Genomic DNA, 144179 nt, shown 5'->3' with positions numbered 1-144179 from the left:
CTCTCCATTCCCACGTGACAGGTGTGCGACTCCCAAAGGTCTAAATTACAAGTTAAACAACAAATTCACATGCAATAATAAAAAGGGTTGAGAATAGGTCATGAAACATAAAAGATATGAGAAGATGTGTCAGACACAAAATATGGGGGTTGGAGCTGTGTTGAGAAACTCTCCATTCCCACGTGACAGGTGTGCGACTCCCAAAGGTCTAAATTACAAGTTAAACAACAAAATTCACATGCAATAATTAAAAAGGGTTGAGAATAGGTCAGGAAACATAAAAGATATGAGAAGATGTGTCAGACACAAAATATGGGGATTGGAGCTGTGTTGAGAAACTCTCCATTCCCACGTGACAGGTGTGTGACTCCCAAAGGTCTAAATTACAAGTTAAACAACAAAATTCACATGCAATAATTAAAAAGGGTTGAGAATAGGTCAGGAAACATAAAAAATATGAGAAGATGTGTCAGACACAAAATATGGGGGTTGGAGCTGTGTTGAGAAACTCTCCATTCCCACGTGACAGGTGTGCGACTCCCAAAGGTCTAAATTACAAGTTAAACAACAAAATTCACATGCAATAATTAAAAAGGGTTGAGAATAGGTCAGGAAACATAAAAGATATGAGAAGATGTGTCAGACGCAAAATATGGGGGTTGGAGCTGTGTTGAGAAACTCTCCATTCCCACGTGACAGGTGTGTGACTCCCAAAGGTCTAAATTACAACGGTTACAATAAAATTCAAATGTAATGATTAAAAGGGGTTCGGAATAGGTGAGGAAAACTTAAAACAAAAGGAGAAGATGTATAATACACACAAATATGGTGGTTGGACCTGTCTTGTGAGACTCTCCATTCCCACATGACAGGTGTGTGACTCCCAAAGGTCTAAATAACAAGTGATACCAGAAAATGAAAATGTTATAATTAAAATGGGTTCAGAATAGATGATGAAAAGTTAAAAGATAGGAGAAGATGTGTCAGACACACAATATTGTGGCTGGGTCTGTGTTGAGAAACTTTCCATTCCCACGTGACAGGTGTGTGACTCCCAAAGGTCTAAATTACAACTGATAGAACAAAATTCAAATGTAATAATTGAAAGAGGTTCAAAATAGGTGAGGAAAAATTCAAAGATAGAACAAGATGTGTCAGACACAAAAGATTGTGGTTGGAGCTGAGTTAAGAAACTCTCCATTCCCACGTGACAGGTGTGTGACTCCCAAAGGTCTAAATTACAACTGATAGAACAAAATTCAAATGTAATAATTGTAAGGGGTTCAGAATAGGTGAGGAAAAATTAAAAGATAGGAGAAGATGTGTCAGACACAAAAGATTGTGGTTGGAGCTGAGTTGAGAAACTCTCCATTCCCACGTGACAGGTGTGCGACTCCCAAAGGTCTAAATTACAAGTTAAACAACAAAATTCACATGCAATAATTAAAAAGGGTTGAGAATAGGTCATGAAACATAAAAGATATGAGAAGATGTGTCAGACACAAAATATGGGGGTTGGAGCTGTGTTGAGAAACTCTCCATTCCCACGTGACAGGTGTGCGACTCCCAAAGGTCTAAATTACAAGTTAAACAACAAAATTCACATGCAATAATTAAAAAGGGTTGAGAATAGGTCAGGAAACATTAAAGATATGAGAAGATGTGTTAGACACAAAATATGGGGGTTGGAGCTGTGTTGAGAAACTCTCCATTCCCACGTGACAGGTGTGTGACTCCCAAAGGTCTAAATTACAACTGATAGAACAAAATTCAAATGTAATAATTGTAAGGGGTTCAGAATAGGTGAGGAAAAATTAAAAGATAGGAGAAGATGTGTCAGACACAAAAGATTGTGGTTGGAGCTGAGTTAAGAAACTCTCCATTCCCACGTGACAGGTGTGTGACTCCCAAAGGTCTAAATTACAAGTTAAACAACAAAATTCACATGCAATAATTAAAAAGGGTTGAGAATAGGTCATGAAACATAAAAGATATGAGAAGATGTGTCAGACACAAAATATGGGGGTTGGAGCTGTGTTGAGAAACTCTCCATTCCCACGTGACAGGTGTGCGACTCCCAAAGGTCTAAATTACAAGTTAAACAACAAAATTCACATGCAATAATTAAAAAGGGTTGAGAATAGGTCAGGAAACATTAAAGATATGAGAAGATGTGTTAGACACAAAATATGGGGGTTGGAGCTGTGTTGAGAAACTCTCCATTCCCACGTGACAGGTGTGTGACTCCCAAAGGTCTAAATTACAAGTTAAATAACAAAATTCACATGCAATAATTAAAAAGGGTGAGAATAGGTCAGGAATCATAAAAGATATGAGAAGATGTGTCAGACACAAAATATGGGGGTTGGAGCTGTGTTGAGAAACTCTCCATTCCCACGTGACAGGTGTGCGACTCCAAAGGTCTAAATTACAAGTTAAACAACAAAATTCACATGCAATAATTAAAAAGGGTTGAGAATAGGTCAGGAAACATAAAAGATATGAGAAGATGTATAATACACACAAATATGGTGGTTGGACCTGTCTTGTGAGACTCTCCATTCCCACATGACAGGTGTGTGACTCCCAAAGGTCTAAATAACAAGTGATACCAGAAAATGAAAATGTTATAATTAAAATGGGTTCAGAATAGATGATGAAAAGTTAAAAGATAGGAGAAGATGTGTCAGACACACAATATTGTGGCTGGGTCTGTGTTGAGAAACTCTCCATTCCCACGTGACAGGTGTGTGACTCCCAAAGGTCTAAATTACAACTGATAGAACAAAATTCAAATGTAATAATTGAAAGAGGTTCAGAATAGGTGAGGAAAAATTCAAAGAGAGAACAAGATGTGTCAGACACAAAAGATTGTGGTTGGAGCTGAGTTAAGAAACTCTCCATTCCCACGTGACAGGTGTGTGACTCCCAAAGGTCTAAATTACAAGTGATAGAACAAAATTCAAATGTAATAATTGTAAGGGGTTCAGAATAGGTGAGGAAAAATTAAAAGATAGGAGAAGATGTGTCAGACACAAAAGATTGTGGGTTGGAGCTGAGTTAAGAAACTCTCCATTCCCACGTGACAGGTGTGTGACTCCCAAAGGTCTAAATTACAAGTGATAGAACAAAATTCAAATGTAATAATTGAAAGGGGTTCAGAATAGGTGAGGAAAAATAAAAGATAGGAGAAGATGTGTCAGACACAAAAGATTGTGGGTTGGAGCTGAGTTAAGAAACTCTCCATTCCCACGTGACAGGTGTGTGACTCCCAAAGGTCTAAATTACAACTGATAGAACAAAATTCAAATGTAATAATTGTAAGGGGTTCAGAATAGGTGAGGAAAAATTAAAAGATAGGAGAAGATGTGTCAGACACAAAAGATTGTGGTTGGAGCTTAGTTGAGAAACTCTCCATTCCCACGTGACAGGTGTGCGACTCCCAAAGGTCTAAATTACAAGTTAAACAACAAAATTCACATGCAATAATTAAAAAGGGTTGAGAATAGGTCATGAAACATAAAAGATATGAGAAGATGTGTCAGACGCAAAATATGGGGGTTGGAGCTGTGTTGAGAAACTCTCCATTCCCACGTGACAGGTGTGCGACTCCCAAAGGTCTAAATTAGAAGTTAAATAACAATGCAATAATTAAAAAGGGTTGAGAATAGGTCAGGAAACATTAAAGATATGAGAAGATGTGTCAGACACAAAATATGGGGGTTGGAGCTGTGTTGAGAAACTCTCCATTCCCACATGACAGGTGTGCAACTCCCAAAGGTCTAATTTACAAGTTAAACAACAAAATTCACATGCAATAATTAAAAAGGGTTGAGAATAGGTCAGGAAACATTAAAGATATGAGAAGATGTGTTAGAACACAAAATATGGGGTTGGAGCTGTGTTGAGAAACTCTCCATTCCCACGTGACAGGTGTGTGACTCCGAAAGGTCTAAATTACAAGTTAAACAACAAAATTCACATGCAATAATTAAAAAGGGTTGAGAATAGGTTCGGAAACATAAAAGATATGAGAAGATGTGTCAGACACAACATATTGGGGGTTGGAGCTGTGTTGAGAAACTCTCCATTCCCACGTGACAGGTGTGTGACTCCCAAAGGTCTAAATTACAAGTTAAACAACAAAATTCACATGCAATAATTAAAAAGGGTTGAGAATAGGTCAGGAAACATAAAAGATATGAGAAGATGTGACAGATTGCAGACACAATATGTGGTTGGAGCTGTGTTGAGAAACTCTCCATTCCCACGTGACAGGTGTGTGACTCCCAAAGGTCTAAATTACAAGTTAAACAACAAAATTCACATGCAATAATTAAAAAGGGTTGAGAATAGGTCAGGAAAACTTAAAAGATAGGAAAGATGTGTCAGACACAAAATATTGTGGTTGGAGCTGTGTTGAGAAACTCTCCATTCCCACGTGACAGGTGTGTGACTCCCAAAGGTCTAAATTACAAGTTAAACAACAAAATTGAAATGTGATAATTTAAAGGGGTTCAGAATAGGTCAGGAAAACTTAAAAGATGGGAGAAGAATTGTCAGACACACAATATTGTGGTTGGAGCTGTGTTGAGAAACTCTCCATTCCCACGTGACAGGTGTGGGACTCCCAAAGGTCTAAATTACAAGTAATACAACAAAATTCAAATGTAATAAATTAAAGGGGTTGAGAATAGGTGAGGAAAACTTAAAAGATATGAGAAGATGTGTAAGACATAAAATATTGTTGTCGGAGCTGTGTTGAGAAACTCTTCATTCCCATGTGACATGTGTGTCATGACTCTGAATGCTCTAAATGTCAATCAATACAACATAATTGCTATATTAATGCTCAAATTGTTTCAGAATAGGTCAATAAGAAAGAAAATTGAGGGAAACATAGATAAGTTACACAATTATGGTTGTTGGGGATGTGTTGACAGACTCTCAATTCCTACGTGACAGGTGTGTGACTCTGAATGCTCTAAATGCAAATCAATACAACAAGATTCCCATGTCAATGCTCAAAATGATTCCCAATATGTCACCAGGAAAGAAAATGAAGATAAACATTTATAGATAATTCAATGCTAGCGGTTGGAGATGTGTTGAGAGCCTTTTCATTCCCATGTGACAGGTGTGCAACTCCAAATTTTCTAAATGTCAATGGATATCATAAAATGTCAATGTCAATGCTCAAATACAATATGTCACCAAGGAATAACATGAAGGAAAACATTGATAAGCAAAACCATTATTATGAATAGAGATATGTTGCGAATCTCTACATTTTCACGTAAAATGAATGAGATATGGATAAGTCATAGTCATAGTGCTGCAACAGTTGTTGCGTCTTATTCCCTTCTGTTACAAGTCTATCACAAATGACAAAAAAAATGATACTCACTTTGTGCTCATGCACTTTCTCTATTAACAAATGTGGTGGTTTCAATCGGGTTCCAACTCACACCGTACGGTACCCTGTCACCTAGCGGAGAAGACTGTACAGTTGTATGCAGTATAGATATATGTACGAACAGCAATAGTTATTTGAGGGAAGCGCTTGCGCAAAAGCCTGGCCTATGACCTTTGATCTCATATTCCGTGACTAAACGTGAGCATTCCCACATGACACATTCCATTTCCCAGGTGACAGGCTCCCTGTCGCGCGCACTACCCCTATCGGCAGGCCGGAAACAGACTAGTCTGCAGGACTACCAAGATAATCCCACAACGGATTCTGGTCACGCGCGGAAGCAAGATTTCACCGAAAGAGGGCGCATGTTACTACGCATATCTGACAGAGTGTGCCGTCCATCACGTATCAAGCGAGCAGATTGGCTGGTCCCCCCTCAGTGATAAGCACAAAGAGGCAGGTAATGGAAAACCGCCATATAGCCAATTATGAAATCTGATTGGTTGAACCATGGGCGCTGTCATTGGCTGTTCAATTTTACTTTGAAGTAAAGCTAAATTTATCATAGTTTATTTTTACGATGCGAACGTGGCTAGAATTTAACCAAGGATTTAATAACCATTATGGCAAAATGTGAAATATTGGCAGCTACAAGACTAGACTAAAAAGTACGCGACAAAAAAGAATGCACTATGTGCGAACATGCGCAATTAACAACTTCAGAGAGACATAAAAAAACTAGCACATTTCAAAATGGCAGTTTGCTTGTATCTGCGCCTTATTACGTGCTGCTTGTCTGGTCACGTTAGACGCAGTGATCAGTGAAGCGAGCACAGCGTAAAGGTAAGAGAAAGACAAACAGAAAAAACACTTGAAGACAACAAAATTTAGTTGGTTTTTATCACATTTGTATTTATTGTCTCTGAATATATCCCTGTAGCTGGGTTTAATACTAAACATGCAGAATCACATACCTCATTTCATTTTATCAATTAGGTTAAAAAATTGATATTTCATTCATTTTTCTGTTGATTTTTTTCTTCAAAAGGATGCCAATAAACACCTGAAAAACAAAAGTTAAATGAAAAGTTTAATGTCTTCAAAATAAAAGTATGTCATAACTCACACTTGCCTCTGAAATCGACCACCTTAACTACCTAAACACTATGCATCGATGCCTTAAGTAAAGCATGTGTTTTAACGTAACTACAGAAATCATCACAACTAACCGTTTAGACGGTTAGCAAGTTTAAAAAAATATATATTTGAAATGGTGACTTCTGGCTCTTCCGTCGCTGATATGGTCCTCAACAGCAGGGCTAACATACACTCATTACATATGTAATTGCAGCTGATCAGGTACATTACTTTTCAAATTTAAACTCAATCTTATGTATTGTGATGTATTGATACCAGTGAGTATGAGTGTGTACAGTTGACGTACGACGTGTGTATTTTGACCTATTTTGAAGACGTTTTATGAACGCTGCCAGTCTCCGAAACCTGGAGGTTACTGATAGCTGTTTCATCATGTTCAAGTAAATTTTAAAACAATCTTATGCAGCCGTCAAAATGTGTCGAGTGCAGTATTTTCTGTATTATACAAGTCATATTAGTCTCAAACTTGTTCAAGTCACTTTTTGTTGGCCTTTACGTTTTGAGACTGCGTATTTACAGCACATGTACTAGTTTGGTATTAAACCATGGGAGACAGCTTACATTTCATCCGAGGGCGAGGTTGCATTTACACGTGTTTCTTGTTACTATTGTTTATTTTATGCAAATACGTTTTGACTGAGATAGTCTAAATAAGAGTTCACACTACCAACCCTGGGTACCTTGGTCTTAAGGTTTTCGGGTATGATGACCTCTAGGCGCGGCTTTTCTGTTATAAACTTGCCGGCGAGTTCTTTGGTGACCTTGTCGAATTTAATCCGGTGATAATTCAACTCTGTTTCCTGCGATCCAACCAATTTTTGTTTATAGTCTTCCCGTGTAGCGCCTATTTTCTCCATTTTCTATGGTAACAATTAGTGTTTGTCTTTCGGCATCGATCAATCATCCCTCTGTTTGCAATGGGATAGACTACCTGCATATTAGAGTAACGTGTGATGTGCGTGTTTTTTCCAAATAGATGGTGGCATCATACCAATTTGTCACCGTCGTTAACCTTTCAATAACACCGACTTGAAACAATATTTAGGCGCTACTGTGATCAATACAAGTGACAGCTTCTAAAATGGAGAATGATGTTTCAATTTTTGAAAATTTGTAATGTTTGGGGGAGAGATCGGAAGGGTTTAAAATATTAGACGCAAGCATCCGTCGTAAAAAGAGGTACATTAGTGTAACAGACGATCGACTATTATTCAAAAGAAACCAAATGGTAAAAGTGACAAGCATGTGAAGAGCTATTAAGATTCAAGCGATGTATCATCAGTTCAACATAATTTGAAGTTTCATGAATACGGATTGATGAAAAAACTCACCAACCTAAATGCACATGCAACATATCCAGCTGAAGAACTTCTATATCATGCAAATGTTGAAGTTCCCAAAATAACAAAGTGTGGGTACACTAGTCCATGAATCGTTCAAATATTGACTGCATCGACATCACTTTTCCGTAAGCGACTACTTAGACCCTGGGTCAAAGCTACTGCGTCCATAGTCATGGCATCTGTTTGTCTGCCAAAACTAGAGGTACCCCTGAAAGATGTGGAGATAGAAATATATGCGATATCAAACATTTATCGCCATTTTTGTATTTTTTCGGAAAGCGACAGCCGCATCCCGTCGCGAATTGATATACAGAATGACGTCATTTGTTTGCCTCTAGAACCCGTAAAGCAACGTCCTTGTTCCAACAAAGAGTGAGGCGTAAATAAAGGTGTAAGAAGACAACGACGTGATCTATCTTATCACCAAAGCACGTTTTAATTCCAAGCTATTTTGTAATTCACTGTAAAGTTTTGTTCAGCCAGCGACATCAGATCGCCAGAAAAGAGTCAATTGATAGAAATATTGTGTAAGGTTCAGTTTGTATTTCGCGATTAAATGACCGTGTACTTTAAGCAGGGGGGATGTTTGCAGCTTTTCTCAAGTAGCGTAGCATAATCGCACTCGATGTGATTAATATTATTACAATTCACTTCAAGAAAACACAGACATCATTGGTAGCATGTTTAGTTAAAGGGGAAGTTCACCATGGATGATTTTTACATATGTGGTAGCTCTGTGGTTATTTACCCAGGAAAAACTATTTTCACCATTTATAACTCGTAGGATTTTTTACAAAAAACGATAAAATAGTACAGGAAGTTGCCCATGTAATTTGAATCATGGGAAAAAAGCTCCAAACTTTGAGCCTTCATAATGTGATATGGAAGGGACCATCTTCAGACGGGTATGGCCCCCACATTGTCCACTCACAGTAACACAGTAGTAAACAGCAACACAAAATCTCACATTGGAAAGTTTATTATAAGTGATTCATTGTTTATGCAAGGATAAACAGTATAAACAAAAATTATGTAAATACGCACAGCCTAGTTTAAGCATGCATGAGTGGACAATGCCATACCCATGGGAAAATGGTCCCTTCCATATCACATTATGCAAGCTCCAAGCTTGGCGCTTTTTCCCATGGTTCAAATTACATGGGCAACTTCCTGTACTATTTCTATCGTTTTTTTGTAAAAAATCTTGCAAGTTATAAATGGCGAAAATAGCTTTTCAAGGATAAGTGACCACAAAGCTAGCACATATGTAAAAATCATCCTTGGTGAAGTTCCACTTTAACACCGCCTTAGTCTGGGTTACCCAGACTGCTTTGCGAGTGTCTTTTCCGGTCACCTTAATGCGACCGGAAGAGAGTCCCACAAAGCAGTCTGGGTAACCGATACTAACACTGTTTTTCAAAAGAAATAGCACCGGATTCCGCTAACTTCATGATCGTCCTAACAACCAGAACGAAAAGGCGTTGCTCGAATCTCGCTCTGGCTTTGTTTATGAATGGACCATGTGCTGACAGCAACGTCGTAGTAATCAGACTAAAAATAGTTATAAAGTGCAATGCACTCACTTGCCAATGTTTGGACAAAGTGTGTCTTGGCGTGATACGGCAAATAATTACACAAGTGTGGGGGCTTTTTTATATATCGTTACACGGGAACTGACTTACTTCGCCTGTTTGTAAGTGCTAGCGTTCCCGGGACAAGGATTCGCTCCGCCCGTACCCCGGCAAGTACCTTCCAGCTTTGTACTTAGCCGGCGGCTAACTGTTTTTTATCTCTATCTACTGTAAGCCTAGTATATCCATGTAAGATATATATGTGGTCCAATTTTGATATATTGTAGTCTAATTTTGATATGCTGACTTATTCACTATATTAAACACAGACAAACAGAAAAATGCTAACATGCCGGCTAGCCCTTGTAACGCCGGGAACACACGGAGGCTGTACGCAACTCACGGCTAACACTGTCGGCCAACTTCAAGAACCCTGTCTCAATTTTCTCCATTCTCCGCCAATAAACCCGAGACAATTTTACTGACAGTATTACACTATTACAAACCAGTCTGATTATGAGGGACTGTATGCACTAAAGTTTTCAATTTCATAAACCAGAATTTAGATCTCTCCGATCAAGTGACGAAGTTTCCTTTAAAACTCAACCAATAAGACTCAAATTACTAAGAATAATGATCGTTCTTTCTCATGTGTCGCTGCAGCAGCAGTCATAGCTCTCGTACGTTGCGACGGAAAACTCTTTTTCCGTTGCACGACTCGGAGTTTTCCCGTTGCAATCCATATTCGTCCGGGAAAAACGAGAGCTACGACTGCACAGATGAATGCCACTGCTTCCTTGTGGAATAGACTTTCTAGTCATTTTCGTTCAGCATCAAGTACTGAAGTTTACAAATCTTGACTAAAGACCTGCTTCTTTGAGAAAGCATAGTCATGCGACACTGTGTAAAGCGCCAGTGAAAATTTTCTTTATGCTTTGTTTAGACAAACTTTAACAGGTGATTGTTCTCAGCTCACGTATGAAGTTGTACTAAAATAGTGTTTAGGACACGATAAACAAAATGTTACACTTGGTGGGGTGTTCGTGATAAGTGGAACGGCGTTTCTGTTCAATTACTGGCCATGCTTGGTTTAGGCGTCAAATTTAAAATACATTGTATTCCGTAAGTACATATTGACACACACGCCCACTAAGACATTCAGCTAGCAAAAGCACTTGCAGAAATTTGTAAGGGATAAAGCTGTCATGAAAGTCTATAATAATCAGAGTTATACACCCCTCAGTTAGAATTACTGATCCAACAGGTACGTGTAACAGACCGTGAAAGCTTTTGCTTTGGAGTTTTCCCCAGAATGAATGTACACCACATTTGTAAGGATACGTGGTTAAATTGATTTTTCTAATTCTAATAAGATAGATGTGTCAAGGGATTAGCATAAGCCCATGCATAATAGAAATTACGTACGGTTTTGTTTTTAATGCTTTTTTTACCCTATGGCAAGTATTTACCCTCTGTAAACAAACTTAAAGGCCCGATAGCTGTATCTTTTAGCATTATTTTTTGTGATTTTACTTCCAAACTAAAACAAGTTAATGGGTATGTACTCATTAAGGGGTGTTTATACAGGTAGAATAAACTGTCCACTGTGACTACATGTGCAATTTTTAGCGAGATAAATAATAAATGTTTGCCCAAACATAAAATGGCGCCCTCATGCAAATAAAGCAAAAACACAGTACGCAGTGCATATATGCATTGGAATCTTCAAAGAAAAAACATAGTAGTCCGATATAGTGCTGACGTTTTTCCACTGGAACACCATATGCTATGTTTTCTTTCTAATATTACAAATTTTTAAAAATGGCGGGAAATCAAAATAACGGTTAAACGGTTTAACGGTTAACGGTTACTTGCCCAACTTTTCAGTGGTGAAACACTATATCCTTTAAATCTGTAGCATTAAAAAACAGAGAAAATAGAAAGCCTTTTTCAGGTCCACAAATTTCAAGAGATACAGCTACAGGGGCTTTAAAGTCGATCTATTACCTATGAAAAATAATTTTTTAATTTTTTTACTATAATCTCTTATTGGAGTCATGTGTCAAATGCTGGTGTCATTTTATTCATTTCTGTTGATAAATAAATCCATCTCTTGCTAAAAATTCACGGCTTGAGAAAAAAAGTCTCTGTTTGAACCACGACCTCATCTGTGACGTCATGTGAGGCCATTGTGCAAATCGATCTTTGCCTCCTCTACATACAGAATCAACGGCGTCAAACTCGGCGAGTAAGATTTGATTGACAAGACTTTAATTTTGGGGATATAACTCTTTTTTTGCGAACAAAACTCTAATTTGGGCGGACACATCTCTGATTTCTACGGACACAATTCTGATTTGGGCAGACAAATCTTTAATATGGACAATTCTGATTTGGGCAGACAAAACTTTAATATGGACGGACACAGCTCCAATTTGAGCCACCAGATCTCTATTTTCTACGGACACAATTATTTTTTCAGCGGACAAAACTTTCATTGAGACGAACACATATTTAATTCCTATGGACACAAGTCTTTTTTTGTACAGACATACCTCTAATAGAGCTTTCATTACCCCGGAACAAGTCTCATTTCAACGTAGACAACTCCTATTTCAGTAGCCTGCCCTCTAGTGTTCAATATGACAACAAGCAACTTACGAAGACAAAACTTTAACTTTCGAGGACAAAACTTGTTTTCCTCACGACGGATATTGAACTATCAAACAATATTGTTCGTCTACATCGCAGTAGATCGCCGCGCCGTTTTGCACGTGTTTGGTGCTATCGTTTGTGTTGCAGACGAAAAAAGTATCATCATATCCAGCTAAAGGTGTGTTTGCGTTACAGACAATATCAAAATAGGCGAATCCATCGAACTTCCTAGAGAGGAATATTGAACAGTTCTATCAAGCACACTGGAGGACCAGTTTCCCGGTGCATGTGGTTTGAGGTACAAACCAAAGGCATTTTGGCCTGGCCCTAATCGTAGCGAATCAGAACGTTTCAGGGTAGTACGGATATGAGGACGTGTCCTATACCCACAACACTGCAGAAGGAATAATGTTGAACTGTATGTCGTGTATTCTGACTGCAAAACAAAAGGTTAGTGCCCTATTTTTAAAAAAGGGAGCTGGAGGTGCACGATGGATAGGTTTGATTACATTGAACTTTGTATCGCTTTCGGATTAGGATTCAGTTTCGGGTTAGAGAGGCTAAACTTAGTTAAAACCCAATTAGCTGCATCTTTTCATATAATTTGAACACAATAATTCTAATCAAAAGTAGCTTATTTAAAAGTCTTTTCCAATGTGTAGCCATTAAATTTTCCTGATATAGGCAAAGACCTTAGGATTGGCAAAGCAACTTAGATTTTAACAAAGAAATTATTTTTGGCTTGCCAGCCGAGTACGGCTGCCACCGACGAGTTTAATTTGATAGACCCAATACATTGCTAGTGATTAAATTAGAAATATTTTCAGAGGTTATGTGACTTAATGTTGAGAGGTCAAGATATATCCTCGAAGATTGGCTGGTAAAGTTTGCCAAGCAAAATGAAGAAAAGATACAGCTAATGGGCTTGAATGACTCGAAAAAGTAGTAAAAAATTTGTATAAATGCAAAGTCATGCTCAGTCCCTCGAACTGGAAACCGAATCTGAGAGACTAAGTTCAGTGTTTTGAGATTTCAGGGGCACTCAAAGCTTAGGGCGGTGTGTTTGTGTTGTCTTAAGGATGGTGAGTTGTCACTTCCACAATTATGCTCGAGCCGACCCTTATGGTGCTAACACAATTTGTATAATCGCCCCTGAGGAGACACCTAAAATCCATTTAAATGACCATGGAGTATTCCTGTTTGAAAATATATCGCCTAGTTTTGTTTCAGCTTTGTACTACATGGCGATTGCATTTACCGGTACGTGTACTTTGTGTCAGACACACTTAATTCTCATGCCCTCATACCAGGCAGCAGTACTTTCCCTTAAATATGTACAACGATCATCCTTGCAGTATGTAATTTTGCGAGAGGAAAATGATTTAGCTCAATTTTTTGTTCGAAATTGTAGTGACCATGATAAAAGTAATTCTCAAATCTATTTATTTTTTGGTAAACATATGTTATTTATTATTATTTCATTACTTTAACCTTTTATAAATACTTAGTGGTTTTAGAATACAGAGCAAGATAAAATACTCACACTGTCCATTAAGATTTCCTTCAAAAGGGACTTGTGAACATTTTTGCTGAGAAATCACATAAAAATGAACAACTCGAATACGGATTGTTAAGAATTTGTCAATCACCCATGTCACTACTTATAAAACATATGTCCACTGTGTAACTTTCTTGCATGTAAATTTTTAAATACTTCATATATATCCTGTATGTTGTTAAATTTTGTTTACATGTTGCTGTAACATACTCAATTTTTTGAGATGTTGAGGAACACAAGAAGGGCTTCTTTGGCAAAGTAGAATCATTCAAGTCTTACAAAGATGAAAAAAGTTCTGTCTTCCGGTAATTGCCTTTTACAGCCAGCATGAAGAAATCAAAGTCACAAGATGAGCAAGTTACCATAAATATTGCTCTCATGTATTTTGATGAGAAAACTGGGGTATTGAAACCACATTGGGGTAATCTTCTGCCCATTAAGATGCATCAAAATTTAAATTACTCTGCTATCCAAAGAGAGTGGTTTAGTCAAATGGAAAGTGTTCCGTAAAAAAATTATTGATTATAGTATGAATTATTTTGCACCATTTTGCATCATTTTGGTGAATGGGACACGTCCTTGTATGTTCGCCATAAACTAATTGCGGTAGGTTAGGATATGACATTGGTAAAATGAGGATGAAATATTGAAGATGAAAATACTTTTATCGATCGACAAAAAAGAATGAGCGAGTCAGAATGTTAAATCATGGTCGGGAGACGCGATACTTTTCCTCGTATTAATCAATAGGGAGAAACGAACATGAATATTTTATTAAACTTTTAAATATTAGAAATATAAGTTATCGCCTTCCCTTGATACTCCCTTAAGAAATACTCGTTACTACTACCGTACCGACTCTCTTTAGTCGTTACTATACGATTATTTCCCAAAGTTTTAATTGGGCCTAATGGCTGCTATTTTTATCATCCTGAAAAGGATCTTGACAAATAACCGGCTAAGTGCACTGGTTGGGCACGTCTGTGTGCGTTACACGGAATATTCATGAAGAGCTTTAATTCTCGATCGCGGGCCATCTAAGTCAAAGTCAATGTGACCCCCATGAATCCACCGCCCCCCCAAAGGCCGAAGAAACTGACCAGTCCCTTAAATAACCCTTATCATCTTTTATTATCATTATCATCATCAGCAGCAGTATCACTACACAGTAAAATGTGGATCTAACAGAATATTATAGATATTTTCCTCAGGTTTATTATTTCTGTGTGTGATCTGTTTTTGTAGTTTTTTATGTTTGCAAAGTATCAGCTGAGCGCCACCTGAAGACAAAATACGAAACGTTTGGGATATCAATGCACTGTTACCTTGTACTAGAAGTAAGCACAAATACATTGATTATGGAAACAAATGCACACTATATTGTACAGGAAGATCGTGATCATTATGATCATAAGAAAAAATGAGCGTCATCATTGTTATGCACAAATACAAACACGACAACAACTTCAGTAGCAGTAACAGCAAATGGGGAGTAAAATGTCAGTAACAAGGTTATTTAAATTTGCTTTGAATATGTTAAACTCTGTGGAAAACTCTATTGAGAAAATTTGTATATAATAGCAGTATCGACTTTTAGATACCTTTCTTAAAATTCCTCAGAACAAATATGTCCTCGCTCTCGTTTCCACATAATTTCACCAACAATATTTCGCTTTTCTTAATAAATCGTTTACATCTGCAATTTCCAATAATTGTAAAATTGAAAACGAATTATAACATTCAGATTTCTGACACATAAGCTCAGGAAGTACAACATCATAGCACACATATTTTGATTATAGGGCATAATTCGTAATTTGATTTTGCACATATTTTATTTCCATCGATTTTAAGAACGTTCGCTGATTTTACTTGTGTCTGAAGATACTGAAAGCCATTTTTGAACTCTTTGTAAATTTGGCAATATTTATTACTTTTTTATTCGTTTACGTGTAGATGTTGTAGCACTCAGCCTTAGGACATTCGTCTATTTCGACAAAAACAGTATGTTCATGATATTTTAAATATGATAGATGTGTCATATACTAGCAGATTGTCTCAAAGTATTTGTCTTTGAAGGTATGGAACAGATATTAATTGTTAGTACAAGGAAGTGGAGAATCCTATACATCACAGAATGTTTTCCATGAAGTGGAATTTGATCTTAACAGTAATAGCGGGGTCAGTCTATACAATATTCAATTAGGGTGATTAGGTTACCGGACTCACAATCGGAGGATGGTGAGTTCGAGACCCGGAAGAGCAAGTGTAATAAATTCACCGTCATAGGATGACGAGTTCGAGACTCTATCACGATGCTGTATCCCTGAGCAAGGCACTTTACTACTCATTGATCCATTTGATAGTTGGCTATCGGTATCCCACCATGTATGTGGGTTCGCCTGCTTGATGAGTAATAAAATAAAAAAATGAAATTAAATTAAAAATTGAAACCTTTATTTCTCCCCGCTTATGTCAGCAGTCGTCGAGGGTAACTCTTCTAATGATATTGTAGACTGATCAATTTTTGAGTATAACTAAATTAGGTGTTACCATTTTAGCTCTGAGTTTTGATCAGATTCAATACGTTCACGTCGATATATGGCTTTATTACAGAAATCAATAAACTATGCAAATGAGCTAAGAATAACATACAATATTCGCCACTGACAGCATGTAACTGTAAGTATAAGCATGTACTTCAGAATTCTCATAAAATTCAACCTTATTCAGCCTTATAATTTGTGGCTTAAAAGCACTTCGATAAATATGCCAATGAGTTAATAATCAGAATGCCGTGCTTATCAAACTTGTAGTATAGGTATACCTAAGTATAAAAATTACTATTAGACGTTTAATCAATATCAGTGCATTCAAGAATGGTATATTGCCTGATTAGAGAAATTCATTAAATTTGTCAAGGATCTTATAATCAGAGCACTTTGGTCATCAATAATTGTAAATATGGCTAGTTTTCAATCGGGTTCGAATCCACAACATACGGTATCAGTCGCCTAGTGGAGAGGCAACAGACAGAACTGCTCGGCTAAATCTCCATTCCCAAAAAAGAGTGGTTCAATAGCCGGCTAAGTTGTTACATTTTTCAGACTGAGACCGCTCCACACGTTGTAGAGTTCGTGAAGCACTAACGCACGTACGCTCACTATCACACATCACACATACAAACTTTATCGAAGCGAAGCAACGAATACATCGCTTTAACTGGGCGAACGATGAATATCACGGGTTTGGTCAAAACCATACAGCCTAACTAGAGAAATTCATCAAATATGCATATTAGCTATTAATCAGAAATTTTTGCCCATCAAACTTACACTTTCGATTGGCCTATGTAAGATTAACAAATGGCATAACTTTTGTCCAAATCGATGCTTTCAGGCAGATCGAGTTTTAACAAGCGTACGGACGTTACATATCGAGTATACCGGTTCTGGCAAAACAATTTTTGAATCTTTAAAGGTCACCAACTAGGTCATAAAATATTTGTAGCCTATCACAAGCTACGAGGTGGCAATGAAGCGCCACCGCCCAGCAGAGAGACTGGGTCACTGGGTCTGGGCTGGCTCAGCTAACGCCCGGCATGAATGCCCGAGGAAACAAACCAACAATCTGACTTATATTTAATACACAACGATAAAAAATTGGTGCTATTAGATGAAGCCAGCACATTTTGTGTCAAATTCAGAGGGAACGCACGCGGTCGCTTTCACCGTTATTTCAAGGATTCTCTAAAAACATAGAGTGATCAAATGACTTGCTGTTGGACGACACACTCAGACATTGACCACTGACCAGGCAGGGACCCCAGCTCAAAACAACTCGACCTAGCCAAGTAGTGAGAACCAAATGATCGGGAGCCCTCTTGTTCTGCGATATGCATCCAGCTATGTACGATCCCATGCGTGTGCTGGGCTACTTTTTATCTCCCCGTTTTCGGGAAGCGATTTCACTTCAGATATCTGGTGTCAAATCTTGACATCGAATTTGGTGAGAGTGCTCTCGGCCTGTTGTAGCGTTTCGCGCAGTCGTTAATTTTCCCTGTATGTACGAACAAAAGCCGAGGACTCGAGGGGTGTGTAGGGGGCACGAGCAGTGAAACTTACAAGCTCTACATGCAGTCTTCTTACCGTTACATTAGAGGGCAAAAGCAGCGATTGGCATTCCACTTTGTTTACTGTGTAACTGCCTTGTGTGAGATTGGGGATTTTGTCTTTTTGGATACATTTTGCGTGTGTCTAGCCTTGGCGGATTAGAGTTGACCATGGATGACTTCGTGTTGATGATAGTGTTAAAATGGTGCATTACCATAAGGCAGAGGCAATATTAAATCTTTTTTGTTGGTAATTCAATGGATATAGCGTTCTGAAAAACGCTTTATCGTATTTTTATCTTTTTTTGGAAAACAATAGCCCGACAATGAACAGTCTATTGCTGACCTTTGAAAATAGACGATCGTATTAGAATGAAGGCTACATACACAAGCTAAGGACAACAACCGTTAGTACGTTAATCAACGTATCGGCATTCTCGCGAGCCAAAGCATGATATCCGATCCGCGAGCCTACGCAAAAATTAAGGGTAGCGTCAGAGACAAATAGAGAGACAAATTGGCAATGTATTGTTCAATGTGTGAAGTCGTTACGCAAGCCCTCCATGTTCGCCTCGCCTCAGGTAGCTCTCGCCTCTCTTTTCCGAAGAGTGCCAACCATGCACCCTTCGGTGGTTTCCGGATTTTCGCCAATTTTAAGTAAAAGTATGTTCGGCAAAGATCGTGTTTTTGTTGTCGTGTGGCGCTGAGCGAAATTGGCGTGCTAGCGAAAACAGGAAAGTTTTGAGAGAGAAAGAGTCAGGTCAAAATTTTGTCACGTGACTGCATTTACGGAAAGTATCACGTGACGTCGCGACCGTTCTGACTGATTTTCAGAACAAAGACTATTACATTGTGTGTATTACAGATGGATGTATGTCCGTCGTCACTTCATTTCAGGATCACGTCGCTTTTGTAAAGGGGCATCAGACTTACAGTTCGGTCAGGCAAAAACATGTTTAAACCAAATGTGCGAACTGCCTCGGTATCTACTTCTATCGTCTAAATAAACATAGAAACATATTTTCTGTCCATTGAATTGAAAGGAAAGTGTGATTTATGCTTTGCTTTTTCATTTTTTTTTGTGCAGGGTCGAGTAAAAGATTCAACGAATTAGAGAAAAACATTATTTGCACGAAGTTTAATACACTGTGGCGTGTGAGATTACAGAACAGATTGTTTAGACGCGCTTGAGAACTTTTATATTGTTATAGTGAAGGAAAATATGAACCGGCACCAAACAAAAGTATCGCCCAAACTATTTTCGTGCAGGAGCACCCTTGATTTTTTTCTCGACTGTACCGTCGATGAACCTCTATGCTGCTGGGACCCTTCAATAATTTTGTTATGAGAGTTTACTCCGAAAAAAATCCCTTGTAGGAGTTTTCTGGTCACTGGCTTCAAGCATAGAGGTATACAACATGTACAAGAGAAACTAAGATAGTTTCATACTGCTCTATGAACTTTTACGTACTTCTTGTTTATGTTATGTTGTTTACTTCTTGTTTGTGATCATTATGTGAGTCCTGAAGAAAATAATATTGATCTCGGACTCTAGTTAAAGCATGACTTGAATAGATAATAAATTAAATATAATCAACAAAACATGCCACTAATTGCACATTCATTTTAGTGTATTGTTGACTTTTCAAACCTCCAAGCTTGTTAACGTTCATCAAAATGCAATTACTTCTGGGAAAGCCCCAAAGCTTTGTGGGAGTCGGAAAATAATATGGTATCTGATATTCGATTTCAAAATTATAGCAAACAGCGGATGAGACTGACCAACGCACATACAAAATTGGTATAAGGCGAAGAAAAAGAAGCAACTTTCGGACATTATTTGTGACCATCACACTTCACACACTGATAGATTGCCTAAAGAGTGTCACATTCAAGTTTTAAAAGTCCATTGCACAACTTCTTTATAGGTTTGTTACTCTGAAAAAAAAACAACTCTCTTAAACAAGATAAATCTACGACTACATCAAACTTTGTCGAGAGTTTATATTCATACTTTTGATGTATCTAGGTGCGTGGTTAGGATAGTAAATGGTTATTTTCACTACTGTGAGAATGTATCATACCCATCATTTACGCTAGTGAGAATCAAGCTGACTCGCCGTTCACAGTTGAGAATCAACCAGTGGTGAACAGTGAACAATGAGCCTGGCTGATTCCTACCAGCAAAACTGCGAGTCTGCTTGATTCTCATCGGTGAATGGTGAGTCTGGCTGATTTTTACCAATGAACGGCGCGTCTTGTTGATTCTCACCAGTGAATGATGAGTATAATACATTCCCACTGTGAGTGCTTTTCTCGCAGCTCACCGGTAAGAATTAAAAAATGCTCGGCGACGGCGGTGAGAATAACAAGATATTCTCACCAATTCCGAGAAAGCCAGTCTCGCAATTTTTTTCTTATAGTGATACGACGTTATTCACAGTCATTCAACAATTTTACTTCAGTCAATTCCTAATTTGTATACTTAATAAACTTTCTTAATTAGGGATATATACTTGAATTTACTTGATCAACGGTGGCAAAAGTTGCTATGTAAATTGATGATTATGCCAGGTTATACCAATATTAAAAGTCATTTCGCATTTTCATGTCAGCTAATTTATGTTTTGCATATCCAATGAGCTTTCACAGTTTTGCGTATATAGCTTCAAGGACTTGACCAAAGGCAATTACACTTGCTATATAGCAGTCAAAGAAATTTATTATTTTCATTTCAGCTTATTGCATATTTGAATACTTCAAGACCGTAAGAGTTAATCTGTGGTGAATATTGTTCATTTTGTTGATCATAACACTTTAAATGAAGTTGAAAACATGTGGCAAAGTTCAAATTTGCACATAACTACAATATATAATGAAACACGTGAGCATTTTCAGTCCACATCTGGTGGATTTATCAGTCTAAGCTGACTTAAGTTTATCCAACTCGTGGCCAGGTCAATGGCACCAACTGAAAAGCACACAAAATGACAATCATGAGAGAGTATGAAAATTGTCTATACCTGGCTACATTTTACCAAATTATGAAAAACTTAGTAAAGTGACCTACCGAAAAAATATTTTTTTTTCGAAAGTACAAGACATATACAACTTTGATGCTACTTATAAATGTTTTACAATATTGACAATACTTGAAAATTAAAATATTCAATCAAATGATGTTTTAATCTCAGAAATTTTGGGTGTAATAATGGTAATTTAGTAAAAAATAAATGATTCCATTTAGTTATACATATTTCACTTCATTTAAATCGGAGTCTTTACTGTTCAAAGTTTAATTTAGTATTATTGTACGATGAGATGTTAAAATTTCATTCACTCCATGAACTTGAAATGAATGCTTTTATACACTGATTTTAAGTGATTTTAGAAAAGCTGTGACTTTTCACCGTATATTTGTATAAGATCAAGCATGGTAACCCTATCTTTTATCTCTAATATTTGATTGTTCTCATATGCCAGAATTCAAAAATCCATGGTAACTGTAAGTCCCCTAATCTTGCTCTTGTGTACAGGTATGTTTCACAGTCAATTGAGTGTCCTATGACCGAAACTCTTCTTAAACTACATCAGAGTCAGAGCTATCACTGTCACTGCCAGTCTGCAGCACGACTTTGTATTTTTACAATATTTTTGTTTATTTATACAAACGGCTCTTGTTCTACTCCCTAACCAGCATGTTGAGCTGTCCAGTATTCAGATTGCCAACACAGCCTACGTGTACCGTGCATTTGTATCATTAATAAATAAATTTCAGTCTGACCTCTAATTCAATTATCGCCAGTATTTAGACAAACGGGCTTGTTGACACACTAAATATTTTCAGCATGCTGTAGAGAGACAACAAGAAACTTTGTTTGATACATTGCATAGAAATGTTGAAAAAAAATTATCAACAGTTGCAGCTTCTGCCCCATTACAAGGCGAACTTGTTGTTTTTTACGAAAATTTACTGGCATTCATATACTTTCAGATTTGTTCGAGATTATAGTCATTAAATTCGCAAAAAATGGTCCTAAATTTTGTGTAATTATTACCAACATTAGAACCATTGGACGACATCAAAATGTTGGGAGCCAAAATATTTTCATATCCCCCAAGGCAGAACAAAACTTTCAAGTCTCTCCCTCCTCGACTGCCCCTAAGATTTTCGAATCCCCCCTGAATTCCTCCAGCCCCCTCACCATTTTTGAATACAGCCTTAGCCGGGCACTTTACTTGTGATTGAACATCTCATTGGACCTCTCACATTATGTATGAAACCTTTAGTTTCGCATTAGAATTCGACCAATAGATGGAAAAGAATAAATAAATAAATATTGTAAGAGATTTCATATGGTCAATGCCGATAAGAAAAAAAATGTTAAAATGTTTTCTAGCCTAATAGATGATATTCTTGCGGTGCGTTATCTTATTCGGTGGAAGGTTTATTCTCATCTGCTTTGGATGTAGCTACGTAACATACTGATAACTTAATAGTTCTAAAAATTCCTTTCTGGAGTTATTCTAGACTTTCGGTAAAGGACATAGCCTCAGTACGTCAACGTGGAGAATGCAGCGTCCAATTTTACGATATCTCTACAGAAAGAAATAAAAATCGAGCAATTTTTGTGAGACTTTGGTTTCATCTGTGAGATAATATATTTATAAATATAGGCCGACTATGCCCCTACCTTTTATACTCAGATTAATTCTGTTAGATCATGTATTTATAAAATTAGTAGAAGTTAATTTTCCAGTGTGAGATCATATAATTTATAAATGGGAGTTGATATGCCCCTATCTTTTTAGGCTCAGGTTCCCTCTGTCAATTAGTTCACATATTTATAAAATTAGTAGAAGTTAATATTCCTCTGTGAGATCGTATATTTATAAATAGACGTTGATATGCCCCTACCTTTTTATGTGAGAATAATAAAACTTCCAATTAATCCTTATTTTGGAAGCCTGTTTATTTATTACAAAGTACTGGCAGAATTAGCTCCTAAAATCGATTACGCCAGAAAAGTAAGCTAGAAGCCGTCACAGAGTAAACACAGTCACTGCTGTATTCATCAGAGTTAAGAAAAAAACAAATTAATACTGTAATTTTACTATCAATGGCAGTCGCACATTTCGATCACACATAATCAAATACACTAAAGCACCAACTATTTTCGAAAGCGAAAGATGTCGATCGCTTTTCAATTACAAGTCTGGCGTGATGGATTGGCACCGTGATATCGACTGTTATATCCTTCCTGTTTTTAATTTTTTTCAAAATACTAGTCTCGATTAACAGACTGTACTATGTTATGTAAATTTATGTTACTGTATGAACAGGATAGATGCAATTGAGAGGGATTACATTTTTAGGGCAGAAATTGTTGAGATTTTATCATTACGTGTACTCGTGTTTTCATGCATATGATGTCTTTCTTTCCATGCAGTATGTTCATTTATTTGATACACCTGAAAGCTAAGTAAGTCTCATACTTCGTATTGTACGAACTGAGGCTCCCAACTACTTCATAGAAACATATGCACACTCCTTACAATTTACGGCGCCATATCTCCGTATACGCTTGCTTCATTCTACCGTTAGTATTCTCTTTGTAAAACAACTGCAAAAATTGTTGTATAAGTCCTCTTCACACATACGAAAAAAATATTTACCAAAGGTGAAACAGATATGTCAAAACTGTGATGGAAACTTTACATAATCCATGGGCACTCTCTGCTGCCCTGCACTAAATCTAAATCAATATTAGTGAAAATAATAGTGCTTCATTTTAGAACAGCTCATTGATACAGCTTCTTCACATGCAGTGGTATTCGCGAACTTGCAAAAAGACTTGAATGGCCGCAGTACAGCATGCGATATGTTAGTCATCTCACATTCGTTTGTACTTTTTTATGATTAATCCCTCTAATTTTTGAGTGTCATGTGACAAATTCTTAGAAAATTACGCGGCCTTTTTATGCAATGTGCATTTTAAATTTCAAGTCTTTAAAAGCAAGTTAGGAGCGATGAGTTCGAAGAAAACCAACAACAGTAGATGGATGGCATTGATATTATGTTCTGTTAAGGGCATCTTTCTAAGTCATGCGTTCCAAAAAGCTACCTGGTAATATTGACTCTATCATCCTTCTCATATTCCTATAAATGTGACTAACCTCGCCTTGTACGATTATAGCACTAAATTTATTTTAGTCATTTAATTTATTTTAGTCTTTGAAATTGCTATTTTGGTAAAACAACCAAAACGCAAACGCAGCCTTGAAATCATGCCTGTATCAATTACTAGACGTTGTTAGGAGATAATAACAAAGGTCAGTGATCTACTCTGTAATTCACCACTTGCTTGATACATTTTACTTTATGCTTGAGATGAAAGATGAAACGCTTTCCTGCACAAATGCTTTTAAATCCTTAATTTTGAATTATGGTCGCTCTCTTCATTGCATTAACCATTTTCCTGCCAGACAGTATCACTTCCCCGTCAGCTAAGTCAGTAAAAAGCGGTATTGAGCCAACGTGACGTATTTTTACCCTCTTGGCTTGGTATGTTATAGCATCTTTAGTCCAAAAAATTAACTTTACAGTATCTATGTCTACAACAGCCTTCAAATGTACAGTATAATGTTAAAATACACCATATGGAATATGTTGTATTTCATTAATTTTAACCTACTTGACCTGATGGTGAAATGTGGACTTGGCATGGATAGGGTTAAATGATCTCTCGAATATTCAGTGTTTGCCACGAGTTCACATTCAAGCTCTTTATGTAGAAAATGTTGTATCAATGTGCAGTTTGATGAGAAAGAATCTTTCTGTTTCAAATGATCGCATCAACGGTACAAGGTTGGGTTAATATTGTCTTACCATGTGCTGATTTCTTATGAATGAGAGACTGTTTATTGTTATACGTAATGATAATGAGTGATAAGATAATAAAATGTGATTTTTGCGAGGTTTGAGCAGAAAAATCTTGTCTACGGTTTATGATGACACTCACACGATAGGCAAAAGTAAACAACATCAATTGCTGAAGTCAGATATTAAAGCAGAATGAAATAACCAGTGTTGGTACAATTTACAAAGGTTTGTCTGTGATACAATTAAAAATTTAAAAATTTTAAATGGCGATTGCATAAAACTCAAGAAAATTGTGCCATTACCATGAAATTTAACTCGCCTGTTTTTGTTTGTTTGTTTGCTTGTTTTAGTCCTGGTGACTGGTACTTCCAAAAACATAGATAGAGCAGATAATATACCAAATCGTCACTTTAGTCACACATCGAATCAAGACCAGCTGATTGTCATTTATTGTCTGAATGCAATTATGGTTAGAATTCTTGAATTTATAAGAGGGACAGATATCAGATCTTATTTTGGCAGGCCCCAAGGGGCAGTGTCTTGGCCGCCTGTAAGTGTAATTTTGAGTATAGCATACAAAGTGACGCGACCAAGCTTTAGATTCAGGAAAAACATTAGACATGGAGAGACTTATCAGTAGCACATTTCAGTAGTGATGTTTATTGACAAGGACAGGATGGCAAGTGCGAAACAGGCAAATTATAGTAAAAATGCGAAATTTATGATATAGGCAAGACTCGAGATAAAATACAGGGTTTTGTTTCTGACGATGAGTCTTGGCTGTGGCAATTCGACGTTATTTGTGCATATCAATTTGGGATTATTTGTCCAAAACATGTCAGTTTGGTTCCATTTACATACACCTCTAGGGGGCGATTCTAAGAAAAAGTTCGCAGTTTTTTCACATGCCCCCTAACAAACTCACAGTGCATTCAAGTCCCCCCCTCTCAAAAAAGGCAAAATGTGGCCGATATAATGCTTCGTCAAAAATATCAAAACATAACACATGAGAGTCTATTGGGTAAACTATTAACATTTTACCTATTAAAAACAACCTATACGTGTATGATAATTGATGTAAATGTATTTTGCTTAAAGTGGCAGGTAAAAATGCAACATCTATAATGCTGATTCAGTATACACGGTAGTCTATGAAAAAGCTATGAAAAAAGCAAATATAATACTAGTATTATCTGTGCATATATACGCTGAATAATTGACATAACTGTACTTGATTAGAATATGGTTGTTACAGGTGCATATGTGTACAGAAATATGATTTTAGAGCTTCACCGAAAATGTTGATACACAGTACAACTGTATATGGGAGTCTATGAGAAAAATTTGAATACCTTTGTACAATACTAAACTAACAAAATTTGTGCTTTTATAAGTCTTTGACAATTGATGCATTTATACTTGATTCAAATAAGATGTTTGAATGTTCAGACGCTTACAACAAATATCATATGGGAATTTCAACGAAAATTATTATTTTACTTCTCATGGTAATCTAAGTGTAAAGTATTAGATATTTTCCCAAGCAAAACTACTTTATCTATATGTATATGTTATTTAAGTGTTGTTAAATATCGACTTTTAGAGTGTAATCAGTTTTTCAATAAACAATAAAATTGTACAATTTCAAGCCAAACTGTAATTGAAGGTAAGCATTACAGCTATTGTCCCTTTTGTGATCACATATGAAAGGTTTGGAAACAGGATGACTTCCCTCACCTGTCAGGAAAACTGGACAAAATATACATGTTTGTATAAAAAATGAACATTAGGTGTACCCTTTGGCCAAAACCGCCAAAAATTAGCCAAACTTTAATGAATACACTGACAACCCAATATATATTTCCTTTCAATCGGAGAAAGTTTTGATTCGAGTCCTCCCTTTAAAAGTCCTTTCAAGTGCCCCAAAACATATGCTGAATATTTTCCAGTCCCCCTCCCCGTGAATTTCCCCAACTCAAAAAGCAATTGTAAAAGTCTTGGTTTTAGCCAAAGTGTTCACGTTCTGCAAACATGGAGGCTGTTTGCACCAGTTTTATTCGTGACAACTAGATTGATTGTGCAGCATGCGCTGAAAAAGTCAAAGTTCAGTGTACAGAGGAAAGACACGTCGTTACAAATTAAAAACAGATCAGTTTGGAATTAAATTCATCAACAAAAAAGGAACCTTCATAACAGCTGTTCTAAAATCTCACGCACTGACATGCCAGGGTTGCTGTGAAAGCATGGATGACAAGAATTTGAAGAAATTGACACAACATGTAGGGCTAGGCTGCTTCATGTTTTCACTATACGTAACCTGATCTGGGCATTTCAGTTTTCAATTTGACGATTTTTTGTATGTTCTGCAACAAAGCTGAATACCTGACAGTTCACAACTGACAAAATCTCACCTCGAAGAGACTAGAACACTTCGATCCAATGAATGCATCTTGCTTGTAAGTCCATGCATGGTAAAGCATACAGTGCGACTGGCGAAATGATTGTGACACGACTGACCGACAATCAAGACTAGTTGAAAATTGACAACGGTTGCGCCGTGTTGCTTCAAATAATGAGATACGTAAATTGTTTGCTCAAAACTCTAGCTATCGCTTGCCTACACACTTAAAGGCGCCCTTCTCAATCCCAGGTTCTCGCATTAGCGAATGTGTCAACAGCCCATTAACAGTTTGTCATTCTTTTGTTTTCCATTGAATATTTTATCAAGTAAATAATATTTAACTAGATAAATCGAATAATTGAGTGGGGGCTTTAAGATATTCCGAGAATGCTGCACGAAAACAACGTTTTTAATGGCAGCTTTCCTATTCGCGTCCCCAAACGGTCACGTTGCCATACTCGAAATGTAACTCGGTTGATCTTTGGCGTTATTCGACAATGGTCAGCTACCAATAGGCTCTGGGTATTATTCATGCTTGGCAAGATACGTGTCATACGTTAGGGAAAATCGGACAGTGCTTGTCTTATCTTAGTTTGATTTCGCTTGAATGTTGTGTGGTTTCAACGGGTGCTTGCTCATGACACAAAAGGTGAAACAGCCTTAAAAACTGGTAAAATTTAATTAGTAGCCGAGGCGGTCAATTCTACCGGCTGTGAGCCTACCAGGACGGCAACGTCAGTAAACATGGATATAGTAAATCAGTGGCGTGTTCTATTTCGCTAGCGCGCTGTAGCACACTTTGAGAGTGTGAATATTGGCTGCACTCAATGCGACGTTTATTCGATTATTATTCTAAACTACAAAAGACACTGATCTACGGATATGGAAACAAAGGCTGGCGTGAAAAACGTGAGTAACGAAAAGTTCAATTTCATAGGATATCAGATATAGGTTATTGGCCTGATTGATAAGGCAACGGAAAAAAGTCATACGAGCCTGCTACGCTAAAACCCACTGGTGAAAACATTGGCCCTGTTGTCATGTATATTTGTATATGAATAAGCTTGGAATATTTTCAGTATATATGTTGCTTTCGATACGGAGGACACTGCAGCAGTCTCTCCTGGTTGAGAGCTCGGCGGGCGAAATAAATTCATTGACCACTGTAATACCATAAATAATAAGTGTCTCGTGCAACTAATTCTTCTCTTTTTACGACAGATATAGATTAATCATTAATGAAACAGCATGGCAAGAATTTCAGTTTGTACAAATAGCCGAATATTTAATACATATAAAAATAGCCACCTTGCAAGCTCAATATGCCGATTGTATGAACTTTCATGCGCATTTACCTTACTGCTCGTTGCCAACCACTAGGAACATGAAGGTAAAATATACCTTCATGTTAGAACTAAATAAATCCACGCTTTTCGATTGTTACTTCAATTACAAGAGCACTGTCTGGTGAATATTTGTCAACAAGGCTGTAAGGACAATAACTATGTGAAGGGACCATACAATCTTTTCCAGCTATGACTTTTTGATCAGGTATAGACTGAAGGTGTCAAATCGAACGACATTTTCGCCATTTCAAGCCACCACTACCGTAAAAAAGGGTCACGGTAAATCATCAGGCCTGCATGCATATTTTGCTGAAAGCTAGTAAATTAGCGATACATACAGCATGTCTATTGCTTTCAAAAATGGCTTTAGGACACCGCTTCAGACTCTCAAATTCGAGTAGATGGACCTGCATGCTGCACTTCGTGTGAGTGTGATGATGCATGGAGCTAGAAACGGATTCTAGCTGCAGGGATGATGTTTGTCGCAACGGCTGTGAGGGGTCCATGCTTGATAAGGCACGGATAGAACGTGTCAATCACGTTTTCGGCACGCAACGTTCACTTATGTAGGCAAAGTCAGGTCTCGTCAGTTTTGTGGTCTATTGTTCAAGTTGATAGGTAGTTTATTTGCTCGAGGGATGACATTAAGCTGATTATTTGCAAAAATTCCGTCATTATACCAAATTAACGAATATACACTGTTTGTGCCGATCAATCTCCTCATTCTACAATAACTATAAAAAATGCTATATAAGACATGATATATAAAAATTCACGAGCTTTAATTGTTATCATCCTTTTCACGGAAATGCGTATAAATTACGATAGAATGTGTCTTGGTGAAACCTATAGAGAGAATGTCAGTATTAAGCTTAAGATGCCATAGAAACTGAGTGAATATATCAAGAATCACCACGATTACCTTTAATGATCAACAATGATGTACAATGGCAGAGTCTGACTTACATTACAGGACTTGCATGTAATTTTAAGATTAAGATTCGGCCGAGCGGTTCTGTCTGTTGCCTCTCCGCTGGCCGACGACAGGATGCGGTATGTTGTGAGTTCGAACCCGATTGAAAACTAGCCGTATTTTCTACCCTACTTTGATAGTTCTGCTGGTTGACGGAATTGTTCCCGAGGCTGTCTTTCGCCCAGTTTAAGCGATGTATCCATTGCTTCGATAAAGTTTAAGTGCGATGTATGATAGTGAGCGTACGAGCGTGAGTGCTTCACGAACCCTACAGCGTGTGGAGAGGTCGCAGTCAGAAAAATTGTAACAACGTAGCTCGGTTATTGAACCAATCTTTTTGAGATTGGGGATTTGGCCGAGCGGTTTTGTCTGTGGCTTCTCCGCTAGGTTACTGGGTACCGAACGTTGTGAGTTGGAACCCGATTGAAACCATCGTATTCTCTGTGACATTCTTATTCCCTGTTTGAGTTGGCCTACCCGTGCCATTAAAATAAGCGCTCATTTATGAAATTTCTATTACTATTTGCATTTTGTTCTTGTTATGCAGGGCTGCAGCGGACCATAAATGGAATGCTGCTCCGTGCAGTGTGACTAAACCGTTCGTATGTGGACCTAAAGGTACTGTATTTGAATAAATAACCAGGTAATGCAAGTCCCGGTGGCAAGCATTTGCAATAAAAAGAAAATAATGTAGTAGGTTATAGCTGCTACTAAATTGTTCTGTAAGGTTTGTAATTACGCTGATATTATTGCTTTAAAGTGAAATTTTCGACAGTTTAAAGCCATCACATAGTGACCTGAGCAAGAAAATAGTTATTGTGATGACAATATTCTGAAATGAAAAGACAAATGCCACTAATGAAGACAGAACTCGTCTTTACGTAAATCGGTATGTTAATATGATCAATAAAGTGATTAGGATTCTTTTACAATGTTTAATTAAGATCAGATATTTGCATGTGGTACGCATGTCAATGAACAGTTGACTTTATGGTAAAGGCTGGACTCATTTCGTGCCTGAAATAAAAGTCATCAGCAGTTGAATCCCGTAGTACTGAGTTTAAACCTCTAACAAAGTAACTGACGTATCATATCGCCACACTATATTTCTTACAGCGTCCATCATCTATTTTCCTCAACTTAACGACACGTCATTTTCCTAACAAGTTCTAGCTTTTCCCAAAAAACGTTAACATTACATATATTATCAAACAGACATGGGCTTCCGATTATTCGACGGTATGTGTAATAGGGGCCAAGACGATGCTCAGGTTTCATGTGAATCACATGGCATGACGTTGGCGGTTGATAGGAGTCCGATTACTCATGACGTGATCTACGGACTGCTTCGCGACAAAGGATATGCAAACACGGATGCCTGGATCAGTGGTCAGCAAGATGGCAATGGTGCATGGGTCGATAATTATGGAGATGAACTCACATGTCATCTGCCATGGGTTGACGGGCAACCAAGTGGTAGTGGCCGTTGTCTGCAACTCTGGTGATTATCCTTTCATAGTCATAACCTATTTTTCCGTGTAGTTATTGATTTGGGATTTCCGAACGAGTAACTATAAGTTATATAAAGTTTAAAGTATTAATTAATAAGAACAAAAAATGGACGTATTAATTACTGTTCGCATAAGGAATAGGTGTGCAACCTGCAATCGGGTGAAAAAGGTGATACGCGCCTCAAAATTTGGAGACTTAAATTTTTACTCAACCTTTCCGCAAGGAAACTTTCAATCATTCGCTCTCGAAATAAATAATGACAATCAGAGACCATCATGCAAAATTGGGTATAAAAAACCAAACTTGCAATATTGACCAGCACTTGAAATTCAAAATGGCCGCCGCTCCAGTGTTAATTGTATCAAGGAAAACAAACATAAACGTACGATCGAGACGGTGAAAACTTTATTTACTCCACAAACTTCATAATGAGTGTCTCCAAGTGGTAGACAAAAACGTATAGTGAAGATTTGACAGTAAAAATATCTATCATCGAGACTCACTATACCTTACATTTTACTCTACTTCCAGACAGTTGCAATAAAATGTATGGTCAAAGAACTTTTTCTGTTCGTACTTTTCAATGAATTGTAGTTTTAAAGTGGCGTTGCTAAGTCTGCTTAAGCATTACTTTTAACCGGATCTGTACGTCAGTTTATTTCTAATTTTAAGAATTTGTCTCTCTTGATTAATTTTGCTCTTTATCTGTAGTTTTTATCATTGTCTTCATTTCCTGTTTAATATTTTATTCTTCAGTCTTTTGTCTCCAATCTGCCCAGCTGTCTTTACTACTTTTCCTACACAACAAATAACTGGCATTGTAAAGATGTCAATTATTGTTACCTCCTGCATAGACCGGTTAAATGCTACCTCTACTATTTCTCACGGTACATTTGAGACAAATATAGTAGTATTTATAATCACCAATACAAGAAGAAGAAGAAGATTGAAGATGATGAAGATGATGGTGATGATGATGATGATGATAAGGAAGAAGATGAAGATGAATACACCACATACATTTGATTCATTCAGTGATACTCGGTTAAACTCTATTTTTGGTACGACCAAGAATAACGAATCTCCTTTTCCTATGACAAACAGCAGCACCAAAAACAGAACCATCGCCGACGGAAGCACCACCCACGGAAGCACCACCCACGGAAGCACCACCAACGGAAGCACCAACAACGGAAGCACCGAAAATAAAGCCGCTCTCTAGTCGGTAAGTCAAGGCATGTTGCATATGAAAACGTAATCTGTATGCCGTTTTTGGGTAGTGTATACGTATGACATACCTTCTAGAAGTTTACTTTTACTTTTTTTGTACTCTAACAAAAGTCAGCAGCCATGAAATATCCTTTACTACCTGGTGAGATAAGATGTTACGTTCAGGTTGCTGCAACGTTTGATTGCACCTTAAACTGTCAGAGATATGCAAGCCTAAATGCATAAATGTTTTATCTGTAAATGCTGTGTAGCGAATTCATTGAAATGAATTAGACGTTATAACCTTTTTTCATCGTCAATTTTGCTAACGAAAGGTGAAAGTAAGTACAATAGGATTTCAGTTTTTGTCTCGTTACATTGTCGCCCATTTTCATCAAGTGAATATTTTATTCAAAATACACAAATTGAATAGTAAAGGCCTATATCTCGCGTAAAGACAGTACTTATCATTAATCATTTTTAGAAAAAACACCCCTCAACTAATATAGGATTATGGTTTGGTTAAATTTACATCAGCGATGAACATGTCCGGGGTCCAGTAATATTTTAACTTATGAGGTCAACTAGCAATCAGTCCGTTATGGAAGCACAATATCTTCAAACAAACGGCTAAGGCATACACGATGGGTTTTAAAGATAGAGTTTAAATACGGACCGAATAAGTAACTCTGTGTTATTCTTTATCACAATGCCGCCACCAGATCCTCACATTAGCACGATACGTTTTGACAGATTTCCATTTAGCACAATCATTTTACCATTCCTCTTCAGCTACTATTGCAGTAATTAGTCGAGGTCACCACAGATGTTACATGCTTCATATCCTCCGCGTATTTTTATCTCTCTGTCAACAAAAGACTTTAGACTCTTGCTTGTCAGAAAATGGTTGGCGTATAAACCTAGCAACAATGGCTTGTAGACATCCGGTTCAGAGTGACCAAGCGTCTCGTGTTAAAACGCGAATAGCGGACATAAGTTCAAGTTCAAGAAATTTTGTGAAGTGAAGCAGCCTGTTGTTACATTTATTATGTTCCTATACTTTCTGAATCAGGGTTGTCGATTTGTAAGTGTGTGATTACGTGTCGTTTGGTAATTATCAGTATAACTCCGTTCAGTTGTTAGTAAGACAAATATCCGCATACTTGCAAAAGCTATTTCAACTGCTGTCCTTCCTTCAGACAATCTCGTGATAGATAGATAGGGAGAAAGAATTTCAGCCTTATGAAAAAATAGCACTTTCAAAGTCTAAATCGTGTGAGCCAAAAAGGGGCGCTGTTTTTTCTGTGTCTTTATTTTTCTGATTGCATTAATTTGCCTATTACATTTTAGACTGCGAATTTCCCGTTGCACTTCGCAATGTAGCAGTTGGCAAAGCAGCATCTCAGAGCTCAGACAAGAAAAAGAAAAATTCAGCGCCTAAGAACGCCGTTGATGGAAACAAAGATGGCGACGCAAAGAAAGGTGGCTCGTGTTCGTGGACTGACAAAGAATACCAACCATGGTGGAAGGTAGACCTGGGACAAACATATGATATCTACGAAGTTGTTATCACTAACAGAGAAGACTGCTGTAGTGAGTACAGACGTTCACACTCTATAGCATGATACAGCGGCCGAGAGGCTCAGCTGTTTTCTGGAATAAGTCTAGACTTGGTTCAAGTCTGTGATTTGTGAATGTTTGAGTGGAGTGAACGCAATGATTTGTATTTTGCTTTCATGTGAAACGCGCCCGTGAATGGAGTAGACGCGATGAGTGAGGTGAACGCTACACAGGGGAGTTTCACCCGGAATCACAGACTTGGCTTTCCTGTAGGGCTGGCGTTGCTATAAATTATTCATGAGATGACGTTATTATTTACTTATATGTTATTCAAAGATGTCGAGTGCGATCACTCCCACAAAAGTCAGCACGACTTCTGTTGTATCCCCGAAAAGGCGTGAAAATATCTGTGTTGTTTGTGGGGCCCATGTTGCAAAATGCGATAATAGTCGCCGGTTATTCAAGGATGGAAAAAAAGACATTGTCCTGTGAAGAAATATAGTTTGCCGTCGGTACAAGTCTTGACCCGTTTCTGCACACTCATGCGAGTTGCAGATCATGGAACGATCGGGCATCGACTCTGCTGAAAAGCCTCCAGCAGTTCCGACAACAGTTCAAATCTACATGATCTTGTCGGGACCAAAGAAGACTTTGTCAAGCGGCTTGTTCCGTTCGAAAAGCAAAGGCCCAGCGAAAGGGTCCTAATAGACGCCACTAACACAGAATAATGGCTGGAGCTGTCAATCATTTTGTATTTGCTTGACGTCACTGTGTACACAGTTTGTCTGGCCGCCGGTACTTTGCAAGAAGTCCAAGTCGGTGAATCCGGTAGAAGCAAATTCACTGTACTGCGCAGACTCAAAGGTAACGCATTCAATCGCTGGGAAAACCTGGCCTGGGCTACCAAATTCCGAATAGATTTGTACGAAATAGGAAAGACACAAGAGAAACTATTATAAATGATTTTATTTTTAATTCACCGACTTGAACCAAGTCTAGAATAAGTCCTGTGTGTAAACTAACCAAGTTATCTCTTGGAGTTTAATTGAGATGTATGAAATCTTACTCTAGTAGTGAGTGGTGTAACATTCCTTCAAAACAATATGTATGCAAGCATACACAAAAGCACGTAGCTGTATGTGTGTGTGTATGTATGTATGTATGTATGTATGTATGTATGTATGTATGTATGTATGTATGTATGTATGTATGTATGTATGTATGTATGTATGTATGTATGTACGTACGTATGTATGTATGTTTGTGTGTGTGTGTATGTATGTATGTATGTATGTATGTATGTATGTATGTATGTCTGTCTGTCTGTCTGTCTGTCTGTCTGTCTGTCTGTCTGTCTCTGTCTGTCTGTATGTATGTATGTATGTATGTATGTATGTATGTATGTATGTATGTATGTATGTATGTATGTATGTATGTATGTATGTATGTATGTATGTATGTATGTATGTATGTATGTATGTATGTGTATGTATGTGTATGTATGTATGTATGTATGTATGTATGTATGTATGTATGTATGTATGTATGTATGTATTCATGCATGTATGCATGGTTGCATGCACGCAATCATGAACCACAAACGCTTGCACCTATCTACCTACCCTTCTATCTATATATCTTCAGATCATATTCTAGGAATCTGGGGAGCTATGAATTGATCTTTGTAAATTTGTCTGTACTGCATAGCAATGTTTACGTCTTCTGTATTTGCTTTCAAGGTTCCCGTGTTAAGAACGCGGAGATTCGTGTTGGTGATAGTGAAAACTTTGAAGAAAATCCCGTTTGCGGAGTGATGATTCTCGGAAAAAAGGCTAAGCAACAACCCATCCATATCATATGTGGTTGTGATACCCCTCTGAAGGGACGATACGTCAGCATTCAATTAATCAACAAGAAACAGCAATTAACGCTGTGTGAGGTCGAGGTCATGGTCGGCTAAACGTCAGTTCTTGACAGGACACATTATTATATTGATACAAAATGTTTTTGCAATGTATGCTTTAGGTGTCTATTCACTGTGTCTTGTGCTACGTGTTTTAGTGGCGTCATTACATGACAGTAAGTTAGTGATTTCAATTAGCTTTGCATTAGATGGCATGCTGTTAGTATTCTAAAGACAAACAACCATACGAAAAAAATATTAAGTGATAGTCAGAGAAAGGATTTTGCCTTTACAACTTTATACAAGTTGACTTGTCAATTTGATCTATAGCATGAATTAAAGGAATCTAAATTCAGCATAATCCAATCTACTTCTGTGACTGATAATTTAATCTTGTTTTAACTTCTCTTCTCTAGCCCTCTTAATCGGTCGCGGGAAAACTTCGGATAATCTACGACAAGTGACTCTTTTTCAGATAATAGATCCACAAACACACATACCAGTGCATGTAGAAGGAACTTCGCTGTTTTTGCAATCGAAAATAAAAGGTAGGCTTTTAAGTCTCCCCTAATTTAACACCAATGGCTTAAAGCTCTGCCAGTAGCCTATGCTTTTTGCATAACATAGAAGGAGTCATCCTTGAAGCCACGATTCTTAATAACCTGGTTCTCCACCTGATTCTCGTAACCTAAGTAACATTGGCCTTTTCATTTGAAAGTTTTACATTTAAAGTTTTAGATTTTTTTTAAGTTTCAAGAACAAAATTATATTGTTATTAACCTGACAAAATATGGATGTTTAGGAGAATGGCAGTGCAACTGGATTTAGAGTCGGTGGAGGGACTGGTTTGGACTAATTATGCATGGGGTGCAGTTCCATTACTTGCCAATATATTCTTTCACCAAAATGTTAATTTTTTCCATAAATGTTTCCTTGAAATTATGGCCTGGCCAATAACAACGGATTTGCAGAAGTCTTTGCTCGTGCCCCGGCCATGCAAATGCGTAATTTTCCAAACAATGCTATGCAATGTTCAATGCTGTGACTTCTGGCAAGAATTGGAGGTCATAGAGGTCTAAAATGGATCCCTAAATTGACGGCAGTTTAGATCAACAATGGGGTAAGGTTTTTACTTGAGGTTGCATTGCCTTTACCAAGAAGAAGGTTTACGTAGTCCTGAGTGATAACACGTTTAAGAGACGCCAACCACGTGCAATCGATCCGTAAAACGTATGAGAACAGAACTGAACTATCAACGAAGGAATTGTCATTTGAAGAGCGCTGCTCATTACCTGGTTTACATATAATGTTTTTATGGACAACGAAGGTTTTTTATTTCATTAAATTTTAACGGATGACAAACCTTCACCTCTGAGGGAAACAGTGAGGGCGCATTTGTCAACTATGAGAGTAAAGTTGCAGTGGCACTACTCCCAACTTTCATGACAATGGAGGTAACCATGTTATGTGGCATGAAGTGAAATAGAAATGTGCTTGTTACAGCGGAACCAAACATGCCTAGTACTTACTGTTCACTCAGCAAAGTCGATCAGCTGGTTGAAAGCACGGTTATGAAACAGCAAACGTGTTTGATATTCCAATGGCAGTCGTAGCAAGTGGCCCATATCTGACCGACCTGTTCGAATCCTACGGTAGAATTAGAAGTGAAACTAAACTCGGGGTCTGCTTTCTGTGTCTTTATTTTGAGAGATTTTTCCTTTTTGTATTTCATGCATCCTGCATTGTTGTGCAAGTCAAGGGGTCACTTCAGGATGGTCAACGGCCCTTTTTGAAACTTGGTATTTGTTTTTTCGAAAAAAAATTTCAAAAGTTCTACCTGTCTGTTTATTTAGACAGAATACACCACGGGAATAGGTATGCGGACTCTGAAATTTTACAACACTTTGCTTGTTGAAATTTTGCTTGTGTAAACTCATGCAGAGTGAATAACGTTTCTTCACCTTGTTGTATGGTGAAAATGGTCTATTTAGCTGGCGCCATTGAGTTAAATGCCGGACAGCCGGCATTTTGAATTCAAATATCTATAAACTTACCCTTGCACAGACATTTTCACGTTGATCCTTGGTTTTTATTCCTGATTTCAAAGTGGGTTCGAATTTTCTAGAGGAATGGTGAAGCTAAAGCTTAACTCTATTAGTTTCGCGGAGAGTTCCATCTTCCGGGTAAAACTTTGCAACTATTCACCTTCACACCCGAGTTATTGACGTTAAAGTCTCAACAGTGACTGTAAAGCGTTACGAAAGTCATGAACTACAATGTGGTCATCTACAGTATTATAGTACACGTAAAATACAATGGTGTGATTGTATGAAACTAGGGTCGGTCACTGTGACACACCGTTTCAGAAATAATCACCGCCAAAGTGAAACGAACGTGCATGCGCCCATTGTTAACCACAAATTTTCAGAAAGCACGTAAGAATAGCTTTATTAAAGATCTGGAGAGATGCTGCCAGTACTAATATTCAATAATGATAACGAGCCCTGAGCAGCATTTTTCATAATATTATCACGGCAATGATTTGCGATACACGTTTCTATGTACTCAAATGACTCTAGTGACAGGAGGCCTTGTCTCTCTCAATAAAGCCTAATCGCTCTTATGGCTTTATTCCACGGATTAAAAGTATAGGTATTTCTCAATTTCAAAAGCAAAGGCAAGCCATAAGGCAGCACACAGAGAATGGAATAAGTAAATAAGACAAGGAGAAGAAATGCAGAAAAGAGAAGTTGCTGATTCATGATCGACGCATATAGCGCTTATGACTGACCAGGTATGGTTCAACGGATTTTAACCCTCTTAACATAAAGATTAAAAAAACCAATGATTCAAGCGAATGTCTACTTTAACTCTGCGTCGTAGTTGTCTTTGCGTGTATGATGTTTCTTTTTTTATTACTGTTGGTGTGAATGATGATAGTGATGATGAAATCGAATAATTTGACTGACGATTGTGTCCTCATATCGATTTTTACAAGGCACCAATTCTCTCATAATATTTAGCTTTATTACAGGATATCATAACAAAAAAAGGGCACAATCCTATAGACTTTTAAAAATACACTACACACTTACACTTCGCTATACTTTTGGACCGATGTGGAGCAAGCTGATTAAATCACATATCCCTTTTGATTTTCACTGGACAAAGTGCTTGGTATACAACAATATATACACATATACTGATTCTGTATGTGTCAAATACGTTCAGAATACACGTACGTATACTAATAAAATGCATAAGTACAGTGTACACTTAGTAAGTAAAGATCTACATTATGTATGATTTTGATCTGCAAAGATATACGCTACGCATATCAACGTATTGAATTGTTCCATATACAAAAATATACTCTGCGTATGCAATTAGTATTGTGTTCCATATTCGTAAATATACGTGTGTTTTGTATTTGAACAACGTACACTTATGCACGAAATGACCCGACGGATGTGGTATGTCGCTCTGTACACGTCGTTTCCAGTCATAGACCGATCAGCCTATTTCCCTTCAAAGGTCACAAACCGCTCCGCTTCGTAACATAGAGGTGAGATCACACTTCTTCATGGATTAGTCGATGGCTAGCGTAGGCTATCACTCCTCGGGGTGGTTATGGGACTAAGAAAAATACAAAGGATATATATATATTACACAGAGATACTATTGGACATTCGCTGAACATGAAAGTTTCCCAACATACTAGAAATGTACATTCATAGAGCACATCATGAGATGATTAACTTGTATCATAAAAATGCGAAAAAACAAACTGTAAATCTGTAATTGTCACTCCATTTTTATTATAATTAAAAAGCTAGCTACATTCCGTATCATTCTTTCTTGAACGATAATCTTATGTGTAAACAGCACATAGAAGGGTATTTGAGTTCAGCCGGATCTAGTATAATACTTGCTTATGCCAAGTTTTGGTTTCTATTTATCGAGGCAGCTTTAATCTTCAAACACTGTACAGCACCAATCTTTGAGCACTTGCAATTGTTGGCGTCAATGTCTATAGGTATAGACCTTTATAACGAATACCGTTTATAATCTGAGACTATACCTTTGGTTAAAAATGATTACCTGTACATGCTATTACATGCTCTGCTGAGTTACTAAAGCAAATTGTGTATTCTCCATTGATTGTTTCGCTGACCAAGTTACGAAAATTGAGTGACTGTACACCCCTTCTGCATCCGCACTTGGGTATTCACGACTCATTCTCATGACGTAATGTCTATTTACATCGCCTACACAAGGACAGCTTGGTGAGTGAATACCAGACAAAATACAATCGGCTGTGGCATTAATTTAAACCAACTACTAAAACGCACGAACGGCTGTCTTCAGCCTTCTTTCTTATAAATGAATCTTGCAATTCTGTGGTTTAGATTGAACTGATTTTACTTTCGATACAATGTCTAGAAATGCATGTGTCTGTGACACAACAAACAGACCCTTGAGCTTCTCCTTGAGGGTGAGTGCACAAAGTTTTTGTTTCGATAATCCTTTTATGTTTAATAGGCCGAGTTTCACATCCCGCTCTCCCTTTAGTTGTAAATACCGAGTTTATGTCATTAGGTCATTGATACCACGCCCACACGTAATGCTTGGTCTCGTCACTTTGTATGGTATACTAAAATTACACTTGCAGGCGGCCAAGACACTGCCCCCCTTGGGGCCTGCCAAAATAAGATCTGATATCCGCCCCTCTTATATAAATTCAAGAATTCTAACCATAATTGCATTCAAACAATAAATGACAATCAGTTCGTTTTGATTCGATGTGTGATTAAAGTGACGATTTGGTATATTATCTGCTCTATCTTTGTTGTTGGAAGTACCGTCACCAGAACTAAAACAAGTAAACAAACAAACAAAAGCAGGCGAGTTAAAGTTCATTGTAATGGCACAATTGTCTTGAGTATTATGCAGTCACCATTTAATAATTATAAATTTTTAATTGTATCATAGAAAAACCTTGTAAACTGTACCCACGCTGGTTATTTCATTCTGCTTTAAAATCTGACTGCAACATTTGTTTTTGCGTTACTTTGGCCTATCATTTGAGCGTCATCACAAACCTCAGACGAGATTTCTCTGAACGACCCTCGCTAGAATCACATTGTATTATCTTATCACTTATTATCATTACGTACAACAATAAACAGTCACTCATTCATAAGAAATCAGCAGATGCTAAGACAACATTAACATATACCCTTCTCTCATTGATGATTCTCCCAACCCTGTACCGTTGATGAAATCATTTGAAACAGAGAGATCCTTTCCCATCAAACTGCACATTGATACGAAATTTTCAACATGAAAGAGCTCGAATGCTAACTCGTGGCAAACACTGAATATTCGAGATATCATTTAATGCAATGAAGAGAGCGACGATAATTCAAAATTAAGGATTTAAAAGCATTTGTGCAGGAAAGCGTTTCATCTTACATATGCAGCATGAAGCAAAATGTACCAAGCAAGTTGTGAATTACAGAGTAGATCACTGACCTTTGTTACTTTCTCCTAACAACGTCTTGTAATTGATACAGGCATGATTTGAAAGCTGCGTTTGCGTTTTGGTTGTTTTACCAAAATAGCAATTTAAAAGAATAAAATAAATTTAGTGCTCTAATCGTACCTGGCAAGGTTAGTCACGTTTATTGGAATATGAGAAGGATGAAAGAGTCAATATTACCAGTTAGCTTTTTGGAACGCATGACTTAGGAAGATGCCCTTATCATAACATAACATAATATCAATGCCATGGCTGATGGTTTTCTTCCAACTAATTGCTCCTAACTTGCTTTTAAAGACTTAAAAATTTAAAATGCACATTGCATAAAAATGCCGCGTATAATTTTCTAAGACTTTGTCACATGACACTAAAAAAGTAGAGGGATTAATCATAGAAAAAGTACAAACGAAATTGAGATGACTTACATATCCTATGCTGTACTGCGGCCATTCAAGTATTTTTGCAAGGTCGAGGATACCACTGCATGTGAAGAAGCTGTATCAATTAGCTTGTTAAAATGAAGCACTATTTTTTCACTGATATCGGGTTAGACGTAGTGCAGGGCAGCGGACAGTGCCCATGGATTATGTGGAATTTCCATCACAGTGCGGGTTTTGACATATCGGTTTCACCTTTGGTAAATATTTTTTTTCGTACATATGAAGAGGACTTACACTACAGTTTGTGCAGTTGTTTTACTAAGGGTATACTAAAGCCTATGTATCCGGCAACAGAACAAAACTGGAATTCACTGTCATTGTGTAATACTTAAGGGGATATAGTCGTCGGAACTGCGCTCAAAGGTCGTATAGGACCCATACGACCCATGGCAACAATGTATCCAAGGCACAATGGTGATTGATGAAAGTTAAAACATGTCTGTTATAATCTATCATCGTATAATTTAAATGTTGCAGCTATAATGATGAGGTGCATCTTGATATCGTGCACGAAATACATTGTTTGTAAACAAGAAACTCACACAGGTGCAGTTCCGACGACTATATCCCTTTAAAGGATAAACATTTGAACTGACTCTGTCACTACAATCTTTCACACGAGATTTCGCTCTATTTCCATATGGAGTATGCTTCGACTCTGTTCAAATTTCGCGCAAGTCTTGTTCAAGTTCGTGACACATCGTCGTAAACCACGCGCCCCTTTAAGGGAACAGCTTAGCGCTACCCTTGATTTTTGTGTAGGTCCGAGGATCGGACATCATGCTTGGCTCGCGAGAATGCCGTGACGTTGATAAACGTACTAACGGCTGTTGTCCTTAGCTAGTGTATGTAGCCTTCATTCTAATACGATCGTCACTCTATTTTGAAGGATCAGCAATAGACTGTTCAATGTCGAGCTATTGTTGTCCAAAAAGACAAAATACAATGAAGCGTTTTTCTTGTGAAAGCTATGATTGCCAACAAAAGAAAATTCAATATTGGCTCTGCCTTATGGAAATGCACCATTTCAACATCAACACGATGTATGTGAGTTTACCCCGAAAAATTCTCCTCTGTTCGTGTTTTTTAGTCACTAACTTCAAGCATATAGGTGTATAACATGTACATCAACACACATTGGTTGACTCTAACCCGCCAAGGCTGGACATATGCAAAATTTCTCCCCATCTCACACAATGCAGCAACAAAGTAAACAAAGTAGAATGCCAACGGTCGCCTCTGTCCTCTGCTACGCTTATAAAACTGTAAGAAGACTGCATGTAGAGCTTGTAACTGTACCTGCTCGCGCCGCTGCACTCCCCTCGTGTCTTCGGCTTTTGTTCGTACATACAGGAAAATCACGGATGTTGAGATAGCGACTGCGTAGGTCAAAGCAAGTTTACATAACCTTGTTATTGACATTTTACTTCACATTTGCTGCTACTGCTGCTGAAGTTGTTGTTGTCGTCGTCGTCGTTGTTGTTGTTGTTGTTTTTGTTGTTGTTGTTGTGGATAACGATGATGACAGTCATTTTATCTTATGATCATAATGATCAAGATCTTCCTGTACAAAATTGTGTGCGTTTGTTTCCATAACCAATGTATTTGTCCTTACTTCTAGTACAAGGTAATAGTGCATTGATATCCCAAACATTTTGGTTTTTGTCTTTTGATGGCGCTCCGGTACGCCGATCCTCCAACCATGGCCTGTGTAAGACTCAAGTCCAAAATGCGAGACTACCCAAATGCCCTGTGTGTATAGTATAATGCAACTGACCTTAATGCCCAGCAACAGCACAACGTCCCCCTCGTAAAGAGGAGGGGAGCGTAGAGGGCGTCCTCGAGCGCGACAGATCTTTCAGTCGAGACGCCCCCGGCGGTATAGTGGTCTCATGTTTTTGTCACGAAATGTGTGCGCGCCCTCCCGGGATAATATCGCACAATTCACGTTCTACCCCAGGCCCAGCGCCCTACCAGATAGGCTACAACATGCACACGTATGTCCGTGTGCATGAGTAGATAATGTGAAGTGTAAAGTACATGCGGCATATGATGGCCTACATTGGGCAATACAGTATATGGTCGCCAGCGGACATCTGGTACGGCACATTTACGTCAGCCCCTGTTGATACGCAAGCGTACGGACGGATGGTGCGTGTTGTATCTTGGAGGGCGCTGAGATAGTACGTGAATTGTGCGATATTATCCCGGGAGGGCGCGCACACATTTCGTGACGTCAACATGAGACCATTACCCCAATCCCTTTCGAGGGAGCCACGATCAACCCAACGACACTGGCAACTGTACAACCAACCGTAGACAGGGGGCAGGGAACCAGACTAGGGGTTAGGTTGGGCTCCTGAACCTTTGTTACAACTTCGGTCCAAAATAATGACATTGTCACAGAGGAACATACACAGAGTGGCAACGGGTATTGTTTAAGGCGTGAAGCGGTTACGTAACCCATCCATGTCCGCCTCGCCTCAGGTTGCTCTCGCCTCTCTTTCCCGAAGAGTGCCGACCATGCATCCTTTGGTAATTTTCGGATTTTCGCCAATTGTTAAGTGAAAGTATGTTCGGCAAAGTTTGTGTTGTTGTTGTCGTGTGGTGCTGAGCGGAATTGACGTGCTGGCAAAAACGGGAGTGTTTTGAGCTTCAGGAAAGTGAGTTTTACCGTTTTAAAAATTCCTCTCATATTTTTATGAATATATAATGAGTGTGTTTGAACCAATTTTGGACGTCTTTTATCGATAATGTCTGGTTTTACTCAATGATTTACGGTCAGTCATACCGTCTTTTACACATGCGTCAAGGAAGGACATGTTTATGAAACTGCTGGCGTGTTATGTTTCGATTGGCATGAAGCAGTGTTTCTGGCCTGAGAGCTCACAAAGTAACTATGGTTGCTACGCGACTGGCAGTACGATGCCATCTCGTCGTATTTTTCGCATAATCTCGTGTAATTATCAACCACAAACAAAGCCTCCAAAAAGTTTAACACCTTTGAAGCTCATTTTAATATGAAAAGCCAATAGTCTACCGAGACGACCATGGAACAAAAGGCATGCAAGCGTTGCGACTCTGTCTATGTTTCTCTGTGACATTGTGTAGTTGTATTCAACTTAAACATGTTATACATAGGTTATAAACGGCGCTCGGTTATTTTGTTGCAGTTTGGTGAGAATTAGCATATATGGATGAAAGTCAAGTCGGTGAATTTCTAAAACGATAAAATCATTTGTACCAGTTTGTCTTGTGCCTATCGTATTTCATACAAACCTACGTGGAATTTGACAACCTAGGCCAGGTTTTTCTAGCGATTTAACGCGTTACCTTTGAGTCTGCCCGGTTCGGAGTTAGTTTCTGCTGGATTCACAGATTTGGACTCCTCAGGAGTAAACTAGTCGCACAGTATCGGCGGCTAGACGAACTGTGCACACAGTGACGTAAAGCAAATACAAAATGATTGGCAGCCCTCTCCCGGTTATTACTTCGACATCGCTTAGGAAATATGACATAAAATCTGCACATCGACCGCGTTTTAAAACTGATCAATTGGCCATCGCAAATCATGCGAGGTTAAAGGAGAAAAGTTGTTAAGGGAAAATACGTGTTCGTCTGCACACCAACTGGCAGAGGTAAATCACTGACGTACGACGTCGCCCCACATTGTTCTGACTTTATCCCCACAGTGCAATGTGAGTTTCATGCACACCATTCCAACTTTTCCCCACACAGAAACTGGGCAGTTTGGATTATTCATACCTATCTTAATCCTACTGTTCGTAATGTTTATGTCGTAAACACATCTATCGCACACTTTAAACACCTTTCCCGGGTTCTTGAACCCGGTTGGTCAAAATTGGCTGTTCTGGCCTTTTTGATCACCCCTCTTAAAATGCTTGGATAGTTGACTTGGAAAACAATTAACATTAAAAGTTTCATTAGCAATTAAGCCAAACACCGGAGACATCATGAGACACGAACAATCGCAACAACACCAATTCAAAGAAAAGTCAAATTGGACTCCACGAACAGCAAAAAATACAAAAACCTGAAAGCTATCTGAAGCTGCTAAACTCGCACTTCTAGAGATACCCTTTCAAACAAGGAAACAAAACATGTCGCGTGCCCAAAGAATCTGGATAAACCAGCTTGCAAACAGTAGACAAATTACCATAAAATCCTTCGACATGGGTCAGGTTTTGTCTTTGTCAACACAAAAGATTACGTACACGAATGCAAAAGGCAATTACGCAACACTAAGTATTATACACAACTAGCCAGTGACGAACGACACAGAACAAACAGTAAACAAAGTACATGAACTATTAAACAAAATGTACGAGAACAAACACATCGATCATGATACTTGTAAGTATCTTGATCCAGAAAACATAAAATCCGTACCCCGCAGTGGTACTTATTGCCTAAAAATTCACAAACCTCGGCAAAATTCTAAAAGACACACTATTCAAAACAAAATTTACTGAAGTAAAGAAACATAGAACAAACAAACTGAACCACCAAACGGACTCACAACGAGACCCAAACATTAATATACTTGCCTCGCTACTCGAAGAGCAAGACCACTAAATGCATTAAAATAATTTTTCACAAACACAAACTAAGGAAAGAATCTACACTGCGACTGATGAGAAACCACACTCGGGTTTCGAAACGCAAGCGTCAAAGGGCCACTCTATCAAGTCTGTAACACAATAGGTCCGGCTGCGTCTCGCCATAAGCTTTCCCCACACAAACAAAACATTACCGTACACACTGATCCAAACTTCCCTACAAATATCCGAGGCGAAACAAACATTTTTGTTAACACAAACAATCGGATAAGAAATGTAGGAACACATTTTTGAAACGAATCAAACACAAACTCGACACAAAAACATTTTGGATAGTTAGGTGGGGAGCCTCTTTCACACTTTTTACATTCATTGCTCTTGTGTGGTGGGTTGTCAACCTGATGCAATCGCAAATCCTCAGATTTCCATCTGATATAAGTATGTACGTACACAAGAAAAGTAAACTCATGAATTTAATAGACGGGTGGCTATGACCAATTTCAAGCCAGATTGGTCACAGCCACCCCGTCTAAGTCTGTATGGGGAAAAGTTGTCATGATACAGTATTTTGGAGATCGAGAGGTAACTCTTCCCAATATGCCAAATACGATCATGTCATCTTATGAATAATAGGTCAGTAAACACAAACGTCATCTCATAAATAATTGATAGTAGTGCAGATCATGCAAGAAAGCCGAGTCTGTGACTCCTGTATAGCGTTCATCCCACTCGTCGCGTTCACCCCTCTCGAACATTAGCAAATCACAAACTTAAACCAAGTCTGGCATTCGCGGTTCGAAGTGATGTCTTGGTGTGGTAATTGGCAAACTAGCAACAATTCGATCAACAGTTTGATTTCCGTTTAAATGTTGTTTATATTTTGGAGATCACAGGTTTAAATTGAAAGAAAATTCATAAAATGGTTGCGGCCGCATGTGTATCAATATATTTTGAACGGTAAGAGCGTTGCAGCAACGGGATAATTGGTATTTGGCTTCATTTTATTTCAGGAACATTGCAGGGCGTATGCGCTCACAGTTGTGTGACTTCCGTAATTGTTTTCCTTTCCAGCAAGGCGTTTTACACTTTACCCATTCACAAAAGGAGCCGGAGAAGCGGTTTTGCGCCAAACTCATGGAAGTTATCACTGGCTAAACCAATACGAAAACCGACAACTGTGAGGTATGATTAAAGCAAATGTTAGAAAGACAAAAAGCGTTTTCAATGCTTATAAGATCTTAACCTTTATTTAAAGTTCAATAAGCTGTAACTTTTGACATTTTCTCATATTTTTGTTTTCAATGATGACTTACTTATGTTAATTGTCCTACCAAATAACGCAGAATCACACATTAGTTTTGGATCACAACACGTACAGTAGACCAACAACGAGCGATTTTATGTTGCCAATTTCCATTCTGGTCCGGACTGGAATACAACGTTCTTGATGTCTGGCGCTTGGTGCGGCTGATTTCTTAGCGGCTGTGCATCGGCGGGGGGAGGTTATTTTCGATTTATTTTTGCGGAAAACATCATTTTGGAAGAACTGAACATATTTTATTGACGTTTTAACATTATTTACTGAACAATAAAAATAGGTCAAAACAGGTAAAAGTTACAGCTTATGGGGCTTTAAAAGAATACGACCAACAGAAAACCCAAAGATACTGTCAGTAATACTGTTTTAAATATAGCAATACATTGAAAGCAACACAATGAGTACTCGAAAATCACAAACATTTACCGCGCTTTTGTATTACTGGTCGAAAGTTGTTTGTACTACGAATCTCGCCTTGTTAACCCTTCAATTTAACAAAACATGAAAAACACTGATATAGAAGACAGTTTGTTTTCTTTTTTATTGAGGATAATGTTATGTAGGTCATTTCCCCCACACTCATCATGACCTGAGTTCAATTAGTCTGGAACATTCTCAAGGTCACTGCCCTTGATGACCTCACAACCTTGAATTCAATTAGTCATGTTTGGAATGTTCTGGAAAGTTGATTAGTTGTGTAAGGGAGATAATTTTAGAACAGTAATTAGCATGTCAATAAAAGTTCTAGATTGTTCTTATATGCCTTTATAAAAGGGACGTGCACAGCTTCCAGTCAGACTTTTGGGATCGTGTCTCTTGTGTGTTACTAAACTCCAGCAGTAGTCATTCTCAAGACTTTTCAAGACCTTCACTGTCAACGCTGGATTTATACTGTGGACTTTGTGCAGCTTCAAGCCTGCAAGCCAAAGGACTGTTCATTCATCCGACTGACTGTTACAACTCTGAGACTGGAGCTTTGCCGTCCCAGCTGAGATAAGTAATCTGTACACTTTTAAAGCTTGTACTCTATCCCTGACTTAGCAATTAGTTTTGTTTTCGTAATAAATTTTGTTTAAACGTAAACTGCTGAGTTCACCCTTTTGTTCGTTTTCTCTGCACGTAACAAATTGGGGGCTCGTCCGGGATACGAATATTTTGAGCCGTTTGACAACATTTTGCCTACCTTTTCAAAACTACTGTATACTGTGAACTCAGCGAAATTTAATCATGGCGGAATTTAAACCAGACGAATTTATGGATGACCTTGATCAGGACACATTTAATTCCCTCAGAAAAGACAACCTCATAGCACTGGCCAATTTCCTTAAAGTAGATGTCAAAAGATCTATGCGCAAGCGAGAAATACAGTTCAAGATTGCAAAACATTTAGTTAATTCTGGCCATTTTGAGGAGTCTGCCTTAAAAGATTATGAGCCTGAGTCTTCCTTCGAACTCAAAAAATTGAATTAGAAATACAGGCAGATTTCGAGCTAAAAAAATTGGCATTAGAAAAAGAAAAAGAATTACAAATGAAAGAAAAAGAATTACAAATGGAAAAGGAGAGACAGGCATTAGAAAAAGAAAAAATACAAATGCAGTTAGAAATGGAAGAAAGACAGAAAGAGAGGGAATTGGAAATGAAAGAAAAAGAATTGCAAATGGAAGAAAGACAAAGGGAGAAAGAAAGAGAGGAAAAAGAAAAGGAAAGAGAATTAGCAGAACACCGACTGCAGTTAGAAATAAAACGTTTAGAGCTTGGACAGTCAGGAAAATTCTTCCCTTCAGACAAGTTTGACATCACTAAGCATTTCAGGTTAGTTCCCCCTTTCCAAGAAAAGGATGTTGATAAATATTTCCTTCATTTTGAGAAAATTGCTCAGAGTCTGAACTGGCCTAAGGAGTCCTGGTCTATGCTTTTGCAGAGTGCTTTGGTGGTAAAGCCAGAGAAATTTACATTCAGTTGTCAGTAGAGCAGGCTTCAAATTATGATTCTGTGAAGGAATTAATTCTCAAGGGTTATGAGTTGGTGCCTGAAGCTTATCGTCAGAAATTTAGGGATTGTGAGAAGGTGAAGGATCAAACTTATGTTGAATTTGCTCGAACAAAAGAACAACTGTTTGATCGTTGGTGTTCTTCTGAAAAGGTCAGTCAGAATTATGACAAATTACGACAACTTGTTTTGATTGAGGAATTTAAAAGGTGCATCCGGAGTGATATCAAGACGTTTATCAATGAACAAAAGGCAGATACATTAGAGGTTGCTGCACGTTTGGCCGATGATTATTCATTGACCCACAAATCTTCATTTCTCAGCAAACCATCCCAGTCCTTTTCATACAGAAACAATGCAGGTAAATTTAACTCCTCCTTTTCATCCAAGAATTTTTCAAAGGAGAGTAGAAAATCAAATGACAGCAGTTCACAGAGTTCAAGTAACACTCCCACATCATCAGATCCCAAGTCTCAATCTCCTTCTGACAAACAGTTCGGTACACTTTCTTGTAATTATTGTAAGAAAGACGGCCATTTATGTCAGATTGTTTCAAATTGAAAAGAAAACGTGAAGGTCAAAGTAGTCAAAGTGGATCTAAGCCCACCGGCTTTATTTCTTCATCAACTCGATTAGAGTCTAATAATGTGTGCAACACATTTTCTGAGGTTAAACCCCTCTCATCCCCAATTAATGAGGTCAAGGTCAATTCTTCTCAAGATAGCATTATGGGTATTTTCGAGCCATTTATTCATAATGGTTTTATATCACTTTCTAGTGATTTCTCTTCCGCTACCCCTGTCAAAATTTTAAGAGATACCGGGGCTTCCCAGTCTCTTTTGTTGGCAGATACCCTGCCGTTTTCTGAAAAGTCATTTTCAGGTTCTAAAGTTCTTATTAAGGGGGTAGATTGTAATGACTACATTCCTGTTCCTCTCCATAATGTCTATTTGTCTTCGGACTTTGTTTCTGGACCTGTGGCTTTAGGTATTAGGCCTTTTTTGCCTTTTGAAGGGATTCACCTTCTTCTCGGAAACGACCTTGCCGGGGACAAGGTCATTACTAATCCACTTGTGACTGATAATCCTAGTTTAGATCAGGATCCAGAGCCAATTGAACAAGAGATACCCGATTTTTCCTTCATGTGCCATTACTCGAGCCATGAAAACTTCCGAGAATCAAAATACTCTCAAAAATAATGTCACAGATGTTGACTTAAATGACACCTTTCTCAGTCAGGTGTTTGACACGGATCATTCCGTTATCCCTCGTGGATTTGAAACTTCAAGTAAAACTTCTGCTGACCAAAGTCAGACATTTTCTAGATCAAATCTCATTGCAGAACAACACAAAGACCCAGATATTTTGTCTTTGTTTGACAGGGTAGATGATGAAGGTAAAACTTCGGATAGCTCTGTTTCCTATTATACAAAATCTGGTATTCTCATGCGTAAATGGAGACCTCCAGATGTTTTGGTTGATGACGATTGGGCTATAAAACATCAAATTGTGGTTCCAAAGCCCTACCATGCTGAAATATTGCGCCTAGCCCATGAAACCCCTGGGCTGGTCACTTAGGAGTCAGGAAAACTTATCATAAAATTCTCAGTCACTTTTATTGGCCTAATCTCAGGCAGGATGTAACACATTTCTGTAAAACTTGTCACACATGTCAAATGGTAGGAAAGCCAAATCAGACCATTCCAAAGGCCCCTTTACAGCCAATTCCTGCATTTCAAGAACCATTTAGTAGGATACTAATAGACTGTGTTGGGCCCCTACCAAAAACAGATCAGGAAATGAGTACATGTTGACAATTATGTGTACATCAACTCGGTTCCCCGAAGCCATACCACTGAGAAATATAAAGACAAAAACTATAGTGAGAGCTTTAGTCAAATTTTTCACTTTATTCGGCCTCCCTAAATGTGTCCAGTCCGATCAAGGCTCCAACTTTATGTCTGGTATTTTTCAACAAGTAATGGATCAGCTAGGCATTAAACAGTATAGGTCATCCGCCTATCATCCAGAAAGTCAGGGTGCTCTTGAGCGATTTCATCAAACTTTGAAAAACATGATTAGGACCTACTGTTTTGACACAGAGAAGCAGTGGATGAAGGAATTCATTTCTGCTCTTTGCTGTTAGAGAGTCAATTCAGGAGTCTCTTGGTTTTAGCCCATTTGAGCTTGTATTTGGACATACAGTCCGTGGCCCACTTAAGCTCGTTAAAGAGAAATTCCTATCAGACGATGATGATTGTCTGAATATTTTGCAATATGTGTCAGATTTTCGTACGAAACTCTCTAAAGCATGTGAATTAGCCAGAGAAAATCTTGAGTCATCTCAGCAGTCAATGAAAACCAAATATGATAAAAGCACCTCAAAACGGAAGTTTGAACCAGGTCAAAAGTTCTTGTTCTACTTCCAATTCCTGGCAAACCACTCCATGCTCGTTACTTTGGGCCATATCTAATTGATAAGAAATTGAGTGATTTAAATTACATCATAACAACACCTGACAGGCGAAAACAAAAACAGCTATGTCACATAAATATGCTTAAGCCATATTTGGATAGGGACAATCCTACTATAACTCAGCCTGTCAGTGCAGTCAGTTCAAACCATTATGAAGATAGTGATACTGAAACTGACTTGAGTGAAAATACTCTAAACTCAAAGCTGGGCTCGGTCAAGCTTCAGAACTCAGAAATCCTGGAGAAGCTGGAGTCTACAAAGTTGGCACACCTCCAGCCAGAACAACAACAACAGGTGAAAGAACTGCTCCACGAATATAAACACCTGTTTCAAGATGTTCCAACAAAGACAAACATCATCTACCACAACGAAGATGTCTGCGACAGTAATCCAGTGGAACAACATCCAGACGGACTGAATCCTGCGAAAGCGGAATATCTCCAGGAGGAAGCCAAGTATTTGCCGAACAATGACTTTATCGAACTCAGTAAAAATAACCGGACTTTGCCGTGCATACTTTATGCCAAATCAGTGCCATTTCAAGTTTTCCAACAACAAATTGCAAGAAGATAGTCATGGGACATCCTGTTTGCTATTTTTCACGCAAATTTAACAAATCCCAGAGAAACTACTCTACAATTGAAAAAGAGTGTTTATCCTTGATATTAGCTTTACAGCATTTTGAAGTTTATGTTACTTCTTCAAATCAGCCAATAGTGGTTTATATTGATCACAACCCTCTTGTTTTTCTGCAGAAATTTAAAGGCAAAAATCAGAGATTGCTAAGATGGAGTTTAATGTTACAGGAGTTTAATCTTGACATTAGACATATCAAAGGCAGAGACAATTTAATTGCAGACTGTCTCTCTCGTATTTAGAGTTTATTGTTGTTCACTTTCAAGAAATTTTACTTTAGAGTAAAACAAATTTTGAGTACTTAAATCTTTTTCAAGATTACATTTGCAAAAGAAAGAATTTTCTTTGAAAAATTTCTTTTTTTTGAAGAGGGGGTGTGTTATGTAGGTCATTTCCCCCACACTCATCATGACCTGAGTTCAATTAGTCTGGAACATTCTCAAGGTCACTGCCCTTGATGACCTCACAACCTTGAATTCAATTAGTCATGTTTGGAATGTTCTGGAAAGTTGATTAGTTGTGTAAGGGAGATAATTTTAGAACAGTAATTAGCATGTCAATAAAAGTTCTAGATTGTTCTTATATGCCTTTATAAAGGGACGTGCACAGCTTCCAGTCAGACTTTTGGGATCGTGTCTCTTGTGTGTTACTAAACTCCAGCAGTAGTCATTCTCAAGACTTTTCAAGACCTTCACTGTCAACGCTGGATTTATACTGTGGACTTTGTGCAGCTTCAAGCCTGCAAGCCAAAGGACTGTTCATTCATCCGACTGACTGTTACAACTCTGAGACTGGAGCTTGCCGTCCCAGCTGAGATAAGTAATCTGTACACTTTTAAAGCTTGTACTCTATCCCTGACTTAGCAATTAGTTTTGTTTTCGTAATAAATTTTGTTTAAACGTAAACTGCTGAGTTCACCCTTTTGTTCGTTTTCTCTGCACGTAACAATAATATTTAATAGGGTATCTGCTTCGAAAGTATCACTGGTTCAGTTACTCAGCAGGTTCACATACGTATGGTTTGGTTATACTGCATGGTGTGTCATCCCAGTCATGGTCTCTTTCAGCCCTATGATAACGGGAAAAAAACGTACGTGCTGATTAGATTTGATTTGCATTTAGCTATGGTGATCTTCATTGTATGGGTTGTATTATAAACGTTTTGATTCGGAACTTTGTTGTCTTCTTTACGCGGTGTGTAAATCTGAAGGAAAGGAGGTAGGTCGGCAGATTTCCGTGGCGGATGCATTGTTTACTACTTACAGACTTAAATCAATAATCGTGTTTTACTGAGATACGCTAGCTTTCAATCGAGTTCGAACCCACAACATACGGCATCAGTCGCCTAGCATATTAGCGGTGCCACTAGAACTGTCAACATTTTAGTTATGGGAACCTCTACGTTGCGGGACCAGGCGAAAAAAGCGAAATTAATGTCATGGTAATGAGTATTTATATAATTTAGAATAAATATTTTTTCTGTGTTCTTCACTTCAACGAAACGTATATAATTACCTGTCAATTGATTTCAAAAGAAGGCAATATTTGCTGGAGAAGTTAGGTCCTAAATGTAAATTCATGGTGAATGAAATATTTCAATATTTATTCCAGTGTTCTTATCTACACAATAGGCTTATCGTGTTAGTATGTAAGTATAAAGAATTATGCAAGATGGTTAGATGGCTTTGAATACCAAAATCAATAAACCCGTTGAGAAATATGTTTATAATTATGAAAAGATAATCACCAAAGTTGCAGACAAGCGCCGCTACCATTTGGCTCTCCACTAGTCCATGGCAGATAACATGTCAGTTCGTCTCCATAATTGTCGACCCATGCACCACTTCCATCTTGCTGACCACTGATCCAGGCATCCGTGTTTGCATATCCATTGTCGTGAAGCAGTCCATCGATCACCTTATGTGTGATCGGACTCGTGTCAATCGCCAACGTCATGCCATGTGCTTCACATGATGCCTGTGCATCGTCTTTGCCCCTCGTATCTTCGAATAATCGGAAGCCCAAGTCTGTTTGATAATATATGTAATATTAATGTTTTCGAGAAAAGAATAGAAATTGTTTCGAAAATGATGTATGGTTAAATCGTGGAAAATAGAATGATGCACGTAATAACAAATATACTGTGGCGATACGATAAGTTAGCTACTTTGTTAGAGGTTTAGTACTACGGGATTCAGTTGGTCATGACTATCATTTAAGGCACGGATATGAGTCCAGCCTTCACCACCACTTGTATTATTAATTGACCAGCGTGCCCAATGAAAATATCTGATATATACCTAGAAACTGTTCAGGAATCCTGACAATTCTATTAGTCATATTAACATAACGCTTTATGGAAAGACAAGTTCTTTGTTATTTAATTGCAGTCATCTTTTCATTTCAGAATACATATTGTTGTCACAAAAACTATTCCCTAGCTCGTGTCACTACGTGCTGGCTTTAAAACTGTCGAAAATTTCACTCCAAAGCAATATTGTTAGCGTAATCGCCAAACTTACAGCAGAATTTATTTGCAGCTACAGCCTATCCTACTACATTATTTTCTTTTAATAGCAAATGCTTGCCGCCGGGGACGTGCATTACAGGCTATTTATTCAAATACAGTACCTGTTGGGCCACATACGAATGGTTTTGTAATACTGCACGGGGTATCATCCCATTTATGGCCCACTGCAGCCCTGTATAAAAAGAAAACATGCAGATAGTATATGGGCTTATTTCATAAGCGGTTATTTTAATGGCATGTGTATGCCCACTTAAGCAAGGGAGTAAGTATGTCACAGAAAAAAGTCATAATTCACCAAAGATTGTATGTCACCCTGGTTTGACACTGTTGATCGCTTTGAAACGACAACCAAAAGTATTGCCCGACGATGAAATGGTAAATCTTTCAAAAGCAAGTTTTTTGTGTTAACATGCATGCAGTAACTGTTCAAAAACGTATTGTCATCACTGAAGCGTTCAGGTGATTTTGTCTGTCTATGGCCATTACTCCTTTTTTGAAGGTAATACTATCATTTCGAAAAATAATTGCTACAACGAGGGAATGTAATATTATGCCATCAGACTTGCTATTTCGTGATGGCTTATGTAATACCTTTTCGAAGAACACACATAGTATATTGCAGAAAAGGCATTTACCAAAGTTGAAGACAAGTGCCGCTACCGTTTGGCTCTCCATCTTGCCATGGAAGATAGCATGTTAATTCATCTCCGTCGCTGGTGACCCATTTACTACCATCCTGGTTGCCGTTGATCCAGGCATCCGTGCCTCCATATCCGTTGTTGTCAAGCAGTGATAATATCGCTGAGTGAGTGTGCCTACTGGTGTCGATAGCCAGAGACATGCCATTGTCTACGCATGTTGCCTGCGCATCGCTGTGACTCTTTGCCTCACGGAACAACTGAAATCCGAATGCTTTAAAAACAAAAGAAAAAGAAGGAAATTAAAGCATCGAATAAGTGACGTCAGACAGATCTTTTTGCTAATTCTCAAAGAGAATGTATGGCACGCCGTTTATCTCTTAATGAAGTTTAATTTGGTATATATATGTTGAGATCTATGACGAATGCATATTACGCGATAAACAATGCCAAATTGAAATTTTTAGCTTTCAATACATTTATCTAATATTAAATATGTATGTCATTGCAGGTAAAATGATCGCGAATTGTCAAAACTGCATGTACACGTACTCAATTTCCTCTATAGTTCTGAGTCTTAACAAAAAATGATTGAACTCAGTGTATTGTATTTGCTTTGTTCCTTTGTCACTGTACCTCAATACGTAAGGATACTTACGTGATATATAGTCACAGACGTAAGGTTTGGTCACACTGCACGGTGTGTCGTCCCATTTATGCCCTACGTAAGCCCTAGAGTGAAGTAAATTGTTTATAGGTTAATAATAACTTTAAATTTTTGCAAACGAAACCCAATTCATAGTTCCTGTGTACAGGCTAACTGCTCTGAGATTGGAATAAACTTAAACATACTATACTGCAGTATAAGAAAAGCATTGTGGGGAAGTTGTTTGCTTTACTATTTATTAGGATTTTCAAGGAAAAAATAGCATGTGGATTTTTTCCCTATCGAATTCCTTCTTTCTGTATAAAATTCAATTGAGTGAAAAAGGAGTATTCGCCATTGGTTGTAAACACACATACATAGGGTAACATAATATGTATCAATTGAAATCATGTAAAAGGTGTATTCGCTGCTAGTTTTAAGCTCTCATATTTAAGGTCTTTACAAGTTGGTTGCATGTTTAAAGAAAGTCTGACTCCGTTGAGTGAGAGGAGAGTATATGTTGACGCCATTACCAGAGTTGTAGACAAGCACCGCTGCCATTGGGTTCTCCATCTTCCCATGGCTGATAACTCCCCAGGGCATTTCCATTGTTGTCAACCCATGTACCACTGGAATCTTGCTCGCCGTTGATCCAAATATCCGTGCTATCTAACCCATTGCTACTCAGCAGTGACAATATCGCCGAATGTATGTCTGCATTCGAATCGATGACCAGAGACATGCCGTTTGCTTCACATGACGCCTGCGCATCGCCGTGGCTAAGGGCATCTTGGAATAACTCCAGGCCAAACGCTTCAAGCCAGGAACAGACAGACAGAAATATATAAAGGAAAAAAAGAAACGAAGAAGAGAAAAAAAGAATGAATGAATGAATGAATGAGTAAACAAGAGATAGATTGGAGAGGCTGATGTTTATCATTAAGCAAAAGACGAGTTCAACGTCCAACAATACTTTGACTTCTGCCTACATCAACTTGTACGTATCCGAATGCCATTAATTACGCTTTGATACAAATTAGAAGCATCCACTCCTAAACTGATAACCATTTCTGTGTGTTTTGTTTCTGTTGGTCATGTCATTTAGACCTTGTTTTTATTGTTTGTTGGCACTTAGACAATTGCCTCGCAGGTTGCACTAATTTGTACGAAAATGAAAGCTTCGTTCTTAAAGAAGGCATATTTTGATATATATAGCGAAAACTTGCAAGCGTATGAGAGATGTCGAATCTTCATGGTATGGCTGCTATTTATGGAGAGATGATCCCTTCCTATAAATTATTAAAGTGTTACGCCACTAATATTTGACTTGACTTTGACTTTCCATATACCGATATTAAGAGGTTGATTTAAACTATTAAACTACTACTTGCAAATGTTACTGTACCCTGACTCGACTCTCGACATTCTCACATAAGTTATGGTTTTAATCTAAGGATTTTATACCTGTACATTCTTATAAGACAGCTGACTCCCAGGCCATACATAAAAAACGACCGGAGATAAACTCACGTGTTCTATAAAGGAGGATAAGAACGGTCGAAATCACCAACATTTTCATGATGAAAAGCTGCTGAATCTTGTGACGAACGTCAAACTCTGTAATCGTCTGTCTTTGTGGTCCAAATTTATATGTTTTTGGTGCTGTAACAGAAAGATGCGGAAAGCACATACAGCCAATAGAGAGATTCCACATCATTATTATTGCATTTGCATATTTTACACATGATATTTTACACATTCACCATAACGTCCTTGACAAGGTTTCCTCGAATTTCTTTCTAGACATGTCACTGTCTTAAAAACGAAAAGAAAAGAAAAACCAAAAAAAAATCTTTGATTCTTTAAAGGGATAAATAACAGTTGCTCCGATATAGGAAATTAATGTTTCTGGACAATTCACATTAAATCCAAGTCCTGTAACATAAGTGTGTTAGATATTGTTGATCATTGCAACTCAAATTAATCATGGTGATTTTTGATATATTCACTCAGTTTCTGGTATGTCTACGTACCTAAGATATTCACTCTATAGGTTTCACAAAAGATAGGTGAATTTTCTTTGTATCAGGTCGTATATTACGTTTTTCAAAGGTATTGTATATTATCTTTAAAGTACAAGGCAGAATTTCTTTCCCCTTTTGAATAAATAACCCCTGGAATTACCGTAGTTACTGAAGACTTATCATCAGAAACAAAACCCTGCATTTTACATTGACTCTTGCCTATATCATAAATATACGAGTTTGTTCTATTAGTCCGCTCCGCATTTCCACCCTCTCCCTATCCGTAAACATCTACTGAGGTGTGCTACTGAGAGGGTTTCCAATGTTCAATACTTTCCTGAATCTAATGCTTGGCTGCATCACTTTTTGTAGTATTCTCAAAATCACACTTACCAGCTGCAATGACACTGTCACCTGGCGCCTGCCGATATAAGAACCCATTTCCGCCCTTTTTCCAATCAAAGAATCCCAACCATTGCAATCAGGCACATAAAAGCCAAATGGCCTCAATTTGTGACCAAAGTGACGATTCGGTGTATTATCTGCTTAAAATTTGTTATTCGAAGTACCGTCGCCAGGACTAAGAACGCAAACAAACAAATGAAAGCAGGTGAGTTAAAATTCGTTGTAATGGCATATTTGCCTGGAGTAATATGCATCTCGCAAACTCACCATTAAATTAGCAAAACATTACAATTGCATCAGAGACAAACCTTTGTACCTTGTACTAACATTGGATATTTGATTTTGCGTTGTAATATCACCTAAACATTTGTTTTTGCATTATTAAGGCCTATCGTTTGTGTGTCAGCACAAACCACACGCGAAATGATCCATAACAAACTTCGTTCACATTTAGATAATACGATTCACACTGTATAATCTTATCACTAGTTACTCATCAAATGTGACATTAAATAGTCTATCATTCTTAAGAAGCCAGCACATGCAAAGACAGCGTGTGCCCCCCTCCTTTCATTGATGATTCACTTAGGCTGCAAGATACAGTAAATCACCCAACCCAATACGAATCATTAATGCAATCATTTACAACAGAGAGATTCTTTCCTATAGAACAGTACATCGATACAACATTTTCAACATGAAAGCTCTTGTGAACTTGTGACAAACACCAAATATTCAGAAGATCATTTACTGCAACAAAGAGAGCGACGATAATTCAAAACGAAGGATTTGAAAAGTATTTGTGCAGGAAAGCGTTTCCTCTGGCATCTCCAGCATGAAGAATGATTCGAGTGGTTACTTAATGAGTAGGTCACTGAACTTTGAATTTTCCTCCTAACAATGTCTGGTATGCATACAGACATGATTTCAAGGCTACTTTTTGCCTTTTGGCTGTTTTACCAAAATACCAATTGGAAAGACTAAAATAGATTTATTGCTCTACTCGTACCAGCAGAATTTAATCATGTTCACATCTAGATATCATGTCAAAGACGACTGCAAATCATCAAAAGAACAGAAAGAAATAAAATAATATCGAAAAAAATGTCCAAGACGATTGCAATTAATTAACAAGATAAATCCAAAACTAAAAGAAAAGAATGAAAGAAAGAAAAAATTATGAGAACAAATTCGATAAAGATATCAACAATATTGGAAATAAGGAGTCTCAGAATAAAGAACCCATATTATCAGGCAGCAGGATGAAACGCATAACTTAGGATACCCTAACACATAGAGAGCTCATTGCTCTTAACTTGCTATTGCAAAATGAACATTGCATAATAAGGCTGCTATTCATAATTTTCGAAGAGCTACGTCGTATAAAACGCAAAGAGTACAGGGATTAATTATGAAAAAGTACAAACGAATGTGAGATGACCAAGATATCGTATGTTGTACTGCGGTGATTCAAGTCTTTTTTCAAGGACGCGGATTCCAATGCATGTGTAGAAGATGTATCCATGAGCTGTTCTAAAATGAAGCTCTATGCTTTTCATCGATATTGAGTTAGACGTAGTGCATGGCAGGGAAGAGTGCGCATTCCATGATGTAGAGTTTCCATCACAATGCATTTTTAAAAGATATCTTTCACCAAAAAAACCCCAAATTTCCAGACGTACATATGAAGAGGGTTTACGCAGCAGTCTGTGCAGTTGTTTTACAGGGAAAAAGCTAATGGTAAAATAAAGCTAGCTAAACGGATATATGACACCGTTGATCGTAGTGAGTTCGCATATGTTTCCATTAAGTTGTTGGGAACGTTCGTGCAATGCGAAGTTTTGAGGCTAAATTTCTTTTTACGATGTAATCGTAGCTTTCAGGTGTATCAATTAAATCAACATTCTGCATGCAAAATAGACATCGCGTGCATAAAACACGAGTACATGTACACGTAATATCAAAATCTTAATCATTTTCTGTCCTTGAAAAAATGATATCCCTCTGAAACTCAGAGAGAGTAACAAAATATCGTCCAGTAGGGCAATCCAGATCAACATTTTCAACAAAGATAGGAAGGATAGAACAGTCGATGTCACTGTGTCTATCAAGTGCGTCAGACTTTTAACTGAAAAGCGATCGATGTCTCTCGCTTTCGGAAATAAGTAGGTGCATCAGTTTTTAGAGTTATGTGGAATGGAAAATGCGAGATTGCCACTGATAGAAAATGTTACTGTATATGTTTTCTCTTCACTTTCACTAATATAGCAGTGGCTGTGTTTATTCTGTAATTGCTTTCAGCTTACTTTTCCGGAGTCGTCGTTTATAGGAGCTCTTCCTACCAGCACTTAGCAATAAAGTAATAGGCTTCCAAAATAAAGATGCATTTGAATTTCCAGAATTCTCTCATAAAAAGGTAGGGGCATATGATCTTCTATTTATAAATATATGGTCTCGCAAAGGAAACCAAGGTTACATTTCACTAACAAATTTCTCGATTTTTATTCCGTACATGTATTCATCATCTTGACGTACTGTGTCCTTTTGCTGAAGGTCTATAATAACTCTACAAAGGAATCTTGAGAACTACTACGTTATCGGTATCTTATCGCAATTACATCAAAATAAGATACTGCTCCACAACAAAATAATCTATTAGGCTAGAAAACATCCAAGCAGCTGAATGTAACTCCATACATATGTTTAACTATCCACCTATGCATCTGGAATCCAAATTGTCGTACCTGTAACACTCAAAGTTTTACATTTATTGTTTGATTAGAGAAGATTACCAAGAAGGCCATGAACTTTGTATTTCTTATCAGTATTGGCCTATTTGAAATCTTTTACTCCACGTATTTGTTTATTCGTTTCCATCTATTGGACGAGTACAAAATTCTAGTTTCATACATAATATGAGAGTTCCCATGAGATGTTCAACCAGAATTAAAGCGGCTAATGCACACAACATTACAAGACACACTCAGGTCTCACTATCCTCTAATCATGAATTTACTATCCTAACCAAGCACCTAGATGCGTCAAAAGTACGAATATAGAATCTTGACGTAGTTAGATATGGCCGTAGACTCGTCTTTTAGAGAGTTTGGTGTTTTCAGAGTACTTAACTTATTGGAGAGTTGTGCGACTGACTCCTAAAAACTTGTGTTACATTGTTTAGGTAACCGATCAGTGTATGAAGTGTGATGATCACGATCACGATAATTTCCGCATGTTCTTTTTATCTTATAAAAATTCTCCGCCTGGTACCAATATTGTCTGACTGCGTTAGTCAGTCTCTCTTTCTGTTTGCTATTTTGAAATCAAATATCATATACTATATTATTGTCGGACTCCGACAAAGCATCGAGGTGTTTTTCCCATAACTTCTGTTTGCTTGTGAAAGGTTCATTTATTTTCTGAATAGATTATATGGAGTTTTCTCACAAAGCAAAATGCATGATATACAACGATATATACATATATACGTATGTATAAAAATAAAAAAAAGGTTCCTAACCTTACCATCTCAAAGTTTGTGTTGCATTGATCAGTGTTTGTTTCGTTTCGGATTTGTGTAGGGAAGTTTAGATTATTTTGTACGATAATGTTTTGTTTGTGTGGAGAAAGCTTAAGGCGAGACGCTGCCGGGCCTATAGTGTTACAACAGGTGTGGTTTCTCATCAGTCGCAGAGTAAATTCTTTCCTCAATTAGTGTTTGTGAGTTTTTTAAACTGTGACTTCAGTGTTCTTGTTCATCTAGTAGTGAGGCAAGTTTATGAATGTTTGAATCGCGTTGTAAATTCGTTTAGCGATCCAGTCTGTTTGTTTTATGTTCATTTACTTTTGAAAATATTGTTTTGACTGGTGTGTCTTTTAAATTTTTGTAACTCTTGTAAGCAGTAAGCAATAATTGTTCATTCTGGTAATAGATTCCTCAGTGTTGTGTCTTTTTCAAGCTTTGCCCAGTGTTTCAAAAGACTTCCCTTAAAGGCCATTTTGGCGATCCTTGGGATCGTTTTTATTCCTGTCTGTAAGAGGATTATGGAGGTGAGACAGCGTTTTGTTTCCCTTTGAAATTGTAATCTAGTGGGTAAATTTTCTAATGAGACAATGCGGTGCCAACACAGGCCTTCAATCTTTTGTTTTAACGTATGCGTCGTATGTTGTGCAGAAAATAAGTTTATTTGCAGCCTGGTCAATATTATTATGTATGGACAAATGAGAAATAAAGGAACGGTTGTGGTGTTTTACCAAGTTGAATGATCTGCTTTCAAGTTTAGATGTTGACAGTGTAGTTATTCCTGGTGGAGACTTTAATTGTACTCTGAATGAAGAGTTGGACAGAATAAATTGTAAGGCGTCTGACAAAAGTTGACCTAAGGAAATCTTAAGGTCTCTGGTCTAGTTGTCGGCAAAATCGTAATGACATGCCGTTAAATATCAAATTGAAATCAACAGGTTTAAAACTGCTTGGTGTGTATGTTGGTAATTCAAATAATTATTGTCAGAAAAATTGGTCTGAATTAGTGCACATCACTGAAAACAAGGTGAAGTTTTGGTCGTCATTTGCACCTGGCATGTCTTACAGAGGTCTTGTTTTGGTCATTAATCTGGTGATTGCATCAAATTACTTCATAGATTGACTTGTCCAACTCCCAATCAAACAATTTCTTACCTTCATACCCTTTTGCTGAAATTTTCTGGCAAGGACGTCATTGGATTCCTTCAGAAACACTATACTTACCTCTCATTCAAGGTGGCCAAGGCCTTATTCATCTTAAAACTCGTCGCATTAGTGGTTTCTTTATGTCTTAGTAATATTCAAAAATATTTGTATCAGGATGTTCATCATTATTTTACAGATTTGTATTTTATAAGAATTTGTGGTATCAATTATGACAAATAGTTACCCTCACATAGACCTCGAGAAAAACGAAGGTCTATGCTTCTCACGACTGACATAGATTTTTGTGATGCTGTTATTCCTTCCTTTTCATCGTGATTTATTACATTGTTGGAATTCTGTTGACAAACTTCGTAGACGAATCCCACTGAGTGTTCCTGACATTGTTAAAGAGCCTCGCTTTCAAAATCCACTCATTACGCATCCCATTCGTAAGTCTCCCTTTACTGTTCCAGCCTTTGTCAATGCTAAAGTTACCACTGTAGGTGATCTTTACAATACTGTAGAAAGTCGTTGGTTAACTTCTTCAGATTTGTGTGATAGAGTTGCGATTCATTCACAGCGTATTATTTCTTTACCTTTACAATATATTTGCAAGGCTTTTCCTGTTCGTTTCAAATCCGATATTGAAAATTATTTTTGTAACCAGATTCCAAACAATGCGCCAGATCTGTGTATTCTTTTCAGCTGCAACATTCTACTGAGCACAATTATTTCCTTTGTAAAATAGACAAAGGTGCAATTTACAAGTACTTGATAATGATTCATCATTTTACATATTTACCAGACAGATTAGACACCATCTGGAGGGACATTTTGAACATTCCACATTCCATCAAACCAAACTTTGCTTCATAGTATTGTGATCCCATCATAAAGAAAGAAGGGGATTTACAATGGCGCATTATGCACGCAGCCTATCAAACTAGTTCCTTTTGTTCCGTGCTGGTTTTTGTTCACATGCCAAATGTTTTCTCTGTAATGATATTGATTCACTTTTACATACTTTCCTAGAGTGTCCAAACATTCAACCGCTTCTAGATGTTATTTCCTCTATAATGTGTGGTTTAGTTTTACCTGGGCAAGCTGTAAACATTGCATGCTTTTTCATTTATCCTCCTGTTAAAAACTCTGTATTTATTCATAGACGTGCAATGTATCTGTTTATTTACCTTTCCACAATGGCTAAGTTGTCTATTCATTTAGCAGGAAGAAATGGGTTTAGGAACCAGGGTTCTATTGATCCTTTGGACATATTTAGAAGCAATTTTTTCTCCAGATTGAGACTTGAATTTGAGTATCATCGTCTAATGAAAATTTACATTCTTTAAATGGTATTTGGACTTTTGATGATATTCTTTGTGACACTCATGATGGTCAACTTAATTTTCACATTTAAGAAAATTCTCTGCTTTTGTCCCTCGGTAGGTTGTGTCACCTTTTTAAATGATTATGTAAGCATACAATATTGAAAACACAATCAAAATTATATCCTTCGGTGTCCCATAAGATAATATCATATAGGGCTCATTCCTTGGTGTCGCGCCATGGTAGAAATTAGAATATTTATTTACAGTACTTAACAAGACTGTTGAAAGGAGCTGAAGAAAACCCGATAGCTATATCTGATGTCAATATGCACTGCTCACCCATCTCTGAAACTAACCTACACCTGTATTCAGCAAGTTCATTGGAAAAAAAACTTCTTTTACTATGGTGATAAACTGTGCTTGACCTCCAACTGACTGAAAATATTTCTTTCTTTGTTTAATCTCTCCGACACTGACCTAAGCTCTTGTTCTACCTTTGGCACGTATTCGGATTCACAATCACAAACACATGTGCAGATTTGATTCTTGTCAGAAGTACATGCATATCTACATATATGGTTGCAAATATCACAAAAAGCATGTCATGTACATACTCGATGGTTTCCTTGAACTCTCTCTTTAACAATTTACGTCGACAACTATCACTATTTTTTATCATAGTCTCGCATTTATTTATCAGTGTTTCTTCCACTTAAGCTCCCTTTGTACAGCAACAAGACGCACTGCTCTCGGTTGTTCTGTCTCTCCCAACCCTTTCCGTTTCTTCCTTCTTTACCACTGTACTGCACTGTACTGCACTACACTGCACTTACCTTCGCTACAATACTAACGTTGATGCATTCAGAGCGTAACTTAAATAAAACGTAAAAATATGGTGATTGCTGAGTAATATGGCGAAAAGTCATTGAAACCATCAACAGCAAACCACTACACAATAAGTTGCAGAAAACACAGTCAGCAAATTTCAGCATCACGCGTACTGACCCTCCTTTTTGGTTTCCGTCTCTCGTGTATCACAAAAAAGTAAGTCTTGTTAATGTTCATTTTTGAACACAGTGCTACAAATGAAGAAGTATGTTTAAGTTAAACCTCAATATGTAACACCTAATAGACCTTCGCAAAATCCGAATGTTACCATCACCAATGACTCTGTACATACTGAGAAATGTCGGTGCTTTCTCTATGACTTTTAACGGTTGACTTTATTTACGAATCGATAATTCACTTCATGCGTAAATGGGACTTGGGTGAAGAAACATGTACCAATAACGATTGAGATAAAACCAAACCTCAGAACAAAGTAATTGCTGTCGCAATATTTCAAAGTTGAAATGAGTTGTTAAGCATTCACACGAGCTCATGATTAGTATACCACGCTGTCTATACTGAGCATTCAGCATATCGCACTAAACCTTAAGATACCCATTGAACATCTGAAATCTGATCAAATTCGATCTTAACTGGTTTAAATACAGAATTCATTAAAGCATCCGATCATCAGTTTGCTACCAACCAACTTCAGTCTTCATTCATAATTGACTTTGCATAATTAATGATTTTGGAAAAAGGCTAATATATTTATTGCGAACGAGCCTAATATATTTATTGCGAACGACTGCACATAACTTAAAGGGATTCGCTACAAATGTTAATCGCACAAGGATATATCAGTTGCGAGAGATATTAAGGAGTGAACTCAAAGATAATTGCTTATTTGCATACTTTCATTGCAACTTTCCTATAAGGGATATATTGACTTGATCAAAATTTATATTAATTGGTATGCATATTGAAGATACTCTGATACAACATTATTAAACGTATTAAGCATTTTCACTCCAGCCGATTCCTAATTTGAATATCTAATGAACTTTCCTAATTAGGGATATATACCTGGATTTACTTGATCAACTTAGGCGAAACATACTGTCACTGATGATACTAGTTAAAATAATATTGAAAGTCGTTTCGCATTTTCATATCAGCTAATATATAATTTGCATATATCATTAGCTTTCGCAGTTTGGCATGTATAGCTTGAAGAACTTGACCAAGGCCAACTACACTTGCTATATAAAGTGGTGATAAAATGACAACAGTCAAAGAATATTTGTATTTTTATTTAAGCTAATTATATTTGTATACTTAATAACCTTTGGAATTAATCTATGGTGAATATTATTCATAATGATGATCATAACACTTTCAAAGAAGTTGCAAACATATGGCAAAAGTTTAAATTCACAGACAAATGAAATATATACTGAAACACATGTCATTGAGCATTCTCAGTTCATATCTGGTTAAGTAACTGGAAGACACCAGTGAATTGCTGTTGGAGTCATTATGATATGAAATGGTGCTTAACAAAAGAAGTGAAATTTCTTCTACTCGGTACATTGCTGCTTGAGTCTTCAAAGTACACTAAGCAAGTAGTATTTGAGATCAAATTTGCCTGTATCACCTTTTCAATGCCTTTATTGGATTATGCATTTTCTTGTGCGAACTTTTGTAACAATTTCTACTCTTCATAGTAATATGTGGCACGTCCTTTTGTATCCTCGCTGATGTGGCTGTCGAGTTTCATTCAGTTTTGAAGCAAACAAACAATCAATTTAAAACAATTTTTCCATCACAGTTAAAATTGAAAGCTTTTCTCCGAAGTCTTCACGCTTTTTGAAATAGGAAATATTTCTACACTTCAAATCTTCGTACTGCCTATCGTCATGGCCGTGGTCAGGACAATTGACCCACCGTTGGAAGGCGGTGCATTCGACACTCGAGTACGGTCTATACCCTACAGCAAAACACTTTACTCATCAAAGCTTCATTGGGTAAGGCCAAAAAAAGCTGTTCAACGCCGGGGCGGGATGACTTCAAAGTTGGGTAGGTAGGTCGGATTTTTTTTGGATTTTTTTGGGGTTTTACTTAAACAGAACATATAATATAAACACTAAACCAAAGTCTTGGCAAACAGATATGGTAAACCCTATATCAACATCATTTGTTCTGGTATCATCACTACCACTGATGAATACCCTGTTTACCTGCCAATCTGTGGCATCTCCTATCATAGCAGTAACTGTTGTAGAGAATAAAATATATAAACCACAAATCAGCCTCTGTTACAATTACTATTTGATGTGATTATTTCATTGCTGAAAACATTTCAAGTATCCTTGGACCTTTGAAATAAAAATGTGCTCTACATTTCCTATAGTCTGACAGGATGAAACAATATTGCATGTATCAATACACAGTGGGGTCATATTCTATCTGGTGTAAAAAGAAACCATTGCCCATTTCATGAAAATGGAAATCTGTATTATAACAACGAAAGGTGGGCTCATTCTCCAACCAAAATTTAACATTCATGATTGATAGTTTATTATACGGCCCCAACAGGGGTCATTGCTTACCCGGGCCCCTATCACTTTTGAGTGTCTTGCCATGCACGTTACTTGACTTCCGGATTAATATTTTTAGAACTGTTTAAACTGCGCTGATGAACATCGGTATCAGCGCACATGAGTATTAACGTGCCACAGTTTCACTACAATCGCGTGCAGTTATTCATCTGACTTGCTTGCAAAGAAATCTTCATTGTGTTTTGTAATCGAGCGACCATGAATTCACGATCGGTACACATCAGTGCTATATACAAGCACATGTTATTGATTTCAGCAAGTTTTCATCGCGCTCATCAAATTTTTCCAACTCATTAGATTAACGCTGTATCCAAAATTCCACATACCTTTATCAAAAACATCGCCAAATGTCATAGAATTTATATACGGTCCTACGATTTTACGAGGAATCAGCACACTTTGTCGATTTTCGATAACAGTCACCAACAAGTACAGCTCAGACACTGCGGAAGCCATTTTGCAATAATGAATGCTAACCTGAATTTGACCGTTGAGGGCGCACTGCCATTGTCGCCTACCTGGAAATTATCAGCAAACTAGCATGTGTAAAGATTTCGGGGAAAAAAAAGAAAAATGTTGAGTGGTCCAAATATGGGTCGGTCGGGCCATTTGAACAGATAATTTTTTTCTCGCCTAATGCGCATCCATCCATCATCTTCCGCCTAGAGGATGATGAAGCAATAAATAAATAAATAAATAAATAAATAAATCATTAAATTTGCATGTAGATAAGATTTTGTGGACATGGTTCTGTCACAGTCTAATTAATTGAATCTATGAAGTTAGACAAAAGCTGTGAGTTTGTTTCAAAATGTAGCCACCAAAAACATTATTTATCGAATTTTAACATTATCGAAAAACACAGTATACTGGTACGTCCAAACCGTATAAATGAGAGTGAAGATATAATGAAATGGGATTCTGTCTGTTTGGTGATTAAAGGAATCATGAAAGTTAAGTAACAGATATTATTAAAATGTACTTGAAGTAGTTTGTGTTATTAATTATAATGTTCTGCTTTAAGCATCGAGCACTGTACTCATTTATTCGTTACTTTCTTCAGTACAGTGACCAGTGAAGTGTTTTGATTACGCAGCCGGTGAGATAAACCTTGTTTTGTCTTTGTAATTTTTTATTTCACTTGATATAGTTCGTCAAGCCCACATAAGAAAATATTGTCACTTGCACGCATTCTGTCATCACAGGGCAATTCGAGTTAATTAGCATAATCAAAATGGCCACTCGCACATCACTTTTCGAATCAGAAATAGGAATCAAATGGTCTTTATATCTTGTAATTTCACATTTATTGTTTTTTATCGTGACAAAGACAATAATAATAGAAAATATATTTACATTTATTAGTTTGTACGACATGCTTATTTTCATAATGCCAAGAGTGCAGCCGGCTATATACCCTTCTTTATAATGAATAACTGAATATTCATTTTTATTGTGTGAATATTTTATATGATATTTATATGATCACATGTTATTAAATATGTAATTTTTACGCAAAAAGATGCAAACCATAATGATATTCACATACCATTTTGACGTTTTTTACGAGAATGCCGCCAGGGATGCATCAGTTTATTGGTGCAGCGTTCGCATCGGGCGATGGGTGCCGCAAATGTCTATGTGTATTCTTTGCGACATTTTAGCAATAGCATTATATATTATTATACATCTTACATTAGTGACTGGGGAGTCAAAAGGGCCGGGTATCGATCGTTTTCGTAGAATGCTTATGTCTTACTCAGCAATTTTTCTACCACATTGGAAACACCATCGCCGACGCAGTTCTAGATGGCTTGTTCCCTAAACATACTGAGCGCGAGACATTTGTGTAATGGGTCCCTTGAAACTGTTCAATAGTCCACGGTTAGGGGCAGCCGTCGAAAGCATTGCTCACGCAAAATTATTTTGTCGTCGATAGTAGATGAATAAAAAAAGATTATCGCCTTAACATTTTTTCTCCTTGACGGTACGTTGTAAGTGAGGACGTCGGTAATTAGTATACAATATTGAAACTTAATCAAAATTATATCCTTCAGTGTCTCATAAGATATTACTGCACGAAATGCAGTCTCGAGTTTCAAAGTGTAATATAATGGTACAGAGAAAAGTTGCTAACTTTCGGGAAATGGTCTATTCATTGGTCAATAACGCTCAATGCTTCGGTGTAAGTTTTCATTCAATCTCACTCCCCGTCAATATCAAATTTTGTTTTGTTAGTCTGTTCAATCGAGTGGCCTTCAAGGACTTACAAAAGATAACGCCTACAAATGTTTCTCTCACTATATAATTAAGAAGCGAAAAGTTTCTTGATTCATGTCTCCATTTTAAGAAAAAAACATTGTGGAAAATTTGGACTTATCACCAGACTTTACTGAAAGGTAGTCGTTACTTTGTACTTGAATTTGACATTTGTGTAACAACGTTCACAAAATCATCATCTTTGCCAAACACACCAAGGTACGGCCTATGTGACCATGGACATAAGAACATGTGTAATGTAGTGCAGAGTGTTTGTAAACATTCGTCTAAATTATATCGCCGACATGTTTTTAAGTATCTATATCGGTTTGCTGTACATATCAACTGTCACACTTTCCTACGTGTAGTCGGATCGCTCCTTTGTTGTGCAAATTCACTAGCGTTTCAAACTCGGCTGCCATGTTGTGGACCTGCTTCATGTAGGCATATTTCTCGTAGTAGTGATACTGAAGGGGTTTGCCGTCTGGGTCTTCTGCGAAAGGCCAGAATCCAAAAAGATGAACCTCGTCGCAGAAACTCAACGCTGTAGAGAACATAAGTAACCCTGCAAAGAGGAAGGAAGTCTCTTGTAAGGTATATAAAAAAGTAATCTGATGACAAGAAAGAATGCCTGTACTTGACTTTACCTTCTTGGTTATAATGAGGAGTTGGCTTATGAAGATTGATTTGACATTGTTTGCATCACTATTGGATACGGCTTATATAGCTTTGACGTTCGAATCATTACTTTATCGAGCTTTTACTATCGTTTCCTGTAGGTCTATAGTTATATTTTATTCCATGCTTTGTTTTAAATATATCACGGCTGGAAATAGTTATGAAAAGTGTCACTTTAAATTGTCAAGTATAAATGTGACAGATAAAAATAAAGTCTTGTTTCATGTTCTTGTGGTTGTAAAATATTTTCCATCCCAAAAATCCAGAACTGGTGATCGAGAGGATTTTTCCGCCGTTTATCACTAGACAGTATATCAGAAAGTGTTCAACTTGGTTTATACTCGTGATTGTTAAGCTTTAAGATATGATAATGAACGTTAGACCTAAATCAATATTCTACTCGCCTGATGACACAAACTTTTCCTTAATACCGTATTTTTTGCGATAAAACCCCTTCACGGAAGAAATGTGGCGGGAATACGCGAAGATTACATCGCTGTTCACAGACTTATGTATATCTTGTGCTCGGAAAGTAGTCTTTCTCAGGCTCCGGTACATGAAACCTGTTGTGTAGGCTGTGGCATTTTCAAATTGCATGATGAGGTCATCCTTGTACTTCCGAGCTCCGTTCTTATTGAATCTCGAATAGCTTGGGAAAACAACGATATAGATAGTAATAATTAGCATTAATTTGCATTAACGTAACAGTTTTATGACAAGGCAATATTTCACCGCTGGGATTTGCTAGATTAACTCGTTGCGGATGATATAATCGACAATATCATATCCCACGCCTCGTAATTGGCATAAATAATCAAATAATCTTTGAATTACCCAAGGTAAAGCAGTATGCTATTTCAGGGAGGTAGAAAGGGAGTTAATTGTCACTATGTGCAATCAATATAGGTTTCAGAATAGTACGTCAGTCGCTTCGAGTCCCAAACCCTCACGAGCCACAGTCATATCGTGGGTTTAGACTTAGTGTATTTATATTATATGTACGGCACAAGCGGTAACTGGCTCGAATAAACGTTAAATGGCAAATAAACTTTTCTTTTTTCACTTTGTTTACTTTTATAGTTACTGTTTATAATCACGCGACGGCATGAGGCTTTCCCCAAAGAGAAAACAGCGTTTGACGTATTAAGAAATCTACATGGCGATCTTCGTCATATTCCCTGCCATTTTCACACCTTTTAATTTCCGCTCGCACATTATGTGATTTATCGTTTCATGTTATTCATCTTTATAATCTGTATTCACTTGTTGCGACTGAAGTCAAGATTTGACAGGATATTGAAACAGCGCAGGCAATATGGCAACTTCCTGGTTTCGATTGTGTAGTACACTATATATGAGGTAGAGTAAAGCACGGCAGTGTAGAGCACGGCAACAATAAATTTCATTTTTTTACCGTGCGTTCACATAAAATGGTGCACTGGCGATACTAGACCATTCTCTTTTCGCCTGTTCTCGGTGAGAACAGCTATATCAAATCAAATTTTGCGAATATCCGACAGAGAACGGCTATTTGAAATACCACTCGAGTATTCCAAGAACCGCGACCGGCATCAGCTGCTGGAATCGAACGACTTACTCCGCCACGTTGGCACAGTAGAATTCCTAATTATGCTGTATTGGAAAGTAGTTACAAACTAAGCTTACCAATATTTCTCACTCGTGTGACATCATAGAAAACTCATCACCCCCAACATAGCTGTATCCCAACGCCTACCGGAAGAGAGGAATACTGACGCTAAGTAGGGGAACCCTAGTCTTCGATGAAGTCACACATGTTCGTACAATGGGAGATTATATTATTATCTATCTATCTATCTATCTATCTATCTATCTATCTATCTACTATCTATCTATCTATCTATCTATCTATCTATCTATCTATCTATCTTATTATCTATATATATATATGGAGGGCGCTATTGTACGTAGTTGCCTGTGCTACATCTGTCTCCAAAGAACAGTACTTTTCACCAATGTTCAGTTGAAGTTCGGTTTTGAAGGTTTTTATTGGCTTCAGTATCCTTCCTTGGCCACGTTTGGATGACTATGGGCGTCGCACTAATGGTATGGCGTCAACGAATTGGTTGTTTCACTCAACCGTTGCAAGCAAGACCGAATGGCGGTCGCCATATTGGAACGGACAAGGTACCCGTTAGCGCCTTTGTTCTCGTGCTGTCGTTTTTCATCCTGCTGACATGTGGGGATATTGAGAGCAATCCCGGTCCATCTAACAGAGAAAATACAGCAACAAGGTGCAGCTTTAAGAACCAGACAGAGTAAATCAACGGACAGTATGTTTGCCAGTTATAGCCCAGAAGGTTCCCCCTGCACACTCAACCCATCTGTACAGAGAGTGACGCCATTGGTCACCAGCTGAAGACCTTCATTGACAGCAATATTTCGTCCCTTCATCATTCAATGAAGAAAGATTCTCTGAAGTTTAAGGAAATGCAGAAAAAAGAGCAGTTGAGTTGAAACAAGGACTTAAAGGAGTTGAAAAAAGAACTTGTTGAAGCCAATCGGCTAATAACGGAATTGGAGGCAGAACTTAAGAAGAAAATGGACAAAATGGAATCAAAACAATATTACACAAACGGCCAGTTGCGGAGGAATAACGTAATTTTCACGGAATTGAACAAAGTAAAAACGAATGCTTGGAAGAGTCTGAAAAGAAAGTTCGTGACTTTATTTCACGGGAGCTAGACACAGTAGTAGGTGAGACTATCGAGACTGAAAGAGGCGCACAGTTTGACCAAAGCCTGTAATAATCCACAGCCGATCGTTGTCAAGTTTAGTAAATTTAAAGAGAGAGAAAGAATTCTGCGGTGAGCAGAAACCTGCCCAGAGAAAGTCCGTCTAAGGTGACTGAAGATCTTCCCCAGTCGTGCGCGAGAAGCGAAGAAAGTTGGGTGTGTTTCTCCGGGCAGCGAGGCAGGACAATAAGAGAGCGTCATTACGGTACGACAAACTCACAATTGAAGACGACGTGTTCGTGTTTGACCAGACCAAAGAACCTCCACAGTTGAAGAAAATTGGGAACAGATTTTGGCATAGCCAAGGTCCTTACAATCGTAACTCAACAACAGAAAGAGTTCACTCTAAACCCGGTATGATTAGCTCTGACCAGTATACAGTATTACAGAACAATGTCACCGAAGAGACAGTTTATTTATCAGATGATCATTTGTCGTGTATCCTTTGGAACATTAATGGTATGAAAAACAAATAATAACAATCTGTTAATGTATTTACAGCAATATGATCTTGTTTTATTGACAGAAACATGGATGTCAGTCGATGCTTACTATTCACAAAAGGTTATGGAAGTTTTCATGTTAGTCGAAGCAAAAAGGAACATTTTGGCAGACTCTCTGCAGGTATTAGTTTTATTATCGCAACAAATATAGTAATAATATTACATGAGGGAAAATGCCAAGAGGATTTGACCGGTTAAGAAGGGCTTGACTACGCAGTTTCTGCGTGGTTAAGCGTCATTACGTATTCATGGTGACCCCTGGCCAGCTGTCAATATCTTTGGGGCTTTTGTCTTTTGGCCTGCTTTGCATATGCGTAGTTGGACACGACCTGCCAATCACCCAGGTAGTCAATTAAACTATTAATTGACTGTTTACCGACCCAATTAACACTATCCAGCAGTATCAGTCAATATTTAATCGCGTGGCCCGGGTGGGCACAACGTAGGAACGCGTGTATTTCTATGTGTACGTTTCACTTGTGGTGTTGTTTGTACAATCGTGCGTTTGAAGTTCTTGTTTCACCTACAGCATTACCTTCAAGGTGACAGGCTTACTATTAATGTTCAGTATCATTGCACCGAGTTCTGCCAACGGTGAAAGCCACTTGTTTTGCCTACTAATTACTGCCCGTCGCTGCCCGTCCTGAATGTAGCCTATCTATAGCTACAGTAGTCACATAAATCATTTATCAGTTTTGATATATACTCCTAAATTGTAAGTTTGATCAAAATCGAGACCACATTCAAGGGCTATGCAGACTGTCCATGTACGCACACACAGTGACAAGAAGGCGGCAAACACCTACTCACCAAGCACATCGAATCTGCGGCGAAAAGAAGCATAACAAGCTAGGCTCATCGCCAAAACAAAGGCGCCAAGCGCTAACAAAAACCCATACCAAGCGGCCCTTTTCAGGGCCACCAAATACTCCAAAAAGAGAACTACCAAAAAAACCATAAAATGACATAGAACACACAAACACTTAAAAGAAATAACAAAAACCGTACACATAACAAACAACTGAAACACAACATTAAATACAAAATAAACAATCACCGTAACGAAACAGAAAAAATGGCCGTGGAAATAAATCAGCTGTTTCCAAAGAAAGCCGACAACAACATGAAATTCAACAACAACCTCTCGTCGCTCAAACTATGAAACTCCAAAAAATAGTACTGGGCAAAAGCCTTAAAATTCATTCGGACACCAACAAAACCAAACAGAATAAAACCACCTCAGGATTTCAACAAATAAAGTCGTATAATGTGACTACGCTACATCGTGAGACACAAATAATCGCAACACCAATTCAAAGAAAAGTCAAATTGGACTCCACGAACAACAAAAAAAAAAAAAACTTGAAAGCTATTTGAAGCTGCTAAACTCGCACTTCTAGAGATACCCTTTCAAACAAGGAAACAAAACATGTCGCGTGCCAAAAGAATCGCGATAAACCAGCTTGCAAACAATGGACAAATTTCGGGAAAATAACCCTTCGACAAGGGTCGGTTTTTCGTTATTGTCAACACAAAACGATTACGTACACGAATGCGAAAGGCAATTATGCAACACTCAGTATTATACACAACAAGCCAGAAAAAAACAGTAAACAAAGTAAACGAACTATTAATCAAAATGTACGAGAACAAGCACATCAACCAGGATACTTGTAAGTATCTTGATCCAATAAACATAAAATCCGTACCCCGCAGTGGTACTTATTGCCTAAAAATTACAAACCTCCGAAAAAATCTAAAAAGCACACCAGTCAAAACAAAATTTACCAAAGTAAAGAAATGTAGAACAAACAAACCGAACCACCAAACGGACTCACAACGTGATCAAAATTAATATACTTGCCTCGCTAATCGGAAAGCAAGACCACTAAAATGCATTAAAATAAATTTTCACCAACACAAACTAAGGAAAGAATATACACTGCGACTGATGAGAAATCACATTCGGGTTTCGAAACGCAAGCGTCAAAGGGCGACTCTATCAACTTTTGTAACAACATAGGTCCGGCTGCGTCTCGCCATAAGCTTTCCCCACACAAACAAAACATTACCGTACACACTAATCCAAACTTCTCTACAAATATCCAAAGCGAAACAAACATTTCATTAACACAAACAATCGGATAAGAATGTAGGAACACATTTTCGAAACGAATCAAACACAAACTCGACACAAAAACTTTTAGGATAGTTAGGTGGGGAGCCTGTTTCACATTTTTTACATCTCGCTATACTGTCTATGATTCTAAAAATAAAGTCATCTGCCACTTTTTCTGTACACGTGGTTTGGCAAAACTCATCTCTTCAATCGAAAGTCGGGCGATTTCATGGTTCTTTAGGGCATTTAAGTGTACGTCGAGCTTAAGGAATGTGGTTACATTCGCGATGTTTTATTCGAAATTATTTATTTCTTCCAGGGCAAATGCACATAATTTATGCTGTTGGAAATACTGGCCGCTCATAAACAAGACAATAATCTCAATATGTGTGCATCTTTACTTTTATTGTCAAAGTACCACCGACACCCACAATAAACCAAATGGTTCAGTACAGGTGTTTGCAACTCTGCCATCCGACTGGTCAACAGGAAATCAACCATAGTGTCTTTTGGCACGCGTATACGCCAGTCACCTAGGCTACGGTAATCTGCACCATTTATCACCATCAGGAAGGTACTCCTCCCCCTATACCACTGGCGATCCCACCATCAAGGCACTGCGTCATTCGGCCAAACATTGTTATTGTAATTTCCTGCATAAAATCAACAGCGAGGTCAACCGGTCAAATCGTCTTGGGATTTCCTGGCATGATATGGGTAATATGTACCGTAAATGAACTCAAACTTTGTATTGGAGTTGTGTATCCCCCCCCCCCAGGGTTTAAGTACCCATACAGATGATCACAATTTCTTTTACCTCAAAAAAAAATTTGTTACACTTTCAGCTGTCTATGCAACAAAATTGTCTGGCATATCATTGTTATATCTTTCAATATGATGAAGCAGAGAAGAGTAAGGAGTGTTGGGCACTTGAGGTTAAAAGTTACTTTTTCAGTAGGAATGGGCAAAGCATGGCTCAATCAAGGGGTAGGGCGTGTCAATAGTTTATCCTCCTTTTTAAACAACGCTTAAAGATATTTATATCCGAGATTGGCATGCTAGTTTACCTATATTTAGTAACCTTGACACTTATCGTATTATCAAAAATTAATTTTTTTGTGAGTCATATTTGTCAGTTATTCAGGTACACAAGTTTCGCAGTGCTTTATGTCATTTTAGACTTTCTGCACATTCTTTACGAATTGAATCTGACAGATCTTTAAAAATTAGTCGTTAACATAGAGTTTGCTGTTACTGTGATACAAACGGTATTGAAGATAAATATCACTTTTGCCATATTTGTCCATTATATAAAGAGCTCAGAGTCAAATATTTACCTCACAACATTTACACTCATCCATCAATTGATAAATTTACTCGCTATTTCAAATGAAGAATGTCACTGTTATCCATAATTTATCAAAGTTACAATCTGAACAATCTGTGATTTTTTGCAAATTCTATGTCTTACAATGTTACTGTAAATACTTCAATTGAAAAGATGTACAAATCTTATTTATATATGTACAACAACAGTGTCTTCCGAGATGTACCTATTTTTGATAACTTTTGTATACATTTTGGCTGGAAGCCTATTGTAAAAGAATAAAGATTAATAATAATAATTTATATATTATTATTATTATTATTATTATTATTATTATTATTATTACAATTTTAGGGGCTAGAAGTATTATATAGAAATCTAATAACAGTTCATTGAAGCTGTGGGAATTCTAAAAAAGAGGTGTTCGAATGCAGGCCCATTGTGGCAGTCGTGCGCGCGCAGAAAACAAGGCACAGCGACTGTGGAGAGTCTATGCCAGTATATTTGCTGCAAATATACCTTCACGCATGCGCACTCGTTTGCCAGTGTAGTCTGCCAATATGAGCATGCGCAATTGAGTTTACCTGCGCGTGAATGTGTAGTCTGTACACTACGTCTCGTGCTATAATCTTGTCGTTGAGCTTTGCATGTTGACAGAAACTGGAATTACTGCAGAGAATACTTTTCAGGACATCACAAGTGAGTCTTTATTTCAGAAATTTCATGCCGCCTGTGGCCATTTTGTGGAGTATAAGCTTATACGTACCTGGAGCGACGGTATACAGTATTTCTACTGTACATATTGCCAGATAATATGCGATGGAATTTTGCGTTTCACGTCGTTCAATCATTCAGATGGAAATGCCGGCCTTCTCCAAACTTTGAAAAAAAATCAGGGTGACAGACTTTGGAATGTTAACTCTTGTATAACAATGACGTTGAAGACATTTGTATTCGAGCTCTGCAACATTTTTGATTTGAGATCTCTCATGGCGGATTCACTGAAACAGTGAGTATTCAACAACTTTTTCCTATGTCCATGTAGCACTTGTGCAAAAATAAGCGAGTCAGGCCTTTGGCGAATCAATAAATGCGTTTTTCACCAAGCTGAAAGGTTGAAAGATGCGTCCGTCACTTTGGGACGAGCTAGATAAATGCAGTCAAACCAAGCTGGGCATAGAAATTTGCCATAGTATGACTTTGTTCTGGAGACGACCGGCCGTGCGGTGGAACTTTGCAACAAAGTTTCCATATCTGAACTGACGTACTTGAATGACAGGCACAGGAAACGATGGCCAATAAAAGCGCATTCTCTAGCATTTGATAATAATGTATCAATCTAAATGACACGGAAATTATGCCTCCTATTTTTAGCCCTGCTACAGTATGTCTCAGAGCTGAAAAGCCCATACTGTTGTCATGTTGTCATGGCGACTTTTAAAATTTGCATACAACTGTGAGAGTGAAACGGGTTGTTTATAGGTCACAAAACTTTTGAGTCCCACTGTCGTCCATTACACCTGTTTCCTTGGGCATTAAAGGTGTGCAAGTATACAATCAAAAGACTAGAAAATTCACTTCATGGGCAGAACCTTGTAAAATAGCCCTTTCTTGTCTGGTTAATGAAAAAAAGATACCCCTGATCTAAAATACGCATGGGTACCAGCCAGTGTCACCAGGCTACTAACTTCAGAATATGGTTGCCCAAGTGGACTACCAGGGAAAAAAGTTAATTTCGAGCCCTGGGCAATATTAAACATGAAAAATTTAACTTGTAATATTTCCCCTTGTCTTGGCCTGCTGGGTTTAAAAAAAATGTTTAAAGGTATACAGGGATCATGTTCAAATTTAGCCATTGCTACCATGGAAACGGGAGATCTAGCTAATCATCAGAATCAGAGAGTTTTAAGGGGTCACGCCAGGTCACACAAAAAATATTGCACCACTACATGGCCATAATTTTACTTTAGTTAAACAATCAAAAATATAATAATTTGTCTTCATTATTCTTCCTGGAATAAGGCAAAAAATCAAAATAAATTATTATAAAATGAACATTATTATACGTCGTTAATTATAAATCCATAAAATAAATAAGTACTAGTGAATTATGTTTTAAATAAAACAAAAAAAAACCTGTGCGCTACTGTCACTGCTTGTGATAAATATAATGGTACATTGGGTGATAAGGAGGATTGGGTTCGGATACTAGTAGAATTAATTTCAGGACATAAAATTAATTTGAAGGCATAAACTTAATTCGATAAATGCATAATAAGTTAGTAATATACTATATAACACTTATTTGGGATGACTGCATGAAACACAATTAAAAATGCCTGAAAAATTATTTCTGGTCTATGTAAAATTAATTCTAACACACTAAAATTAACGGAAAACATAATTTTGACCAAAATGGCCCCAATATACATTACCTTTATTATTCTTTCTAGAATGAAGGCAAAGAAATTACAATTATTATTATTATAGAACAAATGTTAAAAGTTGTAACTTAGAAATCCATAAAATAAATAAAAAACAGTGAATTATTTTTTAACATAGACCCTCTCAAGGGTCTATGGTTTTAAATAAAAAAACTGTGGTTACCGAAATGGTTACTATGGCAACATAAGACAAAATGAACATGGAGTTTATGCTGTTATATATATTTACACTTAAGAGAGCATTTGCATAGTAACTGGGATTACTTTTAAGGACTTAGAAAAAAAAATTGAAATTTTAAAACGCAAATTGGTTACTACGGAAACACAGGGCTGTAAAAATGGATATCATATTTGATCTTTCTTACACGAAATAACCCTTTGGTATAATATTTCTGTTGATCACTGGATTTTTACAATGAATATTTGGTCTTTCTAACCCAAAATATCCCTTTGATATAACACATTCTGTTGATTCCTGGATTTTAGATGGAATCTTTGAAAAACTGGTAATTTTTACTCCTGAATGGTTGCCATGGAAACATCTCACATTAAAATGAATGTGATTTTTTTTGTGTGCTAACCAGAAAAACCATATTATCAATTTTTACATCAATCAATAGTTCTTTAATAGGAATTAGGGAAAAAGTAACATTTTCAATCCCAAAATAGTTACCATGGCAACTCAAAACATTAAAATAAGTCTTGTTTTTGTGTTCTCTGACCCGAACTCCCCTGCTAGATAATTTTCATATCAATCAAAGTAACCTTTCATTGGATATTAGAAAACTGAAATTTTCAGATCATATTTGGTCTTTTCGACCCAAAATACCTTTATGGTGAAATTTTCACGGAAATTGAAGCTATTATTATTGGCGTTATTATTTCTATATAATGCTTATATTCATTATATTAATTATTATGTAACGTCATATTTAGTATTTTGTCACCAACGTTCATTGTACCATGCATTTAACACTTCGTATTTGATGTGTGTAGCACAATAAGTTATAACATACTTGGAAGCAAACATTGAAGGGTTACAAGTTATCAAATCTGTTTTAGACCCAACATCTTCTGTGTAATTGAAGAGTCTTCCCATATTTAATCTGCAAATTAAACATACATCAAGAGTTTTACCACATTTTAAAAATAAAAGTTATAGATTAGAAGGTACGTAGTTAGTGTTTTAACTGCACACATTTTGAAGGAAAGTCTTCTCGATTACACTGTAATGAAGTTATTTAACTGTACAAGCAATAACAAAGAATATAACGGTAACTCAAACGTAACGGGATATTTACCAAAAGGGAAATAAAACAAACCAAATGTTAACTGATTGTGCTCACGTGTTTTACAACAAGTTCATAAAGTATGTGACGCTTCACCGAACAATCAGTATCATTATACGTAGCACGTTCATCAACTTTCGCAAAGTACTCTCAGAGTTAAATCATTAATTACAAAACTTTATTAAATATGCAAATGAGCTGTTTATTAACTTGACACTGCTCAATGCTTCATGAGACAATTACATTACTACCAGATCAACATCTGCAGCAAGTTTCATCAAATTTATGCTGTAATTGTGTAGTACTTTCACTAATTACAAAGTTCATTAGATATGCAAATAAGCCCTTCCTTAATTTGACACTGCTCAATGCTTGATGGGACAATTATATATTTATTAGATCAATATCTATAGCAGGTATCACCAAATTTGAAGCTGAAATTTTAGAGTTATATCACTTATTCAAAGTTCACTTAATTATAAGCCCTTAATTTACTTCAAACTACCTAATGCCTTACAACACAGTCAGATATCCGTTAGATCAGTATCTGCAGCAGATTTCATTAAATTTGGCGAAATTTTTCTCTGAGTTATATGACTAATTACAAAACTGAATAAAATATGCAAATGAGCTATTTATTAAATTGACACTGGTAAATGCTCTCAGTATAATTAATAGATATATAATTACAATTTATACAATATTAGTTGCAGGTATCATCAAATTTGGTGTAGGAATGTCAGAGTTATTAATTTCACAAGAACATTAAATATGCAAATAAGCATATAATCGGCATGACAATGATAGTATCATTATAATTTTTTGAGATTGTCATCTGTGAAACGTTTCATGAAATTTTGGGCAGTATTTCTTGATATATGTCGACACTGTCATTACAGTCTCCAAAGGAAACATATTATATGAAAAAAAAGATATTTCATTACTTCATTAATATGCAATTATCATATGGTACCTGTCTACTAAATCTGACTTAATCTCTTCAGGCGTTTTTGAGTTACCGTGTAAACAGACAGACAGACAGACAGACATACATCGATATGACATTAGCTCCCTGTGTTGACACGTTCTTTGTTTAAAATAGTGTCAGCATGAAACGTCGTGTTCAGTGCACTCTCTTAAGTTTAATCAAGGGATCGAGGAATAATAAACGGACCGCTAATGTATCTTCTCGCAATATGCAGTGACTCTCATATTTACTTTTCTCGCCATTCTCCACTCCGAAGCTTTGGTATCATATTTTAACAGTGACAGGTCACACACGTTAGTGAATATTATTCCCACGAGATCGATCACATGTATCATATTGTCACATCTTAAACTAAGCATAATGCGTTTTTAGAACATGGTTTGTACCAAAGGTAATACTCGATCATGAAGGAGACGCTGAATTCTGCCATCGTTCTTTATATGTATTGAATCTACGAGAGTCTTCAGTGACTTAAAAAGAAAGTGTAACCAATTATAACATCGAGTATTACTTTGCACAATCATGCAAGTTTAGAATATATACGCCAGGTAAAGGGGCTCTGAAGAAATGGCACGTTTTGAACATAGTGCGTTATTGTAAAATTCAGCTTACCGCACTTCTGAATTAAGGTAGATTCACCTTTGAAAAGGTATTCTGACTTTCAAACTTTTAGAATATTTTTTTTCGGTCTACTAATTGTGGGGGCTCATTGTGTGGCTAAAAGTTAATAAAGTTTAACTGCTTATTTTTGTAAAAATCGAAAATTCAATTCTTCTTCATGGAGCTTACAATTGCATAGCGGCCATTTTGAATTTCAAATGTCAGGAAATTTGAGGTTCTTTGTTTCCTTAGTACCAAAAGTTTTTGCGTCGACACTTGATTTTTATTTTTGTTTCAAAAGGGTGTGATTGAAGGTTTCTTTACAGAAAGTTTTAGCACAAGTTTAAGTCTTTAACTTTTCAGGCGCATACAACCTTCAAGTAAACCTATTGCAATTAGTTTATAAATATCATCATATGCCCATGACCTTATCAGTGTTTCCTCTGACGTTGAACGTAAAATATTAGTAGCTATACGGCACGTTATATATCATCAATTGTTGTTTATTTCCCAGAACGATGTTTTAAAAATGGCGACCTTTGTATCACAACAAAAGTTTGCCTAAAAGTGGGAGGGATTTGAAGTAGAGGGAAATTTGGGATTACAGTATCAAATCACATGTGCTGATATGTATTTTAATCGCAGAAATGATTAATCGAGCTCACTATATGCATGTGGGCATTCATACGCGAACGATGTTCGATAGTCCTGCTTATCGCTGCTGGGCGGTCGGCAACTTCTGCACTGCACAGGTGGGACTTCTCGCGTTAGCTGGCTGAGTCCGTTACATTGCGGACGATCGCCGCCGCTGGAAATTTTCCCTCCCACCAAAAGGGATCATTTACTAATAAACGGTTTTAAATTATAATCATCATTAAAACGGTTTCGTTTTAGTAAATGTTGACCTGAAAGCACAATATTTATTTTTCCATGCAACTTCTTAGAAAACAGCACATTTGTGTCGAAAACCACCCCGCAAAAATTGTTTCCCTAACAACACGATGTTGCTTTCCATCATGTCTGCCGAAGAAAATCTGCAAGAGCTGTTCCTCCTCTTTAAATTGTTGTTTGATGAAGAAATATTTTAGAATTTGCCTCCAGAGCTAAGTCCGCTACTGCAGCAGCCTGACCAGCAACGGTATGTTGAATATTCTGCCCTTGTCAAAGCCGAGTTTATTGAACAACAAAAGAAACAAAATACCGTTCGAAATACCAACACAGCGGTAAGGCAGTTCAAGCTATGGTTGAAAACAATGTGGCTGACTGAAAACTACCCAATCTGTTATATTCCACCAGCCAAATTCGATGAACACTTGGCAGCCTACTTTCCAGGAATAAGGCACAAAGATCAGAGGGAATACGAACCCGACACCCTGACTAACTACCACTGAGGTATCGATTGTTTCCTGCAAGACAGTGGATACGGACATTCGATCATCCGTGACAATGAATTTGAAAAATCAAAGAAATATGTTGCAGCCAAACGCGTTTCTCTGAAAAAGCAGGTGAAAGGAAATAAATCAAAAAAGCTGATCGATGAAGAAATAAATATATTGACGGAGTAAGGCATTATCGGAAGATCAAACCCCGAGTATCTGATCAATGCCGTTTTGACAAATAACACGACGATGCTTGGGTTTTGTGGTGGAGAAGAAAACAGACAGTTGAAGTTGGGAGATATTTTGGTCAAAAAAGCTGCAGGAGGGCTTGGATATCTTGAGTTTAATGAAGAGAAACTAAAACACGATGGGATCAAGCAGAGAGTCCAATAAGATCATTCAATCCGAAGATATTTGCAACTCTCCGATTGCAATGTATCGGAAGGGGCACACCAGAAAGTCTATTTTACCTCGCAATCAACTACGTTCTTGTAAATGACATCTGGTACACAAAACTTCCAATTGGGCAGAATAGACTTGCCAGTGTTGTCAAAACAATGGCAAGTCAAGCAGGCATTGTTGGCAAGAAAAACACATTATAAGGAAACGACCATCACTAACCTCCTTCACGCTGGTGTTCCACTAACGTGAGTCCAGCAGCTCTACGGGTCACAGGAACATTCAGAGTGTCAACAATTATGCAATACCATAGCTAAGCCTTGAACAACGCTGAACAAGAAATATCGAATATGCTCTACAACGCAAATAACACTAAACTATCAAGGCAGCTCTTTTACAATCAACGTAGCTACTGGTAATTGTCAGCCAAAATGCCCATCAAGAAAATGTCTTAGGGCAGTCATGCAACAGAAGTAGACTAGGTTTTATTAGTGGATAGAGGGACTATGTCCAAACCAAGCGCTGATACCGTTTGATAGCCTCATATTATCAAAGAAAATGCGTATACATTACTTTTGATATTCCGATAATAAAGCGGTTGAATATTAAGCATCAAACTCACCTGATTATGAAGTTTGTAGCATCTATAACCTTTCCACACTTGCTACCCAACAAAATCCCACTGTTTCCGACCACGCTGCATTTCTTAAACGCACCTTTGTTATATGGATTTTCCTGTAGGTCAGCGGAGTGTATTAAAGTGTCGTAAAGAGCATTCTGAACCAACAAAAACTATATTGATTTATATTCAAAATGGTATAGAAGATACACTGATGGGACTCATATAATCATCAAATTTAAATTAAAAACTATGACTCATGTTCATACAATGGAAATGCAGCAACATTCGACTCCAGGACTGGCCTTACCTTCGGCAATCTGTTATACTCATCCAATGTTACATTTATCAGCCATTTCTTAGGACCGTCATGCTTCAGTGTACCATTTATATTCAAATTGACGATCTTCTGTGTAATCACAAACTGTTCGGACGTCTTACAGTACTTCTCGAGATCAGATCTGCGGCATATCAATTTTAACGATGCATTTTTTACGAAGTTGTACAAATCTTCAAATTTTTCATACTTGGATGCACGGAAGAGCGAGAAGAAAGCGAAAAATTAGCGGGCGAGGCGGGGTCGCACGGTAATATGTGGCTTTCCTCTCGCCTGAGCCCATGACTAATAACGTTGAGGGTCAGAGTAGAGCCCTTTCTTTCAAATATAATGCATACAATCCACGGGAATTTTGTGTGCAGTAAGACTGGATTGCCCCCTGACAAGAAAATGCGAAACAAACAGGATAACGACGGATACGTTCTTACAGTATGTTCAGGAAAAATACAACTGGAACAAATATTGTCTACGGGTGTTGCGAGATTAATGATGATGCTGCAACAGAAGTAGACTGGGTTTTACCAGTTTTGATTCTGAAATAACGCAAATTATACCACGTGAAGCTACTTTGTCCTTCACAATTTTAAAATATGAGCTTTTCTGAAAGTAATATTAGCCTTCATTAACCAGAGCTCAGCTGAGAGTGAAAGGTTGCCATGATCTTTTGATGAATCCAGCATATATCAGTGTTTACGGTTAAGCTTCATCAACGAGAGGGCTTCCGAGTTGAACCTAGATTTGATGCTGTTATCACAGTGAATTCCGTGTTGCTTCATACTAGATGTTGTAAGTATAACTACGCAGATATCCCAGGCAATTAATATTTAGGAACGTCATATAATGCATATTTCTTACTATTTGTTTATCTTCCAAATGTTACCACATCGCCTAAACCACATTCCCGCGTCAACGTTACGCATTCGACGCGAGATAAACTACATTTAATCAACCCTTTTTCTCTTGACTCCTTTCCACATTTTGTCGGTCGCGCATTCGACAAGAAGATTTAAATTTTAAATGATGATGTGTTGCGCAGATTTATTCTTGTAGTGTCTCACAAAAGACCCGTAGAAGCCGAAGAATTATACAACTCACATGATTGCGTTTCTGTTGTTAAGTTCATCGTTTGGATACAAATACCAGCCGAATAATGCAAGTGGGCGGTCTCCCTAAAGATTCCTACATCATTGGAACCTCTGGCCCTACGTTCGGCGGATCTTCAACCTTATCAAGATCACAATTTCAATGCACACTTACCGCAACCTGTTTGCCTGTTCGACATTAAAGCTCCAATTCGTATTTATGCTTCGGAACATATCCACCACGGAAACAGAAGACCTCGATCCACCAGTTTCATTGACTTGTTTCCCTTCAGGAAGGCCCTCTATCGCGCTGCCGTTGATATGACCTGCTACTGTTGTGTTTGGCCTCTGTGAACTGCAATTATATCCAGTATACGTAGAAACGTTGCCTTTCAGCTTTTCATCTCCAACTCGAATCACTTTTTTAAATTCCTTAATATGCTTTATTTCCGCTAAAGACAAAATGTTATATTCAATCCTTCTGGTCACATCCACCCTCGAAGCGACTGACAGTAATACCATTGTGAAATTTGCTAATCCGACAATGCCAAGTAAAGACATCACTAACTTCCGATTTTTCATTTTGACAAATCTGAGAGAGAGAGAGAGAGAGAGAGAGAGAGAGAGAGAGAGAGAGAGAGAGAGAGAGAGAGAGGAGAGAGAGAGAGAGAGAGAGAGAGAGAGTGGGGGGTCATTTCATAAACTCAACGAGTCATTTAGTGTTATCAATGAATGTTTGTTGTCATTGGACGATGCAGTAGTCTTCGGAGGTTTGACATTTGTTTTGTTTCAAATTGACTAACTGTGTAAAAGTCCAGTAGAAGGACATTGAAATATTCACATATCATTAGAGGGACAAAGTAGGCCATTTTTCATGAAATTTTGTATGGTACGAGATACTATTTACATTGTTTGATATGTTGAAAGATACTGAATGAATGGGTGACACGATATATGAAACCATCGCGAAAATGAATTAAAGGTCATGACCATTAACATTCCAACTTTTCCCCACACAGAAACTGGGCAGTTTGGATTATTCACACCTATCTTAATCCTACTGTTCGTAATGTTTATGTCGTAAACACATCTATCGCACACTTTAAGCACCTTTCCCGGGTTCTTGAACCTGTTCTCCGGGTTCTTGAACCGGGTTCTTGGCTGTTGTGGCCTTTTTGATCACCCCTCTTAAAATGCTTGGATAGTTGACTTGGAAAACAATTAACATTAAAAGTTTCATTAGCAATTAAGCCAAACACCGGAGACATCATGAGACACGAACAATCGCAACAACACCAATTCAAAGAAAAGTCAAATTGGACTCCACGAACAGCAAAAATACAAAAACCTGAAAGCTATCTGAAGCTGCTAAACTCGCACTTCTAGAGATACCCTTTCACAAGGAAACAAAACATGTCGCGTGCCCAAAGAATCGCGATAAACCAGCTTGCAAACAGTAGACAAATTACCATAAAAACCCTTCGACAAGGGTCGGGTTTTGTCTTTGTCAACACAAAAGATTACGTACACGAATGCGAAAGGCAATTACGCAACACTAAGTATTATACACAACTAGCCAGTAACGACACAGAACAAACAGAAAGCAAAGTACACGAACTATTAAACAAAATGTACGAGAACAAACACATCGATCATGATACTTGTAAGTATCTTGATCCAGAAAACATAAAATCCGTACCCCGCAGTGGTACTTATTGCCTAAAAATTCACAAACCTCGGCAAAATTCTAAAAGACACACTATTCAAAACAAAATTTAACATAGAACAAACAAACTGAACCACCAAACGGACTCAAAACGAGACCCAAGCATTAATATACTTGCCTCGCTACTCGAAGAGCAAGACCACTAAAATGCATTAAAATAATTTTTCACAAACACAAACTATACACTGCGACTGATGAGAAACCACACTCGGGTTTCGAAACGCAAGCGTCAAAGGGCCACTCTATCAACTCTGTAACACAATAGGTCCGGCTGCGTCTCGCCATAAGCTTTCCCCACACAAACAAAACATTACCGTACACACTGATCCAAACTTCCCTACAAATATCCGAGGCGAAACAAACATTTTTGTTAACACAAACAATCGGATAAGAATGTAGGAACACATTTTTGAAACGAATCAAACACAAACTCGACACAAAAACATTTTGGATAGTTAGGTGGGGAGCCTCTTTCACACTTTTTACATTCATTGCTCTTGTGTGGGGGGTTGTCAACCTGATGAAATCGCAAATCCTCAGATTTCCATCTGATATAAGTATGTACGTAAACAAGAAAAGTAAACTCATGAATTTTAATAGACGGGGTGGCTATGACCAATTTCAAGCCAGATTGGTCACAGCCACCCCGTCTAAGTCTGTGTGGGGAAAAGTTGTCATGAATCATATTGGCGATGATTTCATGTTTCGTGTCTAAAACATGGGTCGAATACACGCATGGGCACCCATTTATCCAGTATCTTTCAACATGCCAAACAATGTACATTGTATCTCGCATTAAACAAAATTCATTAAAAATGGCCGACTTTGTCCCTTTAAGTTGAAACTATAGGACTGGTATAGGTTGAATGAAACCTAGCTACCTCTGACCAAGATCAAAATCTTCTGCACCTGTGCGCAACGTCTCAGTTCATTGCGTTTCACAATGGAGCATTGACGTTCAGACAATAAACGACATGAACGAGTCACTTTTTCGTCTTACAACAGTTGATCTGTTTGGTTGAGCCGGTACACCGCCATGCCGATGAAACGCAGTTTTGCATGACTTAATTTGTATTTGTCATGACTTAATTTGTATTTTGCATGACTTAATTTGTATTTTTACAATGCAAGTGTTCTCCCTTTTGATCACCTTTGCTTGCAACGTCGGAAGTTTTGAATCCGTCCTTAAAATAGACTGATGTTATACTGAAGCGACTTCAAGTGTGTACGTTTCAAAACTACCGCAGTGTAGTTCATCAATACGGCAAATAAGGATTTTCACCAAATTAGTTCTGTGATATATTATTAATGTTACTCTCATCATATTGATTGCAATGTCGACGAACAAAAGCCATTTATACACCTACACACAGTGTACACATCCTAATAATATCATGGTTCCAATTCAGTACATCTCCTGAGAAGCCCTGGGAAGCTTGTGTTATCATTGAAGCCTACTCGTATGTACACAGTGTCTGAGAGGACCTTTTCTTTTATCGTTAAAACCATATTCACAAAGCTAATTATACCAAAACTGCCTTGTGGAAACTGTCATTTTAAGAAAAAAGACCTTTTAACAGAAAACCTGTCACAGGAAGGAAAATAGTTGCATCAAAGAGAACAAATATATCTTCTAATTTTTCTTTATAAAAATATATATGTCTCTGTATCAATATTTCATGAAATATAAGTGCATAGTGCCTTCTCATTGTGAGTGCTAATAGAGAAAGCTGTAGAGGATGAGGGTGTTGTCGTGCTTTGTATTAAACTACATTTTTCATGATGATGCTGGGTACACTTTGTATTACAGACTTCCGATTTGAAAACATCCAGATATCCATGATTTATATATCTCAGATAATAAGGCGCCATAAGGGCGCGCCGTAACTGAACGATGCAATTTTAGCTGGTATGATGCTTTGCAAAACAGACAATTAATTTGCAAACATCCAAATATATCTTTTATATATATATATATATATATATATATATATATATATATATATATATATATATATATATATATATATGTTTTCAAGAAAGGTTCCCCCTACAGTCCAAACAACTACCGGCCTTTTACTGTTCTTTCTTTATTTATTCAGTAAAATAACTGAGAAAGCTGTCAATAGGCAACTGTTGTCATTTCTTGAGCGTTTCAATATCCTATATAAGGACCAATATAGATTTAGAAAATCTTTGAGTACTAAACTTTCAATTTTTGATTTAGTCAGTGTTTTTTTTTGCAGAATTTGAAAAAGGTAACTTTGTTCTTGGTATTTTTCTCGATCTTACAAAAGCGTTCAATACCATAAACCACAAGATACTTCTTTCAAAGCTTTCACACATTGGTATTCGAGGTCCTCCTTTAAACTTGTTCCATAGTTACTTATCCAACAGACAACAATACGTCTCTGCAGCAGGATGCAACTCTTCTATTCTTCCTGTCAACTGTGGAGTCCCACAGGGATCTATCCTTGGCCTCATTTTGTTTCTTATCTATATCAATGACTTTCCGAACTGTTCTTCCTTCTTCAACTTTAAACTCTTTGCTGATGATTCTAACCTTTTCCATCCTTTTATAAACAGATCTTTGATGTAAATCAGGCAAACGCAAGCAAACCTCATGGATGTTGAAAATTGGTGCAATGCCAACAAACTGACAATTAGCTACTCCAAAACCAACCACATATTCCTTTCATCTCATTACAATCCATTCAATAATACTGGTCAGTTACGTATTAATAATGTTTTACTTGAAGAAGTCGACAATATCAGTTATCTAGGAGTTGACATTGATAAAAATATCACATGGAAACCACAGATTAAGAAGGTTCTTGATAAAATTGTTCCCAAGTTTTGTATTATTTCCAAACTAAGGCATTATCTCCCCAAATTCACTCTGTTACTCCTTTACAATGCTCTTATTCTCCAACATATTTCATACTGTTTGGAACTATGGGGCAGTACTTATCGCTCATCTCTTGATTCAGTTTATAAGGCACAAAAGAAACTTGTTCGTATCATTTGTTTTAAAGATTCTTTCACTCATAGTAGGCCACTTTTTCAATCTCTCGGTATTCTTGACATATACAGCCAGTTTAAATACCAACTCTGTACATTTATTCATGATCTCTTTCATAACAGATTACCCAGACGTTTTGATGAGTATTTTTCTTTCCAACAACACCCTTACAAAACAAGATTAATTACAAATAGGGATATTCAAATCCCAGAAGGAAATACACTTTGGGCAAATTTTCCTTTGACTATCACGGTGGCAAAATATGAAATGAGATACCACATGATATCCGTAACATATCTAAAAGAAATGGCTTAAAAAAAGCGAAATTAAAAGGCTACTTCATTACCAATCAGTGATCCACCAAATTTACCTTGCTACATTTTATTCTTTTTCTCTTTGTTACGTGTTTTTTCTTCTTTCTGAAAGCTCATTTTTCGCCTCAGTCCTTCACATTAATCTGTTTTAGTCAGAACAACACTGTATTTTACCGTGCGTTAATTTACAAGTTTACTTTGTTTACCTATTGTAAAAGCCCTCTGTAGTTTGCGATTGGTTACTGTCTGTATATTTAAATGGGAAACAGATGATGCAAGCGTCACTTAAGCTTTTCCTGTTTTCCAGCCATAGATCACATTCTAATAATTGTGTAGCAATATATTTTCTGTAGAAATGTCACTATTACATTTTTTGTATATATATTTTTAAATATTACACCACTCTTGACATTTTGTACATAGTACATCGTATTTCTATGGCAAATAAAACAACTTTATATATCCTTTACAATGGATGCAGATTGCGTTATTTTCTATCGCCAGAAACGTTAACTTTTTCTAATCACCCAAGCATGTTGTAATTCCAAGCAATTTTGAAGGTCACTGTATTTACTTTGCTACCATAGGTTGGTTTTATTCTCAAAAATTACATTTCTTGTCTTACCATGTTAACAAATATTTGGATTTAACTGGGATTTTAAGAGATTTATTGTGGACCGTTCCTTGCTTTAGTTTCTAAAATTAAGATTCACATATTCCCTGATTCTAAACACTTATAAAAAAGGAGTTCAACATTTAGGGCTCGAAATTAACTTTTTACCCTGGTAGTCCACTTAATTTGAGCTACTATTTCCTGAAGTTGGTAGCCCAGTGACAATGGCTGGTAGTCCATGAATATTTTAGTTTAGGGAACACAAAATAGCAGTAAAACTAGGAGCTTCAACTCGAGAAATCCTATGTTATGTGTCACGAACGCTTAATTTATGCTAATTTATGTACATTTTAACACTTTGTTTCACTTTCAAAATCGGCTTATACATTCAAAGAAATTGTATCACTTTCAAAATCGGCTTATACATTCAAAGAAATTGTAACTTGAGTAAAGAAAAACAGAAAAAAATATTCATATGATCTTTATGAACTGGCACGCCTTGTTACACCCGAGTCCCTCTATACAGAACGTTATACATTGATACTGATCGACAACAATAGGAAAAAGCGAAACTCAGCCAAGCTTAACTGACACAGTGTTTTATATCACTATTTCAAATCAAACTGATTACATAATCTCTTGATACAGAAGTGACAGTTTTGTGAAATTTCAGCATCAAAACCCAAAAACTTGACACAAGTACGTCTTGTATGCTGCTGATCAACAGCATAGTGTGGACTGGCATACAGAGACTGCACACGAAAAAGCAACTCAACATTCTAGTATCACCGGTTTACATCTTGTGAAAACAACAACATAGCAGTGTAAATTGTAATAGCCACCAGAAAAAACACTCTTCATAGATGAAAGGATAATTGCTTCAAACAAATGAAACTGCATGTTGACTGCATTTAGCTCGTCCAAAAGTAACGGACATCGCACGCCAAGTATTTCATGTCCCAGGCTTTGGTAGTCCGTGTGGGCTACCATTTTATGGACTTTGGTGGCCCCAGGGAAAAGTTGGTATACTGTGGACGCGGGACTACAGCTAATTTTGAGCCTGACACAGCGTATTTCAGGACTTTGGTGGCATGTACAAATATTAGAGCTGTACTTCAGTGTTGTTACCCTGGAGATCCAGCTTTTTGTCCTGAAAATCTGATTTATTGTCTTCGATAACAATCGTCGTGTTCTATATTGTTAATATCAACAGTGAAACGTTGTGCCAAGCAAGCGGCGTATGTACACGTTAAACAAGCTACTTGACATATATGTTAAATTTTTCAGCTGTAGCTAAAATAATGGTTCATGATTACATACTCCGCGAAGGCAAACAATCTCCGAAGGCAAAATACTTTTTAGGGTTTAGTTACAGTACCTTTATCAGCTGACCTTGACAATCCTTTTCTGTTCTTCTATTACTGTCCTTCTTTCACAGATGTTGTTGTCTCAGGCTCGAGAAGTGGTGAATTAAATTTAAACGTGCGTTCTAATTGTCTGTTATAACGTATGTTTCAACTGACATACATACAAAATGAGTTGGGAAACGTTACCGACTGCTTTTGCGCCTCATGCGGCCCAACCTGTTCAGAACCACACCTCTTACTTTATTCCATTCGTTTATTATGCATGTCACTTTAGGGCGTGTCATCAGATGATTTAATTCTCTTCCCTGCCTCCATTCCATCCATTGAACCTTATCCGTCACAGTATGGTATCAAGAACAGAATTAAGTAAACACAATTGGAACTAATTTGGGTTAATTGGATCGTCATCAAATTTCTCAAACGTTTTAGATGCCATATAGCTGAATGTTTGAATATAACAAATTACTCATAAAAACAAGTGTGTAACTTAAAACGAAAAGCGGATGAGCTTACATTTGCAGGTTGAAATAACCTTGCTTCACAATCCCATTATCCCAAATTAGTTCTAATCGTGTTAGTAGTTAAGACATATTCTATCGCCAGAAATGCTTCTCTTATCACCCAAGCTCGTTTTAATTCCAAGCTATTTTGAAATTCACTTAAATTTTTGTTCAGCAATATTTGTTGAGATCTTGAATTCGTCGTGTGCGTGATATCTGTGAGCTTACATGTCTATTAATAAATTATATTTAAACATGATAACTAATTATCGTTCGCGCTTCGAAACTTAATTATTTATGCGGGGAAACAACCATCCAATTAATACTTTTAACATACAACTATGCTCCTTCCTGTAACGATACGCTTCTTGCGGATTCAATATTACACATCGAATACTTATCATAGTCCAAAGGCTGCAATATGATAATATGACTCCTGTAAGTAAATATTATATTGCAGTGTAAAGTTCATGGCTTTCTTTGCAAAATAATGTTGTCGACAATAGGAAACCTTGCAAAAATATTGTGTTGTTTTTACTGGAGGACTCCTAAACATACGCACATGCAGGCTCAAAACAAAGGATTTACATAGTATAACTCTGACCTTGCGACATAACACCGACAATATTTATGGAACGAAACTTTCAGATATTTTCACTAATGTCACTTAAGTTATGCCAAACAATTTTATTTCATGTAGCCAAAGGTATAAATTTTTTACCTCAATGGATACATTTTTACGGGGAAGGCTGTTGCGATGACAATAGATGTGCCCCAGTTCGTCATATACTTTACCAAACTAGACAAATTAGACAGACTACCACGTTTGCACCATGTTTGCTTTTGTAACATTGGAAAATATAGTGTTAAGAAGGTAGTTTTTGAAGTGCGCCTAACGGTTGGACGTATCTGACTGTTGTACAGTGCAAACACGAATGTATACTAGTACACTATCAAAGTAATCAAAACAAAACATCCGCCATCGAGCTTTCGGGATTATAAAAGATTAGGACACATTTATAGGGTCAGCCCATCAAATTTCTTAAATCATAATGGTAGAAAGATGCTGAATTTTGTCAAGTACCAAAGCGGTTAAATTGTATGACTGACATGACTAAGCGCACATCTCAGTGCTCTCAAAGAATATTTCTTGAACACCAGGTTCTCTCTTTGTAATTCCTGAGCCGTCTACCTGCGATATATGCCATTATGAAGAATCTGCTATTCGTTGACATTTTGTCGTTCTATGTCATAATTACTGCAGAACAGATATTTGACAGATACGTGTGACAGATTCTTGTTCTTGATTTCAATATTTATGCATCTTAATAAAAATGTGACTACTGATACATTACAGAGCCTCGACGAAAACACACAGAAGACATAGGATGACCAGTCATGTGACATAAATCTTGCCAACACTAATGCATAAGATTGATTCGGTAATTTTCATATTTATGTTTCACATGGCGTGAGTTCGAGTCAATCGATAACCTATACTACGCCAGTTGAAGTTAAGTAATCTCAATCTATTATGAACAAGTGATGTTATAAAGTAAGATATTAGATCGAACACTAACTTGGTACTTCTCCGTTAAATTACATTAACGAGATGAGTCAAACAATATGTCTATATCCGTTCAAATGCGTTAGATAGGATAGGTGAGTTGAGAATTCTTTCAATTTATTTCTGAAAAGGTTTGGCCTATAAAGACGGTGAAATTTGTGCAAAAGCATGCTTTAAACTTTTCTTTTATAATTTGATAAGAGAAAATTAGGGTCGGAGGGGTTTAAGTATGGTAGTTCGGGTTAACGAAACGAACACTTCTATATTGACCTTACAACAGTCATCTGCAGCCGTGATGGATGTATCTGATACGGAAGCAATTCCACTCAAATTTCACAAACCATGGTAAAGAAAACACTTCGGTAGTGTTAAAACAGGTTAAATGAGATATTAATGGTTATCACACAGATTCATTACTCGAAACTCATTCGCGTGGCTTGCTCATTATGTCTTACGAATTCAAAATCACAGGACGCGGCTAAATACGCGTAAACGTTTTGCAACATTATTTGTGACCAACAACATTAATGTACTTTATTTGGCAAGAGTTATGTTCATAATTATTTGATATCACCTGAATGCAGTCCGTTTAACACTTGCACGTAACAATATAAACAGTTACACGAACTGTAGTGCAGCACTTGTGATGCTTTCGTCCGCCTGATGGTAAAGTTAACTCTCACACTTTCCGACATGCAATCGCATCGCTCCTTTGTTGTGAAAATTCACCAGCGTTTCAAACTCAGCTGTCATATTGTGAACCTGATTCATGACGGCATATTTGTCGAAGTAGTGATAGTACAGTGGTTTGCCGTCTGGGTCTTCTAAGAAAGGCCAGAATCCAAAAAGATGAACTTCTTCACAGAAACTCATTGCAGCCGAAAATAGCAGTAGACCTGCAAGATAAATCATAGTTGTAACAGTGTGCAGGACATTGTCATACAAAGCATGAGATTCTTCAAATTAAGGCAGAATGCTCCTCGAGGACAGATATTTGAACTCTCAAATTTGTAAGATTCGTTTCTGAGCTACCATTTGTGAGGGCTCATTTTAAAACTGTTTTAATAAGAAAGATACACCGTCTAAGTTTTTCAGATATCGAACATGTTCCTTTTCCTAATATAGTCAGCACACTGATGGTGGCAAATATTGAATTTCAAAATCGTTATGTTGGGCAATGTGTTTCTCTGGTACCAAACTTTGCACGGCGACCCCTGAAAAATGGTGACAATTTTATTTCGGAAAAGTGATGCAAAACTTCAAATCTTTCATTTTCGAAGCGCGTAATTCCTTAAGGTCAATTTCTGTTTATCACAATGCAACAATATAATCGATTGGTTGGAAAGGAAAGTGAAGGGTACTTGACCATCACTTTATAATTACATGAGGAAATGTCATGGCAATCAAGACGCAAATTAGTCTGATGAAGATTGACTTTATATCCGTCTCTCAGTGAGATCATGTGTGATGTATTTTCTGCTGATATTCTATTTATGAATTTTACGACGAGAAGTTAATTCATAATTACTAATTAAGAATTTAACTTTGTTCTGTTCTTTGCTGTTCCTATTCCGCTGAATACTTCACTTGCTTAATTTTGCAGAGTTTACCTTTCTTGAACGTGTGAATACAAGTATTCAATATAACTGTAATTTTACTCGCCTGATGACACATAGTCTTCCTTGACATGATACTTTCTCCTAAAAAAATCTTTCACATAATAAATATAGGGGTTATAAGCAAAGAGGACATCGCTGTTGACTGACTTATGTATATCTTGTGCACGGAGGGCAAAGTCTCTATGTGTCCGGAAGTAAAACGCTGTGGTGAAGACGGTAGCGTTTTGAAATTCACCGATCAGCTCGTTCTTATACTTCTGTTTCCCTCTTTCATCGAATTTTGTGTAACTGTAATATATAATTATTAATAATGCATTACACTTTTTATGAGAGTAAATGTAATAAGACGACATACTCATATGGTATGAGTATACGATATATATGTATGTACATATATATAAATAGGTAGATAGATAGATAGATAGATAGATAGATAGATAGATAGATAGATAGATAGATAGATAGACAGACAGACAGACAGACAGACAGATAGATAGATAGATAGATAGATAGATAGATAGATAGATAGATAGATAGATAGATAGATAGATAGATAGATAGATAGACAGACAGATAGATAGACAGACAGAGAGACAGACATGCAGATATGTTGACTGCTTTAGGTAAGTATGTAGGCAGGCAAGTAGCCAGTCGGACTGAGAGATGAACAGATAAGATAGAAATATAGAGAATTAGATTGCAGATACGTAGGCGATGGACTGGTGGGGGGCAGGAGAGGACGGACGGAAAAATAGACAGACAGGCAAATACATTAGTTAAGATAGATACACACAGACACACACAGACACACACATGCACACACACATATAAGAGATAGGGTAGATATAGAGGCAAACGTACGGACAAAAACAGATATAAGGATAGTTTGAGACACGCCTGTCAGACAAATAGCTAAATATACATGTAGATAAATGAAGCGATATCCGCATGTAGATAATTATATCATTTCATAAGTGAACCGATTTCCGCATGTAGATAATTATATCATTTCATAAGTAAACTTAGATATTGTTATGCACGTATAGCTAGAACTCGTGTTTGGTTTGTTTTTGTGATGTAATGTTTGTGACAGTCAGCGTATATTTTCACCTGAGTACACTCATAAAAACGTACATATATCAACGTTTGTATGAGTGAATATACAAGTATTCTTTATGCAGCCTTTGTTTCGCCATCAGAAACTTGTTGCTTACTTAAGAATAAGTTACTTACTTAGAAATAAACATTGACTTAGTACACGTTACAAGATGTGTTTTAGCGCCAACATCATCCGTATAATTGCAGACTCTCGCCATATTAAGTCTGAAGGTAAAATCAAAAATTAAGTAATGTTAGTTTCTAACAACCATTTTAATAAAGAAAAGTGGCGAGTGCAAGACCGCGAGAACGGTGCTAAGTAGTATTGACTCAGTCAGAAAACAGTACTGCTTGAGGTCAGAGAGAATTACAACTGTTTGTCAGATCTAATTAGAGTATCTATGGTATCTTGCTGAGAGGGCCTCCTTTTCCAGACATTCAGACAATGGTGTCTTTGCTACGCACCTAGGAAAGCCAGCTCGAGTGTTCAGACATTTTCAGCGAAATGTCTACTCCCTGAAATCGTATCGTCTCATTGATTAATAACAATGGAACACGGAACCGCAAGACATACAAATAAATATTCTTTTATGTTATGGCTGATCAAAGCAGACGAATGCAACGTACGTTAAAATTACCAACACCTAAAAGAACATAATGTCTTTATCTGTAGTATTCCGAAATACAGATTAAGTAAAAAGTAGGCCAACAAGTTCATTTTAACATTCAGGACACTAACAATCCAACTATTCTTATTGATGCCTTTAAAGCACGCCTCGCTCGCCTGTAATTTTGTAAAAGAACCGTTCTTCATGTGAAAGGTCTAGTTTTGTGTATCTAGGGGTCAAGCTTAATAAGTTTATTGGAGACTTTCTTTTTTTTGGAGATATTGCTTCGCTCTAAGAGCGCTCTTCTCCTAAACTAAATAATTATTTTGCAGAAATGATCGGAACGTCTCGCTACAGACTGACATATGGCAAAACCATAGTAGCTCCTAGTAGCTCCATGTGAAAGTGAACATTATGAACAGCATTCCAGGGGTAGAAACTCAGTCCCAAACCAATGTGAATTTCAGACACAATATGAACCACGAAAAGCTCAACCACTAGACTAAGTATCATTTCAAGAGCATCATCGATAGCTCTACGACATTCGCGAGCACAACGTGAGTGGTGAATGCAAGACCGAAAACGGCTGAAAAATATTCACGAAGGCAAACAGCCCTTCGTGAAGTTGATAACTTTAGCTGTGCTCAGCGTCCTTGAGGTTCGAGCAGTTGTAGATATATTTGGTAGGCTAACATTTTGAAAACAGTCCTCCAGAACCGAACTGATTTTGCATGTAAGCTGGCCCTTCCTTGTGTGATATGAGAGCCAGAATAGGGAAGCCTGTTCATGGGAATCCAGCACGTGATGTTGTCAAATCATTCGCTCCTTGTCTCTATTAAAATAAGTAAGATTACTGGACGATGTACACAAAACACATTTAACATTTACCTGATAACAAAGTCTGCTTCGTCAATGTACTTGCCACATTTGCTTCCCAGTATAAAGCCACTGTTTCCAACAACGCTACACTTTCTAAACATGTGTTTCTTGAATGGCATTTCCTGAAAAAGAAAAACATATAGTATTAAAACCTGTCTCTTTTTCAATTACCCGTCGGGATTTCACACGATTGATTGCAACATCATGGGCTACATATACTCTGTCTTTTCGTGGTCAGGGGGCTACTGTACAAACTAAATTGCAAAGACGTTCTTGTGTGTTTTTCTCTTAAAGGACAACAGGCACTCATGCCAAAGCATCCAATTAGGTTGAATCTCACAATTTCACTACTGTTTATGTTTTCATATCAATTTTGCTTCATACATATCAATAGTTATTTAGGTAGAACGCGCGTTTGGAACAGAAATTAGGTTAGCCTTAGGGTTAGGGTTGGTGATACTAGCTTCCTCAACATGCTTCTCCCTAATATAATTGGTGCCTTAGGCATTAGGCTCTCCCCTACTCAGCGATGCCCAGCAGGCGCCCCTCTTGCATAGTCTGGCGGGGTCCGATGCAGGCGTTCCACTGAATCGACCTGCAATGGACGCGCGATTTCTGCTTCAATGGACCACACATACCATAATTTCGAGGGGAATTTCCTAGGATATCCTTCATTAGGGGAAGACTGCATTAACTTTCATGGTACCTGAAACCCGAGTCCTTGCCTGACCAACTCGGGTGACAAACGGAAGACTTTTAATCCCCCAAGGTGTCAATGTTCCATTGTTATGTTTATCTAATCCAGCTGGTGCCACTGTAGTGCCATTGTAGGAAAGGCGGGTCTGTGACATTGATCCTCTAGGGGAAGTAGTGTATTTCTAAGTTAATGGAGCTTTCCCGTTATGTTTAACTCACCATATAATTATGACAAAACAAATACTATGATCAAGTTTTGATTATGGAAGTAAAACTGAAACTCAATACAGTTTTGAAGATGTTACTGCTTGGTATACAGGACTTTCATCGCTTTAATGCGTACGCGTCCGACAGACAAATCACACTTATCATATCAAACTATGAACAAGCAGCCGCGATTTCTTTGTACCTGCACAGATGTTGTAGCCCCATACAATAGAACTGTTTGAAGATAAACCTTTCTGCAACTTGAATGGGGATTGTCATGTCGTGTATGGGCAACGATCTGTGCCGGTCAAGAGGGAACACAATTGCATTATGGTGCACATATTTTAGTTGCGTTGCTCGTCTGTCGGACACGGAAAACGATTGACGTTGTTAAAACGCGGTCGACTACTTCAAAACTATTCATTTTATCATGATTTGAGTGAGATTGCAAGATATATGAGGAGTTACCAAACAACGAGAAGGCTTTTTAAGGTGCAGCCAACAAACAATTTACTGTTTAAGAGGTCCTCATTATGATAAAATTTTTATACAGGACAAGTAATATGAACTGACTAATTTTAAGTCTAAAGGGTAATTAATTAGCTGTTCATGATTTGCCCTCAAACTGAAAATTTTGTGACTTAGCCTCCCTCACTCAAACTTCCCCACACATATTTGCCTGTTTCCCCCCCCCCCCCCTTTGTGAATTATGAAGCATCCCTGCCATTGTCGATTTCCCTGCCCTGAGAAAAAATGTACCTTAAAATGTTATCATTCCCCTGCATACATGAACGCTGAGTGAAAACCCTATAATACAGGACAATCCAGGCACGTATTCTAGCCTGTATCTAGGGTAAAGACATGTAAATAAAGGGCAATACGGAGTAATACAGGAAACACAAATACAGTCCCTGTATTTTTGCCTGAATTTACCTGTATATGCACTCTTACAAATACATTGTAATTACAGGTAAATAAAGGTTAATACAGGTTATAAATACAATCTGTATCAATCATGTATTTACCATGAATTTATATGGTTTGAATTCATCTATATCCATTCCTGTATTTGGGATGTATTTCCATGGGTTGAATTTACCATGTATTATGCCTCGATTTACCATGAATTTCTTAGTCCCAAAGAAACCTGAGTGAACCGTTTGGCTAAATGGCTTGACGCTTTGTAGAATTGAACATTCCTAAGGAATGTTTCGACTCATCCTGCCGAAGGCTTGAGACAGAAACGGACATAAAAGTGGTAACTGATTGTGTTACGGAGATATTTTATCTCAGACAATGAACCTAGCGGTCATCGACACCAGTAAAATGGTTAATTAAAACAACATATGTCAACATATGTCTGAGAAGAGTTTTACGAGAATTTTATATAGTCATAATGAGTAAAAGTGACTGTCATATCGTAGAGATGATTTTATTCAATTTATCGTTACGATGTATTTGTTGGAGCATCGGTGTTACGAAACTAAGATATTTTTTGATTTGAGCGTTATTTTTACAAAAAGTGAATGCGTATTACGATGTTGCGATTCAAGTTGCCCATTCTTTTTTCATATACTAGGCTCACGGAATTCTTTTGTGATGCTATTCTATTCTTTGCTTCTTAAGAAGTATAACAAAAAAGGGACAGAAACAGATAAATGAGAATTTATGATTATTATGCCCCTAAAGGGAGCCACACGAGGTGAAAAGGACGGGAATATTTAAGCCGTCAATCTCTGAAACTGATATGAGAAATCGGCGATTATCCCACTCTGCCTCATATAATGACGAATATGCGCAAGTAAGTTGTACGAAAATAGTTAAGTTGAAAATAAGAATAGATGGTATTGTCGTAAATAAGGGAAATGAAACAAAAACTTATTTTCTTCACAGTTGCGAGGATGGCCATCTTTATGCCGTTTAAAACTCAACGTAAAGAAGGAATTTAATATGTAATTTTTCGCTTTTTTTTAAAGACTTTACAACTTATTGTAAATGTACGACTTCTAATCTTCTTTACACTTTAAGATGTCACTAGTTTATGGATAACAATGCGGGACTAAATGCTTGAAAGACGGAGAGTGTTACGGAGATATTTTATCTCTGACAAAGGTTAATGAACCCAGTAAAATGGTTAATTAAACAACAATAATAAGTCGATATGCATATTTGAGACAAACGCACAATAACGCTTACTACGTTTTACGAGGACGTTTATGGAAGTGTGGATGAAAACTGGAATATATTTGAATTATATTAAGAATCATGAAGGGAGGTGCTTGAAAAGTTCAAATGTGGACAACAATTACGATGATTGGAATTTCACTTAAAAGTATTATTTCAGTTTACATAGAAGTCTACAGGTACATTATTAAATATTTCATTGATATACTTCCTATATCTCTATAGGAATTGTTCATTACCCTTAGCGAGCTCGATTAACAAGAAGACAAACCTCAGAGTTGCCAGGGCAAGATGTTCATGTGACGGATAATTTCTTTTTTGCAGTTAAACGAGTCAGCGAAAGAAATCTTGCAGCGAATCATACTTCCTCAAATATTTTTGACACTGAAATTACTTTTTGACTGCATGGATAGTTATGGAAATCTCGTGCCCCCCTTTAATAAACATATGACACCTCTCCCGTTACCGTTTTCAAATTTAAGGTAACCTCCTGGATTTTGCTGTAATAATTGAACGCTCCCGAAGATCACTTTTCTACTTGTCCGATGTAATGGGTAGTACATGGTGCAACCAGTATGTTCTTTGATTTTATTCCAATGTAGAAATCATGTTTCCCTGAGAACGGCGATGGCAGCGCGATTGGGTAGAAGGCCTGCAAGGGTCCCACGCCAGACCACGCCTGACTTATCGCTGCGTTTACTGTGTTGCTCTCAAGGGTTGTACGTTGAAGTCTCTGAAACTACTCACAGTTAACCTGGCCGTCTTATAGGTGATATGTCAGACTTCAATTCATCAAGTACGGTTTCTAGATGAAAGTCGTAGCTGAAATGCTCCAAATATATCATAAACATTAGAATATAGTGACTTTTTTACAGAAAACCTGATGGTGGTCCATGGTATCGTTATCAATAATTGACAATATTGTTTTAATGGGAAGTGGTGCTGTTTTTTTACTTCTTTTAATTCTTTAATACTACAATTTTCGTATGCATTGCATTTTTATGTGTGTTTCTTTTAAAAAGATTTTCTGTCTTTTTTCACAGTCAACTTAAAAATGGTTTACATTTTTATATTTGCGCACAGGGTTGTAGAATCGTTTTCAATGACTTTCATGTTTTGTTTTTAGTATACTCAGCGGTTTCAAAAGATTTATTTTACTTTATTTTGTAAAATCAGCACTCCTAATTTTTACGCGAACTATCATACGTGTACATACGTCAATAAGAATGGGTGTGTGACTGTTTCCAAATCGTTGCAAACTAGTTATTTCCTCGTTACGCTTCAAATACGGCTAGTTTTCAATCGGGTTCGAACCCACAACATACGGCATCAGTCGCCTAGCGGAGAGGCCACCGAGAGAACCGCTCGACTAAATCCCCACTCTCCAAAGAATATTACACAATTAAGTATTCAATGATATTTCTGTCTTTTATGAATCATACCTTACTGATTTATATACTCCGTAATTCCTCGAATTTTTTATTTCGATCGAGAAAGATAGTCTATTTTGTATTACACTGTAACGGTTAATATTTTTGAAGCATTTGGCGCACCGTACTCCCAGACGCTTACAATTATGAGTCTCATTGTACTATTTATACAGTTTCTGTTTTTTTTTAATTAGACATTTTATACATTTTTTGTTTCTTTATACAGGCAGTTTTATTGCATCAATAATGATCTGAGCTTACATGTCATAATTCGTCTCACATTCCAACTTTTCCCAACACTGAAACTGGCCTGATTGCGATTATAACACATTCAACAATTCTACTGTTCTCGACCATGTTTATTCAGAAATGTTAGATCAGCTCAAAGTTTATGACACATTTTCCAGAAAAGTCTCCCTCGTTTGTAAAATTGGCTACTTTAACAATTTGTATGACCCCTAGGTCTATCTACTGGTCAGTTGTTAATGGTAGATATCCTATTGTCGATAAAATTCTTTACTACGAAAAAGCTGTTACACTACTACAAAGATTTTTTGGAGAAGACATGGCAAAGTGGCTGCTTGTAACACCTATGAGCCGAGCAAAATTTACACAACTGTAACAATACTGATCAGCGACTTCCTGTCGTGGGCTCCGGTCCGTTTGTGTGCCTGGGAAATCTTGACGAAGCAAATGTTCAATACGGAAAATTGAAGCAAACTTTGATGTCTTTCACCTTCGAGGTGAGCACCAGCTTAATTAGAATTGTGAGATTGGGGTTTCTATGATCTTTTGTTACACATACGACTCTGTTGTCGGACTATCTACGAAGAAGCCTTGCCAAATGCATTATCTACAGAACGTTGACAATGACTCCTAAACCTAGGATGTCTCCAACTCTCCGCATGTTTTAAAACAATTTAATGCACATGGTATTATTGGCAGGATCAAGCAACTAAGAAAATGTCTTACCTTCGGCAATCTGTCAAACTCCTCTAATGTCACATTTGTCTCCCATTTTTTTTGGCCTTCATATGTCAATGTACCATTGATATTCAAATTTACTATTTTCTGTGTAAGTACAAATTGTTCAGACGTTTTGCAGTATTTCTCCAGCTGAAATCTATAACAAAGTGAATCATTTGGTTATTCACGATATTATTCAATAAAAACAAGAAAAATGTAAAAAGAAGAATTCTTAATTGCATTTATCTTAAGATACCACACTTGCAATATGCAAAATAAGCGAACGAAATGACTTATGCTTACAAACTTGCAAACTGGACATTTGTATGTATGTATTTCTGTATGTATGTATGTATGTATGTATGTATGTATGTATGTATGTATGTATGTATGTATGTATGTATGTATGTATGTATGTATGTATGTATGTATGTATGTATGTATGTATGTATGTATGTATGTATGTATGTATGTATGTTTAGGTTCTATCTATCTATCTATCTATCTATCTATCTATCTATCTATCTATCTATCTATCTATCTATCTCCTTGCCTAGTGTATCTATCAATCTATCGATCTGTCTATCTATCCGTCTATCTATGTATCATTGTCTAGTGTATCTATCTATCTATCTATCTATCTATCTATCTATCTATCTATCTATCTATCTATCTATCCAGCAGTATAAATTTTTGATCCATCGATAGATAAGTCAATACTTGCTTGCTTGAGTGTGTGTACATAAGAACAGTTGTATAGATTAGTGCATGTAAAACGAACAATCCATAAAGTAATATCATGCATCTATTGAAGGGCTGCGAGGGGTCTTCAATGGGACCATACACCCTGCAGTGAAACGTAACCATTTGTGTGGGAAGTCTAAGGTAAAATATTGCAAGATGAATCTAGTTTTATACCTCTAGGTTAGATAATCTTCAAGAAAAAAGAGACAAGGGAGCTACTTAAAACTTTATCCCGTATCGTCTGCCGATAATTCATGACTGTACACAAGAGTTGGCTTCCTTTCTGTCGTCTTTCTCCAATAGTAATTTGGCTTTGTATAAAATCAACAGCGCTCTTAGTTAAATCAGCATTTACGTTCAGCAATTAGGACATTTTGCAATTTAGCTTGTTGTTTTTTAACTAAAAGATATGAAATCAATTTAATAATATTTGTAAACTTTGTCAATAGTTTGCCTGATGGACTCCCAGGTATTATGGTTTCATATTTTTAGGTGAAGCACTATATCAGCCACATCTTACCTTCTTTTAGCCGCGCATAATTTGGTGACCCTCCCACAAATGTATGACCCTTCAAAGGTGCTTGCGTGATAAATTGCGACCCTCCCGCCAAACACGCCAGCACTCTCCTCTATAATGTCTGTCCCTAATTTACATAACAATTAAGCAATTGTTATGAAAATTAGCTTACACTGGTTAAGTTATTCCTGGGGAGAATACTGCAGTCATTGGGTCGAGTTTAAGATTGTCCGACAAGAAGGGGGGGTCACATTATAGTACAGGTGCGCACGGAATTCCGCCGGCCCACCCCCTGTAATTACTGAAGGTTTCCTAATGATCATATCCTACAGGCGAGTCGCTACTGCGGTGTTCTAATGCATAACTCTGTATATTTAATGATTGGTCCGTGAGTAACGCCATTTACGGCGTAAAACGGAGATTCACCACTGTCTATGTGCGGACTATGATAATGAGTTGCGTTATTATAACTGTGCCTGTGTTCTGAACAATGTTTTGGCAATGCCCTACGCTTAAAGTATTTATGGGAGCAATTTTTTTACTTCAAAACATGCATCATGCTTCCCATGTAAAGCTACCATCTGTTGACATAAAACCAATATCATCGTCAGTGAAAACGATTGCCCGAGTAATTAACAAAGTATTCAGAAACTATTATGCGTTCGAAAAGCGCAAGATATTCCTCACATTTTGTTGACGTAGCATTTACCACCGAGGTTCAAAATAACTGCTATGCAATAGTAATATGATAATACATCCCGCCAATAATCCTGCTATCGGAAGCAAAGCTGTTGTTTTATTTTCCCGTGGATCAAGTATAACAAATAACTTAATATGTTCTCTTGTAAAATTCATAAAACCTTACACAGTTCAAATATTATATGAAAACCAATTCAAGAGACCCATATAACGTATTTTCAAACAAATTTAAAAGTTCAAGTATTTTCACGCTAGAGACAAAATTTCAAAAATGCACTTTAAAAGAAAAAGGAACTATGGTTGTCTCCGGATCAATTTATTCTTATTTTGTGACCGTCATTTTCAGTGATATTGCATGGTGAAACCGGACATATCCCACTGACATTCACTTTGTTGGAGGACCTTATATTGTAATAATATTTTCTTATCCGATATTTTGTAAGATTGTATGGACTAGCAGGCAGTTGAAAAGAGTATAAGACATTGTCACGACTTCTTGACGACTAAAATCCTCATCATAACCTTCCTCGGCTAAATCCAGATTACTTTCACGAACATGCCAAGTGCATGATGAAGCAAAGATTTAAGCATAAGGAGAAATAAACAGCGAAAAACACGAATCCCACAGATCTTTTACGTTCACAGATATATACTTATTCTATTTTTATGGAAAGGAAACTTTTGATACTGATTGCAAAGCGATGTTAAATATTATTTGTCAAACTGGCGACCTTATGTCTTGTTGAAAATGTTGAGACAGGAAAGCCCTATGCTCACCAGTTAGTTTATTGCATGCCACTGTTGGTTAGGGCTCTTAGAGGTATAACATTGATCCTGGACAATGCTCAATTGGAGAGGTCATGCAACAGATAATGTTGGTAATATACACCCTCTCTTGTCATCGACATCCTCCTGAAAGACCTCTCAAAAACTTCAAATAAAGCACACCCTTTCACATAGAAACAATGGTAGGCTGTTTACAAACTCCTGCACGCCTCCTATTGTAATTATATATGTATGAATTATAATAAATTAGGAAATTTATAAAGATGCAGGCCATTTAAACCAAAAACACCGAGATTTATGACCTTTGGATCTCCAACGGCAATCGCCATTCAAAGAGATATATGTAGTTCACAAATCTCCTATATTTGATCTCATGTATAACACCTTCGAAAAGAACACTCTATGACAGTCACCTGATCTTTTCAGCCACCTTTGCGTTGAAAGTCCAATTTCGTTTGATGCGTTTATATATATCCAAAACCCACTTTGCTTCCGAGGTATTCGTCTTGGCTGTTTCTAAATTCATTACTGCCATCTGTTCATATTTACCAACCGCAACGTTGAAACTGTTATTCAGTTTTACGGTTTCATTCATGACGTCCGGAACATACTTGTTTATCGATTTTTGACGTTGACTCGCAAAATTTCTCTTCTTTGTAGTAATAGCTGCTGCAGGTAAGTCCATAAAATTGGGAACAAAGATGGTGCTGTTATTGATATTCTTTTGGTTGCCGCTAACGGTGACTGCAAAAGGCAAGGCCCCGTCTAATAGCTTTCCTACTTTCGCATAACTTGGTATCGTAATCCTTGAGTTACTATGGCCTAAAAGTGTTATCGTAACAATACAAATGGCAAGTCCGAAGAAGACGACTACACAAAAAACCAACGAACGAGTAGATTTGGTGCAACGCATATTCAAAGTCACAGCGGCCGCTCCCCGGTATCTAAAAGAGACGAAAACATACAGTATAAGTTGTGAGCAATGACCGTCTATCATATTTTCGTCTGTACAAACGTTTATATCATTGCATAATCACTGATTGCGTGACTTGTGATACTTGTCCAGATAGAAGAATGCAATATTTGCTCGAATTCAATGTTTCTACCTTTATCGAAGTTCATTTTAAATGCAGTAAAATAGCAGATCAGAATTATCATAAATAGCAGGACATAATGTATCACTGTTTACTATATTATATCAGGAAATATTGCCAAGCCTCTTTGAAAGCGATAATGAATTTCATAAACGCGTTTTTTGTACCACAATCCGTGATTCGTGTTGGTCCAATGGGGAAGACATAGTTAAGTGCCATACCTGTGTCATTTAGGAGTGCCATTAATGTATTTTACAGTGAAAAATTCTCTCTTACTTATACTTTATGACATCCCTAAGGCAAAATTTCAACTAGTGTCAAAGTGTTATGGTAAGCGCGTCGATAGACTGGTAGAACGGCTTAATCATTGAGGCAAATAGAATGAGAAGAACGAAGTTACGTTCCGTTCTCAACCTTAAGGACGTTTAAGGGCTAGGGGCAGTAGTTGTATACTATTTCTTTATATAAATATTTCAATTTCGTTATTTAATTCTCATACATAGACTTTGTAGTTTACGTTTATCAAATCAAATCTTTGGCTGGCTATTTAATGGTTTGAGAAATGAATGTAGAGCGGTATCTCACTGATAGTTTATTATTGCTATGTGTGACCAGGCACCTAATCTTTTTTTCAAAACATGAACTTTATCGTTATCAGCGCTGTTGTTTATAAGGTTTGCTAGTTGCATTTTATCAACATCAGAATATCTGGCAGTTTATGAACTGGAATGTTTTACCAAAGCATGCACCACATATACGCTTTGTATGTACAGATGACAAAAGCTTCTTTGAAATTAGTTATGTAAGCTGGTACCAGATATGAACTGAATATGCTCACGTGTTTTACGACAGGTTCATTAATAGTAGTACCCTTCACAGAATAATAAGATACATGTTATCACTATATGTAGCAGGTTTTTTCAACTTCGCACAGTACTCTCAGAGTTTAATCACTAATAACAAAACTTTATTTAATGTGCAAGTGAGCTGTTAATTAACTTGACACTGCTCAATGCTTCATGGGACAACTAGATATCCATCAGATCAACATTTGTAGCACGTTTTATTTAATTTAGTGCTGTAATTTTAGAGTAATGTCACTAACTACAAAATTCATGAAATATGCAAATAAACCCTAAATTAACTTGACACTGTTCAATGATTCATAGCACAATTAAATATTTATCAAATAAATTTCTGTAGCACGTTTCACAAAATGTGGTGCCGTAATTTCAGAGTTATATACCTAATTACAAAGTTTATTAAATATGCAAATGAACCCTTAATTAACTTAATTTACGCTACTAAATGCTTTACAACGCGGTAAGATATCTGTCAGATCAGTATATGCAGCAGCTTTCATGACGTTTGATGCGTCATATGACTAATTATAAAACTTCATGAAATATGCAAATGAGCTAATTATTAACTTGACACAGCTCAATCCTTCCCAGTACAATTGGATATTTATCAGATCAACATCTGTAGCAAGTTTCATCAAATTTAACGCTAAATTTTGGAGTAATATCACTTATTACAAAGTTCATTAAATATGCAAATGAACCCTTAATTAATTTCACACTACTAAATACTTTACACTTCAGTTAGATATCAGTCAGATCAGTATCTGCCAGTCGCTTGTACTGCTTGGTCTCGCGTAGCTTCCGGTATTTATAGCTGGTACAAGCGACTGTTACGCCTCACGCAATCCCCCTTGCTATTACATATTCATGAGGTACGCGTCATAGTAATGGGTGGGGCAACAATACCATATTTGGATAGTGAAAGTTCATCCTTCAGGTCATACATTCATGAGGTGTGAAAAATAGTTGACAAGACCCATCTATGGAAATCCGGTCACGACATGCGACATGCGACCTGCGACTTCAAAACTGCGACCTGCGTCCTGCGAGTTTGAAACATACGACCTGCGACTTCGGCATTTAGACCTAGGTGTAACCTGCGACTTCACAACAGCGACCTGCGTCCTGCGTGTTTGTCAAACTGCGACATCAGTCTTGATTTGTTCGCACCATTGCTCTGAACACGAGCCTGAAAAACACGAGGGACACCATTGCACTGTATTAAAACAGCCGGTTTACCACATTCTCGCGACCAGGGCATAATTTTCGCACCGCTGGCCTACGCAAAAATCGGCCAGCAAAAGAATTCAACCAGCGATAGAAGTGCACGAAGGTGTGACGGTAGAGAATTCCACAAACGAAGAGCACAAATTTATTTTCCTTCTTACGAAAGGCAAACTGATCTGAAATAATGCAATAGCAATAGGGTTTTAAACGTCTACATCAGAGTTAGTTTCTGGAACTTTTCTGCCCACATGATCTAAAATATTATATACACACAAAATAATATGTACATATTATAGTATGTACATAAGTAGTAAAGTAAACGTGGTCAACTGGGATGAAGTAAGAATTTTACACCCCATTTTATTCATTTATCTACATGAAGTGAAGGAAAAATTAACCATCCATGTAACTAAAGTGTGACCCTGACCTATATACGAACTCACGCACGCGCAGCAGTGCATTGTCCTGAACTAAGCGGGAAATTCCCTGCTGAGCATGTTTATACATGTACGGGAAATTCCGTGTGAGTCATCACCATCAAACTAGCCTATATAAAGGACCCCCGTTGTCAGTCCGGCCGGCCGGTCGCGGAGTCTAGCTGATGTTGAACACGAAGTTAACTAAATTTCATATCCATTTAATCCATAATGTCTTAGGTATCTTTCCAGAGGTGGACTAAATCCTTCTTGTTTTTGAATTTCTAGCGCCTGATGAAATATGTCCTGAATAAGTTCTGACCCCGGAGCCTCTGTTGTTGCGCCTTTTTCTTGTATTTGTGTAAGCAGCTGTTTATATTGAACATAATAATGTTTATATTTCTCTCGTCTCTTTGCTACACCAGTTTTCCCTTGTATCACATCAATAACAACACCTGGTATAGGAGTTAAGGCTAACAGTACCGGAACTGTTGGAATTGCTGCTATTACAGCAGAGCTTACAAGAATTCCCTTAGTAATATTGAGAGCCATATCAATTCGACCCATTAATTTATAACTTCGTCGATATGCAGCACTTGTTCTTTCTATGTAATCAGCCAACTGTTCAACGCTTTCAACAACTGAGATGTGCATTTTTACTGTATATGTAAGGGGGGATAAAAAATAATTGTAGTAATATAGAAATACAATATGGCAGAAGGAGGAGAAGATATACCACTCCAGGATTTCGATGATGCAAATTTAAATGATGATGATGCTACTGCTGAAACATTCTTTATAGACGATGATAATGCTCTTGCAGAAGCTGATCCTTTCTGGCTAGCCCACAGGATGATCGTTTGATTGGACAGAGAAGAGAACTTACACAAGATATGGCTGAACAACTCTTAGACAAATATAATATTACTAATCAGTATGCACGAGACGAATTGATTATGAATGCTGAGATTAAAGGTGGTGATCTGTATTATAAAAAAATCAGAGTTACAACAGATAAAGGAAGTAGATTTTTAGAGAAATCCTCAATAAAAAGGTTAAAAGGAGGTTCTGAATTGTAAACAAAGTATATAAATATAGTGAGCCCGAATATGTGAGTCGTACATTGTATTCTGTAGATGTGGAAAACGATAAAATACCGGCTGAGAAGATGACGCCAAAAGACATGGGTATATACAAAGATAAACTGACAGAGTTACGGCAAGATGCTTCTGGTAATGCAGATAAAATACAAGCTTTTGAAAATAAAATCGAACAATGGAACAATCTAAACCCAGAATATATAGCTCTTAATGATGAATTAAAGATTGCGAATATGCATCTTGGCGAGCTTAACAACGAAAAAGTTAAAATAAGGCTAGAGAAAAGAGAAGTTGAAAAACAGTTAGAGGAAATTCCTGTAGAACACACCCAAGCAAAAGTAAAAGCTGAAAAATACTAGCTGAACTTATAACAAGAGAAGCTAAAGTTGACAATCGAATTGAATACGAACATGGTAAGATCAGTGGGGCACATGAAAGACTGGCTACGACTAGGTCTCTTCGTGATGTAATTTCCGATCCAGAATTGTCACTCAGGCTGAAGCTAACAGAGTTATTTAAACGAAATGGTATAACAATCGCTGCAATACTGACTGCCCTTGGAATGACAATATCAACAATTGCCCTGGCTGTGACTAGAGGAGGAGGGGGAGCAGGGGGAGCAGGGGGAGGAGGAGCAAACGCAGGAGGTTCAGGTCCGCCCAAAGTATACAAAAGCGAAAGAAATTGTAAAGCAATTTGGCGAATGGTTAAAAACATTGGCCGCAAAAAGTGCTGCTGCAATACCAGGTTTAATCGGCTCCCTCGTCAGTTTTCTATTAAAAACAGCAGGATCGGTTGTCGGATTTGTCGGAGAACAGCTATGGATATTTTTAACTGGTTTAACATTAGTCATTATAAATAAAATTATGTATTAATATATGACACCCCTACGGCATCAACATGTTTGGTGAAAAGAATATTGCAAAGTTTCTTTCCAAAATAAAGACCTGTTTGGTTTCTCTGTCGAATTGGAATGGTGCAAACTCCGGCGGGTAAATCGACATATCCTTCGAGCAAATCCAGGTGTCCGACTCAAAGATGATAATCTATATCATAACATTTTAGCTTTCGTGAAGGAATGTCAGAAGACTAACTTCTTTAAGCGACTAGAATTCATAGCTGTATTCCAGGATACTGAGGATGACCAAGAGGCTCATCATCTCCAAGAATATTGGGTCCTTCGATTGATTCGCGACACAGGCAATCGATTTATCTTTCAGGCAGACGGAAATATTTACGTAAAGATGTGATTTATTTTCTTTTTTCTTCTACTATATACATTACACGAAAATGGGGTACGATAGAACATTATCACCGACTTTCACCAACCGAATACCGAATGGAACGAAGTCAGAAAGAACTCATCATGTGATTGCTCATAATCCAAGTGAGGCAGATCCAGGCCAGACACTTATCATACGATGTCCGAAGTTAGAAAGCTGAGTACTCTTAGTTCCAGATACTTTCGACCTGGTTTTTGATCTCGAAGTAATGGGAGATGAATATAACCGAGTAGTACAAAATGTTGCAAAAAATTTGGTGGAGCGTATGAAACTCACATTTGAGGGTCAGACACTTTTCGATTTGAATAAATATAACCTTATTGAATGTTATCGCGATCTCTTCAAACATAAAAAGGAGAGAACTAACATGACACTGTACGGAATTCAGAACGAAAATCTAAGAAAATTAAGAAGCGGTTCGACCGATGGAGATCAAAACGTCGTGAGCGATAAGTTACTTTTCGACACATATAAAACAAAATATGCTATTCGTCTCACTCACCCCCTAATAACAGGTCATGGAGTTGCATATCCAAAAGCGTTAGGGAGTCATATTGAATGGGAAATTACGTTGGCACCCGCCCCCCAATTACTTGTCAGTAATCAGGTTGTTACAACCAATTATAAATTAAAAAACATTCAAATGGAATACGAGACAATTTCTGACCTCGATCTCGCGAGGTCAACTGCTGGTTATTACAACGGTGGAAAAAGTTACCTTTACGAGCATATACATTATTTTAGAACAATCCCATTCAAAGAATCGGACACGGTTATCAATGAAAATATAAATGTACCACGACGTAGCATTAGAGGTATCGCTATACTCTTCACTAAAAATCAGAATCAGGCAGAACTGAACAGTGAACTTTTCTTTAACCCATCCATTGAATCTGTGTCTGTATCAATCGAAGGCATTGCAAATAAAGTGTACGCTCAGAAGATGATACCAAGACAATTTTGGCGAGAGGTGCGACGGTATTTTGCTGAAGATAAAGATTGGTGTGAAATTGATATAGATGAGGCCGATTATTTGAAGAATAAATTCTGTCTGTTTATCGATCTGCGTAGCTTTAAAGATATTGAGTTTCATGGAAATGGTTTAAAAGTAATGAACACAAAGGACGGAATTCAACTTGAGATCCTGAAGAAAGATGCCTCGTGGGGTGGCGATGACGCTCACAATGATAATATATTTGCCCACATTTATGTTATCAGTGATGCCCTGGTCTCTATTGAAAATAGTAGATTAATGTCTTTACAATATTAACCATGACCCGTCGTCCGTCCTATCGGCATGTTTCTGCCAGCCATTCGCCGTGTCTGGATTATATAACTGCACACGTTTGATATCATTTGGCGCCATCATGATTTTACTACGCTTTTCACTACGGATTTCTCCAGCCTTTTTCCGTACAAACTGTACAAACTGTGCCGGCTCGGGCTTCTTCCCAGTTTCAAATAGATCTTTATAATCTTCAAAGTTCAAATGTTTTCTAACACAAACATCTTTCACCCCTTTATTTTTTTTCGTCTCCGAAGTTGGAGTTCGAAAAGCATACACTTTCGAGCGTATGCCAACAAAATCAAGAATAGGTTCACCATTCAACTCATCTTTAATTTACCTATCACTTTTTTATTAATCTTCGGAAAGTTGGGGGCCACCATGGGTCCGCTCATCCCACTAGTATCATATATAGACTTCTCACCATTCTTTTCAACATCTTCTCGGACTATATCATTGAAAGTTACGTCCGGATCCGGGATCGGCACACTGTAAACAAAACTATCAGTATCCATGTAGGCTAATCGTATTCCAGGGAACTGGGCCCGAAAGTAATTGTAATGCGTTTCATACATAAGCAGCTTAGAAAGTTCCAGTACTGCGGCGCCGATGAAAACTGGTTTTACATATCTATGCTCATCCGTTTTCAGTTCCAGTAGGGCACTGTCGCAGGAATCGCCATCCTCTTCGGAAGTTATGAAAGTTATATGTTTCATCTTTGGATTATACTTCTGAATCTTTTTACGTCCACTATCCGTGCCGTTCCAGTCCGAAACAAATTTAAAGTCTCTGTACTTTCGAACATCTTCTATTGTCTTACCGAACATTGCATTATTCATCAGCTTATAGAAATTCTTTTCGAAATCTGTCCTCCCCTTTGTCCTCATTTAGTGTTAAAGTCAATATATTTCGCGAGACATGGAGCTTCATCGAAAGCAAGCACCCGATAAATCTTTTTCAATCTCATTCCCATCCGAAGATAGAATTCCAGCAACTTGTAGTGTAAGACGTATCTCTCTCTATCCATCACACTTGTAATCAGTCGACCGCCCTGCCTCGGAAATTCATAGTGATGCGGTGCTAATGGCAAATCGCTGTGTTCTTCATGTAATTCGGCTGGGTATTCTAAGTCTACTTCTAGAAAACTTGGTGGAAAGGTGGCGCCAGGTCCCCACGCTCCGCCAGCTCGGGCCCCCGCTCCGCCGGCGGCCCATTCCTCCCACTCTTCCATCGTCATCCAATGAAGTCCGCCCGTAGGCATTGCCTGACTCATTGCCCAGCCGTAGAGATTGTTTGCATCGAGATATTTTATTTCGGTCACCGGCTTCTCTGGATCGTAATTCGCGCCAGCGTAAGCCGGATGATTTGTCTGTAAATAATGAATATTACACTGGCTGATACCTCCTCGAATTCCCCGTTGTACGAAAGTCATCTGCTCAGCATCTTGAATGAGTTTAAACTTATTACCCGTGTAAAGTAACATAGCATCCCATGTCAAGCCAGGCGCTGACATATAGTGGGCTGGATCTAACTTGTACGCTTCTAAACATGTGTCACGGAAATTTTCAAATATATTTGCAAGAAGTAGAACGTCAGTCTCACAATAGAATTCCATATAATCACGAATCGTCTTACATCCAACTTCGTCCCATACTCGCAAAGCATGTTCGTAATCAGACTCCGAAATCCCCTCTTCCGTCAATTCGCTATAAAATTCCTCCTCTCCGGGAGCTCACCCTCTCCCAGTCTGTCAACCGAGTCTAATATTCGTAGGGGAAGAAACCTTTCGCCCTTTGAATGTCCGGGTACGAAAGTGGGGCCGCCGTCCACCCATCCTCCGGCACAGTTTTTGCCAACTTCGCCAATGACCCCATCATCAGCTGAGCACTGTCCATAAACTTTATAGAAAAGAAACGTCTCTTTATCTCCTCTTCCCTCCGGCAAACAACAATTGAGGCGTGAAAAATAAATGTTTTCGAGAGACCCATAATTCCTCCATTGCTCGTCTTAGCTATAATTTTAGGCTCTGGTCCGGAACCCCCATCATCTCCTTCGGTAACGATTTCATGTAATTCTTTCAAAATAAAAGAACCATCGTATCCCTTGAGGTTGTGAAAGTAGATAGGAATGGTTCTCGACGGCCGGCATCCTTCGCAATAGAAGGTCGCCTCCTCCTTCACTACTCGGTATCCTGCCGGCTCTCCACATGCAATACAGACTGGATCACATCCGTCGCGCCGGTAATTAGAAGGATCCCTCATCGGTATTATTTTCCAATAATACGATTTAGAATAATACTCGGCCCGTTCTTTCATATCCTTTAGAAAGTCTGTAACACAGGAGAGACCTGTGAATGTTCTTTTACCATAAACAGTGGGTCGGCCCGGGCCTCGTTCCGAAGGTCCCCACCCCCGTTCCACCATAACATACGAAAGACAAATTGGAATGTGTCGGCCGGTCCCCTTCTCAATAATTGCCTCAGTATCTGCATAGACGACGTAGGGAGAAGGAACCTTCTTCCGATGTCCTTCAAATTGACACACTTCCTTAGGAAAATCTGGCTGGGCAGTGTCTGTTCCACAGTATACCTGATGTTTTTCTAATTCTTCTGTTGACTTAAAACCTCTTTTACAAACCATACAAATACACTTCCGTCTGCGCTCATTCTTTCGATTAGTACGAGAATTACGAAGGCGATTTTCCGCAGTAATTGGTACGAAGTGAGAACGGCCGCCGTCTTCACCAACTATCAGTAAGATATTTGCTATTTGATTCCTATCGGCTTCACCTTCGGAATGGGCTCCGCCTTCGGCTCCGCTACAGCTACTATATAACACATTTATTCCGGACGGATCGGGATCATTCTCGTAGATCTGAAATACTTGAAGTTTGACGCTCGGATTTTGCTGCTCGAAGCGCCTGAATACAGTCAGATCGGCGGGCGTAGGAAAAGGAATACCTTCCCAACAGTAGTCAGCAATAAATGGGCGTACGTATTCCATTTTCTCCTTACCTGACCACATTTCTTTTCACGAAACTCGGGGTCGGCCAACTTTAAACTTGCTACGATGGCGTATTGAAAACAGTTCTCGCTGCCCGAAGGTAGCACCAGATCGCTAACACAATGCTTATTTTTTAACCATCTGGGAAGTTGGACTGCGCCAGCCCCGGGCCAGCCCCGAGTAAAACTTCTACTAGAATTACTTCAAAATTAAGTATCTCCTCGAGAACGAGACCAGAACCCTCAACATTTTCAATTGTATCAAGCATACGATCGTAGCGATCTATTAATTGTTGCCCACATCCGATCCCGATCCTCTTACATCTTTTGTGTATGTATCATTTAATTTAACATACAATGAACGCGGTTGTGTATTACCAGTTTTCGGATCCGATAATTTGACTTCCATTTCGGTATAAAACAGAGTACATCTTTCGGGCCCCTTAACCATACCTTCAATATCCACCAGCTCCCCGATATCCTTGACTCGCTTGACTTCAGGAAATTCTTTTCTTAAAACTGCTCCCTTGAATGCTGTATGTAATTGACGGGACATAATAATCTTTATGATATATACTATCCTAAAAATTTTTTAAAATGAAAAAATAATTATTCTATGATAGGTCATCAAAATCCACTATAATATTTTTGTCAGCATTTATTTGTTTATATATCTCACCTAATCTTTCTAAGTCGACTATTTCTTCCGCATCTTGAATTCTGGTTTATTAGGCGCAGCACAAAATAACCTCTCAACAGTGAAAGAAAGAGCACGCTTACTTAAGCGCGGTTTAAATGCTAAGAATTCTATCTTACTACCTTTTCGGATATTACGAGGTACAATAGCAGGATTTTCTCGGACTGGTAGTACGGACTCACTGTTTTAAAACTGCAGTCAATTTCTTGAACCATATCAATACATGTAGCGAAATCGTGATTTCTCCCTCTCCCTCTTTTAAACTGAAATTTAAAATACGCCACTGGCTGCGCCCCGCTCCCTCGCTTCTGATACACTTTAGATGGATTGTAAAATCCGCAGGAATTATTCTTGGAGTGAGCGGCCAGGCTTGCAGCATAACTTTTAGCAGTGCTTGCATCGAAACTTTCACCTAGGGTACGGAATATTATTAAATCAGTAAACTTTGAAGACTCGGTTGCCAACGGACACACACCCCATCACATGTAGCTGGATCTTTAGAACCATATTTAGGTCCGATGTTGAAAACTACTTCTAGCTCACTGTCTACGTATATGAAAGGATCTACATATTCACCAAATACTAATTTGCCTCCATCATCAATTTTGATGTTTTCTCCGGTTTCAAGTATTTTTATTGCATCTGAAATAGAAAGGATTGTCATTGTCTTATCGTATATATCTTAATAAAAAAAATTTTAAAAAAATTTCTATGATATAGTATCCCAAAAATGTCATACATATTCATAAATGGACCAACTGGAAGTGGTAAGAGTTACGATGCAGTAAATTTGGATCCGTATCACGTACAGAATTTGACACTAGTTTTTCCAGCAACATTGCCGACTTTTATAATGGGCGTGTCACCCACGTTTCGATTGCCGATTTTCAGAACCAGTTTATAGAACATACGCTTAGTTTACAATGTCAGGCTGGGAGGAGGAGGGAGGTTTCCCTCCCTTCAGAACAATACATTATTTGTGACTCTTCCATAATTCAACATCTGACTTTTTCTCGAATCCGGGGCGTTTCCGTGGCAACGGAAGAAAAAAAGATTGTTTCTAGAGCATTTGACCATTTACCCAGTTCATTATCATATTCAAAGATATGCCTTGGGATTATTGCAGGCGGAATGTGTTGACTCGAGCCAGGTCGTACGAAATAGCCGCCTTAGAAGAACTAGAAGAGATTCACAATAAGTTCAAACAGACTTTCTTAGAAATTTGCCACGACTACAGACTTCCATGTTTGGTAATTCGGAACGCTCTTACCCCCCTCGTTCTCAAGAATATACTTAATCCAACAATTGATACCGAGACAGTCGGACCAGTAGAATATCCACGAGCTTTTGACTTTGGAATTGCATGGAGCGGCGGCAGCCAGGGATTTTTAATAGACGGTTTCAAGGAGGAGGAACTTGAAAAAGCGTACTTCCCACCTGGTCAAGAACAACTAGAACAACCTCGAGTCTCACTAAAGAACCTACACAAACTTCTTAACGCTTGTGAATCTGTGTGTGCTTATAATGCTTCGTTTGACCTACGAGCACTTGACATTATGAAAAGTGGGGACTTTGAAGTTACTTGTCTATGGCTTATGTCAGTTGTGTACATTATACTTCAACCAGAACTTATAGATAAAGCTGAAAAAGGGGGGCTCGAAAGAACGGACTGTGGTAACATGCACAGTCGTTTTGAAGATCTTGCAAACTTAATATGTTCAGGAACCGAGTTACCACCTCATCCACATACGGCCGAAAAAGATGCAGTAAGTGAACATTACTTACGACAGTACATGATAAATACTTGGCCAGGTGGGGGGTGGAAGCGGGGTGGTAAACTGACACTTTCGGCTTTCAAGAAATTAAGACTTTTTCCATGGTACTTATTGAATAACTTTCGTAAATACTTACGTTAGTACTTACGTAGTACTTGACAAGTACCATGGACAGGAACTTACGAAGTACTTACGTAGTACCAGCACAGGAACTTACGAAGTTCTAATAACATTTTCCTCCGGCTCCCAACTATTGAAACTTTCTGGATAACCTTTCCATTTTATCAGATAATATTTCTTTCCTCTAATTTTTTCGTCTTCAAAATTCGTTCTACTCTGTACAGCTCGTCCGAAAGGGCGCTCTGAAGTTCATCAGAATAGAAAGTGCCGAGTATTTCCTCTCCATTCAGATCTTTTATTTTGTAAACTGGTGGTGTTCCCAAGCCAGCTGCGTACACAACTTTTGAAACTACGAAAATCTCCTCTGTCCAATTTGGTAAATATCCTTTCTTGAAAGTGGTCTTGTATTTTGTAATTCGGACACGTTCTCCCGGCTTGAATTCAGGGTTAACTCCCCCGGCTGCCAACTCAGGACCGAATAGTGTATAAAATGCCTGCCAATCGTTCTCCTCTGTTACGTCCCTGGGTTTCATTTTGATACTTCCGTGAACGGTGTTATTGTAATTCTCGAGAAGGTGGGGTAGAATAGAAAGCCATTCACGTGTCTGTCTGTATGTAAAGTATTTCCACATCATCGTCTTGAGGGTCCGATTAAAACGTTCAACGACGCTAGCTTTTTTGTCACTGTAGGTGTGAAACCAATGAATGCCTGACTCCTGGAGCCACCCCTGCATTTTCTGATTAGTAAATTCCCGCCCCTCATCTGTCTGAAGTTTGTCGGGTCTTCTCCCAGATTTCTTAATCACATCTTGTAGTGCCTTCAGAGTGTCATCGGCCGTTTTTGACTGTATTGGCCTAGCCCAGGCATATTTACTGAGTACATCGATTACTGTTAGCATGTATCGAATGTTATGATTCTCTTTTGCGAATGCTGCAGGGAATTCCACAAGGTCTGCTTGCCACTGTGAGTCTATCGATGTTACAAAAACGCGTCGGCCGCCCGTAGCATGAGAACGAGGTACCGGTTTATGTAGATTATAAGTTAGCTGAGTTTTTAACCAGTCCTTCACCTCTTTCTTAGTGACGTGGAGTCCGCTGGCCCGTGCTGCGTCATACAATTTTTGTACACCTCCAAAACCAGTTTTCGGGTTGTAATATAATTCTCTAAGAGTTCCTTCGGGGGTGCCTTCGGCTTCAGCTTCCATAATTGCTATATTATACGAATAATTTTATGTCGTACGGATTCCGTAAACGAAATACTAGTTTACTGAATGGCCTACTTTTCAATTGCTTGATTAGGCCCACGGCTTCCCGTTCTGACACCTCCATTCCATATTCTTTTATAATACTTTTGTTGTCTATCTTGTTCGGTGTGTAAAATAGTACTAACATCTGTATTGTTTTCCCTGAATGGTTTACTAATACTAGTATATTGTTGAGTCAGAACCCAGACAGATAATCCATCGTGTCTTGCGCTGAAACCAAGTTGGACTAAAACGTTACTGCGCTTCTTCATATCTTTGGACGAGGCGCAGTCATCGAGGATTATTAAAGTGTTCGTTCCAGCCCATTCTTTATGTACGTAGGTTAATGTATCATCCACTGCATCGAGTCCGACTGGAAATATAAACACATTATCATCGGTGAAAATGAATCTTCTATTATACGCTTTATTATTCATGAATGTTGGGCAAATGAATATCACATATTCGAATTTCCTTAAGTACGGACCGGTGAGGAGGTCCAACATAAATTCTGTTTTGCCAGAATATGTCGGTCCAGTTATAATCATGTTGAATGGTGGGGTTACGTATATTGACATTTCCTCTGGATCTATATACTGTAAATTAATGAATCTCTTCTAGTTCTTTTAAGTTACTGGTTCGAGTTAGATGAAACCCAGTCACATCGACAGCATCTGAATGAACTATATAGTTAGTGACTTATTCCAGTACCTACAATAGTAATGAATATTGCTAAAGATAACAAACCAATTTTACCATATTCGTGAATAGGGTCTGCAGATGCTGCCCGTTCCGGGGAGGGGAGGGGAGGCCCCCGAGTCGTGTCATTGTGAGGTGGTGGTGACTCTCCGGGCTCGTCTTGCCACTTCACAGGATCTCCCCCCTCCTCCCCTCCTCCTTCCATCTCGTGTACAGCACTTTCTCGAACTTCCGTGTTTATATCACCGTTCACCCCGAAGGACATAGATTCTGTAGCGTATTGCAATTCATTATTATAACCGAGATTGCCGGGCCCGAAAGAATGACCATCTCAGACGGTAAGAGAAGTAAATTGGGTGAAACTGCCATATCAAGTTTGACACCAGTATTCATTATTGTGTCTTGATATCGCCTATAACTAATTACTTTGTCGGTATTGCGAATTTCATCTTCGAGGAGAACACCGAATTCTTTTCGGACTTGCTGTGCACTGCCAGTATCACCCACTATGGTACTACGAATATTTGCTTGTGCGCCAAGTATGCAATATACGTAGGCTTCAAGGCTTTCATTGAGGCGGGCGAGACCGGCCTTTGTTAGTCCCGAGTCTCCCTTCAGAGGAATGAAACTATTGTATTGTCCCTCCGATCCATCATTTCGGAAGAAATAATAGTGTGGTCTGTCTTTGTCGGGCAGTACATGTTTTTTCTTTCCAAAAATGGTATGTGTATAGAAAACGCCTCCGTCGGCGGAGAGGAAAAAGTCATGACCGTTGTATATCGCTTTTGGCTGTCGAACGGGACCACGATTAGTGTAATATTCATAACCATAACCAAGACCCTTATTTTGACCTTTTCGATATCGAAAGTCGGACTTCGTTGGACTTATATTTCCAAATTCTGTACATAGAAGTTCATATTGGACGAGATTGTATGGATTGTCGCCCGCTTTGAAGGTGGGGGTATCGTCTGGAAGTGCAACGCCCATTTCGTGAAGGATCCGACGTATTGTAAAGTATACATGGAAACGGCAGAATGATCGTATTTGCGGAGGAAATTTCTTATCAAAGAGATGGGCGAATGATATACCACAACCAGTAGTGCTGCACCATACAGCGAAATTCAGTTGCTGGTCCCAGTATTTCATCTTTGGGCTGCCCAGCCAGACATTACTTTCTTTTGCTGTTCTATGAGTGATTACATATCTTTGAACACATCCCGAGGATGGAAAGTAAATTTATCTGTCGGCGTTACATATATTTCTAAGTCCATGAGAATAGGTTTTATTCCCCCGTCCGGTTTGGAAGGAATATCAGCATGCTGTACTGTCGGTACGCTCGTCTTATTCAATTGAAAAGCAACTGGGAATAGGTCTGTACTCATTATTCGTGTTTCTATATACAGATAGATTTAAATGGAGAGAATTTTCTCGGAATCCCTGTCGGAACGATTTCTTTAGGGGTACTAACATTCCAGACTATGTTAATACTTTATTTCGGATTCAGGTTTAAACGAATTTTTTATTTTTTACTAAGAATAGATAACATACTGCAAACAATGGAGAATTTAATAAAGTCATCGGCAGCGGCAAATATGGCAGCGCATTCCGAGAGGGGCTTCGGCACCTTCAGCGCCTTCGGACAATAATCAATCCATAATAGAGACAAAACGTGAAAAAATACTCTGTGTCATCGCAAGTGGTCAAAGTAAGTTATTTTTTGGTAAGGAGTTTACAGTTGCTGACATAGAAAAATGGAAAGATGAAACGGTGGTTAAAGCCTTCAAAATGTACGAAGCGAAATACAGTTCTCTTATAAGTGATACCATCACTCAAAGTTTCATAGATCTAGGAGCCCGTGCAATCAGTCAGGTAGTTCCAATCGATGATCGAGATAACTATGCCACTGATCTTAAAAAGGATTTTATACTAAACAGTGAAATAAAACGATTATCAGGACGGATAGGGTACACGTGGGGGCCCGTGATTGCTCTAATTTCCACCGGTTTAATTACGGGTAAACATTTAAATTTAAAAAAATCGGGTTTAATATAGTACCTGAAATAAATGGATTCAACTTCACCGACTCAGCAAACGACTCCGCCAGGGACGACCTTACCAGGGACGATCCTAACACCACACCGGCACCTCCGACACAGCGCAACATAGAGAAAATGACGTTACCGACGAAGCATCCAGGGAGAGTTGCTGCGGGCAAGAAATTAGCGGAATGGAACAGGCAAAACAGGGAGAAGAAACTAAAAGCAATGGAGAGGGAGGGGGGGGATAGCGATGCGGTAGCAGACCTACCGCCTACAATGAAAGAACAGTGTGATAATAATTCACGCTGGTATAATAAATGTTATCTTGTTTTAGGAATTGTGGGAGTTTCATTGACTGCATTAGGGCTATATTGGGGGCGTGCTCGGCATACCCCCTGTCCCGTTAATCGATCGAGTCAGATCGGAAAGATCCTCCCCAAAATAAGAAAGCGGAAAAAACAGAGCCAGTAGCGGCTCCCTCCAGAACAGTTCCGACGGGAGGGGAGGGGGAGGGGGAGGGAGAGGTTTCCAGCTCCTCTACATTGTATGAGATGGATTAACTCCCCATATTTTTTATTTTTATTTTTTATTTTATATACTAGTCAGCAATCATGGATATTAAAACAGTTGTAAACACAATGTACGATGGTATTGTAATCGCAGGACTTGCGATGGGATATCTTATGATCTCCAGCAAATTTCTGAAAATAGAGGTTGGCGATCCAAGTCGTCCAAATTTGACTCGATTGGCAAAATTAGGCGGTGCGACTGCTGCCGCGGTAGCAACCAAAGATCTCCTTGAACAGAAAAATATTATTCCTGCAGAACCTTATACTTCGTAATGGCACCTTCGGAATATTATTCATCGAACATTTATACTTAGTAATATATACAGCGCACAACAATGATCATTTGGATTGAAAGCCAAACAGGTGAACCAGTAACTGTTAATTTTTCCCTTGCATTGACACGACACAGTTTACGAAGATAAGACTGCTAGAGTGCGGACTATATAATTCATGGCATAACATAACATCGACGAATAATGTAATAAAATATCAAGAAGGTGACCAACCGAAGAAGACTAAATCAATACGTCCAGGTAACTACAATATCGATACGTTAAACAAAGCAATCGGGTTGAAGCAAAAAATTAATTTTGAAAAACATCTGCCGACAAACCATGTTTATCTAACTTTGGCTAAAGATATTAAAGTCTATTTCAATGCCACAGGTAGCTTCGCCAACGTCGTCGGCTTTTCAGATAAACCTGAGAACAACCCAGTTATAAAAAGTACTATGAGTCCGAAGAAAGTGGATTTCTTAACAGTCACTAAATATATAGTTCATTCAGATGTAGTCGATGTTACTGGAAATTATGTTTCATTTGGTTCGGGTGCCTCCGGAGGATACATACAGGGGAAAGTATCGAACTGTTTACAAATACTTCCCATCCGGGATACGAGAGAAATAAGTGAAAAGGTACTTACGATTTTAAAAACGGAGCAATTTCTATGCCATTGAGAAAAGGGGGAGATTACATGAATTCAATGCGTATCTGGATAACAGATCAGGATGGGAACATGATCGATTTCAATAACTGGCCAATTAGCTTTGTATTGAATTATTGTAGTCCCGAAGCGGGGCGGTGTAACCCTATCGGAAGATAAACCACCCACGACCAATCCTCCAGCAATATAGATCATCTCATATTTCTTTTGCTCAGGACTGGGCTGATAATAATCTGAGAATTGAACTTCTTTGCCTGACGTAGAGTTGCTTTGCACCGCTTCTGCTTCTTCCAGGATTTCTGCATCTGTATCTCTTAATTCTGCCGCAGCATGTGCGTCCTTTGCCTGATTTTCTCTTCCCAGTCAGCCTGTAGTAATCTTTTTTCTGACCAGACGTTGCGATCATGTTCAAATTTTTCTAATGCTTTATCATGTCGGATCTTTTCTTCAATAAGAGCGTCACCATTACCAGAAAGCTTTTGTCCGATAATATTTCCTCCTGTGAATGCCGTTGCATTTAATACAGCACCGAGAACTGTCATTCCTATAGCTGAAGCCATGGTTGTGTATATTACAAGGTATTATTTAATTTTCACTGTATATAGGTCCCTACGGAGTATGTCTGATCCAAGTGGCTTCGGTCTAGGTACAATTCGTATGCAAAATCTTGAGCTTGAAGATCTGAGTGATGTTAAAGTTAACAATAATACTAAGATGGCTGCTAATCATAATAAGGATTACGTCCTTCGTTATAAAGACCGCGAAAAATATTTCGTTTTAGCCAATGCCGCGGTGCAATCCCACGAGCATGCTGTAGAATTTTCCGAACTTAAAGACATTGATGAAACTGTAATTGACGCCACAAAGGCTTCGAATGATCCTACTCCTTTTGCTCTGACATGGGATGGGGATAGTCAGAAATTCATGCCTTATAATGTGCCGCGTAACATCTTAGATATATTGGATAGTGAAATTGCAGGAGGTGTTGCTGAACCACCAGGAACTCCGAATGTGATTTATTTTGATAGCAATGTAAACAAATATAAATTGTTAGATTTTCGTAGTTGGCTTACTCCTACAAATCCATACATTGCACTTCTTGGTATACCAATTCATCTTAAAATTAGTCCTCTTAATACAATAATGAAGGCAGATAATACACTAAGAAGGTGGATAAACGAGGGGGAGAATTATTGCTCGTATACAGCTAGCGGAGTTCCAGTTAGATTATTTTGGGACACAACTTTAAAGAAACTGGGTCTTAAAAGTGTCGGTGATGAGGCAGCTGAATTAACTTTACAGACAGTAAATCAACAGATGACTGATAATATGAAAATACTTCAACATGGTACAGTTCTCATTAGATGTGTAAAGTTAGCTACTGGAGATGAATTTGACGATTTGGTTGGATATTATGCTATGAAAACAGATAACAGAACAACTTGTGATATTATCATAAGTATTGATAAAGATCGGGGAGGGGAAATGAGTATTGAATGTTTTGTTGGTGGGAATAGAATAGAGAACGACTTAGGAACTACATTTGTACGTAGAGATAAAAGAGTGAACACTTTAGATATCAGTACCATTCATCTGAAACGTCTCATATTATTTGAAGTAATGGTCTTCCGTCACATTTTAAGTTCAGAGGAAATTACTAAAATTTTATCTATCAGGTGAACAAGTTCGCCCCGATAGGAACTCCGAGTTCAAAAAAACCTACCGGAAATTCAGACCTCAGTCATGCAGTAGGAAAAAATTCACATCAGCTAGACTCCGCGACTGACTGACAACGGGGGGTAAAAGTCCCTTTATATAGGCTAGTTTGATGGTGATGACTCACACGGAATTTCCCGTACATGTTTATACATGTTGTGTATTTAGGTCAGACAGAACAAGTTTCTACATGTCCCAGCTACTGTATTGCGCAAGTCCAGGACCTGACTCAGAAGGGAATTTCCCCGCTTAGTTCAGGACAATGCACTGCTGCGCGTGAGTTCATATATAGGTCAGGGTCATACTTTAGTTACATGGATGGTTAATTTTTCCTTCACTTCATGTAGATAAATGAATAAAATGGGTGTAAAAATTCTTATTTATCCCAGTTGCCCACGTTTACTTTACTACTTACATATTGGGATTAACCACTGAAAATAGGATTGTAGGAGGGTTTAATGATGTCCTGTTTTACAGTTTTAACTCGTGTTATCTATAAAGAAAGTCGGTCACTGGCTATTCATGGTTAGCATTATGTTTGGATTGTATGGAAGACCGGTCACGACATGCGACGTGCGAGTTTTTAAAACTGCGATCTGCGGTTAGGGCCCGGTGGTGGCAGTCCCCGGGTTGGTTGGTACCCATGCTTGTTACCAAATTCACGGAAAAGGGGTTAGTTAGCGTTAGGGTTAGGGTTAGGTGGCTGATCACAGTTTAAAGACGCAGGTCGTATGTCGCAGGTCGTGATCGGTCTTCCCTACATGTCGGAGTCCTAACGTGGCCGCTATTTCTCCCAGGGTGTATCCATTGTAGAAGTATGCAGAAATAAGCTCGTCTCTACCTCTGTAATCCATCGTTAGGAGGAGAACGAAATGACATGTATGCAAACGCCATATTAGTTTTGCAACTCGCATGTCGCAGTTTAAGAACTCGCATGTCGCAGTTTAAGAACTCCCAGGTCGCAGTTAAAAAAAACTTGCATGTCGCATGTCGTGACCGGTCTTCCATAGGATTGCACTTCTGTCAATATCAGTATTATTTTAACTGCTTTACTTTGCATATGTTATTTGTGTAGACAAATGTAGTCCGAAGTAAACCAGTAAGAATATTTTTATTTTTCCAACTGAACAAAAGTTGGAACAAAAGTTGGATCAATTCGATTTTTTGACGAAAAGTAAAATGAAATTAGACGAAAAGATGGCAACATCCGATGATCAATCACTGGAGAATTGGAACAAAACTGGAAATGTTAGAAAATGAACGACAGTAACTCAAAATTCTAATGTTTGCAATGACACTGACGCAGTTATGATACAGGGGGGGACAACTGATGAATTAAACAGACAGCTAGATGGTTATACCACAGTGAAATGAGGATAAATACCAGAGATATCTAAAAATCAGAAGGTTTGTCAATAACATAAGGAAAGAAGCGAGGTAAGACAGACGAAGAATATCTAAAATAATTTGATATTATAAATATATAAATGTCTATCACGTAGCATATTATTTTCCATGCATTAACACGGACTGTCAACATTTCGTCATAAAATTATCTCTCCAGATGAAAATGAGTGAACTGGTGTGTACATGAATTGAGTTTTGCCAGACTTGGTGAACGATTTACCAAAGCGAAAGCAAAGGTTCATTAATTGATCGACGTTTATTTTACCCTTTGAGCGCTGTAATTTTCTCCCACCAAATTTTAGTGCAAAATTTTACCAATTGAATGAATTTTCTGTAATTTTTTAATAATTTTGGACCAAATCGACATTACATTTCATTGGCTACAGGTTTTTCCCAAAATGTTTGCAAAAATTGGAGAAAAATCATTGACAGGGGTTTATTATATAAAGGGGACAAAAATAGACTTTGGCGCTCAAAGGATTAAAGTTCACGCAAGACGCCTTCAATCTAATACTGAGGAAAACACCATAAAACGTTACGTGTTGTTGTCGCATGTCGCAGTTGAGAAGTCGCAGGTCGCAGTTGACAAACACGCAGGACGCAGTTTGACAAACACGCAGGACGCTGTTGTTTCCGTGTAGCATGCAAAGTCTATGGTAGAAATGTGACTGCGGTAAAAAGGAACAAACAAAAAATGAAATAGCTGAAAACGGCAATGATTGCCGTTTTCAGCTATTTCATTTTTTTTTTGTACCGTAACATTTCTACAGTGCGTAATATACGCTAAATATCTGCGTATTTGTTATCGTATTTATTGTCCGAGTAGAACAAAATGTAATTTTCGTTCCCTTTTTTCCACTGTGTCTGTAAAGCCTCTGATGAAGGTCGTCCGAGTACGTCCGAAACGTTAGGAAGAATAAACATCTATTGTATAGTAGCAGATGGGTCTTGTCAACTATTTTTCACACCTCATGCATCCATTATCTACAAGTACCCACTGCAAACTTCACATATGGACTGTAGTTGGACTGACCCACTTGATATTCACCACTATAATACATTCATGTTAACTACAAGCTGTGGCTTCCAGGTTCTGCTGTGATCGTAAAAAGATTAAGAACTTACTGAATAAAATGAACCAATTTTCAAACTTTTAAAACTGATTTTGAGCATTGTATTAAAAACAATTGGGCTTCGGCCGTCCCTGTATTCTGTTTGAGTGTCGTCGGGCCACGGGCCGCGCCGTCTACTGTCTCAGCCACACGGTTAAAGTGAAGTGCTGTGACGGGGAGACTGCCGTTGTTTGTAACGTCTTGTCGCGACCGTCGCGTTTTATTGCTCTTGCCCGTCATATATCCAGGGATACTGTGCTGTACTGTGTAGATTGAGCGATGCTCCACCCTTTACTGTTACTGGCGTGGATTTTACTGGTGCAGTGTATGTCTCAGTAGGAAAGTCTGAGCAAAAAGCGTACATTTGTTTATTCACTTGTGCCGTTACTCGAGCCATACATTTAGAATTGGTCACAAAAATCAGTAGCGAGACATTTTTACGAGCCTTAAGGAGGTTCGCCGCCAGACGCTCCCTGCCGCAAAATTATGTCGGATAACGGATCCAAATATTTATCAGCCGCGGCGGAAATAGAAAACATGATGAAATCAGTACCAGTACGGAACTATATTGCAAACTGTCGCGTGGAATGGACTTTCATTCCAAAACGTGCTCCGTGGTTTGGTGGCTTTTGGGAGCGACTTATCGGCTTGACTAAAACTGCCCTCAGGCTCAAAAAAGTTCTCGGTCGATCGTTCGTATCAATCGATGAGTTACAAACAGTTCTTGCTGAAATTGAAGCCACGTTGAACGATCGTCCACGCCATTTTTGTATTAGGAACAAGTCAATGATCGAACGAACGAACACATGACGATCGAAACATAAATATTCTGGCTTCATTGCTAGAAGAACAGGAGATCAACAATATCGACGTGACATAAAACAATAAAGATATACATATATCTTAGGCGACTGAGGAAGAGACCGCTCTGGTTTCGAAACGTGGGGATAAAAAGGGAGTCAAGGTTGTCAAAGACACATCTGACTACGCCCACGTCTCGCCATGGCTTATTTTAAAATTAACGATTCGTTTGTTAATTTTCACACTAACAGCCAAAACATTTCAGACGCTAAACACACCAAAGCACATACAAGATGAGATGAGTGATGTGTGAAGCCACTTTCCCTTTATTACACTTGCGATAACAGAGTCCGCCTGAACTTCGATAAAAATGCCTCTGGACTGCCAAACAGGATGTTGTAATTGCCGTTAGCAATGCCTTTTTGAGTCCATGAGTCGCTGTCTGTAACGCACACAGCCTTGATACCTCGGCTCTCAAGATTATGAACCTGTTATTTCATCAGTGCGATCAATGGAGATACTACAAGCACGATAGATTTTGTGTTTGCCGTATCTATCATGCCCGCTGTAAACTTGATCGAGTCCAGAACAAAAGGGGCGACTTCGTAAGTCATTGACTTCCCACTTCCTGTCGGTACACTGACAAAAACATCTCTCCCATCAACATAGCCGTTTATAACTCTTCTTTGAAACTCTTTCAAATGTCAGAGTAGTCTCGGCGCTGCTCTGAAGTCGCCATATTGGCTTTAATTGACAGTTTAAGCCCACCCCTATCCTTTCACTCGTTGTGACGTCACCGTCGCCTTTTTCATACGGTTCTGCGAGGGCGCATTCAAGGTATAACAGTCGACCTCGCGCCTTCGGCGCTCGATCGCCTACGTTGAATTGCTACCGCACTTAATAAAGTGACTCCGGTCAAAAGAAGGCACGAGGACTGTCGACAGTCTACGGATTTCATCACATTTATATATCGGAATTATATGCAAATGAGCTATTTTTCAACTTGACACTGCCAAATGCTTCTAAGTGTCATGAGATATATATCAGATCAATATTTGTTGCAAATATCATCAAGTTTCGTGCAGGAATTTTAGAGTTATCTCACTAATAACAAAAGTTCATTAAATATGCAAATAAGAAGATAATTGACATGACACTCACAGTATCATCATAATGTTCTGAGACTGTCATCTGTGAAAAGTTTCATGAAATTTCGTGCAGTATTTCTTGATATATGTCTACAATGTCATTGCCGTCTCCATAGGGAAACCATTTTACGGAAAAAAACAATATTGCATAACTTCATTAATATGAAAGCCACACTAACCAAAATCTAATCAATTCTTGCAAGTAGCATATGGTACCTGTGTACCAAATCTGACTTGAATCCGTTCAGACGTTTTTGAGATATCGTGTAAACAGATAGACAGACAGACACACACCCACACACTAATATTCACACAGACAGACAGACAATCATCGCTATGACATTAGCCCACGTGTTTACACTCGTGAGCTAAAAATCATAAAAGAAGACTTAAAAACTGCCTTAGGAAGACTCCATGAATTCCACAATATTCTTGATGACCTACTATGAGAGAACGTGATCAATATGTGTCAGCCTGTTTAGCTATGGCTGGTATTATTTATAACATCGTGACATCCGCCGGCGTGCCACTCGTGTGATGTCATTAAATAGCCTGGTACTGAGAATAACAATGCAGTCTACAATGTACATGCAGAGCTTACTAGGTGAATACTGTGTAACAGAACTTTTGGGAGTTGAAAAATAATTGAAATCAGTTCACCTTGATAACAAAAACAATGAAGGAAAACATCAAAAGTAATAGCTACCTGTCCTTAAGCATATGAAATCAAATTCAAAAGTTTGAAGGAAAAGCTATAAAGTAAACGTGCCAAGTCAGTAAAAATATGTGAAATAGTTCAATGTTGCAAGAGAAACCAACTGACAGAAATTATTGTCCTTATCTGTGTTTGACATAGGTAGAACATTTTCGCATCGGAAACGTTTTACTTATACTGAACATGGTACCAATTGCTTTGGTGCTATGTATGCTGTCAATCATACAAGGGTACATAGGTAGATAGTGTTTGAGCTTGGGTCTCCTTAATGTGACTGTTGAACGGCAATAATCGACTTTTTGAAATCCCACAAGAGCATATTAAAGGTTGTAGGTCACTACAGAGGCGTACTTGAAGTGTTTATGGCTAACTGCGGACCTGGTTGTCGTTGTTGATAAATTTAAATATCAGCCCAAGGTCATCAAAGGATGGCAGAGCTGAGTTCCGTGCCTAAGCGTAATCCCATGGCTGAAGTGCAAATTGCCATATACCAGGCGAAACCTACATCATGAGAATTGAAGCAGCTGTATATCAATTAGTATGACTGAGAAAATAAAGACTCATGGGCAAATTTATCAAATTAGATGTTAACCGCGATATTGACTGTGTTAATGATAACCAGAAGACATACTCTGATGAAGCTATGATAAATAATACTGTGCAGACAAAAAAGGCAATAAATTACGACTTACCACCGTTTAAAGATACACACAAATTAACCCTATCCCAAAAACGATAATCTGAACATCGAATAGGCGTGGATCGCGTTGCTGTACAACCAGCTGACCCATGTTAAAAAACAACCTTGACATCGTCCGACAAAGGTTAACCAGTAAACATGGGCAGATTAAATGAGGATGTTTACCCGTGTAGATAGGCAATCTTGGCGAGCATTGTTCCGTCCTACAGTTTACCATATGATTTATTAACGCTGTCAACAGAAGCATCTTGTTTTCCCATTACGTGGCATCACAAGCTGATGAATCCATGATTTTTGTTTTACATTTGGGTGTTAGGAAAGTTTATGACAAATTGACAGCAGTTTTATAAGAGAATTCCACTTCATCTTTGGTAGATTTGTCATCACTTTGGCATGTATATCATGCGATGCTTAAAGGGTAGGTAGCACTTGTAAATCATTAATTAATAGTCTGTGTCACACCAGTTACAGACTGAGTATACGGTGTTTTTTTTTCTGAAACTCTGATATTTGAAAAAAGGTCAGAGGTACATCTGAATATTGACAACCTGTGCATATACGCTGACACAGAAACAATTTTTTAAAATTTGTTTTGTTTTGTGATTTGTTTTGGAAGTTAATTTGCTTTTCAAAATATGAAGGAGTTACATAGATCTCTTGCATCTGATGAGTTATCCAATGCTGATCATTGGCTGCACTGAAACCAGGCAATGTGCCACAATCAAGCGAGATTAAGAGGCCAGAGACATATATTTATAGGCATATAACATTGTAGCTGCAATTTCGTCTGTTATGTGCGTGGTTTCTACGTGTAAGAAAATGTCATCAAGGTAGCCCTACATATATTTCCTGTATATATGTGTGGCTTGAAAAGGGTACGCAAAGTTAACAGTGTGCTTTTTGAATACGGTGACAATTTAGTACATTGTTCAATAAGTTAACAAGACAAGTACAGAAGATCGCAGTTATTTGTTGGCTGCAAGTCCGCTCTGCTCCTACGCGGCCCATTGACGTGTGTAGATACACGCCATATCTATTGGCCTTGAAGGCGCAAAGCGAACTTGCAGTAAACAGGTAACTCTGCACAAGACGCAAATTCACGTTATCGCGATCGAAAAATGACTTGAAGCTCTTTAAGATGGCTTTATTGACTCCGATGTGACTCCATTTCAACGCATTATTTCTTCAATAACACTGACGTCTACTTCGCCCTTAGCTCCAGCATCGTCGGTATTTTTACCATGGACCTCATTCCCCGGGCATACAACAGAAGTTGATTGTAACCTTGCCAGTAGTATGAGACTGCCGAAACAAACTAGGGCATGTTCGACAGCTCAAAAAATTTTGCTTCGCTTAAACAATTGTGAAATCATAAGATTCAGAACATACTAGTATATGATCATTACGCAACTTATCTTATTATCTATAATTACCAGTTTCTTATTTGATAAGGTGAAATTGTACAGTGGTTACTATTACGTTTATTTCTGTTTTATTTTGTGCCGTCATTTCATCGACGATCCTTGTCTTTGAATCGATCGATCATCACTCATGCAGCAACCAAAATGAGTCGGATTAAAACAAGACACAGTATGTAAAATAACGTTTAAACGAAATATGTAGGTGTACCCATGCTGCACTATATTTAACCTTGTCGGCTCGTTATCCTTAAATGTTTTATCTGTCCGTTGGATATATTCTCAATGAATGCGTTATGTTTGAATAAATTAGTGCAAGAAATTTGACGACCGCTGCAGTGTTCGAAGAGCAAAGTTATGATCAGAATAGATTATTTTGTCAATGCCGCGACTCACTTTTGCATCCAAACTGTTTAGAAATAATCTGCATTTATATATCCTTGTATTCAATGGAACTAGTTAAGGTATTATTTACTGATTAAATGTTCCACTTACCTGTGTAGATCCTATGTTGTATGTCTGTTTTGTGTCAAATAATACAGAGAGAGACACACAGACAACTAGCGTATTGTAGCAACTAGCATGGCATTATTCGTACATACCAAAGTCCAAGGATGTGGTGTACCTACTTACTCTAATGCTACTGTCAGGTGTTCGATCAAGGCCAATGTCTTGGGTCAAGTTATATCCACCTGCATGGTTCGCGCAAGTGCAGTAGCCATAATCAAGATAGACATCGATCTTGACCACTGATATTGTGCGTCACTGTTGGTAACCTGACTGATTTAGTATGATGTTGCCACGGGGTCCTGTTCTTAAAAAACTGCATTGTATATAAAACAACATCTTAAAGACAAAATTAAGTGTTGCCTATCAATAAGTTACTAAAAATTTTGATAAGAAACATAATAAAGGATTGGGCAGAAATGAAAGAGGGTTTAGGAGAAATATGTGGCTATGTAAAACATTGGGTAAAAGAGGCTCTCTGTATTGTTTCATAACCGATATACGCTATTAACTTCATGAAACTAAGCATTTTGGAGAAGAAAATATCTATTTTAAACTTTTCACTAATACCTAGGTATACTTTCTATGTCCTTGAAAATTACAGTTGGAAAAACACGAATGATAATTCGCATCTCTCTACATATTTCTTAATATGATTCAAAGTTTTGTTTTGTTGTATTGATACTTTACATTGTTTGTTTTTAATTACACCTTCTATGAGTACTCTTGTGGTCAAAATGTGCGCATTACCTAGGGTAGTCAGGGTACCCTACGTTTTCAATTCTAAAGTCACTTTAATTTCAACTTTGTACCGATTACATCAGTAATGTTGACAACTTTACTAAAAGAAGAGGTATAATCACAGCATTTTTATAGATTTCACAATGTGACCGGTCAAAAAAGATAAAATATGTGATCGGAGTGCTTTTGTGATTTTCGAGAAAACGAAATTTTTGGCTAGTGTGAGATTTTCCGAAATTAATCCAGGTGTAAATGGCTTTACCCACCCATGCTAAATTGCATAATCACTCTGCATAACTTATTGAGGGCAGTATAGACATCGAATGTAATAAAGCAACTGACAACAAACTTTGAGTAATGTGTAAAACTAGGTCTGATAAATATGGAGGGCATAATAAACATGATTAACATGGGTGTTTTGTGTAATTAGCTAGAATGATATTGGAAAGACGAAACCTGAAATTTGTGTAGCTGGAAAACCATGTTAATGTCAATTAATTAAGGTTAAATCTATAGGTGGCACATTTAGGAAAGTGAAATACAATAATCACACCCATATCCATCAATAATCCAACAACAATAAGTCAAAATTCGTTATTACAAGGTCAATTGTGACGAAAAGAGACACGGTACAGCACAGAACAGACGACAAAGTACCGGTACACACAACAAAAGTCACATCCGTGCAGGAAAAATATGTGGAACCTGGCAAAAGCCGTGCAGTGATGTCAGGTGTTTCGAAACTAATACAACAATTTTCGTACAACCGGGGAAAAGGTTCGTCCATGCTAAACCTTGCTTTTTAGACACAAAAATAAGTACTTTTACTATTTTTTTGAAAGGGCACACATTCAAGTAGATTTACAAAGGAAAATCGATGTGTACATGTATATAATGTAGAATAGTATCATTAACCACAATCATATTGACCGTTTGCCATGCCAAGTGCAATGTGTTATTACAAGAGTTGCCTAGATTTTGAAAATATACCATATAGGTTGGCACCACACAGGGATCCTTTCCTTCGTTAATACTTAAAGAAGTCTTAGAGTGGAATGTTCTGTGAAATTATTGAAATGAATTGATTACTTTGAGCATGTAGTATACAAACCTGCAAATCGCGACATTTGAGATATCCTGTAAAATTAGAAAATAAAACGAAATTGATGATAGTAGAGTCATGTAGTTTGGTCACCGGCCCAATTTCTACCGCTAGCTGCGCTGCTCACGTAAATAGGACCAGGTACATTGGCCGCCATTTTAGTGAGAACTTTGACTCCATACTAATCTGCACAGTCACCCGACAAAATCATGTGATCAGCAAATATGTATACTGACAAGCCTGGAAATAAGACGATGAAACATCGAACGTTGAAGTTATTTGCACGGCTTCACTTTTAAGTCTCTGACATTGTTCTTCTATCGGGCATTGTTTGGTGAAATGACGGTCATCGTTCTTTGTTTAGTCTCAGACGTGAGAAATGATCCCTCCTTTCGCATGTATGGCAGTAAGTCAAAAATGAGTGATTTTCCGTTTTCTATTAAATTTCGACAAAACACGCTTGGTTCGACACACCATAGCAGTAGAAATTACCTCCTCTGGCAAACGAAATCTAAGTTCGAAGGTAGATACATGTCGAAAATAAATTTAATGTAATCACAGCGCACGCTACTATTGACCAATGACAGCCATGCTCACATTAGCCCATACCTGACCCCATTTTCGTGAGCAACGCAGCCAGCGGTAGAAATGGGACAGGAGGCCAGACTAGAATAATGTGCGGTTACTGATGTTCGTGCTCACTTGAATAAAACCTTGGCTAAAACCAGGTAATATTTTACAAAAACTAATTATTAATTATAAACGAAAAGGGAACATCAAAAGATTTGTTAATTTGATGTTACAGCATATAAGGTACAGCAGGTCGATGCAGGCAGTCACATGCAATGCTAAAATGTTGAATGTTAAAGTAAAACGTGCCTTCGGGATGGCGCTTTACCAAACAAACCAAGCAACACTTTATTGAATACGTGTCGGTAATTTTGTTTAATAGTTCTTGATTTTCCGTACTTTTTGTTGGTTGAATGAATATGTTTTAGCACATCACCTTAACGTAGAAGATTAGTTTAGCAGAAAATATATACATGACGAGTGCACACATCCTTACAAGCTTAAAGCTCTAATAGCCTTGGTTTGTACATCATCCGGAATTATTTGCAGATGTGAGTTTAAGTCCTACAAAAAAGCCTACGCACCGCAAAGAGGCAGTCATATCAAAACAAGTAACTAAACACTGTTCAAACATATTAAAAGGCGTCTGATACAACTCAATAGACATCAAATCAGGTCCAATAATCGTTATCATTCAAGGTAAACTATGAAATTTACCAGGTCCAAGGAACATATAGATGATGACAAAGGCAATGGGGTCATCTTGAACCACGAAATAGTGGTGGTACCAGGTGTCCGGAATGGGTAAGCGTACCCTGCTAGCTAGCCGCACCCGTCAAGATTGACCCAAAGCGACAAATCCATTGTCATTTGGTGAATTCACCAAATTACTTTTGTGCGTCAAAATTTGGTATGCTGTCACTCATCATTTGAGAAATAGACAGGTCATATTTTGATACAACATCTCCGTATCTACCGTAGAACTTCTTAAATGATTTCACTAATCTACTTTCTGAGAATCCTTGTCTCACTAACTTTTGAGCTAATAGGCTGTGTCTAACTCGAAAGTCTTGATATGAATGGCATGCTCTACTGTATCTGAGAAGTGTGAAATATACACACCATAAGCAGGAGATGATGGTATATTGCTCGACAAAAAGAGAAAGTTGATGAGGATTCTTTACATGTGTTGTCTTCCTTAGTAGAGAGGCTTTCGGCGGAGTCGTCATTAGGTACACTCTGCTAAAATGATCATCATCTATATCTAGCAAAGACAATACAAAATAGAAAATTATTATTATTATTTATTTTATTATTATATCTTTATTTCGGACTTGAGCGTCCATATAATAGTCAAATAAGGCTATAGTATGAAAATTCAGTTACAAATTAAATTATGGTTGAAAAGATAGAAAAATTGATTATATCTACATACATAATCCAATGGGTTTCTTTTTAAACAGACATTTAAACATAGAGTAACTTATTCCAGTGCTTTACCATCTCTGAGTTGAAATACAATGATTTACATACATTTCGTACAATTGCATTGCTACTTTTCAAAAGTCTTTGTCTCAGGCTGTTTATCTGATTTCTCAGAAGAGCATCAAAGTTGCTTATTCTGTTAGATACAAACATTAGACTCGCGCTGCTCCGTTTCTCATAACCCAATAACAGTCGTGCTGCATTATTGTAAGCAACTTTCAATTTTCTCAAGACATTTGCATAATAGCTATTCCATATTGGTCCCCCATACAACTGATAACAATACGCTTTAAATAGAATGCATTTAACATGAAAATACACATGTGGAATTTTCTCATTAGCATATTCGCTACTACGTAAAAATATCTCGTCTGCCGCTCAATGTCATCATCATCTCTGAAATGGTCATTTAACACGAACCCTAGATGTTTTTTCTTAACAACAAGGTTAATTTAACCCCGTTCAGATACACACATGGAATGCGCCGAATCTTACTGTGATTCGCAAACACGCACATACAGTTAGTCTTTTTACTGTTGAAAATGATGTCGTGAATATCACTATAATGAGTACAGAGATCTATTACCTTTTGTGTACCTTTGACAGAAGGACTTATCAAGCAGATATCATCCGCGTACATTAAGTGATTAACAAAAAATGCCACCAATATTACAGCCAGTATTCAAGTTTGATAAGAGAACACTCAAATTATCAATATAGATAATAAAGAGCTTTGGTGATAAAATACCACCTTGCTTTAAACCGTTAGTGACAGTAAAACCCTCAGATACACATGTACCCCGACGAATAATAATAATTTGAGTTCAATACCATTTGACAAGAAATCTGACAAGGTAAATGGGAATTTTACGTTGAATTTCTTGAAAAGCGTCCAATGGTTTACACTGTCAAAAGCCTTAGAGGCGTCCATAAATGTAATAAATACATTACTACCATGTTGTCTATAATAATTGATAATTTCCTTCAAAATAAAGACGCACATATCAGTGGAATGTCCTGACTTAAAACCAAATTGGTTATCAGTCGTTCCCAGATAAGAATCAATGTGATGCAATAAAACAAATTCAATTATTTAGAAGCAATAGTGGAAAGTGCAACAGGACGATAATGGTTTTTATCTGTAATATCACTATTTTTGTCTTTGATAATTGGAACAAGGATAGTGTTAGAAAGTCGTCTAGGGCAAACTACATGGACAAGCATAGCTGTTAAGCACATACTTAGCAAAACAGAAACTTTCTGACTGGCAAATATAAAGTGCTCAGCGGCAAGATAATCTGAACCAGACGTTTTTCCAGTCTGTAGCTTACTAATTGCATCACTTATGTCACCTGGTAATACAGTGAAATTGTCTTGCAGTGAACAACTGTTCATAGCATCTAAAACAAATTCCTGATCCCTATTATTGTTTACAGAATTATAAATTCATGATAATGGTTACGCCACATCTCAACAATATTTGCATCACCTGTACATCCATTAACATTATTTGGCCTACTCAATTTTTTAGTATTGTTAACAGACTTCCAAAATTTGTCATAATTGCTAGAAGACAGATTTTTCGCCATAGACATCGGCTTTCATCTGTTCCTCATTACGGCGACACAGACGCAGAGCATACTTAAACTGCGCATGCGTGCGGCGTTTAAGGTCATACAATGGACCTGTCCTGGGTTTACCAGAATCACGCCAGAGCTTAAACGAATCACGTGCAATAGAATGAATCTGTCTCACATTGTCATTCCACCCTGGAATATTAGAATTCGTACTTTTGGTGGGTGGTGTAATTTTAGTGCCAGCAACATATAAACTATCAATAATATTGTCATAAAACTTCAAGATACAATCAAACATGATTGGAATTATTACAATGAATATCTTTACAACATAGTGCTTCCGTTGGAATATCAACTTCAGAAAGAAGCCTATCTGAATTCACATAATACTCATTGCGTTGATTAGTACTAACCTTGGACCAGTTTAAGCGTACCTCTGTATCATTCTTAACCGAGTCATTACTTTCACATGAAGGTATGGTACCAATGTCACACTTAATACTAAGTGAAAATGGTCAGAAACGATTACATCATACAAAATTTCTACAGACTCAATACATTGATGAGCTGTGTATGAAGAAATACAATGATCTAGCCAGGATGTTGTGCCATGCACGTCACTAACATATGTGAAAGAATTTTCTGGCAGTAAGACATTATCTGACACAAAATAGTTGTATTCGTTACAAAAGCTCAGCAGTGATTTACCAAAGAGGGAGTTGTGATCTGAATTCCAGTCTCCAATTATCATTGTACTGTACAGTTGCTAGATGAGCAATAGAATGAACCTTTGCTAAATATTCAGTGAAATCATCATGATTTTCCCTATTACAAGTAGGCATGTAAACACAGAGTATTAACATTTTACAATTGTCATTGGCTACCTCAATTCCAATGATTCTATTATCATTGAACGAACGTACTGTTATCATGTGACCAATAGATTTACGCCATAAAATGGCAACCCCTCCAAACGGACGACCGATCAAAATATTTTCACCTGTATCAACAGGGGACTCCCCATAGTAGTCAAACTCTTTATGAATACGAGATAAAAACGAAATGTCATCTTTAGTCAGCCAATGCTCTTGTAATAAACAAATGTCATGAGTATCGCACACTTCTCTAACAGTTTCAAGTGAATTCTTGATAGAGCGACAGTTATACGAAACGATCCGAATATTCTCCATCTAGGATTTACGAGGTTGGTAAAATTTCCGAATAAGGACACCTTCCGGCCATACATCGGGGGACATCAAGGACGCAAAGTTTTCAGATTTTACGGCGACACAAAACGAAGCATATGTGTCATATTGGTTGGAAGTTTTTCACAATCACTGATGTCAATACGCATAGTTTCCTTGATATACCGCACAAGGTGTTCATGTGGTTCGTCTCTGGCTTCAGTCGACTCACGAAGACGCGTTTACTTTGTGACGTTGCTTGTTGAAGTCCAGTGTGCTTTCTTTTTCCAAGTATAAATTTATTTCGAGTTAACTTTGCGGGTTGAATCAGTCCCTTGTTCGATGAGGCGGGAGCTCTAGTATCACGGTCATTGGACGACACCGGATTCTTGAACTGCCCATTGGCAACCACATCGGCATAGCTTTTATGTCTCCGCCTGTATGTAACTGTGGTAAAACCATTTTCTGTTGTATCTGGCATATCGTTCTTGTCAGCCGTAGCATTCTGACTACATACAACTGGCCTGTCCGCATTCTCTTCCAATTCAGCATCTTCATTATCACCTTCATTCACCGAAGCACTGTTAACAGGTGTCTGGTCAATGTCAAGCACTTTGACTGAATCAACAATGGGCGATTTCGCTTCAACGTGCATATGGTCGATGTCGGATATTTGCAGACGTGCTCCTACCTTGGAGTTCTGAGGAACATCCAATATTCGATCTTTGATTTGTCGAATATCATCAGAGGTGGTCAAATAAAGTTTTGACATATTGTCAACACCGAGTTTGAGAGTATCAATGTCATATTTCATCTGATTCATTTGTGACAATAAAGACGACACATCGATGTGATTGAAATTGACTGGCGGCAACTTCGTTAGATCCTTCGCTACAAAACACGGGATCTCATCTACTTCCATCTCATGTAAGAGAGTTAAAATGTCTTGAAGATTCGACTGTGATTTATTTGGCCCCTTTCGACGCTTAAACAGTTGGGAACCGCACTGTCCACAAATGTCAAACAACAGATTT

The 144179-nt window shown here is 37.8% G+C and overlaps 3 protein-coding genes across 4 annotated transcripts; all 3 read right to left on the bottom strand.

The window, feature by feature from the left end:
• Positions 1–53207: 53207 nt before the first annotated feature.
• LOC139115891 (C-type mannose receptor 2-like) lies at positions 53208–68727 on the bottom strand. Its single transcript, XM_070678304.1, has 9 exons — positions 68596–68727; positions 58812–58998; positions 57925–58056; positions 56928–57207; positions 56407–56480; positions 55746–56022; positions 55212–55282; positions 54328–54607; positions 53208–53649 (listed from the first exon to the last, which is right to left on the bottom strand). Exons 3-9 carry the CDS (start codon positions 57971–57973, stop codon positions 53574–53576), a joined length of 1107 nt encoding a protein of 368 aa, XP_070534405.1. The 5' UTR covers positions 57974–58056; positions 58812–58998; positions 68596–68727; the 3' UTR covers positions 53208–53573.
• A 1915-nt stretch (positions 68728–70642) lies between these two features.
• Positions 70643–94630, bottom strand: LOC139116509 (CMP-N-acetylneuraminate-poly-alpha-2,8-sialyltransferase-like). The gene is made up of 7 exons (XM_070679126.1): positions 94120–94630; positions 87242–87658; positions 85958–86108; positions 85651–85763; positions 81390–81479; positions 71611–71855; positions 70643–71093 (listed from the first exon to the last, which is right to left on the bottom strand). Exons 2-7 carry the CDS (start codon positions 87646–87648, stop codon positions 70870–70872), a joined length of 1230 nt encoding a protein of 409 aa, XP_070535227.1. The 5' UTR covers positions 87649–87658; positions 94120–94630; the 3' UTR covers positions 70643–70869.
• Positions 94631–95122: 492 nt separating this feature from the next.
• Positions 95123–136557, bottom strand: LOC139115886 (alpha-2,8-sialyltransferase 8E-like). Of its 2 annotated transcripts, none has more exons than XM_070678293.1 (7): positions 136475–136557; positions 109022–109552; positions 105869–106019; positions 100389–100501; positions 99028–99117; positions 97838–98082; positions 95123–97071 (listed from the first exon to the last, which is right to left on the bottom strand). In XM_070678293.1, exons 2-7 carry the CDS (start codon positions 109519–109521, stop codon positions 96848–96850), a joined length of 1323 nt encoding a protein of 440 aa, XP_070534394.1. In that variant the 5' UTR covers positions 109522–109552; positions 136475–136557; the 3' UTR covers positions 95123–96847. The 2 variants fall into 2 exon arrangements, with proteins under 2 accessions (XP_070534394.1, XP_070534393.1); XM_070678292.1 differs by lacking the exon at positions 136475–136557 and adding an exon at positions 134554–134671 and having other exon boundaries at positions 95627–97071.
• Between the last annotated feature and the right edge of the window lie 7622 nt (positions 136558–144179).

This window comes from Ptychodera flava, chromosome 17 (genome assembly GCF_041260155.1).
Source record: "Ptychodera flava strain L36383 chromosome 17, AS_Pfla_20210202, whole genome shotgun sequence".
Taxonomy (NCBI): Eukaryota; Metazoa; Hemichordata; class Enteropneusta; family Ptychoderidae; genus Ptychodera; species Ptychodera flava.
Note: the sequence above shows the minus strand (reverse complement) of the source record. Positions and strands in the feature narration are given on the sequence as shown.

Excerpts from the sequence above, each read along its gene's own strand:
- LOC139116509 (XM_070679126.1), bottom strand. The coding sequence starts at position 87,648 with ATGAAAAATCGGAAGTTAGTGATGTCTTTACTTGGCATTGTCGGATTA. Across the intron at positions 86,109-87,241 it reads GAACAGGCAAACAGGTTGCG|ATCTGATCTCGAGAAGTACT; the intron begins GTAAGTGTGCAT and ends GATATGCCGCAG. Across the intron at positions 71,094-71,610 it reads GGAAAAGTTTGTGTCATCAG|GGTTACTTATGTTCTCTACA; the intron begins GCGAGTAGAATA and ends TCCTCTTTGCAG.
- LOC139115886 (XM_070678293.1), bottom strand. The coding sequence starts at position 109,521 with ATGCGTTGCACCAAATCTACTCGTTCGTTGGTTTTTTGTGTAGTCGTC. Across the intron at positions 98,083-99,027 it reads AAGTCAATGTTTATTTCTAA|TTACACAAAATTCGATGAAA; the intron begins GTAAGTAACTTA and ends TATATATTACAG. Across the intron at positions 97,072-97,837 it reads GGAAGACTATGTGTCATCAG|GTCTACTGCTATTTTCGGCT; the intron begins GCGAGTAAAATT and ends TTTATCTTGCAG.
- LOC139115891 (XM_070678304.1), bottom strand. The coding sequence starts at position 57,973 with ATGAAAATGTTGGTGATTTCGACCGTTCTTATCCTCCTTTATAGAACA. Across the intron at positions 54,608-55,211 it reads ATTCGTATGTGGCCCAACAG|ACTTGGGCTTCCGATTATTC; the intron begins GTACTGTATTTG and ends ATTATCAAACAG. Across the intron at positions 53,650-54,327 it reads GGCGCTTGTCTGCAACTTTG|GGCTGAAAGAGACCATGACT; the intron begins GTGATTATCTTT and ends CCGTTATCATAG.